This window comes from Ruditapes philippinarum, unplaced genomic scaffold (genome assembly GCF_026571515.1).
Source record: "Ruditapes philippinarum isolate M1 unplaced genomic scaffold, ASM2657151v2 ctg5737_1_1_1_1, whole genome shotgun sequence".
NCBI lineage: Eukaryota > Metazoa > Mollusca > Bivalvia > Venerida > Veneridae > Ruditapes > Ruditapes philippinarum.
Window position 1 is genome coordinate 1 of NW_026865476.1, and position 126003 is coordinate 126003.

The 126003-nt window shown below is 31.0% G+C and overlaps 4 protein-coding genes and 1 long non-coding RNA gene across 8 annotated transcripts; 3 read left to right on the plus strand and 2 right to left on the minus strand.

The window, feature by feature from the left end:
• Positions 1 to 8549: 8549 nt before the first annotated feature.
• Positions 8550 to 9713, plus strand: LOC132729239 (uncharacterized). The gene is made up of 3 exons (XR_009625584.1): positions 8550 to 8752; positions 9229 to 9445; positions 9620 to 9713. It is a non-coding gene; the product is annotated as an uncharacterized LOC132729239 (long non-coding RNA).
• A 9440-nt stretch (positions 9714 to 19153) lies between these two features.
• On the plus strand, positions 19154 to 51309 carry LOC132729238 (transmembrane protein 272-like). Of its 3 annotated transcripts, none has more exons than XM_060714957.1 (4): positions 19154 to 19371; positions 45524 to 45683; positions 47363 to 47422; positions 49952 to 51309. In XM_060714957.1, exons 1-4 carry the CDS (start codon positions 19276 to 19278, stop codon positions 50410 to 50412), a joined length of 777 nt encoding a protein of 258 aa, XP_060570940.1. In that variant the 5' UTR covers positions 19154 to 19275; the 3' UTR covers positions 50413 to 51309. The 3 variants fall into 3 exon arrangements, with proteins under 3 accessions (XP_060570940.1, XP_060570942.1, XP_060570941.1); XM_060714959.1 differs by lacking the exon at positions 19154 to 19371 and adding an exon at positions 36276 to 36575; XM_060714958.1 differs by lacking the exon at positions 19154 to 19371 and adding an exon at positions 39825 to 40055.
• Positions 51310 to 52374: 1065 nt separating this feature from the next.
• On the minus strand, positions 52375 to 69568 carry LOC132729243 (SLAIN motif-containing protein 2-like). 2 transcript variants are annotated; one of them, XM_060714965.1, is made up of 9 exons: positions 69107 to 69568; positions 68021 to 68166; positions 66912 to 67073; positions 65847 to 66041; positions 65243 to 65347; positions 60105 to 60209; positions 59107 to 59254; positions 58452 to 58634; positions 52375 to 57663 (listed from the first exon to the last, which is right to left on the minus strand). In XM_060714965.1, exons 1-9 carry the CDS (start codon positions 69421 to 69423, stop codon positions 57588 to 57590), a joined length of 1437 nt encoding a protein of 478 aa, XP_060570948.1. In that variant the 5' UTR covers positions 69424 to 69568; the 3' UTR covers positions 52375 to 57587. The 2 variants fall into 2 exon arrangements, with proteins under 2 accessions (XP_060570948.1, XP_060570949.1); XM_060714966.1 differs by lacking the exon at positions 65243 to 65347 and having other exon boundaries at positions 69107 to 69563.
• A 4767-nt stretch (positions 69569 to 74335) lies between these two features.
• Positions 74336 to 78956, plus strand: LOC132729233 (alpha-N-acetylgalactosaminidase-like). Its single transcript, XM_060714951.1, has 4 exons — positions 74336 to 74629; positions 74940 to 75101; positions 75499 to 75696; positions 77653 to 78956. Exons 1-4 carry the CDS (start codon positions 74336 to 74338, stop codon positions 77920 to 77922), a joined length of 924 nt encoding a protein of 307 aa, XP_060570934.1. The 3' UTR covers positions 77923 to 78956.
• A 204-nt stretch (positions 78957 to 79160) lies between these two features.
• On the minus strand, positions 79161 to 94011 carry LOC132729232 (serine/threonine-protein phosphatase with EF-hands 2-like). The gene is made up of 16 exons (XM_060714950.1): positions 93471 to 94011; positions 92827 to 92988; positions 91533 to 91660; positions 90483 to 90585; positions 88702 to 88853; positions 87629 to 87790; positions 86770 to 86936; positions 86235 to 86271; positions 85596 to 85745; positions 85082 to 85162; positions 84309 to 84494; positions 83092 to 83243; positions 82561 to 82667; positions 81788 to 81951; positions 80518 to 80602; positions 79161 to 79863 (listed from the first exon to the last, which is right to left on the minus strand). Exons 2-16 carry the CDS (start codon positions 92873 to 92875, stop codon positions 79604 to 79606), a joined length of 1983 nt encoding a protein of 660 aa, XP_060570933.1. The 5' UTR covers positions 92876 to 92988; positions 93471 to 94011; the 3' UTR covers positions 79161 to 79603.
• Positions 94012 to 126003: the final 31992 nt, after the last annotated feature.

A 126003-nucleotide genomic window follows, 5' to 3' on the forward strand; every position in this document is an offset into this window, starting at 1 on the left:
TAAAGTAAATTGTAAGTGCGTAATAAAAAAAAACACTTGATTTTAGATTTATCAGTTTAAAAAAATTTGTCAATATTAACGAAATTATTCGTTTAAAATTTGAAATGTGGGCTCAATGGAAAATAATGAATTCGGAGAAGAACAATTGTGTTATCGAATCTAGCTCAAGTTTCTTTATTTAATGATCTTAGTGTACAAAAAAAATCTTACAATGTACGACACTACTGAAATTAGCTATTTGAAAGATGAGAAAAAGAAGAAAAGAGGGAAAATGTAAACATATTCTTTATTCATCTATTTTGCTTAAAATTATTAAAATAGAAAAAAATGTAAATAAATAAATAAAAAATAAGTAAAAAAAAAGAATAAATAAATAAAAAATAAATAAAATAAAATAAATAAATAAACATTCAGACTTATTTTAAGTAGCCGTTTTAAAAAGAAGAATTTCATTTTTTGTAAAGACCTATTACAAGATCATACTTTGAAGTGTGTTCAAAACTCTACGAAGTGGTTAAAGCAGATATTATTTAAAGAAATTGTGGAAAAACGCCAACGGGCAGCCGACGGAAGCTGGTCACATTGACATCAAAAATGTACATATTGAGCAAATGTATATTCATTTAAGCTAAAAACAAACTTAACATACAAAAGTTCACTTGCTTATTTGATAAACAGAACTATATTAAAACCCGAGAAAGATAATTAGACACAAAACTAAATGATCTATATAATTATTATAAATGATAAACGGTTTAATTGTAAAACATATATATCAATATATATAAATATATATGCCCTAAAAATTTTGAGCATGTTGCTTCGTAAAAATCAAGATTAATTTAAAAAAAAATAAAAGGGGTAGGAAGGGAGTAATTGAGCCGCATCACGACAAAAACCCAAACGTAAAATGCCTTTGCGACCAACATGGATCCAGATCAGCCTGCGCATCCGCGCAGTCGCATCAGGATCCATGCTGTTCGCTATCAGTTTCTCTACTTGTTATAGGGTTTGTAAGCGAACAGCATGTATCCTGATCAGACTGCGAGGATGCACAGGCTGGTCTGGATCCTTGCTGGTCGCAAACCCATTATGTTGGTTTTGTCGTGACGCGGCTCAATTAAACAAACACAGTCACAGCATTGAAAGTAATGCATTGTAATATTCATGGAAACGAAGGAAAAAACTTCTTGAATGATTAATTGGTCCAAGGTCAAGATTTTAGTTTCGCTTTCGCTTTCTAGTTTAGGTTAATCTAAATATGTTATAGCGTTTTCTGAAAATCATTATTCAAATAGATATCAAGACTTAGTGCACTTGTAAACTTTTGTGCGGTTGTAAAATGCATGTTTAAGTAGGATTATGTAGATGCGTAATAACTGACAGTTTAACAAAACAAAAAAACAAAAAAAAAACAAACAAACAAACAAAAACTTGACTTAGCTTTATCTGTTTAACAATGTGTCGAAAAATTAATAAAATTGTTCATTTAAAACTTTTAAATATGTGCTCAATGGCAAATAATGAATTCGGAGAAAAACAACTGTGTGATCAGCATTATTATGAATACAATTTTGAAATCCTACATTGTACGATTATACTGAAATTAGCTTTTTGAAGAATGAGAAAAAAGAAAGAGTAAAAAGTAAAACAATTTATTTATCTTTTTTGTTCAAAATTATTAAAATAGAAAACACAACCTATATTGTTATCGCCTTTTCGTCCTGTCGCAAGCGAAACGCGCAAAACGGCGCGTTGTCGCACTGTCGTCTTGTCGCTAGCGAAGCACGTGTAACGGCGCTTTGTCGTGCGGCTCGTTGTTGCGATATCGCGCGGTCGCTTGTTTGTTTGTTTCATTTTACGCCTTTTCCCAACAGTATTTCAGTCATATAGGCGGGTAGTTTCCTAACCATCGTTCCTGGAGAGTTACACCAGTACTAGACTACCTTCCTCCGTGCTAAACTAAACTACTAAAGCATCTCCCGGGGATCGAACCCACGCCAGAGAGGTAACTGGATTAGAAGTCATCGACTCTAACCCCTCGACCACGGAAGCGGTCCCAGGTCGCTTCATATATATATCCTTCAATTTTGATCCGAGCGACAATGTGACATCGCGACAACACTCCGCATAACAACCGCCGTTTGATGTGCTCCGTTAGCGACAGGACGATAAGACGAAAAGTCCGACAACGCGCCGTTTGGCGCTTTATTGTGCTATTACTAGCGACAACACAACGCAAAAAGTGTTCCAAATCAGCCACTACATAATAGTCAACCTCAAGATTATTCTTTGTAGGTCAAATTCTGCTAAGTGGTTTAGGAGATATTGTTTAAAGAAATTGTGAATAACAAGATACCGGGTGACCGACGGACGCTGGTCACATTGCCATCAAAAAATGTTCCCATTGAGCACTGTATACATGTACTCAAACTTAAGACACATAACTTCATTTACATTATTTTGATAAAAAGAACTAAACTGAAAACTCAAAAAAAGACAGTAAAGACACAAAAACTAATTGATCTATATAATCATTATAATGATAAACGTTTACAGTGAGTTTTAATCTTAAAACATATATATATATATATATATATATATATATATATATATATATATATATATATATATATATATATATATATATATATATATATATATATATAAATAAATATGCTTTAAAATTCGAAACGTGTGGCTTCGTAAAAATCAATTTTTTCAAATAAAATCAAGGGGTAGGAAGACGTATTAAAAAACGCAACTTGCTGCCCCTTTGAATAACGAATAATCGCCAAGGTTTATCATGTTTTAAGTTTGTTTATAGAAAATGTAAATATGTCTGACTTGCAATTTTCTGAAAATACATTTTGGTAATGTTGATTGATCGAAACCAAAAGAATTTTAAATGACGTTCTGTGTATCGAAAATAAAAACCAAGTAAAAAAAGAGTTTGATATCTTAAAGATAGTGGGTCACGTAAACATCCAAAGATACTAGGAACCGCTGCTTAGCCGGGTATTCAAATTTCATTTCTGTGAATTTAAATTCCAAAATAAAAAAGCTACTGTTTCTCCTTTTAGGGAATATATAGGATACTTTAACCCCGCAGAAACCTGGGCTTCCTACATGTAAGAAGATAAGAATTTAAGTTAAAAAATTATATTGGTAACCCGACAAGAAACATGACAGTTGGCGTGCCATGTATTCCCCTCCCAGCCCTTTAAATTAGGTCTTTTGTTATCGTGTGGTATTAAATTCTCCCTTTGAGAGGAGAGGAAGAGAGGAGAAAGTAAGGGAAGACAGAGAGAGCAGAGAGGGAAGAGAGCAAGCCGAGTGTACAGATGCAGAGAGGCAAGAGGGATATGCGGTGTACAGATGTAATAGCTTGTGTTATTAAACAATTAAGAAAAGAATGCCAAATGAAGCGACCGATAATTGTATATGTCTCGACCGGGAAGTGCGACTAAAAGCTACAAAAATGGTTATTACGTATAAAAAAGTAAAAATATTATGATGTTACATAATATTATATGGCATAAATGTTACAGTAATACCTTAAAAAATACCTTAAAGGCACACATTAATGCCTCAGAAACGAATCCATTTTAATTCTTTTGAAAAGACAATGAAGTTCATTTACGTTTATATGATGTTTTGGAGCATGTGTTATGCTTGTTACCTGAAGAAAGTAGTGCCTAATTTGAAAATAATTTGACATAGAAACAGCAAAATGTAAATATTTTTTTTTTGACTTCCATACTAAATCACTATAACTGTACTAATTGCCAAAACGCAACAGAAGAAAGAGATATTTCAGGTACTTTGTCAATGACTACTGCTTTAAACACTACAAAAAGTACAATAAAATTAAAACAAAAACTTTTGAGAAATAAATATAAAAGCATCTCTGGGGCATAATGGGTCTTTAAAATAGGAAAAAGTAAATGATGTGTTATACAATAAAACAAAATGCTTATAACTTCACTTATATAAATAATATGGTGCAAAGCAGGGTCTTTCAAATTTGAAAAGACCATGTGCAATGTCAAAGTAAACTAAGTTTCTGAAGTTTGCATAATTTGTATAATTAAAAAGTTACCGACATATGAAGGTACAACTTTTTAAATAATTCAAAATGAATGCATAATGTATTAAAGAATGAAAACAAAGACCACCAAGGCATTTAGCAGCAGGGCGACAACAAAAAACAGGCGAGTGCACGAAAAACCGCTAGCCCATGATGCACTATGCTTTGATGATACGCTAACACGATGATGAAAATACAATGACATGAAAATGAAGTCGCAGTGATGTTCTAGTGCGACGAAACGCTTTGCGATATCTCATTTTATCATCATACTAAAGCACTTTCACCATGGTGCCCCGGTACAATCATGATTTCACCATCGTACCATGGCAATTTCACCATCATAACAGTGCGTTTTCACCATCGTAACATCACGTTTCCACCATCGTTTAATTGCGTTTTCTCCATCGTTTCATAGTTTTTTCAGCATCGAAACATCGCGTCTATAATCGCCATAATAAGTTCCTCCCTTTCTCCCGACTCGGCTAAGGGCTTGGTCACAATAATTTTATAAAACGCATACGGAATGAGAAGCATTAAAGAAAGTAAACTGCTATCTGTTGATTCCATAGAAATATTAAAAAAATAAGACTGCATGGACAGAAAAATGGATAGAGGGCAATTCTATATTCTCTTCGGTGATCCGGCACGGGGCTCATAAAACAAAACAGTTCCTTTGTATCTTTAGGTACATACATGAATATAACAATGTTGTTGTTTATATAAGTATTTTTAGAGAAAAAAAAACCTTCATTTATTTGTGTTAAGATTGGATTCAAAATCATTTTGAGAAGATATCAGTGTTAGTATGCATTTTTGTACCTAGAACAACGCTACAATAATAATACGTATTACCGGTATGTGTCAATAATTTTTATCGACATTCATCTGGTTTAACAAGTCCTAAGAAATAAATTTATCACAAACAATTACAAGTTATAAATGATATATGATAAAATCAATGCACTATTGCTAGATACACAATGTATCTGTACATCGTATGATTCAGTCGCCATTACAAAATAATATAATAAATATAAATACCTGCTGAACCAAGTCTTGTGAAGCCGACATGTTCCCCTAACTTTACCTGTACTGTGAACTCGTTATTGCTCAATACTGTTTATGTAGCAAAAAAAAAGCGAGGAAATCCCCTCCTTCTTCCAATGTAAAGTTTTAGTTTCACCTATGTTTCGTTGTTGTTTCTACTTTCTTTATCGTTTCCACTGATAACGATATTGCAGTTTCGGTAGCATAAAGGACCGTTTTTCTAATGTAAATCAATTAGGGAAATTGAAAAATTGGATAAATATGGCACTGGTATGATACTTGAATGTTTGACTAGTTTATTTATTATTGTATTTTATGTATCTTAACGCTTGTAAAACAATGTATTCTGGTTTATATAGATGTTTATAAAACATTTCACTGCAGACACTTATTTAAAAAGATTGTTGCACAATGGGCACAATAATATTTTCAAATATTGATTAAAACAATAGAAATGTATCATTTGGATTTTATAATACTATGGTTATTTTTTTAAAAAAAATGTTCAAGTTCTAAAAGATTTAGAATGACAATTTTCCTGATGTATAATAATGTTTCGTTCCACATCACTTAATTATCTGCTATATAAACATATGTAATACCGAATCATGATAAACATATGTAATACCGAATCATGATAAACATATGTAATACCGAATCATGATAAACATATGTACTACGAATCATGATAAACATATGTAATACCGAATCATGATAAACATATGTAATACCGAATCATGATAAACATATGTAATACCGAATCATGATAAACATATGTAATACCGAATCATGATAAACATATGTAATACCGAATCATGATAAACATATGTGATCTAATACCGAATCATATATCTCACACTTTGTAACAACTTCCATGTATAATTATTTGTGTGTGTTGTTATATCTAATACTAAATACCATCAACGTAATTATTCATTGTTTTACAGACTTTCTATTACAGACCTGTTCAGTTTAAAACAAAGAGTTAAATTTCAAACGCGTTGCTAAAATTATGAAAAAATGTTATACCAAAATATCGAAAAGATTATCATACATAAACGTTTCATGACTAGTTTCAAACTTGCTGAATGTATTAGTTGTCTAGCTATATAGAAATGTAAACAATTAGATTTAGATAGGTGTTTTACTTTAAAGGCCCATCATGTCCAAAAATCGTTTTATTTTTATTCCTGAAAAGCTATTCGGTTTTAATGTCCTGTTATATTTTCCAGAAGGTAACTCATTGATCAATCATCTTTATAATATTTTGCGTCTATTGCTTTCTGGTAATCAGTTCAGTTATGGCGTTTAAATACTTTGCATAGAAGTCAATATACTTCTTTGATTACATTTGTTAATGTTTTGATAAATATTTTCACAAACAGCGTTACTTTCTTCAGTTAATAAACATATTTAAAGGGTCTTAAACCATTTAACCCGTAAACTAAACATTTAAAAAAATCATGTTTGCTCTTTCCCAAAAAAAGAAACAAAAGCCCTTCATTTTTGGACTTAAGGTGGCCCTTTTAAAATGGGCAAAGATTAAGTCACGGCCTTTTATTAATTAAAATATTAGGATAGTAACGCAACTATGTAACATCCATTATATGCCAGTAAGTTTCACATTGACCATATGTACAAATATATACGGTAAAATTAAAATAGCCACGCCATGACAAAATCAACATAGTGCGTTTGCGACCAGCATTGATCAAGATCAGACTGCGCATTCTCATCAGGATCCATGCTGTTCGCTTGCATACCCTATTGCAAGTAGAGAAACTGATAGCGAACAGCATGGATCCTGATGTGACTGTGCAGACTACTCTGGATCCATGCTGGTCGCAAACGTATTATGTGGGTTTTGTCATGGCACGGCTTAAATTTCGAGCTGGAAAAGGTCATGAAAAGGTCATTATATTGGTACATGTAAATGATGTATGATATACTAGTAAGTTATTTTTTACTGTCACTGGTGTGACCTTATTTCTAAAATGACCGAATACCGGGTTAGATAATTAACATTCGTGTAACAACCAGATGTTGTCTTAAATTAAGTTCTTCCTCGTTGCTTTTACATGAAGTCAAACTGATTATAGAGGGCATTCGGCCAACATAATATATGTAGAAACCGAAAGTAAAAAATGTATACTTTCTGGCACTATGGATTTGTTTATAAATGTACATCAGTGAGCATTTTTAATTATGATTGTCAGACATATTTTCATAATACAGAGATAGGCTTTATTTTCCTGGATGACAATACATTCCTTATAGATTATCAAAGATTACACCCTCTGCTTTGGTTTACATATTAAACTACGAATTAAGTCTGAAGTTATTATGAAAAATAGCCGAGTTTTTCCGATTGTTAAAATTGTGCAGCGGTCACTGTATGTGATAAAGAAAAGAAGTCAGTTACAGGGAAAGTTTCAAAATTCTCGAGATCCCTAAAAAGTCAGTATCATCATTTAATTATTTAAATTGTTGATATGTTGGTGATCGTTATTGTGCTGATAACGGTGGTGGTTTTGATGATGTTGTTGATAATGATGGTTAAGATAAGGGCGAAGAACATTACAGTGACTGTCATTTTTGACACTTTATCAAATAACTTATAACAATCGTTTGTGTTTTTATCAGGGGGCATGGACGGTAATTTGCACTTTCCATTTCCGTTCAGGAACAGTCCCAATAAAACCGAGCCTGCAACATTGACAATTTTGTCGTTATTTCTCTCCATTTGTTCATGCGGCGAGAGTATGCCTATTTGATACATAAACAGGTTTAAATGAGTGCATTTCGTCCCATAAAGAATACACATATCAATGACAGCTAATAAATATTAAGTACTTACAGTTTAGAACATGTGAATATATATTTTGTTCCAACTTATATGTTTAGAACATATGATATGTCCAATACATATGTATATGAAAAATTATAGCTCTTTATAATTAACGACATGTTCACTCAGGTAATGAGTATTTATAGAGTATACTTCAATACAACTACACTCGAAAAGTATTTATTTCCAGAAAATCAGATCTTTACCGGATAAGCTACGGGAACTTTCAAGAAATATAAATGATCCATCCACAAACACTGAAATCAATAAACTTCACCAGAAAGCAGAGGGGGTTTGTAATTCCGTAACCAAGGCGTTTTACAGTTACCGGAAGTGATGTATTAAAGGAAAGAAGAAGCTTTCACGAGTGTCTTGTCCCAGCAGAGTTGATATTGAAAGATTGTTCACAAAACGTTAGTTGCATTTTAAAGGTGATCTTCGTACTTTGCACAAACGAAATCGTTTCTATAAAGTCGAGCATTCATAATTTTGTGGTGTCAATCGTTGTCCGATGAAAATTAAAAGAAAATGAAATCAAGGCAAGCTAAGAACCGGGAAGTAGATGGATTAGATAAGCAGATTCAACTTACACAAAAGGAAATATCAAAATACGAGGATGAAGCTTACAATGAGGAACGCGGTGCTGTTGACCTCGAAGACCGAGCTAGCGATCTTCGACGTAAATCAGAGAGAACATAAAGAAAAGGGATGGCTATGGGGCGTTGGATCACTGTTAGTTGGAATAGTATTTGTACCATTTACATGTAGGTGTACTTGTAAAGTTGTTTTGTATTTATAACAGCAAAAAGCAAACATCTCATATAGCTAGGTATAAAATTTAACTTAATACCAATGTACATTTGTAGATTGTATCCTGCTTTTCAAAACCAGTAACAGTTTTTTGTTCTGAAGGATTTAGCAATGATACAAATAAATGATTAAACAAAACAGACAACCAAACAGAATTAAACAAAAACATAGAAAAAAATCCATCGGCGAACTAACAAATGAAACAAAAAACAAAGAATATTTTACTTTCAATGCTGTATGTGTAATACACTTATTTCCGTTTAATTCTTGTAGAGTGTGATATGATACAGGAAAATGTACACACTGCTTTATATCTTGTTACATTATAAGGATTTCCAGTCCGCCCCAAATGTAATGTTAGGTGAACCTCATATATACATATATAAAGCCTAGTCATGACATGCAAATCAAGTTTAAAACTGACTTTCAGTGGGTGCTTCACTCGGAGCAGGGTTGGTATCTGCAGGTGTTGGCATGGCCGTGAACTTTGATGACGCCAATGATTGTGAGCGTACTGCTGCAAGCCTTAAAGTTAGTGCACGGGATAAGAAGGAACTGGCTCAAAGAAAGCGGAATTTAAAGGCAGAGTAATGAATCAAAAAAGTGCACGAAAACAATCGAGCTTAGAAATTGCAGAACAAAAATTGGTATGTTTTTCTACTTATCTCATGAACACAAATTTAGTGCGTTTCATTTTGTTTGGAATTTGATGGCACATATGTCTTGAAGGTTATTTATACGCATCATTACAACTGAATTTTGTTTATTTGTTTTATGTTTTTTGTTTTGTTTTTGTTTTGTAAATGTTTCATTTATTTAAGACCATCTGGCAAGGACGTGTGATGGGCTAGCCAGCCTTGAAGGACTTCTGACAGAGTCAATATCAAGGCTTCGAAACGTGCCATTTATATTGCAACAGGTAAAAATGAAAGACAGAGAAATAATTTAATTAGTGATGACCAATTTAGAGATAAAACATCTATCTATTCTGATAATCAGCAGCATCGTGCAAAACATGTGATGGTAAAACGTATGTGTTGTTCTATGTGTTGTTCTAAAAGTATGTGTTGTTTCTACGAAAAAGGCTGGTAAAATGGTAAAGTGGGTATATTATCTCAGAAATTGCTTATACATGTGTTTGAATAGATATTTTCATAATTAAAATCCTTGAAGCTATTATTTTATCCAAATAAATGATGATATGTTTGAATGTCATTAACATTTAAGTTTTAACTAAATGTAAGGACTTTTTTAAGGATTTCGAGAACGGGGTTTTTCATCGAACATTACTACAAGGCGAACGCTTTTCAACTCAAAAAGAAGGTATTCCTGGAATTCCAGAGGAACTGCACGACGAAGCACATGATTAAATGCGCAAAATTGAAAGGTTAGCTTATCAAGCATTTTGCATTCATAATTGTTAAATTTATTTTTTTCTGCTTTTTTTTGTACAAGAAAATAAATTTAAACTAAATAAATGAAAAAATTTCAGAAAAAATTTGGGAAATTTATATAAAAAAATCAAATAATTTCCCGTAATTGTTTTAAATTTAGGATTGCTATGCTCAATCTTTGTAAAAAAAAAGAAAAAAAACTTTGTATTGCAAAAATGTATTGAAATCTAGGATATTGCTAATGAATATGTCTTTTGTTTGTTTGATTGGGGTTTTCGTCACACCGACACAGTATAGGTCATTTGGCAACGTTCCATCTTTCCTGGTAGAGGGTGACCTCAGGTACCCTTCCTTTGTAGTGTAACGCTCAGATCTGAATAAACTCAATATGAACAAGTCAACACAATATAAAGTTTATAAACGTCATATATATGTATTTATTTTATATGATTTACTGTTCACCAATACAACACAATTGTTTTAACAATGTCTTTAACAACTTTACAATTCTTATACAAATATTTAAAATAATAAGAATTAATGCCAATTGCGTATTTAGCATAATTTAACCTTAAGTGAGTGAGTCTGCTTTAACATCAAAAACTACACTAAATAATCAAATATTTCGCTCCCCTTATATACTAAAATACTTTACGCCTAAGATTTAATAACTTAATAATTCATAGAGTATATATGCATTTGTTGACAGCTAAACAATTAAATAACCCATTATATTTGCACGATCTAAAGTACAAAAGGTACACTTCCCGTTTACACCAAGTCGTCCCTTGTAGTGTAACGCTCAGATCTGAATAAACTCAATATGAACAAGTCAACACAATATAAAGTTTATAAACGTCATATATATGTATTTATTTTATATGATTTACTGTTCACCAATACAACACAATTGTTTTAACAATGTCTTTAACAACTTTACAATTCTTATACAAATATTTAAAATAATAAGAATTAATGCCAATTGCGTATTTAGCATAATTTAACCTTAAGTGAGTGAGTCTGCTTTAACATCAAAAACTACACTAAATAATCAAATATTTCGCTCCCCTTATATACTAAAATACTTTACGCCTAAGATTTAATAACTTAATAATTCATAGAGTATATATGCATTTGTTGACAGCTAAACAATTAAATAACCCATTATATTTGCACGATCTAAAGTACAAAAGGTACACTTCCCGTTTAGTGTTGACAGGTCTATTAATTAACTAAATTAAACATAGTATTCGTGACAGCTCATTAAATTAATATATCCGTCTATGCATACCGGTGACAGCTCATTAAATTAATATATCCGTCTATGCATACCGTTAACTAATTACCGGCTAATTACCGTTATCCTACACCTTGCATTATTTCAGGCATGAACGGGCACCTGAGTAGAACCACCGACGTTCGTAAGCTAGCTGGATAGCTTCCTAAGATGACAGAATCTAAAGTCCCTGTCGGGATTCGAACACACAGCGGTGAGGGGGAATGGTTTGAAGTCAACGACCTTTACTAGTCGGCCACTGACGCCCCCATTTAAATGAGAGAATGTACAAACTCTGTTTAAAATCTGCATCCCCTTTTACTAGTCAGGTTAATGATGTATTTTCTTTTAAAAACTCTAATAATTGTTGACACTTCTGGTATGCAATTTTAAATATTGGGTACAGTTTAAAACGTAACATATTTTCCCTCTGTGCGCACTATAATGATGTTTATTTTACATAAAAACGACTGTGGAGAAATTTGAGAGACATATTTTTGTATTGCTTTCCGACTAACATAATTTATACAATCAGTTCAAATTAATGTTTATAGTGAACATTAAAAGTGCCAGGTCAATGGTATCGGAATCATAATAAAATGACGTTATCTTGAATGGATCATTTAAAATTAAGAAAATTTGGACGTTTGCCAGCTAAAACAAAACAAACATTTTCTGTTACAGCTTAGAAAATAAGTGCACGGATTGATAAATTTAATGTAACGGGTAGTACACCGTGAAGCTTTAACGGTAAAACCGTCCATGAACAGACTCAATCAAACCGAGCCTGCACCATTTTCAATTTTGTTGTGTTTGGGCTTTCTTTAGGGATTCTGCTTTACTCTATTCTATTTGTATGTATACCTACGAATTAGCTTGGAAAACACCACATTTGCCGTGTTCTAGATAACATATATTATTTTTATTTTGTGCATACTTTCTTCAATTTCAGTTTAAGTGGATTGAGTTAGAGCAAATGTTTCACTTCAACAGCGATCGCCATGGCATAACGTTTTAAAACACACCTTGTTACCAAAAGACATTTGAGTTTCCTGCGTTCTGATGTAACTAATGCTTATGACACTGTAAAAAATATAAGAATAATCAGTCCAGATTCAAATCACCTACCAGCTATCAAAAATCTGGTAAATTGTGGAAGAAACGATGTAAATATGTGTAAATATTGATAAACTGTGTTTTGCAGCCTTTTAATGCTCTTGAATAATGTATTATCAAACTTTTGCATCAGTATTTCACTCTTACAATTTCTTAAATAATCTTATCGCCCTTTAGGAAGAGTGTGTCATGTATTGATACCATTTTAGGTTTTACTTGTACATGTATGAAAATGTTTCTTAGCATAAATCTAAATAACAAATATGCAAAAGTCAAAAATGGAAACCTTAAGGAACGCCCAAAGGGGAATATTTGTAGTCTTGGACTTGGAGTCTATTCATTGAAAGTTGTGGTACATACAAGCTACAGTCCACGACCCCTTGCACCGCCTGGAGTATAATGCAACATTAAAACATGAAAATGATCAAAATTTGGATTTAGAAATTTCCGTAGATGTTTTCATACGACATTTGTCATGGACCAGTTTTAAAATAGCGGACAGTATTATAATGAGTATTGAATAAAATTGTATTATACGTGAGCCTTAGTAACAAAGTCTTTAATGAGTATTGAATACCTGAGCCTTAGTAACAAAGTTTTTCATTGGTTTTTGCAAGTTGATATGTTGAATTCTTTTTGAAAGTCTTTTGACAAATGTTTATTTCATTTTGTTTTTAAGTTAAGTTTAACCTCCAAAAACGCATGTTTTTGATTGTAATAAGGAAACAGAAGCAATAAAGACAAGCTAAAGTATAATTTTTGTTTTCCTCATAAATCATTTATACCTTATATTAGACTCATGTTTATGCTTGTACTATAAGTATCATTTATATCTGCGTCTTTATGTATACATGTATAATCTGTGTAAGCTTATTATGAATTAATGATACCACTCGCGTTTCAGATATTTAGCCACGTTTCAGATATTTAGCCAAAAATACGTATACAATACATACTGAAAATTCAGTATGAACATTTAAGCTGAAGATGCTATAAGTGTTGCATATAAATAATTGTAAAAGATATAACTGTATATTTTTAACATCCAATTTGTTCAGTATTATTACTAATTGTTTTTATATTATTTGATATTTTACTTGCATTTGGATATTCATTGACGCATATTATAAACAGCATAATGTTAATGTATTACTTTGTTTGAAATGATTCCTTATGCTTACTTTTATTTGTTTATAACTGTGAAGTGATATTATGTTTGAAAATCAAATAAGCCAATTTTTTTATATTAAAGATACTAAGGATAAGAGTTATAAAAAAGAACTTGAAGTAAGATAAATTTGAGTCGCATCATGGTAATACCAACGTAATGCGTTTGCGACCAGGATGGATCAAGACCAGCATGCGCATCCAGGTCAGGATCCGTGCTGTTCGTTATCAGTTTCTCTACTTGTAATAGGGTTTGCAAACGAACAGCATGGATGCTGATCAGACTGCGCAGATGCTCTATATTGGTTTTGTCATGGCGCAGCTCATTTTATTTTCCTAAATGAGTGTTACCTCCTATTCAATGATTACACAATAAACACTGCATGAATTTTTATATCACTCGTTAACAATTACCGCTAAAAGATCAGTAACTGACACTCCCTCTTAGTATTTGTTTTTGTTACAGTTATTACCCTTGAACAAAACAAAATGTAATTACACATTTTAATGTAAAATATCAAACTTATGTGATATAAAATACCATTCTCAAAAATGTTACTATTAAGATGCAATATCTAATGTATTTGCTTAGAAAAAGTAATGTTTTAACTTTTACCAAAAAGGTGTGCTTTAGAATAACAAAATCAAAAAAATATTTACTGTGAAAAAGCAATTATAAAGACAAACAGATTTGTCTTTTTCATGTATTTAATAGTTGTTAAATACGAAGGTAGATCAATATGTTATGCAATATGGCCAATAAACTTAACAAAAGAGCAAATATTATACAACTTTCTATTCAAACAATTCGGAATAATCTCCTTTTAAATAAATACAAAAATTCTGAAGCTTAATATCCATTTTTTTTCTACATAGCCCTCCTTAATATGAGCCTTGTCACGACAAAACCAACATAATGGGTTTGCGACCAGCATGGATCTAGACCAGCCTGAGCATCCGCGCAGTCTGATCAGGATCCATGCTGTTCGCTATTAGTTTTTTCTACTTGTAATAGGGTTTGTAAGCGAACAGCATGAATCCTGATCAGACTGCATTATGTTGGTTTTATCGTGGCACGGCTCATATACATTTAAATAAGTAAACAATGGTCGGAACAGGTTCATTTCTGCTCTTGTAGCGATGGCCTGCAAATTTTTCTTTAGTGTAGGAAAAGGGAAAAAGCCACAGGGTGCCAAGTCTGGAGAATACGGTGGGTGTTAAAGCACACTCGTTTGCTGGAGAAATAATCAGTAGCTCTTTTGTGTGCAGGAGCGTTGTTATACAGAAAAAACCAGGCCTCTTACACTAGCCAAATTTCATTATTTATTATTTCTTTTTCTCAATATTTCTTAACGCAACATCTTTATAATACTCCATAATCTTTATAGAACGGCTTCTGGAAACGTTACATACTTTCTGGACAGTTGTCAACCGCTTGGCAATGCATAGCGGACAAACATTTTTGTTGACCCAAATCTTATTATTACGTTAAATAGTGAAACAAGCTTTCATCACCAGTCTCGTGCCCATTTCTGAATTTATACATCTGTCAAAAAATAGTTGCATAAGAAACTTCATTTTTGCCTTGAATATTACAAATCTCATTGAAACATTTTACATTTTGTATCCGATTTTCCTAGGTTTCGTCCGACTTTTAATATAAAAACCTTGAAACAAAATGATCCCTCGGAAGCATTAATCACAACAAAATTGCATGAAAGTTGCAGACTCGGGGTTTGATTGAGTCTGTACATGAGGGATAATGAATAAGTGCAACATCCCTCACGCCCCCTAGCACCGGCTTGAGCGGTACTCAATTCTCAACAATTAAGCCCGTATTTCAGCAATTTTAACCGAGCGTTTACAAGCCATATTTTACATCAAGTTGCTCGTGTAAGGTATTTCTAAAGCAATAGTGAAAATGTCACATAATTTAAATATGATTCGACGATTTTGAAATGTTTTTCGTTACTGGCAGACTGTGGTACTTCTTTACATAACATTGTGTCTCTAGTCTGAAGTGTAATTTGAGGTGTCTGTTTACTGAAATATTTCATTCTTTTCTAATAATCTTTTAAGAAAACACCTGTTATTAGTCTGGTTTTCATTCTATGACTTGATTGCACTTCAGTGAATAAATTCCAAGGATGTTTTTTATCATTCTGTCTGGAAATTTTCTTCTTATTTACATGTAATACAAGCCGTGTACGTGTGTTTCTTATTTTTTGAAACCTTAATATCATTTTTATGACTCTTAATTTGCTTAATGGAAATTATGTTTCTTTATTAACAGAACTGTTTCTACATTAATATTCGTAGAAGAAGTTTCAAAATAAATAAAATAGAGATAAACAGAATCCCTAAAGAAAGCCCAACATGGCAAAATTGAAAATGTTGCAGACTCGGTTTGATTGAGCTTGTTCATGGACAGTACTGGAAAGTGCAAGTAACCGTCCACGCCCCCTAGCAGTGCTTTAAGCAGAATTCAACATTTAAACATGAAAATGGTGAAATTTGAATTTAGAAACTTGTGTTATCAACTTCTTCAACATACTGACAACTTTTTGAATACTGTTTGAGATATCAGTCGCGTATAAAACACATGCGTATACTTAAGTACCAATGAGTACTTAGATAGTACTTTTCTATTTCTGTTATATTGTAAGTACCAAAGTACAGAAAAGCTGTTGACACGTAATGCATCTGTTACCTTTAAGTAATTATTAATGTCTAAAATCATGTCTTAACTAATGACTCGATCGATTCCCTGTCTAGATTTGTTGTCGGGCACAACACTCATTCATGTTTGTATCTCGTTTATTCTCTTTTTTTCTCTCTATCGTTTGCTGCTCTTTAGACAGCAATAACGCACAAAAAAGAAACAATCAGCAAGTGTTGATATTTCTGCCAGTGGCAAGCATATGCAAAAAGATCTCATCACTTTCGTCATTGATATGTTTACGTTTCTCGAAACTGTCACGATTTTAGTCTTATTTTATTAAGAGTCTAAAGTTCACGTTTTCACAAGCTAATCATTGCATCTTTAATCGATTTGTTGAAATAAGCAGGGAAAAAAGATAATGTTACCCGCATTATTCTTTTCTTTTCATTTAAATTTGTACAATTCAAGTCTTAAATTATGCAATTATAAATTTGGCAATAATAAATGACTTTTGTAATCGTATCGTTTGATTTGTTTCATGGAGTTATTAGTCCCATCATTTACAAATGAATGCTTTTCTCTTGCGTGCAAACTACATAAACGAAATATAGAGCAAATATAGGATTCACGTGTTCCTTAAAGCAAGAGTATTTGTATTTTTTGACAAAATATTATATTTAATTACGTATATCTGCTTATGTTGTGTCGTGAAAAACAACAACAGCAAACACACACACGCACGCACACACACAGTGTAGACTGTAGCACTAGCTTATCAATGAGATAAACCATATCAAATCATTGGTTACAGCAAACTCTAGTCTAAAATTGGAACGGCTAGGTTTGACCTGTTGCGGACTTAGAATTAAGACTCTAAATCGACAACTAAACAGGATATCTGCTGTATGGCATAATCAGCATTATTTATACAGTTGTAGATGACCGTTTAAAGTTTGTGTGTCACTAGAGGAATATCTGACATATTTCCTTACAGAGAGTTGTTGGCAATGACCTATCACAGTGTCATTTTGATTTTGTATGTTCATTTAAGATTCTCGTTTGATCAAATACTGGATAAAGTAATACTGGATAAAGAAGCCTCCGATAACACTGATTAATATTGTTTGTTTTGTTTTATACATTTAACTTCAGAGCACGATGTAGAATGTCTATCTTATTACATATCCTCACAGCGACCACCAATTGTTTAAGCATTTTCATAGAGTCATTTATATGTATTGTCTCTTCGTTAGAATTGGCACTTAATGGGAGTCTTTCAACGACATGAGATAAAATGGTGCGAAACATAAACGCGCACGTTTGAGCATAGGAAGGAAGAAACGTCATGCGCAGGGTTCCATAACTATGGGTGCGGTTCATGCAGACATACTTTTGTTTCTCTTCACTGCTTTGAATATTTAAAACTTCAAAAAAGAAATGAATGAAAATATTTCATTTCAGCATCTCACCTGATGCGCACCTGCTGAGAAATATTTTATCGCAGTAGAAATTATATTTTCAATTTTGTCGCATCTGCACCGAAAAGCGTTTTAACTGGACATAATGGCCATATAAATTGTACTTGATTTCGATCAAGTGACAACCAAGTAATGCTATGCATATGTTTCAATGGAGGGACAATAACTAAATTTGGTAAATAAATATGGAATCTAAGATGTCCACAAAGCTGCCCTCATCGCTAGTACGTTTTATTACACTACTGTCGTTAAAATGTGTGTATCATTTACAACATATAATTTGTACACATGCATTTTGTGCATGATTGTGAAATTGTATCTTTATAACAGATACTATAAATAAAAATCGGAATGTTTACCTGCAATACACATGCATGTATTCATATATATAATAGTATATAGAATTGGATTTCCTTTTCTTTATCTAGATTTTATAAAAAGAGAGAGCACGATCTCATCATATAGTTAGAAGGACTTTTATCAGAATAACAGTCATTTTCAGAGAGAGCAGAATTTATATATTTTATCTAGGGAGAGACAGCACATTTGAGCGTCAACCGATATTAATATACACAGCAGTAATGTTGACGTCATTCAATATACCTTAGGGACAGAAAGTATTAAATTCTGCTATGAAATTTTAACGTTTGAAACTAGAAACATTTTATCATTATTGAATTAAATATGAAACAGGGATTGCATCGGTAGTCATGGTGAAGCACAAGTGACAGTGATGTTAAAGCATGTTGCTTTTTTGTATTATTTATAAATGTGACAATATTTTTTAAAATTTTATTCGCAAGAAGGAATACTTTGAAAAGCATTTTATTCTTTGGATAGTACGATGTTCATTCAGCCAGCTCGTGATCAAACTATGTGTGAATAAAATCAAATCCAAATAAATTGATTTTCAGATTTGTTATTGCTTATAGGTATTAAAATAAACTATGGTAAAGGTACCTCTTGTGTGCAAATACAAACAGTTGCTCACCATGATTGTACAAAGCATTGTGTTTCCAAATATTTGAAGAAAACACATATCATCTTAAATTCAATCGACGTTTCGACATGATATTATTTTGTTATGTAGATATTTAAGAATATGGAAAAAAAACAATTATCGTTCTTGGATAAGTTAATTCTACAATGTATCTATATTATAATATAAAAAGCTTCTGTTATGTAAGGATATCTGGCGATAAATGTTAAGTTGAAGACTAAATAGCCAACTCTATCTCGATAATTATAGTGTACAAATAAATCTGCATCTGATGAGTCATAACAGAATTAAAAGCCATGTGAACTACTCGTCAATTATGGATTTATTAACATCAAAGTTGTAAATTACGGAAATTGCTATTTCAGTGTTAAGTTAACATTCATTATGACATTTCCCCCACACAGATTCAAGGGTCCGTTCACAGGGACATCAAATTCAGAGTCAACGGAGATTCTTTCTCTCAGAAACGAATCGGAAGAGGTAAGGCTTATCAGCATACGTTTTTAAATAAATAATACAAGAGCCAAATTTTTGTACGTTAAGATTTTTTAACTAAACTTAAATACGTCATTAATTAATTCTTTACTTTGTCAATAAAATTTGCCCCATAATAGATTCAGGTAAAAGGTGAAAAGAATTGTATGAAATGAAACATGTAAGTGTGATGAACGCTTTATATGAAGAAAAAAAGGTTGAGACAGTAAAATATGACGATAAAAACTTAAAACAATAATTTCATTTTAAAGTAGAGTGTCTACAATGCCGTATTTTGCAAATATATTCAAATATTGTTATATGTAGATATGCAATATCGGATCATATGTGTAACACTTATAACAAGAACACCTTTATAATTAATGCATGGTTCGTTATTATGTGTTATAATGAATAGATTCAGCATGATAATCTATAGTACTACAGAATTTCAGTTATGGACCAATTCACTTTAATGTTGTTGTTTTTTTATTGTTTTTTTTTCGTGGCTAGAATTATGTTTTACTTGTATGTGTGTATTCTGATATTGTAGCATTTGGGGTCTAACTTGCAAATTAGTGATTTGATGATGAAGATAATCAAAATTGTCAATTCACATTGTGTCTATTGCTCGTTTACATTTGAATATTCCGTTATAAAGTTTTAATGTCTAAGGGAGATAATTTGTTTCCGACTTGCAGCTTTACATCAAGAACTACTGATTGTAGCGGTTTCATAATTGTTAAATAAATAAAAGTAAAATTAACATTGGTTATGATACAACAATATTTAATTATGTCCGTAAAATAGTTTCGTTCTCTTTGCAATATTCTGTTCGAAGCAATCTCTAATAACTACATTTTGTATTTTAAGGTCATTTATGACATAATTGCACATAAATGCTTTTATTTTCAAAAGAAATTCATTTCTGGTGTACTTTTAAAGTATATAAAACGTGACTCATTGACTTATGACATGAACCATCTTTTTCTTTGGTTCCTTTTTGCAAAAGTATATTTATATTGATTTAGTATTTATGATGGAAGTCAAAATATATTCGAGTATGCGACATTCATTTCTAACGTCATTTGCTGTCAGATTTATTCATGCAAGCATATTTGAAGCATCATTTTTTTTTAATCAATCAATAATTTTTGCAGTAGATATATAGCTTTATATATTTTAACAAATGACATAGATAATTAAACCGCCTATGACAATTGTTGTCAATATCAATTTATCAGACATAAGAGCATGTCATGATAACAAATAATTTTTATGTTTACAGAACCTATTTTTGTATACATTGTTCACGTAATGTAAATGACTGGAGAAAATAAAAAAATAATATATCAATGCTATATCAATGTCATCGATCAAATCTGATACAATTAACTTATACAATATAATTGATATTTCACTGTATACAGTCTTGTAAAAGAATCACTGTATATATTCATAAAAACCAAAATTCAATTATAAAGAAATAATTATTAAACAACAAACAATAATGAATAAATACATAAATGAAAAACTGAATTAATATATAAATGAATAAACATACAATGAATTAAAAACAATCAATGCATATAATCATTTAAAAACAAAAATCACACAAAATATGAATAAAACACACAAACAAACAACCGAACAAAACAAAAAATAAATTTAATTAACAAAAATAAACAAAAATATAAAACAGAAACACACACACACGCGCGCGCGCGCACGCACAAACAAACAAACAGACAAAAAACAAACTCAGCCAACTCTTATAGGAGTCAAAATCGTTTCAACCATCGTGATAAAAAGTAATTTACAGACGTTTGAACACATCATTGCTCAGATTAAACATTTGTTCATGCCATTTTTTTCTGATGTATTTACAACAAATTTAGCATTAAGTAAAAGGAGTATACCATTTCCTTACGGGATTCATTTGTCAGTAATATGAACCTGTTTAATCGATGTTTTATAAATAATGCAGGAAAATATATTACACAGTGTAATATTACTTTAGGGAAGAAGTCAAGTTTAATTTTCAATACTAAATTATAGCGCATGCTATATGATACGCTGTCTAGTGTTACAGATTTACATGTAACATAAATATACCTCTATATAAAAGTTGTCATGGATTTATATTGTGAAAGTATATTGAGACCAGTATTACAAAACTTAATGGTAAACATTTCGCATAGAAGACTCAAGAAAGCAAATGAGCAATTGCAAAATGTAGGCAATTATCATGTAATAATCAAAATTCATTTTGATCTTATTTATAACTACATGGTCAACAAACAACATTTAGCCTTTTCACAGTACATGAATATTCCGGACAAATAACTGTATATTTTTATTAAACACATTTTGCCTCTTGGTTTGTCAGAAAGATTAACAGTGGCTCGGTTATCCGAGAAAAAAAACACATTAGCTTCACGTGACTAACATAAAGTTGTATTCAGATAACACGTTTATTCGTTAATGCTGATAAGTAATGAATAATATATATGAACGATTATTCAATTTAACGATTAGCGTAAACGCAAAACAGACAGTACATTGTTCATGTTATTGTTTTATGTTTTCTTATTCTAAAATGAAGAAAAACACAACAATTAAGTATTATTCTTTTTCATTCAAAGTGGCCAGCCTTGCTTGGCTTGAAAATGTGAGTAAATTGCAAAAACTTGAGAATGACCAAAGCAGATTTTAAGAGTATAAAATAAATAGTTTATTTTATCAAAGGATCAAAATTCAATGAAGGGGATATAACATTTACTCGGCGTTTGAAAGACAATTTAATTCAGAATCGATAGAATTTTTCTTCCAATAAAACAAAAATGTATTTTAATACTGTAAAGAGACTTAGTAAAATAACTTAGACACATATTTACCAATGTAGTCATGAATTTAACAAAGCATCAAATTTAATAATATTTGTCATACTCGTAATAAAACCTGACTTGCACAACTATATAAACAATAACGATATTAACAAATAAACAGTACATTTACGCAAAAATTAATTAATCAAACAAACAAACTGTCAAGCAAATGAACCAAAAATAAATGAAAAAGAAAATAATATGTCATCAATAAAACATTACTTATAGATTAAAATTGTCTATTATTTGTAGCATTGTCATCAAGTCCGGCAAATAACTAAGATATCCTTTTTTTTGTTTATTTCTTTAGATTTCAACACAAACGATTTGTTTCATCTTGCATTTTGAAGTTGTCCAAATCCTGATCATGAAATGCACGTATTCGACTGATACAATGTATTTAATACATTTGACATATTGGCTGTATGACCCTCGGATTCATTAATTTCGGGACGTTTAAGTTGGAAATTGAACGCCGCTTAAGCCGGTTCAATGGGGCGTGAGACATGTCGCGCCTATAAGTATATCTCATGGACATACTCAATCAAACGGAGTATAATTTTCAATAATATTGTTGTTTTTATTGCCCTCGAGGGGTCGCCCCTTTTCCAGTTTATAAACTATTGCGTCTGTCAATCGCATTTATGCAATTATTCAGTTTTTCATTTTAACGTTATATGAATTATGTCACGTTTTCCTAAAATGTGTTTTCTTAATGATAATTCAGGTCTGAAAGCAGATACCTGTCGTTATTAAAATATACCGGTACCATTTATTTCCAAGAGTTGCCTTTCATGTGATAATTGCTTTACCTATAAATAACACATTGATCCGACTTTAAAGGACTCATTTACAAATGTCGACGATCACTTGAAATTAGTTCTCATTAAGTCAATCTATTTGATGACGTTTTGAAATGTGTTATCATTTACACACTCATTGAGTTATTCTAATATTTTAAGACATCAAATACTGCATACAATTAGATTTTGTCTAATTGCAAAATTGGTCATACCGGAAATCATAATGCATATAGATATTTTTACGTATTAATTGAAATGCATTTTATTCTCCGGTTAGAAAGAGAAAACTCATTTTACATTACAATTGGTGTACAGTGAAATATTCTGCTCCATATGTTTGTTTTCACGAAATAAATGTGCAGGATAGATGGACAAATGTATCGGGAATACAAACTTTCTAAAGACTGGTTCTAGATTCACGAAAATACTAAATTTCAGATAAAATATATCAACACTATTTTGTGTTAAACTAAAAACAAATATAAATATATTCACACGTACCATAACATCATTTTTATTGGTTTGAGACAGGATTTTGTCAATTCAAATGGAAATCAACGCATACATTCACTTTTTACTATGTTTTATAGAAAAACAACTTATTCATTGACAGATATCTCTTTATTCTAAACATCAATTTTAATTTATATTGCAGTATTTATTAAAATGTTAATTTCAGGCAAAACATTTATGTAATTATATCAACCTTTTACATTTTCCTAAAAAGTATTTAAAATGTTTGCGTTTTAGAAACTACAATAAAATTTCAATATTTGATACATGTATTAACAACAATACCGAGACGGTTATCTGGAAAGTAATTTTAGTTTATTTCTATATATACTGATTTATTTAAGTTCGATTGTGTTGGTTAAGACACTCTCAAATTCGTTCCTGGAACCAACCAGTACTTAACAATGAATGTAATGTTTCTTGTTCACAGAAACAACGGCTTGCACCTGAAATTGAATTTTTTCAGAAAAAAAAACAACAACAAAAAACAACAGTATGATGTAAAAATAAGCTAAATTTAGTCATCACGTAGACAAAGCATACATTGAATGCAACGAAAGTAAAAATGTAAATACGTGTTGTTAAGCTTTATACACTTTATACATGTATACAATTTAAGTAATATATATCAATGTGTTTTAGTGAAGCTTTTACAAGAGGCGATAGGCCATCAAACCTGATTGTTTATACAGTAGTAACAACATAATTATATTTGTGTTTTCAGATATTGTTAGGTCATAGTTCTGTTCTTATTGCATACAATTTCTAATATTAAAGAATTTCTTTTCTTTGTAAACAGGGTCTTTTAAATGGGAACCCCTGTTTTGAAGTGCATGTATATACCATTTCCTGTAAGGAATTAATATATCATTTATAAATATCTGGAAAAAAGGAGATCCCTTAAGATCCATTAAAACAAAGTTGCAGACTCGGTTTGTTGACATTTTCTTGTAATCGGAAGGTCAATAAAATATTGGGAAGATCAATATGTTCACAAATCTCAGCACGTGACAAGTTTTGTAATTTCTACTATATCAAATAAATTGTTAAAATGAGTCATAGACACTGTTGTCATGGTAAATGAGACGTTAGAGTCGTTAATTTTTAAGAGAATGGATCGCTGTGAATATATACACAAGAACTAGTTAAACTAATTATCGCTCTTGAAAATAAAAGAAAGAAAAAACTTCAGAAATTTTAATTATATGACAATCAATGATATGATATGAAATAAAGTTTTGCAATATACAATACACGAGACTACTCCTTTATCTGGGAATTTAAAGGTGTGTGCTTTGGTTACATATGGACTTATAACAGATAGAATTTATTAAAACTTTGCATAAATATTCTTTGAATATGATCCCAGAAACATTTTAAGCGAAGAAAAAAATGGGGGTTGACTTCGTTCTTGATTATTTCTGTCCTCGAATTTAACTTCTTTTTTTTATCTCTAGTCACAATAGAAAAGTTCGTGGAATATCACATAACCATTGTGTACAGTTCATTCAGTTCAAGTACGGAGAATTAAAATAAAATGGGCCATATTTAAAGAAAATTGGCAACTCTTAATGTAAAGAAGAAAAATTAAGCAAATATAAATAAATAAATAAATTAATACATTTATTAGAGATTAAGTGGTGACATGGCCGAGTGGTTAACGCATTGGGCAAGTAATCTTATGATCGCTAGCCGCATGGGTGCAAATCGCTTCAGAGGTAAGTCGTTGTTTCCTTGAAACTCATTGCTCAGTACCGGGTTGGTTACATGAATGAATTCGAAAGTGTGTCTATAAGCTTATAGCTTCCTACGCAATCGAACTAAAATGAATTCAGTATCAACCAAATACATAGATAAATAGATAAATAAATAAATAAACAAATAAATATTTAATGAATAAAATATAATAAATTTTTAAAAAAATCGATTTCACATTTCCAAAATATTTGTTTTCTACAGAAAAGATAAGACGTTTCAAGAATTTCTTTAAGATAATATATAAGTTCTCCTCATTTGACTCTAGGAAATATTGATTCATTATCAGAAGCTTTGTTATATTCATACGCGTATTAGCTAAGTATTACTCTGATTAATTCACTGAATTCGTCTGCAGACGATTTTTCCGTATTAAGAAAGAAACTTCGCGCTCATTTGTCTTTGCGTTCAACACAGCTGTGAATAATTTATATGAATGATTGTTCCACAGAGAGAGAGAGAGAGAGAGTTGTAGTAGACTAGAAGTACATGTTATTTGGTTGTGATTGTTGACATTTAAAGAATTCATTCTATAATATTATTGGTTGATATTTTAGAACAGTTCTTATATGGATGTTTGATTAATAGAAAAATGAGAGAAAATATGAGTGTATGAAAGAAATTTATTACAGGATATGCTCAAAAGGGAACTGTCGCGTTATGACGCTAGCTCAGTTTACATTTAAAGGGTCGTGCAAAGGACATTCTGAATCGACGGAAATACTCTGCCATTCAAATGATACTGAAGAGGTACTGTATAAGTATAAAAATTTGTAATAAGGAAAATATTGTTAATTAAATCATATAAAGTAAGATTCAGTGTGCCTTGTACTCAAGACAAAAATCACTATTAACGAAACGATGCGACTATATTTTACATTATTTAGTGTTTGTTAAAAAAACAACAACAACAACATTTTATGTTGGTTTTTTTTCCATTTTGATACTTCATACAATAATTATTAGCAATTTTATAAAGGGGTGGTCGTTTTCGTAAAGTTTCATTTTTTATAAGACTTGTTTATTTTTAGAGATATATAAGTATGTACATGTACAACAGAAATCAAGGTTCGTCAATAAGCTGAAAAAATTTTTTCGAGAAGAACATTATCTAGTTTAGCATTGTTCGTCAGCATCGTAAAATATGCGCAACTTTGTACTATAGTTGCTTTGGTTTAAGTTTATTAGAAAGCTTTTACAAAATTAGATTGGTCGAGAATGGCGCAAATAAACACTTTCCAATTTAGTGTTTGACATTATTTTATACAAAACTGTCAATTTACTGATTGAATTTAGTCGATTAATCAAAGTAAATGTGTTATGATTAATTTGAAATACTGCAATTCTATTGGACATGAACAAACTTCAAACACTAAATATTGTTACACAGGGCCAACCTCGTAATAATTTAAACACAAAAACAAGACTATAAAATATTCGTTTTAATTTCATGCTTGTACTATTGAATGTATTAATGGACTGGTTAATATTTTCAGACAATAGCACAATGTACAATTATGAAAATAGGACACATTGGAATGATTATTTAATACAACAACACATTTGAAATAAGTGTTTTATATATATCTAATTTGTCCTAAAAATAGCGTCCCTACTTCAAATGATATGATAAAATATTTTGCAAGTAAAAAATTCATATAACCAGACGATTATAAGTATATGAGTTTTACCATTTTTGGTCTTGTTTTTACCTACGTGCCTATTCAAATGTGAATATATACAGGACATTGTAATATGAAATGAAATTCGTCTTCCATTGTTGGCTGTAGACATAATTTACACAGATAATTTTCCTTGCCTACCTTATTCTGTTTCATACAGTCTACTTCTCTATTCAAATGTTAATATATACAGGGCATTGTAATATGAAATGAAATTCGTCTTCCATTGTTGGTTGTAGACATAATTTACACAGATAATTTTCCTTGCCTACCTTATTCTGTTTCAGACAGTCTTATTTTAGAAATTACATGTCTATATTTTTATTTAAAATCAATGTTAGATATTCAGCCATATCAAAGCTTTGCTTAAAGGCACATTATGCCTTGAAAAGGGGGAAATTTATTCCCTCTTAGGAATGGTAAACATTTGAATAATGGTTTAAGAGCATGTTAGATGCTTATTTCATGTTTTGGTTTGTGAATATGGGCGATTAGGAACAAATTGAATTTCATGTTTCTTATTTTTCGAATGACTAGCCTATATAAAACACCACTTGTTGCGTTGTCATGAAAGTTCCAACGGCAAAAATAGGGTGTAAAATATATCAGGTTTGTCCTTTGATTACGCTGACAACAATTTTACGTCACTGTTTATCGATGTTTCTTCATGGCATATTGACAATCACGAGCGAGACTGTACTCGGGAGTAAATTATACCAGCTGTGTTTATTCTAGGTTTAATATGCGTTGGTTTAGTAACCATGTAACCATGTTATGAAATATGTATTATTTCCTATATTTAAGTGCATCTATCGATTGTAACACATATAACAGATTGGGGAGATAAGAGTTATTTTTATTCTTTATATTCAGTCTGTAGCATGCATCCGTTAAATTTATTTATATAAATAAATTTCAAATTTAAACAAAATATATAACACTTCGTAATATTCGACCTGAGCAGAACTTAATTAAATTTTCAATACCATATATTGATACATGATATCATGTTTCAGAGTATCAAATGAAATATGAAAATTTTGAACATGAAAACTGTTGTCATGGTGAAGAATTCTTGAGAGTTCATATTTTTTCTAACGCTGGAGCGAATATGAACCAATTTTCCTATGGGGATTTAAACAAGAAATAACATTCAAAGAGATACTTGGCCGATGTTTAACTTACACGGGTTATCCCTGAATTCTATAAATATGGAGAAGTGTAAGCAATGCTTAATTAACAATGGCTGCAATTACTTTTACAAATTCTGTATTACTGAAGTAAATTTGAAAAAATAGAATACAGTGTAATGTGATAATAAAGATAATATTTATGTCTCTTTAAAGCAGAAGTTTTCCATGTTTTTAGTATAGTTGAATTACTTGTATAATTCAAGAGATAGCCAACTACTATTGTGAATGTCTCAGAACTGACCATGAAAATTGTTTATGATACAATTTAAAACCCAACTCCTTTTAAAGAATTGAGCATTACCAAAAAATTCTGAACGATATTATAGACACTTGGATTATTGAGTATCTTTTCATTGAAAAATATAAATTGGCCATAATTATGGCAAAATGTCAAGTTATTATTATGTTTTTACCTCTCCACTGACCATTTAAACTAGGATGGGCATAATATCACTTTAGCTAGAAACTTTATTTCAGAAAACCTTTAGATTATTTAAGATTTTAGACGTGTATACGTTCAGAAAGTTCCTTATTATTTTTTTATTTTTGTTTTTTGTTTTTTGAGAATAGCCATTGAGATGCCTAGATTTCAGACTTTAATACTAAAATGACCAATGGAAATTCTTTTTATATTCTGTCCGTCCCTGTGAATTTTATAGAATGTTAACTCGGCATCAGATTGCCTTTGGTCGCCAAAAAAATGTTCGGATTTCCTAAGACTTATAAAATCGAGAGAAATAAAATTTTAGAAATCATAAGATAGTATGATTTGAAATCAGTAATGAATTGTTTACTCATTTATATAAACGTCGACTATTTGAAAAACATTATGTGCTTTCCAATCCACGGTTACCCGCGTCATGGACTTTAACAACATAATAAAGTCCGTGCTCGCATTAAATATTCCGTAAGTACATTATGTAGAGTAACCGGTGATGATGGTTTCCAAAACAATGACAATCATTTTACCAGCTAAAACCATACAGAAAGATTATCAGTCACTTTGATTTTCTCACACGTTTTGCCGAAGCAAATTCACTTTTATAGAAAGATATTATGAGCCCATTTGTCTTTGCTTGTAACATAGCACTGAATTATTGATATGACCATTTGCATAGAGCGAATGCTGATAGACTAGAAGCTGAAAATAAATGATATTGTTTTCTCCTACAATGAAGATATAGACAACTAAGATTATTTATAACCAGTTAATGTTTTGTAACTAACCATGCTTTGCGCGGAATGATGAGATCATAACTTGAAGTTGAAGTAAGATTATTGCATTGCGAATTATAGTGCGAATAATGAACTTAATTCTGCATGTTAAGGAGATAGGGAAGTGAAAAATGTTTTGGATTTGAAAACAGATATTTTCGTTAAATAGTCAAAGTGTATATAACGCAATATGGATATCTCTCACTTTAGACTTAAAAGGTCGTTTAAAGGACCTTCTTATTCAGAATCGAAAGAAATACTTTACAATATCAACGACACCGGAGAGGTAAATTGCATATACGCATTGTGATAATAATATAATAACTCTAAAAATGTTAAACAATCAAATGAAAGTAAATATCAATTTGACATTTTATATGCATGTTTTTGAATTATTATTGTACTTGGAGATTAGCATTATTCATTTTATTGCAAAATAATAGGAAATGATATTGTGCTAATAATGAAAAAAAGAGGGTTTATACACAGCGACACTGCTTTTACATATGCATTCAATTTAGAGACAAACCTACCTGCTCACCCATATTGTCTAAACTGTTGAGGTTTTCTTAATTTAGTAAAGAACAAATCACAAATAATGGCGGGAAAAATTATGTCTTACACGAAATTAACTAAACAAACAAACAAAAATACCTTAATACAGACGTTGATAAATATCTGTATTTTATTATCAAGACTTGAACAATCGCAAAATAAGATAACCAAGAGCCACTGAGCATATGTATGTTTAATTTTTCGTTTTAATGAGTTAATTTGGTGTTATACTTATATTTATTTGTTACAGTTTATTCTTTATATGCTAGGGAGGATGCATCTCAATAATAAGCAGTGGTTTTGTTTTCATTTTATTTACTTTGATACTGTTTATCAAACAAGTACATGTATAATATGCCGTAGATTTAAAGACCTTTTTCCATAGCTTATCCTTAAAATAATATATAATATATTTTAATTTAAATAATATCTTATAATTAGACTTACATGACGTGTATCAATTTGTTTTCTGAAGAGACGCCATACTAACTCATTTCAGCAGACCAGTGATAATTTGCAGATTTACTTCAATAATCAATAAGTCTTGACTTTTCATTTGAAACAATTTTTAATCTTAGAGTTTTAATCAATGCAAATATTAATGGAAAAAAACACAAGTTGAATTATATCTACATAATTAAAAATTTAATTGATTGAACCGTAAATAGTTAAACGTTGTCACTAGTTCAAAGCCTTGCCAGCATGCACTTCCGTGTAGTCAGTCTGAAATGACTCTTTGCAGTTTGCTGACCAATATCAAATTGTTATCTTTATATCACCCAAATTGATAATGGACAGTTCCAAAAATGAAAATCTGGACAAGTCCATTTTACCAATTCATCAGCTTAAGGCTTAATTCAAAGGATTTTGAGATAAATATTACATTTTTTTTAAAAAAGAGTATATATAACAAAATATTCAGTTCGTATATTTGGCGTTTTGTTTCATCAGTGCAATGTGTTAAGGCGGTGACAGGAAAAAGAGGAACATGTCATCTTCAACAAAGGCAAGATGAATTGATTGTTATATAGAGGATATTTGTTTGTTTTGCATGTAAGATTGAAATATAATTTCACTGAGTGAACACCAGATGCAATATTTTCACGAGTGGCGTAGCCACGAGTGAAAATATAATAGCTGGTGTTCACGAATGAAATATATTTCAATCTTATATGTAAAACAAATAAATTTTCTTTTTATTTCATGCTTTTTAAGTGATTTTTAGTATTTTTTACTGATTTTGCCGCGTAACGTCGCGCATTCTCCTTTGTGACGTCATCACGTCATGACGTCACATCATCAATTTTGAAATATAGTTCTGTTAAATTTCTCTAATTTTGTTACATTTTTAACATGATGTATGGTGACATCGACTTTCTTTTCTTAAAGAAGCAACATTTACGCATGACAGCATTTATTTCTGCCTGTTATTCCATTTAGTTATGATTCTCTTTTCATCCGCATTCAGATATAGTCCGGCTACAGTGAAAATTATATTTTATAAATTTCACTAGTGGTTTATCAGAATATAAGCATCTGATATATTACAATAAAACACTGGAAAGCATGAAATAAACATAATTAGTCTACAGGGAATAATTTGGCATTCAAAATGTTCATATGGGGATATGAATATATAGCGTATAACAAAAAAAGGATTTTGTTCAAAAAAATTATTACATCATACTCATATTAGAATGTTTCTATTATTTAACACACATGGATATTGTACATAAACAGAATAAAATGTCCCAGAACAAAATATTGTCAATAAGGTTGTCGATATCACTTTTTATTTTATGCTTTTCAGTGGATTACTGATTTATCCGTGAAAATTATATTTGGTAATTTCACAGTGAAAATTATCAAAATATAATTTCACTTTTTTCAATGACGAAACTACTTTTTTAAGATTTTCCCCATGTGGTACCTCAATTTTATTTTTGCTGACAATTCTGACAATGTCAGGCTGTTTAAAGAAAAATCAAAGCTGAAATTGATAAATACCTTAAACGTCAAAAGTAATAAAAAGTAGAAAACTTACTTCTATTCATTCAAATTCCAATCACCAAATTTCGTCTCTAAATTTATTGTTTCATTTTTACAGTCTGAAAAATACATTCCTTCCACATGCAAACTGCTCTTGATGACATTTGGGCATATTAAAGTATCCTACGAGTAATAACTGCCGTATGCTTTATGAAAAATTGAAAAGCAATGACAGCTACAGCTCGTAGAACAAGTAAACCACCCAGCGTTCGAGCAAGTTCCAAGTCTTCCATTTTCATAGCTGCTTTTTTCATGTTTTCACATCTGTCAACACTTATTTTTTGTCTGTTTCAATCCTCAAATATGTTTTCTTTCTTTTAAAAAAGTGTATGACTAACAATTCCAAATGATATCCCTCTGAATCAAACACAATTATTTTCCTCCCGTGAAATACACAACTTTAAAAAATGGCTGCCGCTTACATTTAACAAAGCCAGGTCTAATATAAATTCGCAGTAAGTAACAGAAATATGGATGGATGGTTGGAATTTTCTCCTACACGAATTGTTTGTTTTTATTATTAAAACAAGCGATCATTCATATCTTTTAAACAAAATAAATAATATCACTGTCATTTAATCTTGATTGTCGGACTTATTTTTCAGCTCAAGACTTCTTGTTTTTAATGAGAAATTCGCACGAAATGGGGCTCTCAATGGGGAAACAGATTTTAATATTTATGTTAATATTATGGAAATTTCGTTTAAACTTGTTTTTTAGCATAAAATAAAAAGAAAATTTGTTTGTTTGTTGTGTAAGATGTAATTTTATTTCATCTCGTGAACTTTAAAAACAGTATTCTCACTCGTGGCTACGCCACTCGTGAGAATACTGTTTTTAAAGCCCACTCGATGAAATAAAATTTCATCTTACACACAAACAAACAAATATCCTCTATATCTTTATAACGCCTATGACATAGGGGCAGGTCATGATAACAAACAATTTTAACCTACGTTTTAGTATACATTTTTTCCGTAATGTAAATATCTGGATAAAATAAAAATATATATATACATGCTATATTAATCTCATCGATCAAAGCTGATATAATTCACTAGTGTGATATAATTGATATTTCACTGTATACCTTCTGTTAAAAATGATCAATGCATTTATTTATTAAAAACAAAAATCCAAGCAAAGAAAACAAAAACCAACAACACCCCTCCCCCCCAACACACACACACACACACACAACAAAAAGAAACAAAAAACGCAAACAACTCTTATATAAAATTTACCATTAAAATCAAAATCCTTTCAACCATTTTGATAAAAAGTAATTTACAGACGTTTGAACTCATCATTATCGTAGATTAAAGATTTGTTCATGCCATTTTTTCTGATGTATTTATAACAAATTTAGCATTAAGTAAAAGGAGTATACCATTTCCTATCGGGATTCATTTGTCAGTAATATGAACCTATTTAATCAATGTTTTATAAATAATGCAGGAAAATATATGATGCAGTGTAATATTACTATAGGGAAGAAGTCAAGTTTAATTTTCAATACTAAATTATAGCGCATGCTATATGATACGCTGTCTAGTGTAACAGATTTACATATTACATAAATATATCTCTATATAAATGTTGTCATGGATTTATATTGTGAAAGTATATTGAGACCAGTTTTACAAAACTTAATGGTAAACATTTCGTAAAGAAGACTCAAGAAAGCAAATGAGCAGTTGCAAAAAGTAGGCAATTATCATGTAGTATTTGTTTCAATAATCAAAATTCATTTTGATGTTGTTAACTATAACTACAGGGTCAACAAACAACATTTAGCCTTTTCACAGTACATGAATACTGTATACTTTTATCAAATACATTTTGCCTCTTGGTTTGTCAGAAAGTTAACAGTGGCTCGGTAATCCGAGAATAAAAAACACATTAACTTCACGTGCTGTATTCAGATAAAACATTTGTAAGTAATGAATAATATATATGAACGATTATTCCATTTAAAGATTATAACGTAGAAAACTCTCTACAATAGAAAATGAATGGAACATTTAACATTACAATTGGTTTACAGTGAAATATTCTGCTCCATATGTTTGTTTTCACGAAATAAATGTGCAGGATAGATGGACAAATGTATCGGGAATAAAAAATTTATAAAGTCTGCTTCTGGAAATTCATGAAAATACTAAATTTCAGATAAAATATATCAACACTGTTTTTGTGTTAACTGGAAACAAATATAAATACTATTCACACGTACCATAAAATCAGTTTTATTGGTTTGAGACAGGATTTCGTCAATTCAAATGGAAATCAACGCATGCATTCACTTTTTACTTGGTTTTATATTCATTCGCATATATCTCTTTATCCTTAACATCAATTTTACAATATATTGCAGTAATTATTAAAATGTTAATTAAATGCGAAACATTTATGCGATTATATCACATTTATGCAATTATATCAACCTTTTATATTTTCCTAAAAAGTATTTAAAATATTTGCGTTTTAGAAACTGCAATAAAATTTCAATATTTGATATTATCAACAATACCGAAAGTAATTTTAGTTAAGTGTATATTGATTTATTTTAGTTCGATTGTGTTGGTTAAGACACTCTCAAATTCGTTCCTGGAACCTACCAGTACTAAACAATGAGTGTAATGTTTCTTCCTCACAGAAACAACGGCTTGCACCTGAAATTGAATTTTTCAGAAAAAAAAACAAAAAACAATATGATGTAAAAATAAGCTAAATTTAGTCATCACGTAGACTAAGCATACATTCAATGCAACTAAAGTTATAATGTAAATACGTGTTGTTAAGCTTTATACACTTTATACATGTACAATTTAAGTAATATACATTTGTATATCAATGTGTTTTAAATGGAAATCCCTGTTTTGAAGTTCATGTATATACCATTTCGTGTAAGGAATTAATATATCATTTATAAAAATCTGGAAAAAGGAGATCCCTTGAGATCTATTAAAACAAAATTGCAGACTCGGTTTGTTGAATTTTTCTTGTAACCGGAAGGTCAATAAAAATATTGGGAAGATTGATATGTCCTCAAATCTCAGCACGTGACAAGTTATGTAATTTCTACTATATCAAATAAATTGTTAAAATGAGTCGTAGACACTGTTGTCATGGTAAATGAGATATAAGAGTAGTTAATGTTTAAGAAAATGAATCGCTGTGAATATATACGCAAGAACGAGCTAAACTAATGAACGCTCAGGAAAATGTTAAGAAAAAAAAACTCAAGAAATTTTAATGGCATGACAATCAATGATATGATATGAAATGAAGTTTTGCAATATACAATACACGAGACTACTCCTTTGCCTGAGAATTTAAAGGACGTGTGCTTTGGTTATATATAGACTTATAACAGATAGAATTTATTAAAACTTTGCGAAAATACTCTAGATTATGATCCCAAAAACATTTAAAGCGAAGAAAAATATGGGGGTTGACCTCGTTATTGATAATTTCTGTCCTCGAATTTATTTTTTTGTTATTTTTTTATCTCTAGTCACAATAGAAAAGTTCGTGGAATTTCATATAACCATTGTGTACAGTTCATTCGGTTCAAGTAGGGAGAATCAAAATAAAATGGGCCATATTTAAAGAAAATTGGCAACTCTTTAAGTAAAGAAGAAAAATTAAGCAAATATTAATAAATAAATTAATAGATAGAGATAAAGTGGTGACATGGCCGAGTGGTTAACGCACTGGACTAGTAATCTAATGATCGCTAGCCGCATGGGTGCAAATCACTTCAGAGGCAAGTCGTTGTTTCCTTGAACAAGAAACGTTACACTCATTGCTCAGTACTGGTTTGTTCCATGAACGGATTCGAAAGTGTGTCTATAAGCTTATAGCTTCCTACACAATCGAACTAATATGAATTCAGTATCAACCAAATAGATAGATAAATAAATTTAAAAAATACATTTAATGAAAAAAAAATATATTTGAATTTTAAAAAATCGATTTCCAATTTCCAAAACATTTGTTTTCTACAGAAAAGATAAACTGTTTCATGAATTTCTTTAAGATAATAATTATATATTAAGTTCTTCCTCATTTTACTCTAGGAAATATTGATTCATTATCAGTAGCTTTGTTATATTCATACGCGTATTAGCTAAGTATTACTCTGATTAATTCACTGAATTTGTCTGCAGACGATTTTTCCGTATTAAGAAAGAAACTTCGCGCTCATTTGTCTTTGCGTTCAACACAGCTGTGAATAATTTATATGAATGATTGTTCCACAGAGAGAGAGAGAGAGTTGTGGTAGACTAGAAGTACATGTTATTTGGTTGTGATTGTTGAACTTTAAAGAATTCATTCTATAACTGACTGACTTTTGTGAACAGTGGAATATGGATGTTTGATTAATAGAAAAATGAGAGACAATGTGTGTTTATAAAAATATATTACTACAGGATATGCTCAAAAGGGAACTGTCGCGTTATGACGCTAGCTCATTTTACATTTAAAGGGTCGTGCAAAGGACATTCTGAATCGACGGAAATACTCTGCCATTCAAATGATACTGAAGAGGTACTGTATAAGTATAAAAAATTGTTATAAGGAAAATATTGTTAATTAAATCTTATAAAGTAAGATTCAGTGTGCCTTGTACTCATGACGAAAAAAATCATTATTAACGAAACGATGCGACTATATTTTACTATATTTAGTGTTTGTTCAAAAACAACAACATTTTTATGTTGTGTTTTTTTCATTTTGATACTTCACACAATTAGCAATTTTATAAAGGGGTGGTTGTTTTCGTAGAATTTCATTTCTTTCAAGACTAGTTTATTTTTAGAGATATATAAGCATGTACATGCACAACAGAAATCAAGATTCGTGAATAAGCTGAAAAAGATATTTCAAGAAGAACATTACCTAGTTTAGTATTGTTCGTCAGCATCGTAAAATACGCGCAACCTTTAACTATAGTTGCTTTGCTTTAAGTATAGGTTAGTGTTTATTAGTAAGCAAGTACAAAATAAAATTGGTCAAGAACGGTTCAAATGCTTTCTTATAATCACTAGCCAATTTAGTATTTGATATTGTTCGATATAAAACTGTCGATTTACTAGACTGATTAAATTAAGTCGATTAACCAAAGTAAATGTGTTATGATTCATTTGAAATACCGCAATTCTATTGGACAGGACCTAACTTCATGCACTAAATATTGTTACACAGGGCCAACCTCAAATTATTTCCTCGTAATATGTTGAACAAAATTAAGACTTTAAAATATTCATTTTAACTTTCCTACTTTCTTTATGTTTGACTTAATTTGCAGATATATTCTATACTAACATTCAAGTTATATTTATTAATATACATGTTATTGAGTCGGTATCAAATAAGTATTTGATATATCTAGTTAGTCTTTTAAAGAGGCGTTCTTTCTTCAAATGCTATAATAAAATATTTTGCATGTGAAAGATTCATATAACCAGACGATTATAAGTAGATGAGGTTTACCATATTTGGTCTTGTTTTTACCTACGTACCTATTCAAATGTGAATATATACAGGACACTGTAATATGAAATGAAATTCGTCTTCCATTGTTGGTTGTATACATAATGTACACAGATAATTTTCCTTACCTACCTTAGTCTTATTTTAGAAATTACATGTCTATATTTTTATTTAAAATCAATGTTAGATATTCAGCCATATCAAAGCTTTGCTTAACCCATTACTTCATGAGCATTTTGTGAAAAATGGCTGTTTTCATTAAAAAGTCTCCCGTTACAAGTTCAAATTGCTATAAAACTAAAGAAACTGCTTCAATATTAATCAAACTGGGCACAAATGTTGACTGGACCATTGCCTTTGTAACGAAATGCTCAGTCTTAAATTTCCTGTTACCATGGCAACGAGGGGACATCTCAAAATTGCCAAAAATCACATTTTTGCGTTGATTTTTCCATCCAAATTGATTTTTGATTTTTTTGGCGATGAGGGGCACTACCGCCCCCTTTAAACCCCCCAAACCGAAGGGGGCACTCCCCCCTTCTGGCAACCCCCTGATCTTTTCTTTTGGATCGGGGCAGCGCCGAAAAAGTGGTCACTTTTTTGAGCAACATTTCTCAAACAAAAACAAGGGCCTAAATAAGGCATTTTTTCACCATTTGAGACAACAAATATGGGGGGGAGGCATTAACATGCGTGTATATCAGGTAATAAGTTAACAGAAAATGATGAAAATACCTGAAATTACCCCAAATCGCGATTTCCATGTTAAAACATGGCCTCACATATAATTTTGAAGAAAAACTGATGTTTTGTAGAATTTTTTTAATTTTTTCATTAACAGAAAATGATGAAAATACCTGAAATTACCCAAAATCGCGTTTTTCCATGTTAAAACATGGCATAACATTTAATTTTGAAGAAAAATTGATGGTTTGTAGAATTTTTTTGATTTTTTCATTAAAGGCAATTGAAAAAGGGAAAAAAATTATTCACTCTTAGGAATGGTAAACATTTGAATAATGGTTTAAGAGCATGGTAAATGTTATTTCATGTTTTGTCTTGTGAATATGGGCGGAGTATGGTTTATATATAAATTTATTTATATTAATAAATTTAAAATTTAAACACAATTTATAACACTTCGTTATTCGACGTGTGCAGAACTGAATTAAATTTTCAATACCATATATTAATACATGATACATGATATCATGTTTTAAAGTATCAAATGAAATATGAAAATCTTGAACATGAAAACGGTTGTCATGGTGAAGAATTCTTGAGAGTTCATATTTTTTCGAACGCTGGAGCGAATATGAACCAATTTTCCTGTGGGAATTTAAACAAGAATATCATTAAAAGAGATACTTGGCCGATGTTGAACTTGTGCGGGTTATCCCTGAGTTTTATAAATATGGAGAAGTGTTAGCAATGCTTAATTTACAATGGCTGTAATTACTTTTACAAATTCTGTATTACTGAAGAGCTTGTTAGCAAATTTGAAAATTGAATAATATAACAATATTTATGTCTCTTTAAAGCAGATTTTTCCCCCTGTTTTAACTTGAATTAGTATTAAATTACAAAAGATCGTTTTTATTATTTCACTAATTTTAGAATGGTCATTGAGATGTCTAGATTTTAGATTTTTAATTGTAAAATGACCAATGGATATTCTTCTTATATATCTGTTTGTCCCTATTAATTTTATAGGAAGAAAGCTCGGCATCAGATTGCCTTTGGTTGCCAAAAAGACGTTCGGAATTCCTTAGACTTATAAAATCGAAGGAAATTAAATTTGAGAGATCATAAGATAGTATAAATTGAAATAAGTAATAAATCATTCGTTCATTTATATAAATATCGTATATTTGAAAAAATCATGTTTCCCGCGTCATAGACATTAACAGCATATTAAAGTCCGTGCTCATGCTATATATTCCGTAAATACAACATTATGTAGAGTAACCGGCGATGATGATTTTCAACAAAATGACAATCATCTTACCAGCTAAACCATACAGAAACATTATCAGTCGCTTTGATTTTCTCACACGTTTTGCCAAAGCAAATTGTCCTTTATAGAAAGATGTTATGTGCCCATTTGTCTTTGTAATATAGCACTGAATTATTGATATGACCATTTGCATGGAGCGAATGCTGATAGACTAGAAGCTGGTAATAAATGATATTGTTTTCTCCTACAATGAAGATATAGACAATTAAGATTATTTATAACCAATTTATGTTTTGTGACTAACCATGCTTTGCGCGGAAATGCAAGATCATGACTTGAAGTTGAAGTACCATTATTGCATTGCGAATTATAGTGCGAATAATGAACTTAATTCTGCATGTTAAGGAGATAGGGAAGTGAAAAATGTTTTGGATTTGAAATCAGATATTTTCGTTAAATAGTCAAAGTGTATATAACGCAATATGGATATCTCTCACTGTAGACTTAAAAGGTCGTTTAAAGGACCTTCTTATTCAGAATCGAAAGAAATACTTTACAATTTCAACGACACCGGAGAGGTAAATTGCATATACGCATTGTGATATTAATATAATAACTGTAAAAATGTAAATCAAATGAAACTAAATAAAATATCAATCTAAACATTTATAGGTATGTTTATGAATTATTATTGCATTTTGGAGTTTAGCTTTATTCATTTTATTGCAAAATAATAGAAAATGATATTGTGCTATTAATGAAAAAGAGAGTTTATACAGCGACACTGTTCTGTATAGAATTAGAAATGCCTGCACCCCAATAGTCTGAACCAGTTGGCTGTCCTTAAATTTAGTAATGGACAAATTATTGAAAGAAATATATTGTCCTGCAAGAAGTCAACTAAACAAACAAACAAGCCTTTTGGTAGTTTTTTTAACATAATACATGTAATTATGTTAATGTAAATATTATCAAACACACATACAGTATATACATGTACATAAATATAAACATACATACAATAAACACATCTATTTTTCAAAAACATTAATAAATAAAAAATTACTACTAATTATTAAACAATTAATTTGTTACGCGGTTCAGTTAAGTTCTGTTTCACATATTAAGTGTAGTTTAAACAATTAAGGATCTAATAATTGCCCATCCTTTATTTTCACCATCTGTCAAATTTGTATTTATTTAGATAGTCATGCTGATTTTAAACTATTTACAAAACCAATATATGTAGGTAAAACGTTTTTTCTCTTTGACAAATAAATATATCTTTTCAATTCTAAAAACAATATGTCATATTTAAAAGTTTTAGCTTCCGAACGTAACATGTAACCTTTTTTGTATTTTGATATTTCTTAAAACAGGCGTTGATAAATATTGATATTTCATCATCAAGACATCAAAATAAGAACGCAAAGAGCTACTGCGCATACGAATTTTTTTTCTCGTTTTAATGAGTAAATTTGATTTTAGACTTATATTTAGTTGTGTTAGACTTATATTTAGTTGTGTTAGACTTATATCTAGTTGTGTTAGACTTATATTTAGTTGTGTTAGACTTATATTTAGTTGTGTTAGACTTATATTTAGTTGTGTTAGACTTATATTTAGTGGTTACATTTTATTCCATGCTTGGGGTGCATTTCACTACTGAACAGTAGTTTGTTTTGTTTTTATTTGATTTACTATAATACTATTTATCAAGTATGATATGCCGTAAAGTTCACTTTCTGGTGAATACATGTACATGATGTATTCTCAGTTCAATTCCAACATATTTTTCATAGTCTTTCCGTAAAATAATATAGTTTATTACCAAGTTTAAAGAATAACTTATAATAAGACTAACAATTTGTTTTCTGAAGAGACGCCATACTCATTCAGAAGGTCAGTGATCATTTCCAGATGTACTTCAATAATCAATAAGTCTTGACTTTTCCTTTGAAACATTTTTTAACTTTAGAACTTTAATCAACGCATATGTTTCTGAAAAAAAGTTACACTTCTTCCATATGAGTTTTAACTACGCTCGTACATAAATAGCCATTAACTTGCTGGAGCCGGTGATAATTAGCCTTTGTTACTAGGTTAAAGCCAGATCAGCAGGCACTTCCTACTGGTCTGAAATGATTCTTTGCTGTTTGCTGACCAATATCAAATTATTATTTTTATATCACCCAAATTGATAAAGGAAAGAAAAGAAAGAAAAAAAAAGAAAATCTGGACTAGTCCATTTTACAAATCCAACAGTCTAATGTTTAAGTCAAACGCTTTTTAAGTAAATATAATACTTATAAAAAAAGTTCACGAGTATAATAGAATACCGTTCGTATATATGGCGTTTTGTTTTCATCTGTACATCAGTGCAATGTGTTAATGTGGTGACAGGAAATAGAGGAAAATGTCATCTCCAACACTTACATGATTAATTGATAGTTATACATAATTAGTCTACAGGAAATAATTAAACATTCAAAATGTTCATATTGGGTATATGTATATATAGCGTATAAAGAGAAAGTTTTTTTCAACAATTTTTTACAAGAATGTGAGCAAAATGATGATTTTGATATATCAACGTTTGAAGACAGTAAAGGGTTAATTGATTTGAAGGAAAGAGAATAATTTATAAAAGGCGCGTTGACCTAGTGATTAGAGAGTCTGCCGCTCAGACCGAAGATCAAAGATCGTGCGTTAAAAGCCCTTCTCGAGTCACGACCATGTTGCCTCATATGAGACCAGTACTAAAAAGAGTCTGTTAGTGGCCTCGAAAGTGATTAGTACTGATTACATATAGGTTGCGAGAAATAATATCACAAATTGTGTTTAAACAAATAAATACGTTTAAAAACTAAAATATATTTTGTCCCTTAAACATTTGTGCTCTTTCCATGAAATCGTTTATGTCATACTAATTTAGAATTCCAGTGCATACATTTCTTTAAAAATACTTAACAGTTTGAACAAATCACGTCCATATTATAAATGCACAATAGTGTTAATCAAAGAATTATGCTACAGTTTTCATATAGACATATACATGTAGGTAGAATGAAATCTCTTAATATCGTAGAATTTATCAAAACTATAATTTTATATATAACAAAATCTATGCATGTACATCAAAGATATATAATAAATATGATCATTATTTGTAACATATACCCGTTACCTTGACACACATTGATGTATGTAAATATCACAAACAAAATACAGAGCACGAACATAATTAATGAATAATATTAGTCTTCCACAAGCTCATTTTCATTCTTCCTGTTCATCATCATCATCATCATCATCATCGTCATCATCATCATCCTTCTGCCTCATTACACTGCTCTGAAATTGTCCTGATAACCTCTACAGAAAATACCTATATTTAGTGTTGTATTCCCTGATCTTAAAATTACTAGACACATGTAATATGGATGTGTATGACAACTTGAACAGATTCAATCAAACTGAGTCTGCAACATTTTCAATTTTGCCGTGTTGCGCTTTCTTTAGGGATTCTTTTTTTCTCTATTTGAGAGAGGTCAACTTCCACTAAAAGTACGTACAATAGTAGTCACTTACCATCACTAAGCCTCCCAAAATAAAAGCATTATAACTCATGGAATATTTATTTCTTATTATTTATGATGTTGTGTATCAAAAGGGCATTATTTTCATCTTTTCTTCATTTATCATTGGAAATGGAAAGTATGTTTCGAGAACTGCTATGATAATGTACATTAGGGAAATATATAGAGCATATACTTCAATACTGAATTTATTGCACGAGTTGAATAAAATTGTATTATGCGAGCCCCTGGCGAGCATAATATTATTTTCTTCAACGAGTTCAATAAATTAAGTAATGAACTTACACGAATTTAATATTCTTTTTATCATTACCCAAAATAAAGACCGCTTAAAGTGAAAAAAGAGTCATTTTTCATTGACGCGCCTAGTGCGTCTTTACACTGTTTGTATAACGCTTATGACGTCACGTCAATCAAATTATATGCACGACCGTGCAATAACATTTTTACGGAGTCGCAAAATCAGCACGGGTGTGTGATAAGAGCAATATAATAATTTTCGACGAAAATATGTAATTTCAGTTATAATGTGAAATGCATGCATACATAAATGTTCTGTAATATTAAATGTATATAGGGAAACAGCACTATAACGTGTACATGTACAATAAATACACTTAAATAGTCATTTAGAGTAGAGTAGCTGCTGAAAAAAGAGGCACTACATAATTTCAAAGAACTTCTTTCTAGACTACATCGGGCAGGTCTTATTTCCTGCCAAGATGATAGCACTTACTACTTAGTGCCCATGCTTGCATGGACTGTTTTCAAGTTTTTATTCATTTCTGTAATAACTTACAAGATGGAAGTTAAAATGAAAGTTTTATTTTATCAATAAGGTAATAATTTATTTACTCTAAAAAATGATAAAAAAAAATTGATATTTGCCATATCAATTTGCTGGTATTTTACAACAAATATTAATTAAAATCAATTTTAACGTCGACCATGGTGCAAATAATTTACGAACATACTAAAAGCAACTTATAAGTCATTTTAATAACCAATATAATCATGAAAAACATTCGAGCTCTAGCAGAAAGTATCTTATTTCTGCTTCAATATTTCAAATATGCGTTTAAGTCCTTTAATAATGAATTGAAACTTTACACCTATCTAATGTTGAAAAATCAATTAAATGCGATATGAAGCAAATAAATTCCGAGCAAGTTAATTAAATATTTGTTTCAGTATGGAACGAATATTCATAAATCAAAGTAACGTTCGTGAACAAGAAAAAACAGAACCATAAAATATTATAATTTATATGCGTTAGTGAGAAAAGTTCCCGCTTTTTTACTTCTACAACAAAATGTAATGATGATATGTATCACCTGTATGATCGACTGCCAGCTGAAAGTTTTGTCCTTAGATTTGCAAACTGATGAATTGGCGTGTATCACCCCAATATATACAATATACTAGTATACATAACAAACAAATAACTAAACAAACTAACTAACTAACAAAAGAACTAAAACAAACCAAAATTAATGTACAATACATTCTTATATGCTTTAGCGTATGTGCAATCGATCTTGTTCTTTATTACATACCCACAATGCCGCAGAAATGCTTTTAGTTTAGTTTAGTTTAAACAATATTTTATTTATAAGTATTACATTTACATGATAATTGACAAATAATAAATAGTACGGATTGAGTAGTAAGCTTGAAAGCTTTTTTAGAAACTCTTTCCGTAATCACTATCTCAAACAGTATGTAAAATGGTAACAATTATATGCATTTTTGAGTTAAATATACATAACATTTTCACTATAAACTTGCTTCTTTACATGTACAGGAAAGTTAGCATTTTACACTCTGGTTTTCCTAATCGAAACGACCTTAATAATAGAATATTGACATAAAAATGTGAAAGAAAATCCTATAGCTCTATAGCATAAATACACGTAAGTGATAAATGCACAAATTAGCACGTTTAAATTTATCAAGAAAGATAATAGAACTTTTAAACAATGCTTTTATTCTTATTTCTCAAAATCATTTACCTGAACTATATTTGGCTTCTGTTGCAATTTTTGCAATTTTTGCAATTAGTACAGTGTATATAGTGATTTAGTATTTTATATGAAAGTCAAAATTCTACTTTGTTTACATATCACTCCTTTTTTTACAAAACATTTCACATTCAGCGCTACTTTCTTCCGTTTATAAGCATCTAACATGCTCTAAAACCTTTACTTTTAACGATATAAAAATCATGTTTTCTCTTTTAAAACAATGAAATATTTATTCGTTTCAGCGGACATACTGTACATGTGCCTTTAATCAGGTTTGTTTTAAAATATATACATATAAATGTATTATATACATGTATATATAACATGTTGTAAAGTCACAATCATGTTAATATAAAATGTTTAAATACCTTCTTATCAAATAAAGGGACATTCTTAAAGACCTCATGTTATCTTTATTTTCAGAATGCCAACCTTAGCGCCAGTAATTTATTTACTGGAACGAGCAGCTGTGCATCACCGGGGACAGAATCTGAGTTCGGCCATCAGATTTCGCTCTTACAGGAGTATTCAACTGGTCTAATAGATTTTGTAAACAAAGCAACAGATGTTATTTATAGACTAGGTATTACTATTTAACAGTTTTAATACAAACGATTGAAGACACATTGCATTTGATGCATAATTTCAGAAAACTTCGCGCATGAAGTATTTTCATATAGTCTATTCAAACAACAACAACAAAACACACACACGCACGCACGCACACGCACACACGATGAAAGTGTTTTTTATTATTAATAAATATATAAATATAAAAAGAACAATATGCTCAAAAACAGTCTATGTTAGGTAATACATGTTTAAAAAATATCACGTGTGTACCTTTCACGAAGCAAACGTGTTTTATAAATGTTACTGTTACTGCGACAGTCTCTGTTACCGCTAAACGTACTGTTACCACAAATGTTACTGTTAACATAAACATTCTGTAACCACAAATGTTACTGTTAGCACAAATGTTATTGTTACCACGACGAATGTAACTATTATGCTACTGTTACCATAAATGTTACTCTTGCCACTACAATCTCTGTTACCGCAAATGTAAATGTTACCACGAATGTTACTAGTATGCTACTGTTACCATAAATTTTATCGGTTACAACGAATGTTGCTGCTATAAAAATGATACTTTTTCCACGAATATTACTGTTACCACGAACGTTACTATTACCACAAATGCTACTGTTACCGTAAAAGTTACTGTTACAACGATTGTTGATGCTACAAGAAATGTTACTTTTACCACGAATCTTACGGTTACCACGAATGTGAACGTTACTGTTACCACAAATATTACTATAACCACAACTGCTACTGTTAAAATAATAATTACGGTTACAACGAGTGTTGCTGCAACAAGAATTTTTACTTTTACTACGAATCTTAGTGTAACCACGAACGTTACTATTACCACAAATGCTACTGTTACAATAAAAGTTACGGTTACAACGAAAGTTGCTGCTACAAGAATCTTTTACTTTTACTACAAATCTAACTGTTACCACGAATGTTACTGTTACCACAGTATGGACGTATGACATTCTAGTAGTCTAGGTGTACTTCACTGATTCCCAACAGTTTTCCCTTTGCATGCCACTTGACTGCAAAACAGCTGAGATAGTTCATTTGTTATCCACATATCAAACCAGCTTATGATAAAGCCAGTGTTTTCTTCCGAGTGCAAATCTGTTGTTTTTATCACATTTAATCTCTCTCAATGATGCCATCAGCTTTATGACCTTAGTAGTGTTGTTTTAATAAAATGAACAACAAACATAATCAGCCACCTAATGCTTATGAGTTTAATATCATAAACAGCTTATACGTATAATTATATAAAAACGATCAATAGTCGCAACTAATGACATTAATGTAATGAAGAACATTAAATATATTAATATACGATATTATGAAACGTGTCTTTCCTGTACACTTATTTCATGTTTTATTGACAAAACAGATAATGCGGCGTGGCCGGGTGATCTAAGGCTTGCTGGTCGCGTGGGTTCAAACCCAAAAGCTGCTGTTTTTTTAGCAAGACTATAACTGATAGGTTTCAGGAACCGATTCGAGAGTGTTTCAATAAGCTTATATGTCTTTTTTACACAATCGAACTAAAATCATGTATAAACTGATGCTGATAATACAAGAATGAGGTAACTTTCAATAAAAAAAAATTGTAAATATTTTAGGTAGATGGCTATGCTTTTAAGCATTTTATTCCTATATTTATTTCAGTTATAACAAAGTGCCTCCTGGTAATTGTTTCAGTTGTTCCACTTTCCATGTTGTTTGTAGGTATGTACTTGTATTTATCTTTTATACGTTTTCTTGTTTTAATAAATTAAAAATCTATCGTTTCACGTGAAAGTTATCTAAAACTAACGTAAAGAAGTTGGTTTCTTGTTACCACATAGTTGCTTGTTACCCTAAAGTTGCTTGTTACCACTCAGTTACTGCTTTTTATATCGCACAGATAGCATTTCACTGCCAAAAAAAGTTTCCAAAAAAATTATATTTGATTGAATTTGGTCATAAGAAAGATTAAATTGCTGGTGGTGATGATGTTGGTAGTTTCTTGGCAGACTGTCAAGCAGTTTACCAGCATTAGTTGCCTCCACTTTCGCAAGGAACTGAAACGTCTATACATATCAGAGAAGAGGTACAGTGCAAATGACCGTAGAAAAGATTTCATGATCAATCACAACGAAAGTAACCGGGAATGGAACCGGGTCGCCAGATTCACAGTCCACCGATTTAACTATTGAGCTATCAAGACGGCTCAGATTTGATTGTCAAATGTTTCATTCATTAATGTGCAATGTACCTTTTTCCATAAACCTGGTAACATTTTGTTTTATAATTTTTCTTGACGTTATTAAAAAATTATTTACAGCATTGCTCGAGATGTTTTGTTATTGGCTACACTTTCAAAGAAATGTCAAGATTGTTTGTTATTCAGCTGTTATTTGGGACAACAACAAAACAATATTAAACTTTAACTAATTTTATTTTATAGTGCTTTTAATCAGCGATTTTTCATTTTTTTCAACAATTGATTTCTTCCACTGTTACCACAACATTTGACGCCAGTTTAAAAGGATATGACGTAGCTACAGTACCTACGTCATAACCAGGGCAGGGTATAAGTTGTTCCCCAAATAACAGAGACTATTTTATAAAAATAGTCATTATTAAACTCATGTTTATAAATTCCCATTAATGAGTTGAGATAAGTCTTCATTTTGTCTTTTTGTATTCATCAAATCCATACAAAATTTCTATTAGGGTGTATTAATTTAAGTAACTTATCAACAGATTTATGTAAATAATGGAAATTTAGATAAGTCAAACTATCTTAAAATATGTTTGCACGAGGATTGATTAAAAAGTTCTTGGTGTACTTGGTGTACCGATGTACTTCCGGTAGTCAGAGAACCCAACTAATGGTCTTACTTTTCAATCAAATCGCCCTCTACATCAATGCTTGTTGCCCACCTGACATGTGCTCCAACTTGTTTAACCCTTCAAAAGAGAACTCTCTATTTTGGTCCTCAAAGAACTCATTGACCTCCTTTATGACGCTTTCATTGCTTCCAAAACGTCTACCACGAAGCTTGGTTTTCAGATTCGAAAACAGGTAGAAGTCAGAGGGGCCAAGTCCGGAGAATATTGGGGATGGGGAAGAATTTCATAACCGCAGCTGCGGCAGTCATCGCAACTTGAGATCGTACTATGTATGGTACGACCTTGCTCAAGATAGTCAATCATGATTATCCCCTGACTATCCCCAAATAATGAAGCCATCATCTTCACTGCTGATGGCACCCTCTTGAATTTCTCACGGAGGGGTGAGCCAGGGTGCTTCCACTGCATGCTCTGTTTTTTGGATTCTGGTAATTACGATCCGGTAGATAAAATCAGGTTCATCCTCTTAGCGAGACAAAAGATATCTTGAAATGTCAAGCTTTGTCCGTTTCTGGTCGTCGGTCAACTGACTGGGGACCCATCTAGCGGAAATCTTTGACATGCCATAGACATCAGTCAGAATGCCTGAACTGAACCAGAGCTTATACCCACTTCCCTAGCAATTCTTCGCAGGTCTCGCATTCTGTCGCACATGACCAGATCGTGCACAGCTTCGACAGTTTCATCGTTGGTGGTCTCTTTTGGCCGCCATGGCCGGTCATCTTCTACAGTGCTCTCCCTGACCCTCTTAAATTCAGCAGTCCATTTTTTACAGTGCTATAGAAAGGGGACTCCTTCCGAAGTGTATCCATGAAGTCTTCATGGATTTCCTTGGGGACATCCCTCTCTTACAGAGGTACTTAATGACGGCTCTGATTTCAACTTTCTCCACTGGTCTAAATGACACACCACTTTACTGATCAAAGTGTGTTTTATGTAACTTAATCTGTTTAAAACCGCGTGTAACTCGTCGTATCGTGTGTAAATGTCAGTGTAGTGGCTAGAAGTATATCGGGCCGACATACCTCCACTCACTACAAGCGGAATGAGATACAAAAAAGGGTTGACGTGATATAAAGTGTCATAATTACAGTTGAAATTTAATGTTTAAAGCAAGTGAGCTGTATATATGTAATGTGATAGTAATAAAAGTAAAAATACTGTAATAGGCAATGTTAGTTAAATAGGAGTCAGGTATCATCTGAAACTGTCCCGAATTTGGCCTGTATGAAGGTGAAATAGTTATCTAATATTTTATCAGTGACTTCTGTATAAAATGTGTTTTTTTTTTCCTTTCTTAAAATAAATGTTTTAATTTAAAGTTCACTGTATTACTGTTGATCTTATTTTTATTTTCAGGGAGTACTTATAAAAATGAATGTCCTCAGAAACATATGCTGACTATATATTTGTCTGTTGGAGGAGGGTCAGGTTTACTAAAGCTAGCATTTATCCTTTTGCGACATCGGAAGTCACCGAATTACGAATCGCTTGACGATACTGATCAAGATGGCGACGGTTCCGGTGACGCAGTTTTATCGCGCTCAATCAAATTCACAGATTGTATGCTCAATATATTCATAATAGTTTGGTTTATCCTTGGGAATGAATGGTACTATGCAAAACCTAGCCCAAATTTTGAACAAACTTTACACGAGCCTAACAATTGGTGTGATCAATTTTTATATCGGTACTATTTTTACATGTTAATTTTCAGTTACATTTCTTTCTCTTTCATAGCGTTTTACATACTCACCCTGTGCTATTATTACTATAGGCAAAATGGAATGAGGTTATGTAAACCAATCCTGGTTATTTAAATTTAGACTGCCATCATTGTGCCATGTGGATCTGACGGGACTCTATTCATTGATTTTTCATTACGGGGTAACTTTTATTCCAGTGAATTGTGTTTAGAGATTATTAGTGAACGAAACATCGTGTTGCTTAATGTGTAGATTTTAACGTTTTATTTCATAAGAAAGTATGAGAAATAATATTACGGGAAAAAAAGGGAATGAATTTTGATGAATACTACGTTCATCTGGAAAAAGCCACCTTTCTCTCAACTGTGACTCTGAAGTATACATGTACATCATCTAGATTAATTAGTACAATCGCGGCCTTTCTGATCTTGTCAATGTTCGTTTTATTTCTCTGCTGGTGATAACTCTACTCAACGAAATGTCACATGATATCGAAAACAATCACTAGTTCCGAGGAGCATTCATTATTTTCAATGTATTGGCTGTATTTCAAAGGTAACTAGATCTCCTCCTGGACGGGATAAAGGTCTCTTAAAACGAGAATTTCAAATTACAATCATCATTCAATCTAATTTTCCCAAAATAATGATTAGATCATCCTTGTTCAAAATACGCAAATGAAATATGAATTATATCAGCTCGGTTTGAAATAAATAGGAATACATACCCTGGCTTTGGCATAAATTGCCAATATGGCATTACTATTTTAAAGCTTGTTTTAATGAATGTATTAAAGTATATTTTCTAAGAATTTGATATTGTAATTATGATTTACAATTACTTTTGTTAACATTCATATGTTCTTTTCCTGTTATAATTTGAAAAGTATTTTTTATAATAATATCTTCTGTGCTTGGAGTCTCCGTTGAGAAACGTTTTGCATTATATGTACTAGCTTCCTAATTAAATATGAATAAGCTTTCCTATCAAAAGAAATTTAACTCGAAAAATTAAGGAAAATCAAAGTGGGTGTTCACATAAAAAGCTTAATTAAAACTTCCAAAGATACATTGTAAAATATAACTCTTAGTGACAATTTTGTCACGCATGCAGCTGTACATACTCTTTATATTTTCATAAAGCTTGTCTCTTGACTGCAGCGGCATTGCTTTTTCTATTGTTGTTTTTTTTACCAGTTACATAATATTTCCATGCTATTTTTACAATAAAGTACAAAATGAATGACAATGTTTTTTTTTTATATCTATAAACTACATTACAAAACAAAACTGTTAAACAACTTCAAATCTTAAAAATTAATAATATCTATATCCCACCCCTACTAAACAGTGACTCACATTTATGTGATCTGTTGAAATGAGAGCCCTCACACTTCCATTGGTAGAGCCCTCAACTAAAACAAAGCATTGTTTCTAAAAACATTGCTTGTTTTTCGAAAAATCGAATGCTATGCCACGTAGAACATTTTTCTTACCATTTTGGATGCAGTTTTGGTATGAAATATCCAATGTCGTTGCTAAAACTTTGACAAAATATCAACTGTTTTGTTCACGAGAAGACACATCTTGAGTAATTTTTCTACCATGAAGACTTAATCGTTCATGTAGTTTTCCGCCCCCCTCCCCCCTGCTTCAACACAAAAATAGTTCAAAAAGCTTTATTTGAAATAAAATACTTTCATTTATTGCAATGTGATTGAGCCATCAATGTGCTGATGCCATCAGCATTGTGAGAGCCCTCGAATATGAAATCAAGACATGGCCAATCAATAAGGACCACAATTGTGGAATTATGTCGATTTTATCTAAATCAATTTGGAGATTCTCATTTAGTCTATAAATACGTATTAATCGCCATAATTCCATGCTATCATTTATCGAATGTCCATGTGGTCTCAATTACATATTCGCAGGCTTTTGCACATTGCCTATGGCGACAACACCTTGTCGATGGCTTGATCACATTTGAATAAATGTTAGTATTCTATTTTTTAACCAAGCTCTTTGAACTATTTTTTGTATTGAGGTCATTATGAAATAAATTATAACTAATGAATCCAGTATTAAAATTTTATTAAGATTATTATGTTACATTCAATATAACATGTCATGTTTTAAAAACAATGATGTAAAAATTAAATTAAACAATACTTAAAGCACGCTAAAGGAAAGGAAATAGAACAGAACATGTCAACATAACGTCCTGCTTAATCCCTTTTCAATATTCAAATGCAATGCATGCATGATATATGTCCCTTCATAAGTTTATTTCATCCAGTAATAAAATTTTCGAACTGACAGCATAATGACTTTATATCAGATTTTTAAAAGTTAAAAACACGAAATTCTGTCATTTGCAAGTTTCAATATGAAAGAATTCCTTAACATAATTTCAAACTAAAAGAGATAATTGAACAGAGATGATTGAAAGGTAGGTAAAAAGAGATGCTCTATTGTACAAATGGATACTTTAAGTTTTACCTGACAGATATTTTTAAAGTAATCTTTGAATATGTATCATTAAAAAAAGAACGCTTTAGTCAAATGATGGGCTGTGACGGCCATATTTTCTCAGAAAAAAATACAAACATTGTATCATAACAATAAGTTTAAACAAACAATAAAGGTAACCACCAGAGGTGTCAAATGAAACTATTATCAGCTGACGGATGGACAATTTACATTTAATCATGACAACAAGCTAAAAATAGTAACAGCCTATATGCTCATGTAAGCTAAAAATAGTAATAGCCTATATGATCATGTAAGCTAAAAATAGTAACAGCCTATATGCTCATGTAAGCTAAAAATAGTAATAGCCTATATGATCATGTAAGCTTAAAATAGTAACAGATGTGGCTTGTAGTTAAACACGCCAGTTAACAATGCAAAAAAAGTTGATGCTTCTCTTGGTAAATCACTTAATAGATTTGTTAGCATTGACTTTGGACATGTCCATTTACATTAGAAAATCTGGTATCAAAATTTCTGATTTTAGGAACTCAACAGATTTTGTTAGACTGCATATTCTGAACAGCTTCTAGCTTTGCACAGCCAAAATGTAATGAATTCGAGATAGGTACGATTACACATGCATTGCATTTGAATATTCATCTAAAATCAATATTTATTTCTTCAATCCCCAGGGTTTACAATATCAATAAAAAGAACTCAATAAAATCATTTTTAAAGACATAAATATTTTTTCTCTCTAGATACATTGTAAAAACACCGAGAATAAAATCTATAATGACTTTTTTTTCTCTCTAAAATTAAGGGTGTGTCTTATTTCTAATCAAATCAGCTTTGTCGATAAGCAATAAAGCTATATTTTGAAACCTTACTAATTATAACAAAAATCTCTTTGAATCCATTATCTAACTTAAAATGAGACAATAAATCTTAAAATTATTTACATATTTGGTATATCAACCCATATGTAGAGTAAAACCTTAATTTAAAAATAAACTGATTCAAATTTCATTAAAATCTCAAAATCGTTTTTGAAAAATAAAAAAAAATAAAGTAAAATATTATCTTCATTCAAATAACAAAATTTGAACACTTTTTGGTAAAAACAAAAACCCATTCCATAAAAGATTATCAATTAGAAGATACAAAAGTAAAGGATAGAGGTTCCTGGAGATGACATGGTCTTAAATGGCCTTAAACAAAGTGATGAACTCTCGCAAAAATTAATTCTGTAACAGAACATTTCCAACCATTGACAATATAAAATTCACAATTAATTTCTTTCATGATTCCTCAAATGAATAACTTATTCATTTATTAACATCATCAAAAAACAGACTGAAATATGCATAAGAAAAAACAATGTCCTGATAAAAAAAATTTCAACATTTGAAGGGTCACCTTATATCAGTTATCAAAAATGTGCTTTATATCCAGAACAGTGCTTTGTTCTTCACAGCAGAACATGGTAGAGATAAGAATTTTACACTACACAGACCTATAACTTGATCTTTCTGTTTCTTTTCTTCAACACAATACTTGTAAAAATATTTTACATAAAACAAGTTGAAAGGAACGGAATGGTGATCAGTAAACTGGCAAAATAAAAATACAGATAAAATATTCAGGGTAATAAAAATAATAAAATACAACAACAAAACAATTGCTTTTAGGCTCGTTAATGAAAATATTCATATAACAAATGAGATAAAATTCATGTTCCATGAACTAAAATGCTTTTTGTTGACAAAAAGCATCTCTTGTAACTATCAGCATGAATAGAGAGTCAGTATATTCGTAATTCCTTAAATTTGATTCAGAATATATGACTGAAGTGAAAAATATTTTCCATATTTCACTTGTTCTTTACACTCAATGAAAAATACAAATTAGCTCACTTGTCAAGAAGATAATATGTTTTTACTCTCAAAAACTTTCTCTAATTTATATATTTTCTGCATTACAAAATTGTGTACATCCCAAAGCCTGCTTTTTTACATAACAATAATAAAGATTTTTCAAACTGCACCTTACTAAAATCATTCTGTGTAAAACAAAAATTGTCTTTTTAAAATTATATTTCCAACATTTTTTTTATATAAATTGTATGTCAGGCAAAAACTTTATTCAAAAAAAGAAGAAAATATTGGTTGGTTTTTATCAATGAAGAATGAGACCCTTATTAAATGTATATTTGATACAGCAGCATAAATAAGGCCAGACATAAGTTTCTTGCATTTATTGCATCATCATAATTCTTATTATAAGAATGTAACGGCATACCAAAAACAAAATATGGTTTACTTATAAAGGTACATGAATGACAATGATCATCATTCTGGTGACTATTTAACTCCTCCCTAATGGGCGTACAAAATCTATCCCAACCAATCAGTGCAGACCAAGATCAGCTGCCACACCCATGTCATCCAATATTGGTCTGCACTGTTCTATAGTCAGTATGTATATACTTTGATAATTTTTCACCCAACTTTATTATGTACATAGTAATAAAGGTTGTTTCTTTATATTATAAAATGTCTCATAAACATTATTACATTATTAAATCACTTGAAATAAGCTTTTCTAGCATACAAACATCTTATATATTCTTGTTTGATATACAAATTTAATAAATATCATCATGAAATTATATGGTTATAATATTAATAGAGTCTCCTGGTTAAAAAATATCTATCTACTTGAGGAAATGAACTCATTTATGCTTTTTAATGGCATACAGTCAATACTGCAAAGAAAATAGTGCCACTTTAAGTAAAATTTTGCCTCTTTAAGCATGGGTAACTTAATGGCTGTTTTAAAGAGGTGGCTCTTTATTACAATTTTAATTGTACACCATATTTATATTTCAACAAAATAAATACCACATGTAAGACAATCATATCTTAATAATTTAACACAATTTTGTCACTTAAGAACATTATCATTTATGTCATAATTAGAGATAAAAACAAAAATCATCTTCATAACAGAAGTATAATTAATACACAAGTTGATCAATCATCAATACTTTGTTTCATTGGCTTCATAATGAAAGTCAAAATCATTTTTAAAACATAATCTGTTCTTATTGTAGTCATTAGCAACATGTTAATTAATTAAATTAGCAAAAGCCTAAAAGAGATAATTTCATTTATTCTTCAGAGCAAAAAATAAGCATACATTATAAAAGCTAACATTCAACTTGTTTAAAATCACAGGGTCCATACTCTGAAAGGGCTGATGGACCCTCATTAAGTCTACAGAACATATGTTTAAAATCAAAATAACACCTTTTCTTAAAGGACTAAGAACTGATGCACTTACATAAACTTTGTTTTAACACACAAGTTAAATTTTCTTTTATCTCCACACAGGCTTTATTTAAAAATGTTCTTATATTCTGATAAGAATTGTTTTTCAGGCAAATTTTAGTTATTTTACATTATTTTTTCTATATTGAATTTGAAATTACTCACTGGTAAACCAACATGATTTTGATAACAAATATACTAAAACCAGATTTTCAATAGTAAAATGACAACCCATCATCTTGAATGTACATGCTTACCTAGCAATGTACTTTACAAAGTAGCCTTGCCAATATGTTCTGATACAGCTTTAAGAACACAAAACATTTAACCCATATAGATAACAGGTGAAATGAATAAATAAATGTCACACTTGTTGCAATGAAATAATGGCAGCTGATACTCCTATAAAAAATAAAATGATCTCATGAAAAAGGTACAATTCATAAATTATTATTAAGCCAACCCATGTCCACATATGCATATACAATGGTAAAAATCCCCTAAACTAGCAAGATTTTGTATAATTGACAGTGAAGATACATTTGTTTTGGTGAATCATTCTAAAGGTTTATATATCATATGTATAAATTAATGTCTACCAGAACATGCACCATTCTCTAATGGAAAATCTTTCTTTTTTTCTTTCTCCAAACTTTCCTTTCTTCACTCCTCTTTCTTTCTCTCTCCAAACTTTCTTTCTTCCTTCCTTTCTTTCTTTCTTTCTTTCTTTCTTTCTTTCTTTCTTTCTTTCTTTTCTTCCTTACACTAATATAGTATACATATACACATTTTGTCCCTTACCCCCCAACCCCCACCCCATCAATATAACACAACAGACTAGTAGAACTTTACAAATCTTACAGGAATTAAATTTTTCCTATGTAAGAAAATATCTCCAAACAAGTGCTCATGGAGTTATTTATGAAAAACCTGCAACAAAATCATAACAAATTCATGTTAAAATGATTTTTCATTCAGTTGTCTTCAAAATAAAAATTACATGCCTATCATAACATCTAATCTTCAAATATTTCCTAATATCCTCTCACAAAATACCCAGTAAAAATACAAAATAAAATAAAGACATTGGTAAATATCATTCATTACAATGATAATTTAGCCTTCAGGACTTTATGATTGTCAATTCAACTTTCCTTTTACTACACTGATGAAAATCATTCCCACTTATATACTTGGAAACACTGATTTTCAATTATTTTAACCAGACATCAAAACACAAAATCTAAGGATAGCAGCACCATCTTCGTCTACTTGCTAAATTCTACTAAATTTCAGCGAGCAGATACCGTGAAATAAAAGGCTTAGTCAGCGATTTCATCTCAACAGCTGACTGATACAGTGTAGCTAAGGCATAAAGCACTAACCACTCCTAATTCATCGATACAAGGGGAGACAACACTATTCTCAAATTAACAGCTTTCTGTCCTAAGCAGCATTTTCACTAGTATGAAATAAAGTCATTTTAAAAACAGCCTTCTCTCCAGCTTTCATCTTTAGGTCTTGCTTGACTTAGTCGAGGTGCTGGTAGACCAGATATTCTGAAATTATAATAGTAATAATTAGTAATATTTAACAAGCAGCTTTAAAACTTATGTCATTGCCATTATATTATTAGGAATGAAAAATTACTGACTGACTACTCAATCGTTCATTGGCTAAATCATGGAACAGTGACAGTGATTTCTCCTTTTTTTAGCCAGTCAAAATAAAAGAATCGTTTCTTTAGTACTAAAATTACTCCAATCCACTCCTCAAATCTGTTAATTTTATCACAAAAAAATTCATATTGAGCAGGTCCTTTCCAAAAGGAAAATCATTATTGTAAACAATTTCATTCAAGAACAAGGTCTTCCAAAGATGTGTGATTATAGCTGTTTTTTTAAGCATTTTCTCTGGGCTACTATTGATTGAACAAGAGCTGTTCTTAAGACGGTGTCCTCCACTGTTCTTAGTGCTTGACAGGAGCATAACTCTGTACAAAGGTAACTCAGGTATATAGAACCTGAGCCCATCATCTCTATGAATCACAGGCAACAAGTGTATGAAGTTTGAACCACATCCCTTCAACAGTTTTTTTAGATACACTGTACCAACTTGTATGCAAAAACTTAATTAAAGTGTGACACCAACCCCTGGATAAGAACAATAGCTGTTGATCCTAGAACAATTCACAGGAGAAAACTATCACTAGCAGTAGGTTGAGTCTTTTCCGCTGGTACTATTTTTTAGTCCAAAGGAGAATAACACCATCTTAATCAAATTGATTAACTATAAAACCATGACCTCAGAATACTCATCAACACCATGTCATATTTTTCAAATTTACCTTTTAGGTGAAGGGACGCCCGATGGTCGCGGGAGTCCTGCGCTACCTGGCCTGGGTATAGAACGTCGAGGGGTTGGTAATCCACTGTTTCTCTGTGGGGATCCTCCTCGTATATTCCTCTGAGGAGTTTTTAAACCACTCACACTTGGAGATGATGGTCGTCCCATTGAATTTTGTATCCTACTAAAAACAGTATATAAAATATGTTTACATTTTGCATACCTAATTACTAAAAAGTATGTTTGTTTTTTTGATTGGGTTTTACGTCACAAGGAACAAAACAAAGTTATACAGGTCATTTGGCACGTTCAGCTCTTAACTGGTGGAGGCAGACCTAGGTGCCTTCGTCGCATTATTTCAGGCACGAACAGGGCACTGAGTATAAACCACTACGATTCCGTAAGCCTGCTAGTAAGCTTCCCTCACATGAAGAATCCAAGTCCTGTCGGGATTTCGAACCCACAGCGGTGAGGGGCAAGTGGTCTGAAGTCAACGACCTTAACCACTCGGCCACGGACGCCCCCTAAAAAGTATGCTTACCGAAGTATGTAGATATAACAATCTGGGGTAAGAATTACCTAATGAATGAAAAAACCTAAATATGGCATGGGCTTATGTAAAATAGTTATTCGGCATGAAAAGACAGTTATGTTACCTGGTATATCGTGGAGGTTCTGCATTATTTATAGCTTGTTCTTCCGTCTGTGTTTGGTAATCAGCTAAACTTGAATCACTATTATAATGTTGACCTCTGGGTATTAAACGGGACATATTAGGCATACTGCCACGTAAACTTGACACACCTGAAAAAAGTATATGTTACAATTCTCTGCATTATTTAGTAATGACACAATTATTATGTAATGTTCTCTCTTTTAGAAAGTTTTGTAAAGTTAACACTTAATTAAAGTAGTATTATAGAACTTATAAATTATGTATTTGTTGAAGTTTGTAACTCTTGTCCCTTCATGCTGGCAAAACTTTACCTAATATTAACATGACTTTACCAAATATCAGCAAAACTTTACCTTATCAATGTTCCCCTCATACTGGCAATTTTTCCATAATAAATGATAATTCTGGCAAAACTTTACCTAAATAATGTTTCCTCATACTGGGAAAACTTCGACTAATCAATGTTTTCACATACTTGCAAAACTTTACCTAACCAATGTTCCTTCACACTGGCAAAACTTTGCCAATCCAATATTTCCTTATACTCGGATGAACTCTTGAGCTTATAATGTTTCTAAGGGCTAGAAGTTGAGTTTGACTAAGTAGAACTCAGACTATTAGAAATCTGTACTTGAAGCACCAAGCATTTAAATGCAAGGCATTTTTTAAAGGCAGGGGAAGGAGACTCTCTTTTAAATTTGGGGGAACAAAAATTTTTTGCATAGGGGAAGAAAAATCTTGATGAAAATGAATTTAAAGGGAAAAAAATTTCCAAGGGAGGAAGCCGCCCTTTAATGCACATATTAAATAAGGAAACCTGCAATGTTTCTTTTCATAGACACTTTCTCCCAATGTTAATACAATATAGACTTCAAACATCATGAAAAGAGGCAGAAATCAATTTCAAGAAAAATTATATGAGAAAATAATTTAAACCAACATGAAATTTTTAAAGGCCCACAGTTTGGTGAAACTTACCCGAGTTTTGTACATGTAGATGTTGGTTACTACCATAGGGACTGTCTGGGGGACTGCTGTGGTCAGACTCTACTGAATTCTGACTATTTCTTCTGTATGATCCCTCTGTAAAATATAACGCAGTGTGTCCTTTAAATTTGCTTAAAGCTTTGTGATACAAAAGCAAACATCCATTTATGATGCCTCGAGAGAAATTATTTGCATGACCAGAATGGTTTTGTTTTATTATAACAATCTATTCATTTACATTTGATACCAACACTTATAGTCACATGGTAACTTTTAAGCACTTACTTACATTTTCAGGAGTTTTCATATAGATATATAGGCAACATTAAAACTGTTCCATAGAATTTCTTTAAACTTGGCATATTATTAGAATATGATAACAGAAACATATTGAGAGTCTCTGTAGAGGTGACACAAAAAATAAGGTATTGTTTTCCCGTCATTGTAAATTATCTGCCCTTAAATAGCAAAAAAAGTCCAATTTAAAGGCAGATAGCTCCCAATTTTTTTCCACTTAAAATGTTTCTGTTATCATATTCTAATAACATGCCAAGTTTAAAGAAATTCTATTGAGCAGTTTTTATTTTGCTTATATGTCTATATGAAAACTGGTGGATGAATACCCCAGATGATTCTACCATATTATCCCGTGAAATAAGGATATCTGTGAATTTAGGCCATTTTTACATTTTTCCCCTGGTCATGCTTTTGTTCTTATCCATTACCTTCCACTTTCATTCTATTAACACTATCTCTTCTGTTCTGTCTTTTAGGAAATAGGATTAATAACATTTTTACATGCCTTCTTTTAACTGTCTTTTGTACTACAGATGTATTTCATTGGACTTTATTCAGTTCAAAGTCAAAATTTACCTTTACTCTTCCAATGAATTATTTTGACAAAACAATACATGCTATTTATTCAATGAATAATCATGACAGAAACTTAGGTAAAAAATAAATTGTACCAATCTTTGCATTCCTTTTGCATCTATATACATTAAGCAAGCAATTATCAAAGGCATAATATAATAAACATTTTCTATCTACTCTAGATAAATGACGATGAATAAAAATATGAATGCCAAGGTTTAATTAGATTTAAAACTTTTAATGTTCACTAGGACACATGAACTTTTACAAAAATATATCATTAAGTACTTCATATTTAACAGCATACCAATCCCATCTCAGACTTACTCAACAGCTATAAAAATGAAAAAAGATAAATAAGCCTCTTTCATAATTAAATATTTAAGTATATCATTATATTTTGCTGACTGTATTTTCATTTATGGCATGTAACACTAATTAATGCATTGTCTATCTATTCATGTATACATATAGCAATTCAGGACAGTTTAACCATTACCATACTAAATACCTTAACTAGACTTGCCCATCTCTAACCTAAGGTAAAACCATTTATCTGATCATCATTTTTAAATAAGATTTAACAAGAGCGATCAGTAATCACATGTGTCGCCTCATGATGGCCAATTTCATGTTGGGACAAATTTTGTGACAGACGGACAGACAGACGGACAGTGCACAACTAGACTTGGTACTGATCATTCCTGTAAAGTTTGGATAAAATTGCACCAGTAGTTTATGAGGAGTAGTCCGGACAAGCTTTTGCGTATCTGGCAACACACAGAAAAAAAACACATTTTTATCAAAGGGCCATAACTCGGCCAAAAATCATTCAACCGGAAAACCCGTGCAATATGCGCAAGAACTTGAGCTACAGATCAATCCTGTAAAGTTTCATTGAAATTGCATTAGTGGTATAAGAGAAGTAGTCAGGACAAACTTTAAAAATAAAAATTATTAAAGGGCCATAACTCAAACAAAAATCATTGAACCGGAAAATGCTGACAATATGCACAACTAGACTTGGTACTGATCATTCCTGTAAAGTTTGGATGAAATTGCACCAGTAGTTTATGAGGAGTAGTCCGGACAAGCTTTTGTGTATCTGGCAACACACAGAAAAAAAACACCTTTTTATCAAAGGGCCATAACTCGGCCAAAAATCATTCAACCGGAAAATCCGTGCAATATGCGCAAGGACTTGAGCTACAGATCAATCCTGTAAAGTTTCATTGAAATTGCATTAGTGGTATAAGAGAAGTAGTCCGGACAAGCTTTAAAATTAAAATTTTTAAAGGGCAATAACTCTGACAAAAATCATTGAACCGGAAAATGCTGACAATATGCACAACTAGACTTGGTACTGATCATTCCTGTAAAGTTTGGATGAAATTGCACCAGTAGTTTATGAGGAGTAGTCCGGACAAGTTTTGTGACGGACGGACTGACAGACAGACAGACGGACAGACAGACGACGGAGAAGTGATCCCTATATGTCGCCACTACTCCGTAGAGGCGACACAAAAATATGTACAGGTAATGACATAAAGAATTACTTGGTTTAAGCAAATATGTATATTCTGCATTTTGCAACAGAAAGAGAATTGAATTTCATTCCCTATGCTTCAGATGCTAACTTTTTTTATTTGTATTTGCTGATTAAAGCTATGCTAATTAAATGTTGTTGTTGTTCACTTATCAGCTGACAGTGCCAGGATGTGACAACTGATCTTGGTCTGCACTGGTTGTATGGGTAGATTCAATTGCTACCAGCAAACTAAGGTTTAAAATAAATGTGACTCTTACACACATCCAAGGCATTTTCTTTCATTAACAAAATTTAATAATTTCAGGTATTTTATAGACTGACCATTAATATCATATGCATGTTCTATCAAGTATCCAGAGTGATAAAATTTTGCTAAAAAAGAGAAAAATGTAATTCCCTGATGAGAAAAATCTTTAAATTTTGTTTAAATATTCAACACAGTCACTCAAGATACTGTTTTTAAGTGTTATATTGTACGATTCAGCAACAAGACTTAATGGATTTCAAACATTTCCAAGTTTTCACCAAACAATTCGCCATTCCAGTTTAATGGAATTTCCCTTGTCTAAAAAACTTTATATAAATCCTCTTTTTAAGACAAATACCATATTTAAATGATCTTTTCAGTTTTATATATAGATTTATTTAGATCAAACAAACTGTGCATGTTAGTTATTACAAATCTGTTACCCAGACATAATCTTTATCTCTCATAAAATGTGAGAATATACATGTAGATTATTATTTACATTTTCCAATATAATATGCATTGAATACATATACATGTACTTAAGATAATCTGTTTTTACAGAGAATGGTGTTTTATTGTTTATCTAAACACAAACATTTATCATAAAGATTAACTTGTATATTGTATAATATTTAAGGTGCTACTTTTAAACAAGGGATTTCAAATTGAGAAGGCTTACTTTTAAATAATTTTAAATGCATTATACTTTAAAGCCATTACAAGTAAAGTATGTTTTTTTTTTTTCATGAAACAACACAGAGAATAACTGATAAGAAATCCATTAATCCATTATCACATATATCTGAAACATTCCTGTGTTATTATGGCTCAGAAATATTTTTTGAAGTAAGATTATTGAGACCTTATTAAAATAATCTCCAATTGATCTGTTACTTTCTAATTGGCTTCAATATTTTTGTAATATAAGTAATTGAACATTTTACCCAGATTGTTATTATGATAATTGAAGTAGAAAATTTGTGTGACCAGAATTGCACTAGGCTCCTAAATCAGAGGTTTGAATCCCAGTTAAAATGAAATTGGCTTTTGGCCACTTCAATTCACACTCAGGTGAATTCTGCTTAGAAACCCAGGAGGTAGACCTGACGAGAGTTAAAAAGTGCTATGCCTACATCCCTAAACAGGAATGTAAGATTGGAGCGAAAAATAAAAATATACAAAGCTTTTTTTTTTTTTTACCTCATTAGCTGACAATGGCGTTTTTATGGTTTGAACAAAATATACAAATATTTTTGTAGACAGGATGTATGCTTGTAATGTTATAAATGCAAGAACATCATTTCCATGTAAAGCAGATAAAGTATATCTGTTATATAATTGTTCCACATATTACTCTATACAAATTACAATAACATGAAATATACTTATTTTAAGTTTACACAGTAACACCACCATTTTAAATAATGTCTCCATTAACATGTACAACATTTTAACACTGTTTCTATGAAGAACTAAATAACCATTATTCATGCATCTTTACAAACAGCATACATTTGTAACTATAAACAATGTTACAAACTACATGCTATGTAATGTTAGTTACTTTGCAACATAAAATGTTGTTGTTTTGCAAGACCATGACCACAGAATGCAAGTATCTATGAATGACCTCTACCAGAGATCTACCAGAGAACTAATTAGCATTAAAAGATAAAGATCAAAGGTTCATGACAACTTCAGAAATTGTCTTTTTCATTTGGTAAACAGTGCACAATGGCTGTTATATTCACAAATCAGAGAGCTAGTATTTCTTGACAAATCTTCCATGGCGATGCATATATCTAACTGTACCACTGGACATTATAAATAAGCGGGTAGCTTACAATAATGTTAGTATATTTTGCAACATAAAATAAATGATGTTCCAATAACCAGTTACAATGTAGCATTACAAAGTTTTCATGCATTCACCATACTGTACAATAGATGTGCATTCACCATACTGTACTACAGATGTGCCATTATGATATATCATAACAGCTTTAATAGCCAATAATGATCACATATACATGTTATAAAAGCACCTATGATGAGCCAATAACCAGCTTAGATAGAACAATTAATATTTTCTATACATTTATCCAATTTCCCTGTTCACATATCGGCCAATACACATATACACACATGAACCAATAACAGCTGATAATATTAGCATACATCTATAACATCAATGTTTCCAATAACCAGCTTCAATGCAACATCTCAATTTTTCCATGCGTTCATCCAATACTACAAACAGTTGATCCGATAACCAAATTCAAAATTCACATGCGTCTGCTGTTAATGCAACATTTTTTATAAGTTAGACCGGAAATTACCAATAACAATTATGGTTAGTATAATAATAATTATTAATAATACAGTAACAATATCAAGGCCATTCCAATAACCGTTGTCTGTTGTCTAACAACATGCAGGATACAACATCAATCTTACCGTCAAAATGGGCCGGACTAGATCTATTCGAGTCACCCGGTGACCCGCTATTACTATCAGTATTGTTGGAGGCAGCTACATTAGGCAAAGGACGTGATCTAAATCCTACAGGGAATAACGTCCAAAACATTAACAAGCAAGAAAACGACCTCATTATATCTACAGCAACTTCATATTAATAATTCAGGAGAATTATCACTCCATTCACTCTACATATGATCTCATGTTACAGATACACATCTCATAAATACAATATAATTCAATTATACTGCAAATGTACATGTACTTGATATACAACTAGGACAGACACTTTTTGTGGAAAAAGTAACTGCATTATTTTATGAATGAGTCAATCTGCTTACAAAAATTTCATTTAAAACATTTTTATTACTTGTTAGTAAAACCTCACAGTTAAATCAGACTAGAGAAAAATTCTATATATAATAATTATGTGCAATCTATATCATACATTATAACATATGCACACCATTCATACATGTATGTTAATTCTTTTATGTATAATCAAATAAATATTTCTCATAACATTAGTCATATAATGTGTTGTTAATAGCATGATACTAAAAGAATGAAGCAGAAAGCTCACCTCGTCTTGGTGAAGTCTGGGCAATACTCTGTCTTAAACTCTCTTCCTGCATTTTAGCAAGATTTTCAATATCGGCCACATTCTGATGATGGACAGCTTCCGAGTTTTCTTTCACATCGTCCGACATGGAGGTGTCCATCGTGGAAGGCTTGGTTTTCTTTGGCCTGGTAAATGTGCCGGTATTTAATCTACTTCCTGTAACAAAGACATAACCTGTTATGATGGTAAAACTAAACCAACTTTTCAAGTGCTTAAAAAACCTTTATTGATTACAAAAAATATATGAAGAGATTGGATTGGATTTTAAGTCACACCAACACTGTCACAGATACACAGTTACTTTCCAGCTTTTCTGATGAAGACCTAAAATTCCCCTCTATATATTATATCATGCACTTGACTAATAGGTATCAGAATAGAACTATTGACTTTACACTAGCAGTATAATTTCCTCATTAAAATGAATTAAACATTTTTTTGTCACACTGGCACTTTAAATGTCATACTGTGACTTTCCAGTTTTACTGGTGGAGGGAGACCTCAGGTGCCCCTTCCTGTATGACATTTGTACTGTAAGCATAAACATGCACAAGAGTAAAACCACTGGTCATCATTACATAAGCTACCTTCAAAGCTTCCTCACATGAAAGAATCCAAAATTACTGGGTGATTATGAACCTACAGCAAAGAGGGGTAAAAGATTTCAAGATGGAGATCTTAACCACTCTGCCATGGAGGACCACTTAACCATTTCTAGTGAGATTCTAAACCTATAGATCTGAGGTGTTAGTGACTTTAAGTCAAACTTAACTCATCTACAATTGAAGTTACCTGCCTGCCATAGAAGCTACCTGTTAATGAGGCAGCCATAGAAGCTACCTGTTAATCTGTCAGCCATTGAAGCTACATGTTAACATGTTTGCAATGGAAGCTACCCGTTAACCAGTCTGCCATGGAAGCTACCTGTTTACCCCTCAGCAAAGGAAGCTACATGTTAACCTGTTTGCCATGGAAGATACATGTTAACCTGTTTTCCATGGAAGCTACCTGTTTAGAACTTCTTACCTTGTATACCAGTATGAGCTATAGGAGATGGTTTAGCAATAGCAGCTGGTTTCATGATTCTAGGAGATGGTGTGCTATCTGCAGACAAGCTCATAGTTGTACCATTGTTACGTTGAGGTGTACTGTAATTCTGAAAAGCAGGGGTACTACTGCTTCGACTTACTGAAAGATAAAGATTTCAAAGTTTATACTTAAGAAAAATCAAACAAACTCAATATTCATGTGAAGTATTTATAAGAACTTCCTTCTTCACAAATATGTACATAAACTAGGTCCAGTTAAAATAGAAATTAAATTTACATTTTTTTCTTTGTAGGGTATTAAAATACACCAACATAGAAAAGGCCTACAATTAGTACCTATCCACCTTACATAGTGCTAGTGACTTATATCTTTCAACTTCAAGCATTAACAGACACATTTCTATCCCTTTATATTGCAGTTTCAGATAAGGCTTTTTTTTCTCATTAAGATTTAATATGCAATTTTAGTGAAACTCTACTTTCTATATCACTATAGTAACATTTGCACAAAGCAAATTTATAAAAGTTATAAAAAATCTGTACCAAAATTTTGGGTTGGTACTGCTAGCAAACTTTACAGAGATATATATCTTTGGCTGTTATATCTTAATATGGTATAATTCATTAAATGGAGACGCACATTTTACATTTGAATACAAATTAATATATATTATACATGTATGTCATAATTATGTATCGTTATAATTTATTGCGTATTAACATGACACTTTGCATATAGTGTAATTTAAAATGTGATGTTTAATACAATTTACTTTTTCCCAAAATTTGTGTACCAATTTGCAGGTCTAAAAAAATAACTTGTGTGCAAATTTTTTTTCCATTTTAACTTTTTAAGTGCTTCACTTTATCTATAGATGTAAAAATTTCATATTTTATGTTTTTTAAATTTAAACTTTTTTATTTCAGTGCGGCTTCTTCACTTACAAAGTTACATAAAATATTTATGCACATATTATCAATATATATCGGTAATTTAAATCAAACAAATTTTCAGAAATGATATTGTAATTATAATTCTATAAAATATGGTGTAAGACTTGCAGTTTTTGAGATGCATATACTTACTTCTAGCAGCTTCATCCAATCTATATTTTAGGGATCGTTTGGCAGACTGAACATCCGGACTTGGGTTGTCTAAATCTTGTCTCATGTATTTATAAGGACTAACTCTGTGTTGTTGAGGTGTTGGAGGTCGAGGTGATGTGTATAGCCTGCAAAAGAAGAAAAATAGTTTATCCCCAAGTTTGTAAAATCAGTCAATAATATAACAATCTTATACTGGCTATCGCTACCCACCAGAATAACTAGCTTGAGGGTAATTTTTACAGTGGTGACAAGGCACTGTCAAGTTTCCATGTAACTACTTACTGTTGCCAGAAAGCTAGATATTCCCTTCACTGACGACAGCTGGTGTTTGATTTTTTTCTTGCATATTAGATATAAATCAATTATCATAGTTAGAAAAGAAATTATGGCATCTAATAATTTTATGCAGCACTTGTTTTTTACTGTTAGTGAGTTACAGTAGCTTATGAAATTACAACTTCATTCATTCACGATGTTGTCCAACGAATGTAAATCTTTCATAAAAGTCGCAAGGAATGTCGTCATTTAAAGCACACAACCTTCAATGGGCATACTATCACAAAAGCGGGCTGAATTGTTATATTACCAATTGATGGTTTACTTCCTTTTGATTTGAAAATTTGAACATATTTTGATTCGGAAAAGAGTCAACTCGGCCCTATACCAACTCGGCACGGGTCAACTCGGCCCACTTTACAAAAATATATATAACGTATTAACATTGCTTTGCATGTTGTTAAGGTAAATGAATAATAAGAAATATCTTATTATTATATAATTATACAATAATAATTAAATAATTAAAAAGTGGGCCGAGTTGACCCATGCCAAGTTGGAATAGGGCAGAGCTGACTCGGGGGCCGAGTACGTTTTGGGGCCGAGTACGTTTTAGGGCCGAGCTGACCCAGATTCTTTTGATTCTATCTGCGTGCTGCAAATTGACAGAAACAAAATAATGCATGCATGTATTGATTATGAGTTCTACTTGGTGTAAATTTAATAATGCAAACTTAATTTAAGTTCATTAACTATTCAATCAACATAAATAATCTGTAAACAAATTACCAAGAATCCTCATCCTCGGGAATTGATGCAGAAACATCTATTAATTCAACACCTTCTAAATTTTCAGATCCTATGAGCGATATATCACGTTTCTCAGAATGTTTTCTTGACTTATAGAATACACTATTGTTTAATGCAGGTTTTAACACATCATTATCATTGTTTTCAATTATATTTGAATCGTTTGAGGTTGACAGTTTTTGCTTTCGTCTGAGCACTTCGTTTTGAGTTTCTAATTTTTTCACTAAATCCTGTAGCTTCTGAACTTCTACTTGTGGGTCTATTCCGCCTTCATTTATATCAATAATCGTCGTCATTTTGAGGCCAGAAAATACGGTAAAACGTAGAAAATGACTCACTAACTATCACAATAAAAACATTGTTTTGGAGGCCATTTTGTATAATAGTCTACGCATGCGTAATCTTGAACATCCTTTTAATTTTCCACTTCCTCTTTGAGGGTCGTTCAAAAAGTAAACCGATGCGTTGTTTAGTCCGTACCATACCGTTTACAAGTACCGTACCATACCGTAAATCAAAGGTGCAATATTCGCGTGTGAAGGCATCTTTTTTATTTAAAGAAATTTCATAAAGTGATCTCGTCTGAAATTAGCAGCAACATGTAAACAGCACCTGTCTTTAGAACGCATAATGATGACCATGCACGACGGTTTTGCTAGCGGAGCATGGTTGGATTTTTTGCTGGTCAAGTATGACTGATCATGTGAAATGTGAACACAACTGACTCTGTGGTTAATGGATCTCGTTTGGATAAACAATTTACAGACTCGGTATAAGCATGTTTAATATGTGTCTTTCAAGAACAATTTACGGACTATCATAATTTAATTTAAGGATATCTCAAAAAACATTTGATCAGACACTTTTATTACAGATATACCTGATATCAAGTAGGAAGGATAATTTTTTATGAGCCTAACTGACATATCAAACTATTTTTATTTATGATAACTTGTCATTTTTATTTTTTTTAACAAGCGCGATAATGCCATTTATGATATTCTTCCCGGGTGCATACTTTTAAGATACTGAATAATAAACCATCAATTAGTTTTGGAAACACTTGAAACGGAAAATTACGGAGACAGCCATTTTCATAGTTTTGTCAGTTAGAAATTGGTAGATTAATAAATAAGATAAGCCTTTACAGAAACTAAATTAAAAATGAAGAGTCAGGTGAATTATGTCATGTTAAGCAATTATGGAATTCCTTCAGACAAGAAAAACTAAAAATGACATTTGCCGAGATGATAATAATAATAATAATAATAATAATAATAATAATAATAATAATAATAATAATAACAATAATAGTAATAATAATGCGACAGATTATTTAATGATCGATATACGGTCACTTTGTAATGATGATTAGAATATATTATAGAAGCAATCCTTCTTCACCAAATATCTTTTTTTATCTGTTTTAAATAACTGACTTAATTTCGTTTTATTATAATACTGATCGATCCACAGTTTAAACATGAACCCGACAGTACCATATACTATTAGCTTAAGTTAATCATTAATCTGATCCTATCCATGTTTGCATGTTTTTAAGTGGCACATGTTATTATATAATTATATGATTTATGCACGGGTACAATACTGTACACAGTAATCATAAATACATGTATATATGCTTGAGCTACTTAAGGTGTCCTCACGCTTCGAGAAGAAAGAAAGAAACAAACAAACAAAGGAAGCACAGGAACTGTCACTATAGGAATTTCATGCTTCGATTCTATTTTTTAACAATAAAACAATCCAGACAGACGTACACACGCTAATAAAACAAAATGTGGCCGTTTCTTAAGTTTTAGTCCAATCAGTCTCTTTCTTTACTATTGATTCACGATCACATGATAACGGTGTACGGCCGTGTGCAGACAAGCGAGTAAGTGTTTATGTGATCTGATCTGCTGTTAAATGATAACTTATCAAAAGTCCTATTAACATTTCACGGGATATACACGAGGTCAGTACAACGTTTATTTACTTTTATACGAGTCAAAATTTTATAGTTATTACAAATGCATGCAAATTTAGGTTTTACTTTCGTATTTATAAACACGGAAACGAGTAACTCTAATAACGGAATTGATCAGCTTGCAAGAGTTCCCTCCCTTGCATATCGCAGTTGCACATAAGTACATAAATTCTGTGGAAAAAATATCAGTGTTCGTTTGTCTGATAGTGCAATACACCCATCCACAGTTATAGAAACGATTCCTTTTATTAACGTATTTCCGTGGAAAGAGAACGAGGGGTGTTACACAACTGTTCATTTCTGTGTTTAAGATTATACATGCACTCTTAATAAAGTCTTAATAAAGTAGGGCGAAATCCTTTGATAGTAACTTTAGCTTACATATACAATAATGTAGGCCACATACTTCACTTGTCAGCACTCCAGAGTCTTTGAAACTGCCACTTGACTAAAACGCTAAAAGGTAATTAACACTATAACTTTTTACTTGTTTTTTTTTTCCACTTGATATTTCAGAAACTAGAATGTTGCAACATCTATTAGTGTTAGCTTCAGTTCTTCGTTTGATTCCGGGTCTAGACAATGGACTGGCACTCACACCACCCATGGGCTGGCTGACCTGGCAAAGATTTCGCTGTAACACCGACTGCTTTAATCAACCAGATACATGCATTAGGTATTAATTAATTCACATGTTTATATACAAATAATAATGATAATAATAATAATAAATAAAAAGATAGACTATGAGCTATGATGGCTTTGTCAATTGTGTATTGTGCTATTTGTTAAAAAATACAACTTTTCACTTCTTCTTCTTCATCATCCTTCACATTGAAAATATGTGACGAATTTATCAGTTCTATATGTGTTTTATATGTAATTATATCTCATATAATAATGAATTCGATAAAGTCTGGGTTACCTTGTTAACCAAAAGACCCGGATTACTAGTTTCCTCCAGTTTCATACAACAATTTGGACAAGGTGTTTTTTTTTTTTTAAATGAAAACAATAAATAAATGTTGTTAAATTGTTTTAAGTGAATTTAACCTGAATGTGTAAATTATATTCTAAAAAAATCACACACATTATTCATGGATTTTCAGATTCACGCGAAACATTACACAGTATTCAAATTAGATAACATTTACATTCATTTTAGAGAGAAATGATACATATGGCTTTAAACATATGGTTCAGATATATTCTTATATTCAAATACTAAAAGTTGTTCAGGCAGGGATTTTAACATCAGAACCACTTAATGCAATAATTTCATCATACAGCGTAATGTTGCGGATTTATTAACGCATTTCTTTGAGTATTTAGATATTCGACACAGTTTATCTATTATGTTAACTTATTACTTTCGTTTTAACGTCTAAGAAAGACTGGCAAATTTGATGGTACAAGAGCTTAACACGCTGTTTATCACCAGATAATGATAGATTAATTATTGGCATGGGCTAAAAATAAGATAAATAAAAAATGAAAGATGCTTTAGCCAGATGGACTTTTGGCAATTCGTGCATTGCGCTATTGTAAATAAATCAATTTTAATTTCATGCAAGGCCTCAAAACTTGAAAATTCTGAGAAACGCTATTTTTTATAAATTATACCATATATAATGCCTTATTAACGGGCCTTGTTACCAAAACCCCTTTTTGTTTCTCAAAATTGGTTTATGAAAAAAATGTTATTTAGAACACTTGTTTTTGTTTAGAAGTGTGTTTATAAAAAAGCACCAACTTTTTCAGATTCCCCTTATTTAATAAGATACATTACATCCATTTTGCCAGAAGGGGATACTTGCCTTTCTTGATGTTTGGGTAGACCTTCGATACTCATCGCAAGAAAATTGATTGGCAATTGTGAGACTACAAATGACCCACTTAGAATCATAAGTTAACGTGTAATACCAACGTAATTGCCGGAATTATTAAATTGAGAATATTGCAGTACTTTTAACAGAATTTTGAACGAAAGTTTAAAGACAAATGGAAATTTGTGACAAGAGAGGCTATAGTGCGCCTGGTACAGTAATTAATGATGATGATTGTTGGTGTAAAAATGGAAAATGGTGCAGCCAGTCGACAGCTTTCCAAGTGGATTTGCATTAAGCAGTTATGTAATATATCAATTTGAATTTTAACGGAAGGCTCAGAAAACACTCACACATTCATAGAAAAGCTTTTATGGTTAATTAATTTGATTTTTAGATCTCACTTTTAGATGAAATGCCTCTGAAGCAAATATTTGACTATTAACCATGTGTTAGCAACGCCCACTGAGCACCGACCGAGTAGGGTGTATAAGAGGCCAGCATCAATTTCAATCTCGTTGGAGGCCGTCCGGTTAGCTCTGAAGTGTGAATCGGGTGATGACGGCGCAGGTCACTTTCGTTGTGACTGATCATGAAATCCTTTATACGGTCATTCGCACTATATCTCTGCTCTAGTGCAATAAGTTATCATTTCTGCAGCTAGTACTGGTAAACTGCTTGACAGCTTGTCCAGGAATGATGTGGTGGTTGGACTGTGCTCTGGTAGATCTAACGTGGCTTACTGCCGTGATCCGCAGGTTAAACTACCACCACCACCTTATTGCTAAGCACTGATCGTGTAGGGTATCAATGTATATGTTGTTAGTATAGTCAGACAGATCAGAAGCTTGCAGCACGCATAGCACTGGTTACCACCACCAATATAATTAGGAACATTTTGACCTTCTTACAGATCTTGTTTCAACTGACGTCATGTAACGTAACTGTATATATCGATTCCAATATCATATACCGGTACCTTCAAAAGTGTTAAATTAGCAGATAATTTGATAGGCATATTTTATAACATAATTAGCACATCATTTAATCAATAATTACGGGAGAAACAATATTTTGTACGTCATATTGTTTCTAATGGCTAACACATTTAAAAGAGTACAATACATAGATATAATTGACCTCTTCTATGTTTCAAAATGTTTTGGCCCCTTTGACAATCCCGGCGTTTTTACTCTGATACATTTTGTTTGTTAAATTCGCTCACTATGATTTTCTTGTCAGGAAAATTCTTATACTGTACAGTAAATGAAGACAAAAAAAAAAGAAATTTATTTTATGCTGAGCTGAAACATTACGAGAAATTTCGAGATTTTAACTTTTATATTTTACTTTTATTACTCGTATATCATTAAAGCTGTTTATTGTACTAGTATGTATTTCTTTTTGTACTTTCAGGTTCATAATTTGGGTCTTAAATTCGGTATTTATGAAGATTTTGGGATCCACACTTGTGCCGGCTACCCCGGGAGCGAATTTTACCTGCAAATGGACGCCAATACATTTGCAGAATGGGGTGTTGACTATGTGAAGTTTGACGGATGCAACTCGGACCGTCATGATTTCGATGCCGGGTATGAAGCCTTTGGTTTATTTCTGAACAAAACCGGGAGACCCATGGTTTACTCTTGCGAATGGCCATTCTATCAAAGTGTAGCCGGGATTAAGGTATGGGCATATTGAAATTTGAACTTAGTATAATGAAATTATATACCAGTATGTCAAATGCTGAAGATGTTCTTCTTTGGTTTACATTGATATAGACATATTTCAGCATTTACTTAAAAACTAATTTTTACGGACGTAGTTTATCATAAGAAGTAATTAAATTATGTTATACATGCAAACGTTTTGCACAATTGTTGCACATGTTTACTGTTTTGTTGTTGGATTGAAATAAGAATTTTGACAGAAATTAGGATTTTCATACGTATTTTATTTTGAAGAATAAATTTACATTGTTCTTCTAATTTGTTAGCCTAACTACACAGCTATTCAAAAGACGTGTAATTTATGGCGGAACCATTATGATATTCAAGACACGTGGGATAGTGTACAGAATACAATTAAATATTACGGAATGGATGATGGCAACTTCTCCTCATATGCAAAACCCGGCGCATGGAATGATCCGGATATGGTACGGAAAAATATGATTTAGCCCTTCAATCACGTGCAACAGTATCCGAGGTTTAAGTATTTTTCAAAACACATGCAAAAAGAAGAGAAAAAAATAAGAAAAAAATGTCAAAAAAGCGTAATGAAAAAATAAATAAAATCCCAAATATACGCATGGTCACTAAAACATGGTAACTAAAACGTAAGAGAATGAAAATGTGGAATGATAACGCATCCACTTTATTTGATAATCAACGTGCTACCTAAATTATTTCTTGCATGCGTTGCGTTAATTAATTAGGAGCTGATTTTAATCAAATTGATCATATTAATGATTAATATTAAGCGTCTCCGTGATTTGATTTGTTCAAATCCTTAAAAAAACGCTTATAAATATTCACATTTTGTAATTCTCACAGATAGTGGTTGGAAACTTTGGTTTGAGTTATGATCAGAGTAAAGTACAGATGGCGATGTGGGCAATATGGGCGGCACCCATGATTATATCCGTGGACCTACGAGATATAACAGCCGAGTTTAATTTCCTGATTCAAAACAAACATGTTATAGCAATTAACCAAGATCCACTCGGTATACAAGGGAGAAGACTTTCATTTGTAAGTTGTATCATAGTTTGGGGACCTTTCTGTTGAAAATTAGTCAGAGTTATATCGTATACATATACATGCACAGTGCGATAACTGGAGTGCAGGTATTAGTTACCCGCATCCCAGAGCATGCCCATTGATTGGCTGCTTATTTTGCTGGGGTTTACATATTGTGACGGCAGAGAAAGGAAAAGCGACAGAAATATCATATTCAGATGCTCGTTTATTGCTTACTTTTTTCTTGGGTTTCATATTGTGACAGAAGGGAACGTGTGTTTATGTTTGAATATGATACAAAAGAGAAAGAACATCAAAACACTCGGCAGTCTGATTAATACTCGGGGACTACGCCCCCTTCGTACAAAACAGATAGCCTCGTGTTTCGATGCTCTTTCTGTTACATAATAATAATAATAGTATATAATATTTATTTTGTACTTTAAAGCTGTAATGGATCTTCAAATGAGATTGCATTATTTTAAATAATATTACTAGGATGGTTAATTGCACAGTACAAAAAAATTGTGTGGTGAATTGTTTGAATTGTTTTACCGCCATTTCTTATCTTTAACCTTTTACCCCATTAACATATTGTGAAACATGACCGTTTTCATTGAAAAGCCTCCTGTTACAAGTTCAAACTGCTATGAAACTATGAAAAATGCTTCCATACTGATGAAACTTGGCACAAATGTTAACTGGACAATAGTCTCTGTAACAGCATGCTCAATCGTAAATTTTCTGTTACCATGGCAACGAAAAATCACTATTTGCATTGTTTTTTATCCATCAAAATTGATTTCAAAGTGCTGCAACTTCTCAATGAATTAAGATAGAGTAAAAGGATTTTCAGCGTCGGTTACTAGTTACCCTAAGATCGACCTGATGCCATTTTCAGCCTGTCACATGTCCAAAATTTTCTTGGCGATGAGGGGGACTACCGCCCACATTCAAATCCCCAAAACAGAAGGGGCACAACTCCCTTCTTGCAAGCCCCTGATGTAACATTTTGATTTTGGCGGCGCCTAAAAAGTGGTCACTTTTTTAACAACATTTTTCAAATGAAAAACAGTGTTTGGGGCCTAAATAGGGCATTTTTTCACTGTTTGAGGCCTCAAAAAAAAAGGAGGGGGGGGGGGGCAAAAAGCCGTCAAAACGCGTCTATATAAGGGAAAAGGTTAAAGCTGGAAGTCTCGATCAAAATTGGGTTATAATGCAGAAACAGAACTCGACTAACTTAATAATAATTCAGATTGCCGGTCGCATTCTCACTGCTATAATGTTTATACAAACTCTTTAAAAATGATCGCCTATTAAAGTAACACAAATTTCGAGATATGTACAATATAAAGATGTATATAGATCTATACAAATAGTAGTCAATACTAAACCTTTATACATACATATTTATCGTAATGTCGTTGTATTTGATTAAATTCATGTTATTTGCCTCCAGATGAGCAAAAATAGTTCAAGATACTCAAACTTAGAATAATTTTCTAAAATTTCAAGAAAAGAAACAATTTACACGTTATGTGCGATTAATGACTGATTTTTCAGTATTTATCACCACATTCCTATTCCTACTGCGTTACTAACGCAGTAAGTGCTAACTTTGCATTTTTTGACTAGATATCTACTTGTTGGTAATTTACCTGGATTGTAAGTGCCGTTTGCAATGTGTAAATTACTTTCTGTGCTCTATTCACAATATTTTACTTTTAAATACATTTTCAAAATTTTCATGAACATTAGCATGAGTCAAGAGGCATGCTGATTTTAAGAACAGTGCAACCTCTTTATTGGATAGGTATTAAGTAACTGCGACAGTAGATTTAATCTGAATGGTTATTTCAACTTATTTGTTACCTATTCTACAGCAAGTCACGACGTGAATGTCTTGTACAGACGTCTGACTTCCACACATATTTTCAAATGTTTCTAGTTTTCGGTGTTATATTTTAGGTAAAAGGCACAGTAATTGAGGTCTGGGCCAAACCTTTGTCTAACCCAATGGGATCCTTTGCCCTCGCCTTTGTCCAGCTACCCAATACGGGTAATCCAACTCTGATTAAAGTTCGATCTGGTGACGTAGGCCTGACGTCATCAAACGGATATACGCTATCTGATGGATTCACAGGAGACAAGCTAGCGACAACAAAGGATCCAGACAGCATTCTAGAATTGCTTGTAAACCCCAACGGCGTCGTCCTGTTGGTTGCAAGACCAGTTTAGTCAACATATTTTATCATCCAGAATAACCTTACTCCACTGAGGTCGAAAAGCCTAAATACATGTTATCTGAATTTCTTACATAGTTCAGCTGAGACATTAAAACATTAAGATATAGGCTACAAAAGATAAAAAGAATATATACAATGAAATAAATTGAAAATCGTGTTTTTGTGCTATTCTTAGCTCGAGCTCGATTATAATGAAAAGCTTTTCATTTGTGTGTTATTTTTCACAATGATGATATTTAATTATTCTCTTGGCGAATGCACACAAGTAATTGGTCTAGAAAACTTTCTCGGAAAATTATTTTCAGTCCCGTAATGTAAGAAAACTTCAGTGGAGTCCCTTACTTAATTTTTACCCCAACTCCGCTAAATGTTATTGGCTGTCTTTCTTTGAATTGGAATTTGTACAAGTTAGGGTTTCAATATCAAAATAATCAAGTGCTAAAACCGCAATATAGAAACTGGTTTTGTTGGTATATACATTTTGGCAGTGTGCCCTGCGGTAATATTTGTAAATCTGGTTACTAGGTTTCAAACAAAGATTTTTAAAGGAACTCGATCTATAATATTGAAATACAATTGACAGTTCTTGTTATAAAAGTGCAATATATTAAATGCTATGTATATTTCAGAATTTATGTGGTTTAATCATTGAGTTTGTTTATCATCTTGTATTTATAACTGATACGAATTTTGATGTAATGTTGTGTTGGATTATCGAATGTTGTTTATATGACTGGGAATAGATGTTGAAAATCAGGTAGCCTAAGTGATCCACATAAATAGCATAATACCTTTTCACTATGCCAATCACATTCTGCATTAAAAACATCGTATTATATTTAATCATATCTTAAAATCAATGCATTGTTAAATTTTGTTCTCATGTCCAACATGTATTAGTATGTTTTTAGCATGTAATGTACACGATTTTTGCTGGCACAGTCTACTGTATTTCTATAATTTTCATGAATATCTATCTAAACATGTGTAAATTTCAGGCTGAAATATAGATTTATATCAAATATACTCAAGTGTTGCCTTATTTTTGTTATTAGTAAGATACTATTTCAAGTCAAATGAAATAACGGCTTATATACCTATAAGTATGTATAAAATCAATCTCGCGAGCTGGACCATTGTCCTCGACAAGTTAAGTTCATCTTTATGTCAGATCAGATAGTATATACTTCCAGACATTGCAGTTGTTAAAGCTGCACTCATCAGATCTCGTGTAATACAACGGAATTATCACGAAATCCAAACAAAGAACACCTTTCTTGTAATGAACAAAATATATTTTAGACATTTGTTATACTCTTATGTTGTATATACAAAATATAAACTGTAATTAATTTATTATGTATATTGGATAAGTGCATCCCTATACGAACAATTTGTTTGTTGTGAACGGATCTACAGTTGCTATTGTTCATTATAAGTATTACACATTTAATACTTGTATCACCATTGATCTAATTCTAACACGTTTTTATGTGAAAGTATTATTTATTTACATAATACAGAAATTGTAAACGATCCGGGGAACACCTATCTACCAATCACTAGCACTTTATCATATGACTGAACTATTATCCAATAGTTATTTGTTTAATCACTAATGTACTTTTTGCTCTTTGACAATTGTGCTCTACTCATTTCTCAGCACTTAGAGACTATGTTTTTAAATTTTCACTTATTGCCGGTAACTCCGAAATTTCTGCATTGTGTTCAGTTTTCAAGGTTTTTGTTTTATCCTTGCCCATACTATCCACGATCCTGAAAGCTTCAAGAAATTCGTTAAAGTCAATGCAGCCATCTTTGTTCATGTCAATACTCTCGGCTATATCCCGTATGTCACGTTCCTGTATCGCAAGGTCAAGCTGCTTGATTAGAATACTGAGCGCATCTTCGAACTCTGGCATTGATATTTGTCCTGAAAATGATTAAATTTGAAACAAAACTATATTCCATTAGTACAATTAACTCTACAAATTGTAAAATGCAACACAAACTTGGTCAACAAAGCATACATAACAAGTTATTGCCTTTTCTAAACAAGTTATTGACTCTAAGAATTCCAAATCGAGTGATACAGTTATGGTTTTAAGATGTTTACAATATAAAACATAATGTAGTTAATGTTTTGCAGCATGTATATTTATTATGATGATTTTTCAATGGAAGAGAATACCGCACATTGACAAGAATCTTCTCATTAATAATGATCAATTACTACACATAAATGCCACTGTTATACGTGTATCTGTATTCTTGATTTCAAATTTTGTTTAGTATAAAGTTTTGACTCGCTTGACGGCATTTTACACCTGCAATATATAGCTACAGCAGTTTTTAGATGTCTTGAAACTCTCAAATTTTGTAATCACATGACAAATTGGATAAAACAAAAGGGCACTCTCACTGTATGACAATACCTATCAGTTGACAATCCTGTAAATACACGTTTGAACTGAATATAGGATAAGTTAGGAGTGTAGTTTACACGTATACCATATTAATTAAATACAATACTTTGAACAAACGCACGAGATGAATTTGAAATAATATGATAATGATATAAAATTACCAGAATGATCCGTATCAATCATACGGAAAATTGTCTCCAGACTGTCTTTATGTCTGTATAGTGTCTCTGTAATACTTGGTCCATTCTAAAAGCATATAAAAATAACGAACGATTATTTACCATACTGGTTTCCTAGCAGTTTCCGTCCCCTAACAGTTTTCTGGCCGTTTATCATCTTCGCCCAGTACAGTCTATTTTTACCAGTAAGGCATCCGCATTACTTCGTCAATCAGAGAGACTTTTGTTTTCAATGCTAAACAGCATTTAAAATAGTACGAGATATTTGTTTTCTATGCTAAACAGCATTTAAAATAGTACAACAATTTATATGCTTTGAAGTTTTGCCCGTTATTTAAAGTTACATAGAGAACTTGCAACTTTCAAAAATAAGTAACACCTGAGGAATTCTGGTTTGAGTATCCATGCGCAATAACTAAAACCCAATTTTAGGTAAATCAATACTTCGGAAAATATTTTTGCAGACGACACGGACAAGGTTGGGAAGTTCTGTTTGTCTTGTAAAACCATCTTAACATTGCTTTATGGTACTGAATTATATTCAAAATAAAAAAGGTCCGGAAAACTGCTATGAATTTTTGAATAAAGGTGAAAAAAGGTGTTACGTTTCAGGCCTATATTCAAATTAAAAAGTAAAATGAAAGTGCAACATTAAACACATGGAAATGCTGGACAGGTACCTAACATTGTCCTTTCAAAGTTTTGTACCCCTCCGTAGACTGACTTTTATTTTATTTGTTAAAAAGTGCGATTTGTGACCGGAAACTGCTAGGAAACCAGTAAATATGTTGGTATTTATTTACCATAAATCTGTTGGTATTATATTTCTTTAGTTGAAACATTTAAGTACGTTATTGTTCAAAGCTCGAATCTTATTTGAACAATTCTCTTGTCCGCCAGCACTGGTACGTGTCATATTGATAACATTCTAGTGAACCAAGTATGGCTCAAACCTGCGATTCTAGGGTTGAGAGGCAAACACCTTTACCATCAGGCCACCGCTCTTTTATCAAGACTAATGAAAACCTCATTTACAAACTCCAATCAAATAGTAAAATATAATGAATGAATTAAGAATAAAGAAAGCATTTGGAAGGATTAAATCTATGCTTAGACATCATTGCCGTTAAAATTCATTTCACTGATAAAATAGGAATACAGTGTTATTAAAATTTATAAAATAAAATATGCTCAAGACCACAGTCTTTCTAAAGTAAATTTTACAAGCAAAGCTAAATGAATTATATTATACCCCGCTATATCGGTGTTTTACTTGCAGAGTTTCGAATGAAGTTTCATACAAAACATTGCCTTCTTCGTCAGTTTCTGCTAATTTCGATCTTAATGTTCTCCATGGCAACTCCATTTCAAGAACCGTTTCCATAGCAAAGCTCCAGTCTGCACAGTTGATTTTACCTTAAAGTAAAAGAAATGAAAACAAAACTTGTCACGCATAAAAGATATAAAGCTGCATGTGTTTGGTAGACAAATGACAAATAATCGCTAACAAAATGAATGAACACGAATGTAAATATGCTTGTATTGAGTAAAACGTTCAGTAGTGGTCCCAATTCTATATATCTGATAGCAATCAGTTTCCGTTGGGGTTGCATTTTCATAAGTGCATCATTCATGTCCATACTATACTATGCTGTGCTATTATGTGCTGTTATGCTATGTGCTGTTATGTGCTGTTGTGCTATTATGTGTTGTTATTCTGTTATGTGCTATTATGTGCTGTTATGCTATTATGTGCTGTCATGCTGTTATGTGCTGTGCTGTATTGTACTGTATAATACAGATACAAATTTTGATATAACTTGTTGTAATATAAAGCAGACTTTAGAATACAATTTTATTATGTTTGACAACCTGACCAGCATACCGGATGTCACTAACTCAAAGAGCAAAATCTGATGTTTTCTACAAGGTGCTTAATTTGACATGTTTGATCCATTTTATTTTAGACTTCAGCTTCGTTTACAATGCTTGTAAAAGGTTAAGTGATTATATAATTAGAATTACCGGTTTTATCCGGATCATATTTGCTGAATTCGTTCAATAATTCTGACTTCGAAGCAAGTAGACGATCCCTCAAATCACTTAGAGCAGACTTTTCTACCAGATTTATCCTGAATAGAAAGTAACAATATAAATGTTACAAACATAGGTTTGTTTTAACAACAGTTTAATACAAAATTACTTGTACGCTAAAAGTAGTCAGAAAGAAAACTAAAGAAACATTTAAGAATAGATTTATATATAGATTTATTATCCACAAACATTGCGGTGAATTATGCAATATCTTTTCCGTGACTACTGTTACCCAAACCAATATAATTTTGACTATATACGTTTGTGCCCCAAATATGGCTCGATCCCCAATTTATATGTATTATTTAGCAATTTCCAACAAATAATGAAAGCTAATTTAATAAAGCTACCAGATTTAATTACTGCGTACTGTTACTAAAAACAAGTTGCATTTTTAAAGCTAAATTATTTGATTATAGAAAAATAAACATTACACAATTGACATGTACAATAAGAAATTACCTTTGTGTGAAAGATATCTTTCTGAGAACCGGACTATGACTTGAGGTAAACTGTATTATTTGACACTCCATGCTCTGTCCTTGTATCCGGACAAATGCCCCAAGGTTACTGCCAGTCTCGTAATAATTTGAGGCAGAAAATATGGTAAGTACCTGGAGTGACGAATGAGCTTTATTTATCATGTTTATATATAACAGAAAAAAAAACAACAAAAAACAACAAAAAACAAACTGCTGAATTTGTGAAAAATAGTTGCCGTATTTTATATTTGGGACAGTCTTTTAGAATTTTATGTGACTTCAATACCACAATACAAGAAAATGAGGTAGCAACAGTGAAAAGTCAAATCAGACTACTCAAATATGCAGGCTGGCCAAGCTGAATATTGGGGGTAAATGCTGATCACATTTAGTTCCAGCAGGTTAGAAGTTTAAGAAAATAATGAGGACATTAATATGTCTTTGGTGATCTTCCAGCCTGACCTGATGAAGGAACACATACAGATGTTCCTTCATTTTTGATATTGCAAAGGTTTACTGTGCAGATACTGTTTCAAATAATGTTTCTAAAGGTAAAAGGAATTAACAAAAGAATAAAAAAACAAAAAACAATCACTAATTTGTTTTCAAATGATAAATTTTACCAAAGTTAACTAAGAACTTTATTATATTCTATATAAATCTAGGTAAATTTTGATTAATTTAGATATTATAAGCTTTGATAGATTTGATTAAATTCGTTACCATCAATATTTTTCAGTACTTTAAAGGATGAATGTTATACCGTTATCACGAGAAAGCGATACACTGGTTTTACAACATTCTAAACTTTGTCATGCGCAACAAAAATGTATATTTTATCTACAAGGTGTACGTTTTGTAATTTTTGTTACAGAAATAAAAGTAATATTTACCATTTTCATGCCATGGGAAAGCGAAATTAAAATATTCGTATATTCATATTCGTTTTAAATATACCCCATTGGGCCTAAAAATACAACTCGTTAATTGTGGTAGCTCATTTAATTTGGACTCTTTAAAACTGACTCCCCTGACAATAAGAATCAAATAAGCCAATCAGCCAGGTTGGTTGACCATAATGAATGAACTACAGTATTGTGGGCTAAGATTTTATCTTTTTATTTTATTTATATTTTTAAGGAATGAAGCTCCAAAACAAACACATTTATATATGTCAACACACATCAGCAAACTTACTTTACCATCATGAGTATATTCGAACCCCTCTGGTTTGCATTCATGAGATCGTATGAGCAATTTTAGTTTGTTTTCCTCCAGAAATCGAGCGGAAACATCGGGCCCAAAGTAAACTCCCCCACCTCTGAATGTATTAGGCTGGCAGCCATCATTTGGTTTTGGATCGCTCCAAAGCAGATCGAGTATCTAAAATAAACGAAAACTATAGTTTCTTGATCTCTCTGAAGCAGATTGAGTATCTAAGATATACAAATACTATAGTCTTTGGATCGCTCCATCTAAAATATACAAACACTAAAGTTATCGTGATGTGTGGATATCTTGAAATGCAAAATCAATACCAAAATTCATATTCTTTCGTAATTGTACTGACACTTGTCATTTTATGCAAATTGATTAAAAATGAAAATGAATGACCTTGCCGCACCAAAACTTATAGGACACAATTATTAATGTATGCCAAATAACACAGGCATCAATCTATAAATGGGTTTTACTGAATATTAGGACTGGAACTGTGTCTGGCTTAATTGCGTAGGAAACTGCAAAACCTTAATATTAAAATGCAAGCAGTTTTTACTGCGGAAATAAATATGATGATAAGAATGATGATAATAGTAAAGAGAATAATGATGATAATGAAGACAATGATGATGCAAATGACGATGATAATGATGATGATGATGATGATGATGATGAAATCTCCCCCATAAATGATTAACGAAATTACAATGCACGTATCTTATTTTAGTTTTCATTTTTATTGTCATTACCTGTTTCCATTCTATAAGATCGTCTTGAGACATTGTACTTATATCATCACAGCCACCAGGAGGTTGTAGAGTTGATAAATACTGTACAATAAATAATCAAATAATAAGCTTCAGTTTCATTCATTGTGATATCATATATATTATATTGTACTAGTATAATATACTAAACTGAGACAAAGACACGACTTAAACAATTAATATATCAATGACTATCGAACCAGGACTGAAACCATGTGATAAGAACTGTGCTTATTCTAAAGTCGTAAACGTTTACAAAACAGCAAAATTCAGCAAAATATTACTTGATAACACGATCAAAAGTTACAATATCACATGTACATGTAACTTCTTATAAAACATGTAATCAAACAGCTGACAATTCGCCAAATTTAACATGTTTTATTCATATTTATTTATATTTATTTTTTAACGTTATGTATTAAGTTTTCATCCAATTTGGGTAGAAAGAGAAAATTATGAAAATTCTGAGAAATTATCGTAATTTAGGATCTACCCTATGTCTATCAATGGTTGACAAACGTTGAAGATCAGTACTGTCTGATATACCGCCATGACACACCAGTATCTGTTCGTCAACCATGGTTGCTAGTGGTAACCAACTGAACACGTCCCTGAATAAATGAATTATCTTCTTCGAGTGCTGCTAGAATAGAGTTAAAGACAGCTCTTTTAGTTACATTATGCTTTCTGTTAGAATGAAAAAAGGCGTTAAATGAAATTTCTTGCTTTTGTATAAATATAAATGTTCTTCGTGTTTTCTTTATCGTAAATTCTTTAATAGCTAATATACCTAATTGGGTATTTGAAGTTTTTAACTAGTTTTTTTTAATAAAACATGAACTATTAAGAATAAATTTCATAACGTTTTGTTAAATGTTCATATCATATTTCTAGAATGTTATCATATTATATAGAAATGTAAACACATAATGACATTTTCATCGTTGCATTTACTACATAATAATCAAACCGCACATTGTTGAATTGATTAAATTCTAGTTCCAATTATAAAAAAATGTGTGTTGTAAATACTTTTTGTCCATAACATATAAGTTACACACAATGTTTTTCAATCAGCAAATAAAGAACAATCTCCAAGGAGACTTGGAACAAATGATAAATTTAAACTTACCCTATATTTCTTCTCTATTTCTTTGACAAAGCCATACCTAGAACAGAAAAGAAAATGCACGTTTATATATTATATAATTTGGCGTGCACGTGTCGATTTGTGCATTACAACTGTTAGAACTGTATCTTTTAATTAATTACTGTTTGTTAATTACAACTAAATAAACTATATCTTATGTCCTTGATAGAAATGAAAACAATACCTGTACATTTTTATTCATTTTCTAAAAAGAAAAGCCGGGATTCTTTAATAATTAAATACGAAAAGTGTTTTGAAACACTTGCATCCACTAGAAATCAATAGAATTAAGATAGTTTTAACATAATGCGTTCCCGAAAAAAAAATTCAAACATCGACCAATATTGTATCAACTCGGTTATTTCTGGAGCGTTATTTTTTTCAACGATATTGGCCGATTTTGCGGAAAGCATTACAGTAAGACCACCTAAAAGACTAATTGTATTCAGCAGTCTTGCCGACGATGGCGAGAATGGTGCTGATAATAATAATAATAAATTAATAATAATTGACTGACCTTAAGTTCATAACATGGTCTTCATGATTTCCTCTATTGATGTACACTTCATTAGGATTCATGATAAAGCACGAAAATATCACAAGAGCGACCTCAGTAGAGAAATGTCCCCGGTCCACGAAGTCGCCATTAAATATATAGGGATTATTCACAGCTGGTAGCCCGTTCTGTGATAATAGAACAATAATGAAAAAAAAAAAAAAAAAAAAAAAAAAAAAAAAAAACCAACATCAACCCGTTGAGGTACTGAAATCGGGCTTTAATTGCTTTATTCAACTTTATTCAAACATTTGTTAAGCCCTATAGACATAAGAGAACATTACGCGGACACAGTGACTAAACACTTCATGCAACTTTAGAGTTCCATATTAAAAATCTAAGAAACAACGATCAATATGTTACCAATACTTTTTGCTTATATCCTTTTTTAATATACGTAACGATTTATTTTCTTGTTGCTGATAGACCAATTTGATTGGTTTTGAGAAGCCCTTGCTATAAGAAACAACTCCTAAGTCTTTACAAGAATTACCTTTCATATTTTTTTGTTACTGTATAATTTCAAATCATGATTTTTGAATGTATATAATCAGGGTTGTTTTTTATAATAATATTGGTGTTATGTTTTTGTAAATATTGCTAACTACCAAGATGCTGTACAATGCAATGAAATATTAAGATAGTTTATTCATGTTGTTTAGGATATATGCTTATCGAAAAAAAAATGTTTTAAGCTTTCATGTAGCAGACGACGACAACTTTTGTAACATACAAAAACGGTGTTTATTTCACGGAAAGTCATACAAATTATGCTTTAAAAATTTACAAATATTTACTATGAATATATATATACACTCACTTTATGAAAGACCATATATAAATCACTAAGTTTGCCATGTATATCCCCACACACTGTTATCTGTTTAGAAAGGGATGTTGTTGCGTAGCGGATGTTTGCCTGTGTCTTTAGAATCTTTCTTGTTTCCAACAACAACTGGATGGTGTACTTTGCGTGCAGCGTCTGTAAAATATTTAAGTATGCGTACATCGATATTAGGATTAGATATGAATATCACTGTTTAATTATCTAATTAAGACGGATAAAGGGTTCAAAAATTCGTGTAAAATATAAAATCATTCAGGTGATTAATATATAAAGTGATTTTTATATAAATAAATGAAACGAGTCGCAATATACTTACCTCTTACAATAAATAAAAAGAAGTAGAATAAATGATACAACATATATATCATCATTATGCTTACTCTTTACATATCACAATTGTCTTTTCTTTAGACTTTAGCTTTGACTTGAAATACATAATATACGCTTAGAAGTTTCGATTTGAGAACAAAGTTCTTTGAAATTGATATGGCAAACTTGTATTGCATCATAAAGTGCTAATCTACTTTGGTTGCTTCCAGACACACGTTTTTATTACCATCTGAGTCTTTTTTTTATTATTATCAATTAATTAATGTAGTATTCTATATTTGATCAGCCGAATAAAGCAGCAATTACAGCACATGTAGGTCTTCAAAGGTTACTTGTATTCCTGATAGGTTTACTGTGTTTCAAAAGTAAATACAATTTCCAATATTTTTCACCATCATAATATTCCTTTTATAATGAATATTACCCCTGACCTCTGCACACATGTTTTTCAAGCGTAATTATCTATGTTATTCATCCTTATTAAGCATAAATAGCGTAATTCAAATATAAATCTTTATCATAAAGTAAACCGATAACAAAATTTGCAAACATACTTACTACTCGTAAACTTTCAGCTTGCCCTTCATACCATACCATATCATACTGATTAATCCAATTAATTAAGACATCCCCGTGAAAATATTCATTTATTACAAATATATATATATATAGATATATTGATATTTGAATACTAATTAGGAACATATATAATTTACCAGATTTCGTTTGAACGCTTGCACCATTTTATGAAGCTGGTTCAGTGTGAGAGGAAATTTCAGATGGATTCCTTTGTAACTGTTCTCCACTTTGATACCATCTAGATACTTGTCAAAAATTTCACTATTATTGTCTGATACTGTCTGTGTATCTGAAGTAATCACGGTGAAAAGTATTGATAAGTGATACAGAATTCAATTTTGTGTCAAGACAAAGACTTGAAATTTTATGACAAACAACATTGGTTTCGTTTAAGCTATGTCGGATGTTTTAACAACATTGATACTGTTACAGTTTTATTGCAATACATGTATATATTCAATACTGAAAACAAGTAAAAAAAAGTTGCAGAACTATTTGCATTAATTGACAACCAATACCTCTGAAAATATACTAGCCTGATTGGAAAGTGTGATAAGATTAGAACTGAGCAAAATGTTAAATTAAAAAAATTAGATCAAGCTTTTCATTAGTTTTTAAATCATGAGTACCCTCTTCTCGACAAATTTGACTGGCTTGCGTCCATTTAAGTGTTTTATAGAATTCAACAATCTAGTTTTAGACCATTATACAAGATTTTTTACATTTATTCATGGTTCAATCAGGTTTTAATCGGCATTTGAGTCAAGTACTTTCAGACAACTATACAAATAATATCCCTTGATTCCGTACAGATACAAACATAATTATAGGTATCATTTTCCCCTGTCTTGAACATAAATCATATGCATTTACAACAACAAAAATCGTGCTTTTTAAATTTCGGCAAAATTAGCTCTTAAATATAGCATATCATTCTACTGTGATTCGATTTCACAGACTCGGAGTTCATACACTAAATGCCTTACATTATTTTGATTTCAGTGACCGTTCAATGTCAAGGTGAATGACCTATAACATTAATATGTTTTCTCTTGTTTATATGACCTTTTTCATTCTCATCCTATTGACGAATAAAAAAATCCAATTATATAAAATAATGCTACATTTAAGTGGTTTCATCGACGCGCTTCTTTATCGGTTGCCAATGGCGACGGACTTATTCTCCTGACGATTTCTACATTGTTTACGGAATCTGATGCCATAGTATCACAGCTATTATCTTTGAAGTATGCCGTGACAATAAAGCATTTATTTTTATGTCATATAAATTAATAGATGCTTGTATTATTTCATCAGGGATTACGCCATTTATAAAATAAATGTGAGAACGGTTTATTAGGGTAAAAAAGATATTAAATGATTCTATCAATGTACAAACATTGTTGAAATTAGGCGGGGGGTTTACCATTACATCTTTTTATTCTTTCAATATTATATAAAGTGAGATCAAAGGATATATGAATATGTCCGTTCGTCATATTACTTAAGTAAGAAACGTAATGGGGTCCTTTTTGAGTCAGTCGGGAAATATATAAATAAATGCTAATCTGGGAAATGAGAAGTATAAGCTGGTCAATCAAACCATAAGATTAATTAGAAATGGAAAACAAAAGTGACATGACATGTCACGTTGTATTTTAAAAATAATTCTTGCGAAAGTAGTGAAAGATATGAGCCGCGTCACGACAAAACCAACATAATGGGTTTGCGACCAGCATAGATCCAGACCAGTCTGCGCATCCGCGCAGTCTGATCAGGATCCATGCTGTTCGCTATCAGTTTCTCTACTTGTAATAGAGTTGGTAAGCGAACAGCATGGATCCTGATCTGACTGCGCGGATGCAAACCCATTATGTTGGTTTTGTCATTACGCGGCTCATATTTAGATAACACTTACCATATATGGATGCTTCTTTGTTGACATTAAGTGCACTTATTAGAGGCGCTTGTCCGTCGTCTGTTGACATATTTAGCAGCATTTTGTTAAAGAAGTTATGAAGCTAAAAATAGTAAAATATAAATAAAACTATGCTAATAATTGTTCTACATTAACATACATTATTGTTACGATTTTCAGAAGAGGTTTCATTAATATGATCAGTGACATATATAATTATGTATATGTTAACCATAAACATCCCTCATATAATTTACAATACTGATTTAACAGTACATTATAAACAGGCTATAAATCATCACTCATAACGTATTACTGTTATAGCTGAAATCAAAGTAAACGATAAAAAAACATGAAATTGGTTTTCAATATCATCAGTTTTACAAAGATGGCAAAATTGACAAATATAACATGTTTTACTTGTTCCTTGAATTCCAATTTTCCATCTTCAAAGCTTTCGTTATGGGAATATAATCTGTATTTGGTTAGTTTTTCCTCAGACATTTGATTTATTCACAATCAGTTTCCATGTTTACGTAATTAAAATTGATTTCATTAGTGCAGAAACACCTGCATTTGATTAAACAGTAAAAATTTGAACTAATCAAAGAGTTCTCATTAAGGCAAAATCAAATAAGTACAAGGGACGACCAAAAATCTAATAAAATTTCCACCAGCTGACTGGAGGTAATCATTTGTATTAAGATAGTTAAACTGTATGTTCCCTGATGAAATTCAAGAACTCTTCCAAAGATTTGCAACAAAAGTTTGCTGAATAATACTTGTTTTTATTCAGTGATATACAGTTTATAAACAAAAGACCGTATATACAATTTTCAGTTGCTTAAGTTATGCGTGTTTATAGATTTTGTTTACTATTCATCATTCTGCACAAAGGGAGTCCTTTTCAGGACAAACTTTTTGACTTTTACAATGTACATACTTTTCAATTATTTTGGTAATTGTATTATCATATTATTGAAAATAGCATTGATATTATTCAAGTATCTGAAACAAAATATTTGTTTTCGGCGATTAAAGACACTGCACCTTTAGTTGGTCTTGCTCTCCGGCATATTCAATGGATTGGAATATATTCCACGTGCAGCGTCTGCGAACTTCTAAATGCGCTCTGTACCGTCTATACCATTTTTGTATCAAAAGTGCAGCCCGTAGTCCTATGAAAAATGTAAAATGTTCTTAATTTTGTTATAATAGCATGTTATCTCTGTCAATAGATAAGAAGCATTTTCTTATTCGAATATTTAAGAGCTCTCATCAACTGCATACGCATTTTAAAACTTTGAAAATTGTTTTTGTTTGGAAATATATTCTATATAATAAAGAACCCAACCTATGAAACAATAACGAGTTGCAGCAAATAATTTAGAAATTGCATTTTTTAAATACAATTTAGTATTCTAAAATCTATACGGATTACCCCCAGTCTCATCACAGAGAAAAGTCTATGTATTTATCAGAAATTATACTAAAATATTCGGATTTAAATTCGGTTAATAATGGAAAGTGGGATAGTGGGTCCTTAAAGTAAAAAATGGACGGTTCAATTTTATTATAAATAAAAAAAATTAAAGATATAAAAAGAAAAGACCATTTGAATGACTTTTAACTTTTTCGACCTACGCAGCATTACGAGTGGACGAGATAGTGTTTTTGAAAATCAACTTTATTAAAAAATGTCTAAAACTATATAGAATATAAAACCGATTTCTGTTGCGGCCAACGATGGTCTGTAATAACTAATATAATTTATAAACTGTAGTTTTGAACATTGAACATTAACCGCAATATACCATTTTAGATGATGTCATTAAATTAAGCACACACTCTTAAAGTGCTGCATCGCTAGTGTAATGTATCAGAAAAAAACCCAAAAAAAACCAACATTTTAATCCATATGTTTAGGAAGAGTGAGCGTTACAATGTTGGAACTTTCCATTTGAATAAACTTGCTTTAGAACTGTATATACATTCAGAAGCATCACCTCAGACTGCATTTTTCTAAAATGACTAGTTATTATATTATTAATTATATATGACCCTGTAAAAACGATTATAAACATATAACATTAGTTTATACATTGCTTTTTATCGTGTCAAAAAAAACAACAACTTTAAAACAAATTTGTATTTCTTTGCAATTGTTTCTTGCAATTAATATAGAAAAAAAAAGTATTATAATTTTGCTAAATCCGTGTACGTGAATAACTGAATACTAAAACATTATAAACATGTTCAACAACTATGTAAACATTAATTTTGTCTAATGAAACTTGACGTTTCCAATGCACAGTACTTAAAACATAGATATACATGTACCTACTTTTTGTCCCAAATCCGTAAATACGTTTCCTTGATGGTGAACATCCCATTTTTGTGCTATTGACCTCGCCCCATTGCTTTATAGAAAAAAAAGTTGTCACCCAACGTTCATGTTGTTTTCATCTTCTGTCACAATAATACACATTTTCTATTTGTAATCCCGCTACAAAGAACACGAAGAATAGATAGATATATGTTCATACATCAAGCTCATTCGTTTCGATAATATGCTAAACCGTCCTTTATATCCAAAAAAAATGAAAGCAAGCGTTTTTTATCAACATGACATTGTCGTTGTTTTTGGAAAAAAAAAGTTTCTCTGCCGCAATTTCTTGTGAGACTCCTGCTTATTGCTATCCCTATGGGAATGAAATCAAAAATATTAGTTTTTTTTCCTATTTTAATACATTTATTATTATAGCTTTAATTACCACAATATTATATAATACAATACTTACCCTTTGTTATGCATGTTTAATATTCACAAATAATGCTTACATATGCATAGCAAAAATTAAATAAGGTTAGTTTTAGTACAATAAGTTCTAAAGTGTGAGAAATACATTCATTATTTCCTTTGAATGGAGCAAAATTAAAGTAAAATCCTTCCTGTAAATTAGAAAATATCAATTAATTTCTCGTTACCTTTCGATTTATTTATACCAGCTCTCACCAACAGGTTTCCTATAACGGATAAACCTACAAACTACTCGCCTCCATTGTCATCAAACTTTGTCTCCATAGTAACCGATCAATGGGAAATACAATATAGCAGTTAAAGGCTTATGTGACAGTGAGCATTTATACAACAAAAGTTATAATAATATTACATTATAATGATGATAATATCTAGTGTTAAATCAATGATATCAGTGAAATTAATATAAAAGCATGTGCTCATTAAAGGCGATGTTATAATTGATTTTACTTCATATAGATTTTATCAGGTTGGCGCTGATGAAACAAACAAAACTAACATAGAGAAATATTTCGTTTATAAAGTGATTGAAACGAGCACTTCTTCACATTTATTCACACCATTTTTTGAAATAGATATCTCATAATAAAGAGGGTCTTTTATTCCTAAAACTTACAAGTCAATTAAAGGAGTGAAGGGAACCAAAAACAATTCTGTGTTGTTTTAAACTAAGTATTTCAGTAATATTATTGTTCATGTATTTTATCGGCGACAAATTTCATTTATACCTTAATTTGTTTGTTTTGGCAATTATATAAAAAGTTTTATCTTAAAAATAACTTTTAAACCCCTTTAGAAAAGCGGGGGGTCATTAAAGGGGAACCCAAATAAATGTCCCATTAAATGTATTTTAAGACCCCTATTTTCAATAATTCAAAATTGCGATTTTTGTCCCAAAAAACAAATTTTAAAAACACAAAAAGAAAAGGTTTTCATCAAAGGGGGTAAAGAAAAGCAAATAAAAAACTTTTTTTTTGAAAAATTTCAACTTTTCCCCAAAATGTTCAACCTAATCAAAGGTAATTATCTGGAAAAAATATTTTTAAAATCCCATCATGTAAAAAAATCCCTTTAAATTACCCTTTTTAAAAATCTTGTATGATGCAGTTTGGGCAATTTGACATATAAATATAGTGTAGACTAAATTACCCCAGGCTTCAGATGTTTTGAAACAAGATAATGGCTTTAACATGAATGTGTTAATAGAAAAGCAACATTAAATTAGCTCTAATGGTTAACGTAAATTTGTCGCACATTGGAAATGTAATGCTTTCCCATTATGTAGCCATTTGAAAACATAATATGTTAAACGAAGACAGAAATTAAGCGGCAGTGATATTTCCGCGACGAATAGTTAGTTATTTAGCACCCGTTATTAACCCAGCATGGTCGGCCAGAGTAAATCACCTGACGTATAAATAGCGTCAAATGTGTAATAATTTCTAATAAAGATAGCAAAATAGAAACAAAGTTGAATTTTGATTTCACACACTACTTATTCACGATTTGTAGATTTGTATTAATTGCCATAACGTATAAGAAACAAATGGCCAATGAGTAACATTTTGAAAACTGTAACATGACAACAAGACAAAAAGTTCTTGCAAAAACTGAAAATATTACAATTTTTGAGGTTTTTTAGCGTTTAAATATGCGACATTTTCATTACTCGAATTCATGCATGTTTAGCAATACTATGTTGTAAGATAACACGCCAAATTTGTAACATTCCAGAAATAACAACAACAACACCCCAGGCAACAACAACAACAACACAACAACAAAACAACAACAAAAACATTGCTTCCTTTTGTTATTTTTGTTAGAAATCTTTGAAATCGCATAGACGAGTTGTAATAACGCATCAATACGTCAATTACACATTACTTCATAAGCAGAACCCTCAATACAACCTACAGTACTGCAATTTTTAAAAGTGCACGGCTTATTCACTTACGATACTTAATTCTCATACCAAGGACAACCATTAATGAGTCAAAGGAAATAATGTTTGATTAAAGATACCAGTGACGCGGAAGTATCTCAGCTGGGGCTGACAGAATTGTAGACGAAATAAAACTATATTGACATATTGCCTGACAAGTGATGTGTTAATACACGAGTGAATAAAACGTCTGTTATAGTTCATGCCGTCAATCAGTAGAGACTTGCAACTATTGCAATATATGAGGCTCAATAAATGCAATAAACTTTGAATAGAAGCTACATTACAATCTGAATAAAAAGCTTTTGAGTAATAAGGTATTGCTTTAAATTCGTTCTACCTGATACATTTTTAAAGTTTCAAACAGCATTTATCAATTTGATGTGTTTGGATCTACCCTGACAAATGCAATTGATTATACCGCATAAAGATATTGAAAAATTACATACCAACCGTGGCGATTATGTAAAACTTAGCAATTTACAATTAAATTTTAAACAATAACCACGCTGTTATCTTTTCCAAATTTTATCAGATTGTTTTCCCTATGATTCTTCTAAAACGTTAGACATTAAAGACAATAAAATCTATATGTATTCTGTATGATAATACTTTCTTATAGTTACAACAATATCTGACTGTGACAGTAAGACGGACACACTACAGAGATTATGTTGTATAAGACGACATGGATGGCATGCATTTAATGGCGAAAATACACTTAAGATGATATACTTTATCTTTCAAATAGTTCTTGCAAAATATACAATACAAGACATATGTACATTGTTAAGGGATACTTATTTTACAAACACATGTGTACTTCTCTGGTTGTCTTAGTATGGGCTTGTTTTTTTTTATATAAAATTTCAGATTAAATTATTTTTTAACCCCAAAAAAGGGTTGTTACGGGTGTAAATTGTAAATACAATTTTAGTTTAATTTTAGCTTTATGTTCTTTTCCCCTTTCCATGCTGGAAAAATAATACCTGGGAAATTTTCCCTTTTAAAAGTCTTCACGATATATGTTATGATGGACCTGGAATATCGAGAAACCGATAACTTCAAAGAACGAAAAAAAATGAACTTGAGGAATACAGATCGATCAGTAGTTTAAGCTGCAATTATAAAACAAACATAATGAATCCAATAAAAAGAGATCTTGCATAAACTCAAGTCGATTAAAGGAAATTAAATATGTCCAAATTAATCTTATTTGAAGCTTAGTTAGATAATATAATATAACCGGTTTCAAGGGAAATTCAATAAGAATTAGCGATTCAAGCTTGATTTTAAAAATTCTCTCAGCAACCTTTCAGTCTCAGCTATATAGAAAATAATGACAACACGTGGCTTTGGCAAGAAAGCCAATTTTTATAAATTTTTCAAAGACTCGTCACATTATTGACAACCAAATTACAAAGGTTGGTGAGGATACATTGATACAATAACCTGATGTGCACGTAACAGCCTCAATTGCCATAAACTAACTAATACTTCATCAATATTCTTTCAAGTACATATTTCTATGAGTTAGACATACCAAGGCCCCTGCAGCATGTTTGTTTTGCATTCAAATGCAAGATAAAGGGAATCATTAAAAGGAACATAATGCTCCTGTCTAGCTGATCAATCCTTGTAGAGAATATCAACTAATAATCCATATATAATACAAGTAAAATGGTTTCCTGCGGGGAACATTTTTAATGATATAAAGATATTTCATTTAACTATTTTCAACATTGTTTTTTGGGGGGGGGGAATAAATAAACGCGCGGTTTTATCAGAAATATAGTTGACAATAATCGATCAATATAGAAGAAGGTCTTTGGAAACTGGTGACCGTTGATGACCGGAGAAGGTCGAACATAAAACAATTATTTCTATTTAAGAAATGATTAAAATAGGCCTACCATATTATGAATAATTCCGAGCAAAAAAAAGTAAACACACAGGTTTACGCAGAAAATATCTCTATTTATTCTGGCAGATGCCACTACGAATATTGTAATTTTGTAGATTTTCAGTACAAACAATTTATTGTTTGTAAAATTTGAGATACATATTAAAGAAACATTGATAATTTTCAAACACATCATTCAAGTTTTTCCACCTTAAACGGTAAAATAATTATAGAAAATTAGAAATATCACGTAATAGTTTTTTGTTCTTAATTAGGTGTCACTCTGACTTATTCCCTAGAGGTAAATCCGTAACGTACCGGCAAACGGTATTTAGCCAGGTTTTCGAAAAGGTCAATTAACCAATCATGTACGGTTTACAGATCACATGCTCCTCCATGTACCGAAAACAGGTCACGTGCTCCTCCATGCCTAAAAAGTTAAACGCGTACCAATACCCTGCGGTCTCCAGACCGCAGGGAATGAGAGTGTTTTTGGTTATTGGAAAGAAGGATAACTTTTGTTATTTGTATAGGTTGATACTCGTTTATATACAGATACCATTAAATGTCGTATTTGAAAGTTTCAATACCGAAAAAACTAGATCGATTTTTGCCTGAAATCATTTTTGATACAGAAAAGCTGTGGGTGAAAAGTTCATATTGAAGCAGATTGATTTGATATCGTCAGTGTTCACGACCTTCTGTAGGAAATACCAACATGTTTTAATGCGTAAATTATTATCTTGTCTTTTATTAACTCGCACTGAGCCATCAAGTTGATAACAAGTGCCTTATCAAGATTAGAGTTCAACCGTTTGATTAGCTGTTTCATCGATATCTCGAAATATAAGAAATGAAAACGATGTCACGTTAACGAATACTCTTTTTTGAATATTTTGCTATATTATAAAAGCTAATTTTCGCTTTATACTACATTGTTAGCTTATTATACGAATTAACTTTCAGCACGTTTGAATATAAAGGAGAGGACAACCATGGACTCTTACAGTTCTCAGTCCAATTTCTTTCTGCTTCAATGTGTTAATTATCTTCATATATGTATCTTGATTATAATAAAAAAACGTTTAAACTAATCTTTCAATTTATTTGATATTTCTATTGTGTTGATGGTAGTATTTTCCTTGCTCCGTTAACTTAATGATTATCGACCCTAGTGACCATACATTCAAGACATATTGTAATCTTATCAAATATGACGTAACATTTGAAAAACATTAGGGTCCGTAATACTAAATGCTTTTAAAATTTACTCAATCCAGTTTTTTATGTAACATGAAGTTTGCTTTGAAATGAGTTATATCAAAATAACTGACTTACATTATAATTCAACAAAAAAACTAGTCCATCGCACGGCATGAATTACCTATTTTTCTATGATCTTTAACTACATTATAACCGAATATATATATAAAAACTTCTGTCCTTTCCGTTCGCTTATTTACGGGTTGTTTGCGTAGAAGGAAATCGTACAAATTTACCAAATGAAAATTATATTTTTGTCATATAGTTAAGCTGTTATTGTATGAAGATACCGGTGAATATCCAAGTAAATGGACCTTCATAATTTCAAGTAACTGGACCTTCATAATTATATATTCACCCCATCGTCACACCATAATTGTATAATATACGCGTGCAAGACAAGCACTAAAAAGAAAGAAAGAAACACAAAAACAACAACACAACAACAAACAAAGTAAACACATCGAGTGTAGCAACAAATGAAGGAGGGTAAATTTCGTCTTAAATAAAATATAAGGTCATATATCATTTTATTTACAGAACTACTATATCAATAATATACCCCAAGTAGTTACTTTTACACTTTTGCTTCTTTTGAATTTGTGTCAGGGATATAGTTAGTGATTAAGTCTTTTGTATTTAAATTCAATTTAAAGTGGAGAGGTCTACAATAGAACCATTTTCCGTTAGTATTTCAAATATTGATAAAAGAATGTTGATAAAATTCTTAGTGATTACAATGGACGTTTATCTGATGAATAATATTATTTGTTCTAGAACACTTTATTATCTGCTATCTAAGGATATGCAACATTGAATGATTATCTCCCACTTATCAATGTATAATTATTTGGTGGATGCGTGTCATGCCTAATATTAAATACTTTCAACGTAATTATTCATTGTATTACTGACCTTGAAATGGCCTTGGAAATTATCATTGAAGTATTGACAACTTTGACAAATGAAACACCAAAAATAAACTTTAAAAGATTATACATATATATCTTAAACAATGCAAACAATAAGCGATAAAAATGACAGTCTTGAGAAAAGTTAAGGAATGAGAGCAGGTCTAATACTGAACTAATTTAACGTATTTAATAAATTAAATCATGCTAGCCTCTAGCATATCAAAACAAAAAAATCATAACAAAAACACATCAAATGAAGACACAAACGATGCGACAAAGATTATCCTCCGCTACAAATATTTATTTAATACCAATCATTCACCCAAAATGTTCAATCTGAGTAAATCACATGGAGTAAATACCGAAAAATGTAAAATAATTTCTGATAAAGAAAGCAAAATGTTAACAACTGGAATTTTCTATAAGAACTAATGATTTACTGTAATTAAACTAATTGCCAAAACGCAAAAGATGCAAAAATGACTCAGCTATATGACCAATGAGTAACATTTTGAAAACATGAAAAAGAAAATATTACCATTTTTGAGGATATTGGGCGTTTTCAATATGCTACACTTACATTACTCGAATTCATGCATGCTATACATTTCATGAACATTAAACAGTGTTGTAACAGTTAGTTCATCATGTTTTGTCAATATGGTCCAGAAAATGTAACAATACCAATTTAACAAATCTACTTAAAACTTATTAATGTTTTTACAGCTGAACCAACGCTATCATCAAAATCTATGAGAAAACATGGGCATATAAACAGCAAATTTCATCAGCATTTTTCACCAGCCTGTGAAAGAATAGCTGTATATGAATAGTATTGAATAAATTGCAATTAAAAGTGAGCACAACTAAATTGAATTTAGGCGAATGTTCGTTTTAATGAGAGTTTAATCTTTAAATACAACAGCATGTAAATGTTGCTTGTTTTTGCAATGCTGTGTTATAAGATAACTTTAACATTTGTAAAATTTAAGAAAAAAAAACCCAACCCAACACAACAAAACCCATGGCCTCCCAGAAGTCTCGGATATCGTAGACCTACGGATGTGATAACGTATCAATACATCAATACTCTCCACATTACTTTACCAACAGAACCCTCGAGACAATGCACACCAGTGCAGTTTTAAAACTGCACCTTAAAATGTTATGGCTTATTCGTTTACGATGCTTTATTCTCACAATGCCCAGGAAAACCATTAATGGATTAAAGGAAAGCATATTTGATTAAAGATACCAGTGACGCGGAAGTATCTCAGCTGGAGCTGACATAATTATAGACGAAATAAAACTATATTGACATATTGCCCGACAAGTGATGTGTCTGTTATACACGAGTGAATAAAACGTCTGTTATAGTTCATGCCGTCAATCATGCAGTAGAGACTTGCAACTATTGCAATATATGAGGCTCAATAAATGCAATAAACTTTGAATAGAATCTACATTACAATCTGCATAAAAGGCTTTTAAGTTATAAGGTATTGCTTTAAGTTCGTTATACCTCATTTCTTTTTCAAGTTTCTAAATCCATGTGTTGGACCTACCTTGACTAACGCAATTGAATATCCCTCATAAAGATATTGAACAATTACATATGATGAAATACGAGTATAAAGACCTTTTTACAATGCGATTTTTCCATAGTAACGAATGTTGCGTAGGACAAAAACGCAATAACGACGACTACAGTTTTCGATACTTTCAGGCTTTAATAGACGTGATCTCATATGTTATATCAACCAAAATACAGTAATTTTGGGGTAAGTACTAAAACATGAATTGATAATTATAACAGATATAACAGATTTAAGAAAATATGCGGGACTAATAATAAAATTGTCAAAAAGCACATACAAATGTTGTACTGTTCAATGTATCACTAGACGACTTTTTCAACAATAATTTAAATTGAAAAGCAGGGTATTAAGATAGAATTTTATTACCCCTGTATTACATAATATAACACAATTTGTATTGTACGCTTCCTTTGAATAAGTGAATTGGCCAGGCTGTAAGTGTCAAACAGATTGACAGGCGACCTGCTGTTTGTTTCCAACTTGTTTACAATATCATTCAACCGGGACGTTTTAGTACCATGACATAGTTAATAATCACGTACAATTATGAAAATCATACTTTAAGTAACTTTTACATCCACCGATTTCATCAATTTCTAGTGATTTTGTGAAGTGACAAATATATATATATGGCAATCGTGGTCACAATGCTATAAAAGCATCTTTTCTATTTATGTTGAAAGCTATTTTATGTAATTTTCGACTTTTCCCCTTAAACTAACTCGGAATTGTCTATGAACTTCTACTATATTTCTATGTAGGGCGATGCTTTTTCTGCCATACGCAGTTTGCGCATGCGCGAGAAAATACTACTTCCGGTCGATTTTTCATAGCAACGGACCGCGTCGTAAAAAGGTCTATACCAACAGAGGCGATCATGCTTGCATCTATGTTTTCGCTGGTGAGCCTTAATTTGTACCACTGCACTTTTTAGTAAAAGAAAACAAGCCTAGTAAAAACCCGTATTGCCTTCATTTACGCTAAATATTACACAGTTATAGATACAAAGAAACTTGTCAGCCATTTTTAAATCTTTAAAGATTTAATGAGAGAATTAAAAAAAATGCCATTTTTAAAATTAATTTTTATTTCAGCGTACTCGAAATACGGAAGTAAGTACAACTGTCTTCTTATACTACAAATGTCATTATGAAGAAACATTAAAATTTTTATCAGATTTCTTTCTCTGTTTCCTGTAATCCTTAAACGGCACAATTCTCCCATGAAACGCTAGACATTTAAGTCAATCAAATTGATATGTATTCTGAATGATAATACTTAATGTGTTACATTAATATCTGACTGTGACAGTAAGATGGACACACTACAGAGATTATGTTGTATAAGACGGATGGATGGTTTTTAATGGCGAAAATACACCTAAAATACACCTTATCATTCAAATAGTTCTTGCAAAGAATACAATGCATGACATATTCTAGAGTAAATTTAAATTGTTGAGGGATATATAACTTACATTTCCGGAGTAGATCTCTTTTTAATTATAAAGCATTGTTGCTTTTTATATGAAATCAGATATAAATATTCAATTTCTTTTATTATAATCTTAAATAATGTTACTGTGTAAAGTACAATGTGTAGTTTAACTAAACATATGTTTATTTTCCTTACATGCATAGCAAATTATTTATTATTATTTCGACTAGAGCAAGCTTCTTAAAAAGTCTTCACGATACCTGTTTAGATTTATCTGAAATATCGGGTTACCGATCACAAATACCTCAGAGACCAAAAGATAAACTTGAGGGATATACAGAAATACACAGCAGGTAAGTGGTTTAAGCTGCAATCATAACACAAACAATAATGAATCCAATAAAAAGAGATCTTGCCGTAAGCATAAAATAAAGTCGAATGAAGGAAATTAAATCTGTACAAATTAATTTTTTACGAAGCTTAGTTAGATAATATGATTTACGGTTTCAAGGGAAAGTCAATAAGAATTATCACTGTGAGTAGTTATTTGCTTTTAAAGTTTCTCTCAGCAACCTTTCAGGCTCAGCTATATAAACAATAATGACAACCCGTGGCTTTGGTAATTAAGCCAATTTTTATTGCTTTGCTTCAAAGACACATCACATTATTGACAACCAACTTACAAAGATTGTTGATGATACATATATACTTCTTTACCTGATGTGCACATTTCAGCCTTAGTGTCATACACTATATTCTATTATTCATCGATGTTCTTTCAAGTACACTATATATGGAGTTTGACATACAAGGGCCCGTCCAGTATGCATTTAAATAAAATATGTATGGAATCGTTAATAAGAATATGTGTCCTATCTAGCTGATCGAACCTTGCAATATATTATTAGTTCTGTCGTCACAGGGAAGAAAGACATTTTTTAATTTGTACAGGTAGATAACCATTTTATATACAGATATAATTAAATGTCGCATATGAGAGACTTAATATGCAGTTTTAATATCGACCAAAAGTAAAGATCGACTTTTGCCTGAAAACATTTTTGTTACAGAAAAGCTGTGGGTTAAAAGTTCATATTAAAGCAGATTGATTTGATATTGCCAGTGCTCACGACCTTCTGTAGGGAATACCAACATGTTTTAATGCGTTAATTATTATCTTGTATCGCATTAACTCAACTTGAGCCATCAGGTTGATTACAAGTGCCTGATAAAGAAAATTAGGGTTCAACCATTTAATTAGCTGTTTTATCGATATCTCGAAATGTAAGTGATGAAATCGATGTCACGTTAACGAATCATTCTTATTTTGTATATTTTACTATATTAAATTTTTTTTCGCTATTACTACATTGTTAGCTTATTATACGAATTAACTTTCAGCACGTTTCAATATTAAGGAGGAGAACCATGGACTATTACATTTCTCAGGCCAATTCCTTTCTGCTTCAATGTGTTAATTATATTCATTTATTTTATGCTTTTTAGTAGATTATTGATTTATCCGTGAACATTATATTTGATAATTTCGCAGTGAAAATTATCAAAATATAATTTCACACTTTTCAGTGACGAAAATACTTTTTAAGATTTTCCCCATGTGGTATCTCAATTTTATTTTTGTTGACAATTCTGACAATTTCATTCTGTTTAAAGAAAAGCAAAGCTGAAATTGGTAAATAACTTAAATGTCAAAAGTAAAGTAATAAAGAAGAAAACTTACTTCTATTCATTTAAATTCCAATCACCAAATATCGTCTCTAATTTTTTTGTTTCATTTTTACAGTTTCCTTCCACATGCAAAACTGCTCTTGATGACATTTGGGCATATTTAAGTATCCTACAAGCAATTAGTATCGTATGTTTTATGAAAACTTGAAAAGCAATGAAAGCCATCAGCCCGAAGAATAGGTAAACAACCCAGCGTTCGTAAGGCAGCCTTTGAACAATTTTAAGTTTTCCATTTTCCTAGCCGCTTTTTGAATGTTTTCACATCTGTCAACACTTATTTTTTGTCTGTTACAATCCTGAAATAAGTTTTCTTTCTTTTAAAAAGGTGTATGACTAACAAATCCAAAAGATATCCCTCTGAATCAAACATAATTATTTTTCTCCCGTGAAATACACAACTTTTAGAAATGGCGGCCGCTGTCACTTAACAAAGCCATGTCTAATATAAATTCGCAGTAAGTAACAGAAATATGGATGAATGGTTGGACTTTTTCTCCTACTAGAATGGTTTTGAATTTATTTTATTATTAAAACAAGCGATCATTTATATTTTTTTAATTAAATGAACAATATCACCGTCATTTAACGTTGATTGTCGAACTTATTTTTCAGCCCAAGTTTTCTTGTATTTAATGAGAAATTCCGACTAAATGCCTCTCAATGGGGAAAGCAGATTTTAATATTTACGTTAATATTATGGAAATTTCGTTTTACTTGTTTTTAAGCATAAAACAGAAAGAAAATTTGTTTGTTTATTGTGTAAGATGTAATTTTATTTCATCTCGTGAACTTTAAAAATAGTATTCTGTCATTAAAGCCCACACGATGAAATAAAATTTTGTCTTTTACACAAACAAACAAACAAATATCCTCTATATATGTATCTTGGATAAAATAAAACCGTCTAAACCAATGTTTCAATTGATTTGATATTTCTTTTGTGTTGATTGTGGTATTTTCCTTGCTCCGTTAACTTAGTGATACTCGGTTTTAATAAACATGCATTCAAGACATATTGGAATCTTATCAAATAATGACAGTGGAAAACATCAGGGTCCTTTAAAAGCTTACTTATTCCTATAGATACAAATTATATGGATATTAATATAAATATAATTATAAATATAGAGGTTTTTAATGTAACATGAAGTTTGTTTTGAAAAGAGTTATATTACAATAATTGACTTACATAATAATACTACAAAAATCTTGTCCGTCGCACTGCATGAATAAGCTTTTTTTCTGTGATCTTCAAATTCATTTATCCATACGACAGTTTTGATCGCAATACTATCACGCGTTTCTACATAGACTTATCATATCATAGCCAAGGATACCTGACATTTGAAAAGCGTTATTACATTTCATGCAACAACATTTTATAGATTAAAATGTCAATGTGTTTCGTGTTTGTAAGCTGGCAACAATGACATGCAAAATTGGAATAAATGAAGTAATATAATAATTATCAATATAGTGTTAATATGTAATTGTTGTACATTTGTATAAGTTACAAAATCAATGTAGGTAAGTTACATTCATATTGATATTTTTCATATTCATATTGTTATGTTACATACTGTATATACTAATATAGATAAAAGGATGTCCAAGGACGTCCAAAACCAGAAAATTGAAAATGTTTCAGGCTTGGTTTAATGGAACCTGTTCATAGACGGTATTAGAAAATACAGGCTAATCGTCAAAGCACCCTAGCACCGACTTAAGTTGAAGTCAACATTAAACATTATGTAAAATATATGGGACATGAATATACCTACTTAAACATGAAAATAATTGTCAATTAATGTGAATAGCGCTTTTAAATTCCAATAATGAATTATTTACCATAATATCCACTCAAATTGAAACAAATAGAATTATACTAAAATGCCTAGCGGCAACGACAATATATAGCTACCTTGAAAATATTTGTGGCGCTTAACACTCGTTTCTATCACAGTTCTGTTTAAGTAAATATCATGAATAATTGAATTCGAATATTTTAAGTAGCTACATGTATAATCAATTATACATCAATATATTATTGATTATAATAGGTTTCTAAAAAATATTAATCAAAAATGCAACAACTGGTTTTAGATTATTGATTCAACATGACATTAGCGAAAATAACCAGAACAAAAATTAAAATATGATTACGACGAATGATTCATTGGAAATCTTGTTATAATTAGTAAAATAAGGTTGCTTCATCTTGACAAATCTCTCTAAATTAAAAAGTTGTCATTTTGTAGCTAAATATTTTTAGTTAATTTGAGAAAAAAATAATACATATACAAAAAATGATATTCTCTTTCGTAATTTATCCTTTCTCAGTATGTACATGTGCGTACCATTTACATTCTATCAAGTTGTGGAACATAACCATACGAGTAATTAGAATGCAAATATTTAAAATTATTTGAAAGGTCAATTTGTATAAATATATTAAAATGCTATAATTCACAGTCATTTTACGTAAATTGCCATATCTCGTTAAGGGCACTGAAATTACTAATCCACTTAACAATGTTTCAGGTTCAATATGTGTATATTTATGCTTTACAAATAAATATCTCTATTGTAATTGGTAACTAAAACCTATTCAAGTCATGCCGAAAGGAATGTCTGAGAGAACTATATGAATATTGACTGGTTTGTTTGTTTTATTCTTAATGCAAATATCAATTAATTAATACAGTTTGGCATTCATTTTTTAATATTATGGAGAGAGGAATGTAGATATTTGTCAAGGTAAAGTGTTGCAATTGACGGTCAATAGAAAGTGATATTTACTTGGAGATATAAATAAAAACAAACTTCGCTTTGTCTCAACGCCGAAAAAGAGTGGCACCAAATTTAACCGTCTTATAAACGTTTTGCTAGTTTTTTTGCTTTAAAATGGAATCGATTCCAAAAATATAAAAATAACGTCTGCCCTTTTCGCCCGCTTTAATAAGGCTTATATGCGTTAAAAATGAAAATCGGAGAACTTTAAAAATATATTTTTCAGATTTTTATTTTATTTTTGGTCATATGATAAAACAGTATTGAGATATCGGTAAATATCCAAGTCTATGGACCTTGATAATGTGATATTCACCTCTTCCTCACACATTAATTGTACAATACATGTTTAATATATATGTGCAAGACAAACACTTAAAAATATTAAATAAAAAATAATAATAAATAATAAAAATATGTAAAATGATCGATTGTAGCAATACATGAAGGGTAAATTTCGTCGTAGGGTCAGATATACATTTTATTTACAGAAAACTACTAGATCAATAATATACTAAATGTACTTACTTTTATACTTTTGCTTCTTTTGCATGTGTTTAGAGTTAAATTGATTAAGTATTTCAGAGGTATAGTTAAAGTGATTAAGTCTTATGAATTGAACTCAACATAACAAATTTACGTTAAGCTACATTCACGACACACTACTTTATATTTAGCACTGCTTTCTTCTGGTGAAGTCCGTTGTTAAAATACCAATAGACGAAAGTTTATTCCTTCTAAAGAATTAGATATTTAATCATTTCTGCCTTTTATGAACATCATATTTTTCAGTTATTGGTCAAAACGCATTTATATTTTCACAATTTTAAATTAGTTTTGTAATCATGAAAATGTAAGGATTAATATCCTTTGTCAAAAACATTGTTCATTACATCTGCATTCTTAGATTGCATTAAACACCTTATTTTTGGTTGTTAACACCGTTTCTGATACTGCATTTTCTTGTGTCGTTTTTTGAGAGGAAGTACAGTATATGTATCTCGCTAATGATGAAATTTAAACTTATGAATGCACGACAGCACAACATTCGCTCTAAATGTAAAATTGAGAATGACTTTCAAAGACAAAAATGTGTCTCATCAGTATTCCTGATTTGGCTCCAAATAGCCTAAAATGTGTTGGTGCGCGGCAAAACAAAAAAAAAAAAAATAAATAAATAAATAAAAAAGAACCCCCCCCAACCCCCCCCAAAAAAAAAAAAAAAAAAAAAAAAAAAAAACAAAAAAAACAATGCACACTAAAAAGTAAAAAAAAAAAAATTTATAAAATAAAAATATATAAAAAATAAAAAGAACAAAACTGTTTTCTTTGATAGTGTTTGACTCACTAATTCAGCCCTCTTATGAATTTGTTGAATTTGTTGATTGTTATTAGTCAAATAAACTGTAGACGTAAAAATTGGTATAACATGAAAAACATTATTTTACTTACTTAATATAAGTGAACAACGTCATACATAAGCACTACAAATTTCCGTTCAGATATCTTTAAAAAATGTTTCACTAATCCAGGCAGTCTAGTTTGAAATATCATATTTGAGTTAAGCTTTAATAGAATTTATATTTTTCCAATATATCTTTTAGAATACGTTTACGCATATAATCATTTCTTGACAACGTGTTACGATCAATTAAATACAATAAAGCAACAAATAGAAAAAGCGAACCATTTCACATAGGAATGAAACTGATCAATGGTTACTTTATGCATAATTATGCAGAATAACGTAAATTGTATTTTGATTTATTTGTGAATTGAATAAAAATATATTCAATTTAAAGTGGATAGGTCTACAATGCAAAACCATTTTCCGTACGTATTTCAAATATTGAGAAAAGAAGAGAAATGTATCATTTGGATGTTCTTATAAAATACTGCTTGAAAGGAATGTTGAAAAAAATCTTAGTGATTTAGAATGAGCATTTATCTGATGGATAATATTTGTTCTAGAACACTTTATAATCTGTTAATTAAGGATATGTAATATTGGATCATTATCTCACACTTATCGATTTCAATGTATTATTTTTTCGTGATTTGTTGTTAGTCTAATACTAAATTCTATGAACGTAACTATTTATTACAGACCTATTTACTTCAATGACGCATTGATATATTTTTTCAGATTAACATTGCAATTATCATTGGAGTATTGGATCAATTTGACAAATGAAAGACGAAATGCAAGTTTTAAAATATCATACATATATTATAAACATGCATATTTGGGTAAAAATATTGTTGTATAGACATACATTATATCAACGTTGTATTTGAACTTGTTTTCTTTTGTTATTTTACCCATAATCTAGAAAAATTAAAATAACTACAAGATAAAGATCTGATAGGCACAGCAACATTCAAAAAGCATAGCAACTTATAATTGTTATTGCTATTTTATATAGATCCAAAATACATGAAATTATGCGATAAAGCAAGTACAAAAGATCTAACAGGCTGGACAGCATTCAAAGAGCAATAATGTATACCTAGTACCTATTGGTCACTAGTAAATACATTTATATGTACTTAAGTAATTACATAAAATAATATACATTACACAGTGTAAATTATAAAAGTTCAGCAAACAATTAACGATAAAATGACTGAGGATTGAAAATACCAAATGTGAAATAAGTTAAATTAACTATTTGCTAAAGGGAGAGACAAAGCATCTTACTTGTACTTCACGCTTGCTATTGTTTTCCCTTTCTCTGTTGTCACAAAAAGTAAACCTCAGTTAAAATCAGCCAATCAATGTGCACCGACAGGACAGACAGTGCGGTAACTGGAGTGCGGGTAACTAATACCTGCACTCCTGTTAACGCACTGTGCATGTACGTGCTTACATTTCAACTCTGACACATTTCCTATAGGTCCCCAAACCGTACAAATAAAATATATCATCCATAGTCAGACTACTTAAAGTTACTTCAAAACAATATCTAGGCCAATGTTAGATTTTACAGATCATTTCATCCCATAATCATCATCTTCATCGTCACCCTAGATGTCCACCTCCTTCCCATGTAGAGTCTAGTTTCAACGATATGTTCCTCACTTAAGCTTTTGTTGAAATCTTCGTGACAGGGAGTTTGATTATTATAATATTTTTTAAACAATTTTCAGAATTATTTTCACATTTCCTGCAATTTGCAAAGGATATGAGTTAAATTACATGTCAGCTGCAGATTAAAATCAAATTATAAATGTATTATGTGTGGTTAGATATTAAAATGTTACGACAGTATCTATCTATGTTATCTAGATTCTATCAACTACAACCACAAACGAAGGTGATTTGAATGCAAACGATAACATTTATATTCATAGAATGGCCGGTTGTACTTGAAAGAAGTTTACATTTTATATCTAACTGATACGGAGATACAGTGTTCTGTGTTATTTCCACTTTTACACTTTTCGTAAATAGATGCTGAGAAATATTAAATGGAAATGGGAAAGAACATAGTAAGGTCTGAATTTGCTTAACATGCTTATAATTGTCAATGTGAACCAATGCTGACAATTGAACATATTGTGTGTTTGTCAAAGATTATCCTTGTACACAGTTGAGTGCTGAAATAGATTAAAGTTCTTCTCATTCGAAGGAGAAACATGAGTATTATACATAATATTGTTTTTATTTTTGTAATTGCAGAGAACATTACAATTTTTAGACACTGTACCAAATTCAATCAGCAATTTAATAGCATTAAAGAACTCTTTTTAGACACCGTTTACATTTCAATAAACACGCAAATAACTAAATGCTGCATATGTAAGAATAAAAGTTTAATCATAAATTAAAATGTATTGATTCCAATAAAAACAAACATACAAACGCGCTGATAAAAAGGAATTAATTACATATCATTAGAACCGCATTTCACGTGCATATATTTTAAGCGTGTTTCAAGAATTATTTGAACTGACAACACTAAGTTTACGGACATTATGTTTGTTAAAATGTAATTCAATGTCTTTGCCTTCACGTTAACTTCAGTTTAACTTATCTCTAAAATATATCATAAAAAATGAATAAACAAAAAAATAAATAAAAAATAAAAACCAGAATAAATAAATAAATAAATTACAATCAAACAACCCTCACCCCCTCCTGCCCCCCCCCCCCCAAAAAAAAAACAACAACAAACAACAAAACATCAACAACAACAGCAAAAACAACAACAGAGAATACTATTGAAATCAATGATGAAAATAGCGGATATTGAATTGTTCAATTAAGGCCAATCTTATACTCGTTATATAGTATATGGTATATTTGAGTTCAAGGATTGTAATTCCCATGGTGAATAAAACAGCAAAATGTCAATTATTACGATAAATTCAAGACATTGACTTGACAGCTAGAAGTTTAGCTGATAGACTAACAGTACAACTGTATCTATCACTTTACTGAAATGTTTAAAATACATGCTGCTTGTATTTTTTTAAATCTAAATTCTATTTGTAGATGCATTAGTGCCTGGCAGAGTAAGAAAACATTCAAATACATTGCTCAAACATATATAATTCAGTAAAATATGGTTTCATGGTTTGATTTTATAGGCGATATTTTGTAAACTTTAAAATAATAATTAATGTTTACTAGACACAACACTAAATGACTCTTTATTCCATGTTGTTTTTTTGATAAATGTATAAAACGTACACTTACTAAAATTAAAACATGCAATAGGTTTACAGTAAAGTTAACAAATTGTTGATTTTTTTTCTCATATATGAAATCTGTAGATTATCATTTCAAGTTCTTATTACACTTGCCCGTTAACAACAGAGCTAAGAAACGGAATATTCATAAAAGTATTCCATTTCATTTGATAGCCTATAATCACTATGAAGTGATTGACTTTCATTTGTATCAACAGTAATTCCTCAATTTCATTAATCACAAAGTAACTTATATAAATACACTATTTGCAAATGATTGTAATGTGATCAATTACTAAAGTGACTTATCCCAATATATCTGAGTATATCCAATCTTTCAAACACATTTGACAAGTGTTTGATTCCCTGTGACAAAATTGTACATTAAAATGTCAAAATGTCTCTTATACGGATAAATTGAGTACAATGAAGCGACAAATTTATAAACTAAGCGAGATTTATATTAAATATTTTTTAAGGAAGTGTTGCATACTTAAAAGATCACGAAAACATAGTTTTGAATGCAGTTAAATGTACTTGTTTGAATGAGTGAATTTACCGTACAATATTTTATTTGACGTGTTTGATTCTGTTTGAACTGACTTAAAATAAAAGTCTAATTTATGATACAGGCCAATATATTTTTAAAATGCTTATTGTTACTACATTCTACCTGTGTGCCACTTTATTGAGAACTGTTAGCTAATTAGAGAAGGAAATGCGTAAGCGGCCGGATAGCTGAATCGGTAGCACCGCGGACCGGTATTCCGAGGGTATCGGGTTCATGTCTCAGTCAGGCCTTGAAATATGCATTATTAAATCGTAAAATAATGTAGTTAGTTGTAGAGATCGACTACCAAAGAAAATAAAGGACCCCATAGCGAAATATACCATTTGCAAAACGTATGCTACCTCCCGGTAGCTTTGTCCGTAACTTACCCAAAATTGCCTTTATTATTGAGATCTGCATTTAATAACCTATCGTCCGTTAAGTTAGCCAAATATCAATTTTCATTATTTTCTGTACCACGTATCTTAACAACTCAAAAAGAAAAGAGCTTACTGTTCTACAATGACAACCATTAAGTCGTTTCACAGGACATACGAGTGAAAAAAGTTCTTCTGATAGTCAGTCGATAGTTTTAAAGTTAAGTTAAAAAAGAGTAAAACCATAGTTTATAGCATTTATGTGCTATCGGTACAAATACAGCGGGAGGAAAAATCAGTTCTGATAGACGAATGATGACGTAACAGATATGTCTTACATAACTTACGAGCGAAGCTTACAGGTATAGTGCTATATGTTCATTATTAGAGATTCGTCAATATTATAAGGCTCTAAAGACAAATAATGACATTGCCTTAATCAGACACGAAAAGCACTGCTATTAATGTATCAAATGCAATTGTTATGTGTTGTCAATACGCCTCCACTTATTTTCACTGCGACATCTAAGGTAAAATATTTGCCCATTAAAGGATCGTTCCTCAACTAATTTACACTATATTTATAAAATAAATAAGGACTTATTTCTTATTTCTTTTTCGCAGTCAGTGGGTGCTCATTCATTGATTGTAAACCGATTTTTGTCGTTTGCATCCATAGAATCTGAGGAAATAAGATTAATGTCACCTCGATAAACATAAAAATAAAGTGGTTTCAAATTTAATCCTAAACAGATACATTTTGTATAGTATAAAATCCGACTTAACCGTAATATTACAGATATGTCGATTACAGGAAATTAAATCTACTTGCTTTTAACTGCTCAAAATTGACTTTGATGTTATTATCTAAATTAAAGTAGATCTTATAATGAAACAAGCTTTGTAATATAGTAGATTTCAAAATAAAATTTAATTGATTTTACTATAATATCTAATGTAAAAGTCATATGTATAGAAGAAATATTAATACTGAATAAGAAAAAAATTCCAACTTTGATAAATACCTAAGTAATCAGTATAATATAGTCACGTGGCATCTGTATATTTACTCCCGAGAATAAAAACGATAAGATTTTCCATTACTTTGCTTTAAATATTTAACAATTTATCTTGAATAAAGTTAACCAAATCGAAATTATATAAATGTATAGTGAAATTCAATGATTTGATATTTCGATCTAAACAAGTATACATTTATCATTAATAAGTAACATATAGATTTTGACAATCCAATTCAAAATTAGTATGTTTAATATGTTTATAGTTTATAACAGGCTAGACGCTTATGTCTCTGCTATTTTCCCAGACTAAAGATTATGTCATTCCAATGTAGCCAGTGTGTAAGATTAATATATATTACAAAAAAACATCTTTTTTTTCATGTGTTATCTCTAAATTTCAGAATGCCTTATTTCTTTTAGCATATTGCTACAATAATAACAAATTCAATAGAACATATATAAATAGGTATCATTGCCACTAGGTGAAAAAACTATGTAACGTGCGTGACAGGGACTTGAACACGGGACAACTATCTGAATATTCCTCAGCTATAGATAAAGAATGTTATTTATTATTTTCATAGAAAATAAAATGTAAAAATACGCAACATGATTTTTTGCGGGACAAATGAGCAGTATTGCCCTTAAGAGAAAAGTTTTAAAAAGTTACTGACTAATCATTGATTCTGAAAATTGAATTTTATATGTCAGTATAATGATTGTCAATGTCAAAGATCATAGTTATGTTTCATATTAAAAAATACAGACATTAGCCAACCTTGGTTTAAATCATGTACAAAGAGAGAAAAACACAAGGAAACAGACCATTATTCTACTAATAAGCACCAGACTGTTATATGTCATATCATTATTGTGTAAATGTCTGAGACATGGTATATCACTTTCCTTTAAGATGAACAAAAAAGTCAAATCATCCCTAAAAAATTGCAATCATTTACTCACATTAATTGCCTTCACACTTAACCTTCGATAGGGGAGAACATTATTACATTAACTAAAAGCATGTTTGATTAAAGGTATAATTGATGTGGAAGAACCTCTACCGGCATTGTCAGACCTACGGTGACAGGCAATTGATGTGTTAACACTTGAGTAAATAACAGCTCCATTACAGATTATAATGTGTTTATGTTCCTATGTTCAAAGCTGGTAACGAAATGTCACAAAACTTGTTAACCTTTTTTCGTTGTTAACCAAGTATTATTTCTTAATAAAAATGAATCTGAAAATAAAAAAAGAATAATATGTTGTTTGGAGAACGTACTTACATTTGGAAAATGAAATTCTAAACATATTTGCTATTGCTGACATGTACCTTTACTTAATTGAAGATTTCGTAAATACAATTATTTTCTATAAGACTGGATTTTAGCTTTTGCAATGAAACCGATACAAAAAGCTTTATTTTCGTAACACCGGCTTTTGAGTTACTGTTGGAAACCTGGTCTGTTATCGCCCCAAGTTTGATATTCCTCTGTAAACCGGAGGATTATTATGTATCATTTTTTTTAAAAGTGAACGATACACTTTTTGTACTGAACCGATAGAAGTCTTGGATTTCTACCGACATCAATGTTTATGAAATTTTTTGAATCACTGGAACCACAATTAATCAGTATTTGATATGTCTCCAAAGGGGAAATAATCCTTGAATGCTTTTATTACTTTAATCTTTGATTGAGTGCGCTTGATAAAGATTTAATGTGTAGATTTTGTAATGCTGCGGAAAACAAATAAATAACAGAGTTTGTACTACTTAATTATAGATATATGACATTCTAATGTACACTTGGTATGATAGCTTTTATGCATATCAGGGTTTGCATCGGTGTGTAGAAATAAAATCGGCGTTAGATGAGTCACAGGTGTACAAACGCTCAAAGTTTCAGGGATCATGCTGCTGAATATAACTGAGTTTACATTAATTAGTAAATCTGCTTTTGTAATACTGATTGATATGTATTAGTTCAAATTATAACTGCCATTTGTTTTCTAAATGTGGGGATTACCTGTATATGTTTTTGTAAAAATGATTAAAGTGCAAACCTGTAATAAATATGTTAGCCGAGTCAAATTGCTGATATGATACGGGAGTCTAAAAAGAAAAGAATATGTTCTTAATTCATTGCCTTTATTCTTTCTACTTAAAACATGGCGGAGACTGCCGTTGCATAACAACATGTGACATAAAAACATTTAACTAATTGTTCAACTAAAAATATAACAACGTTTCAACTTTACTCATGTCTAGGGGTACATGCAAAGAGTATTAAAATATAAATCATTATCATGATAATACTGCAATGTAAAATGTTTGGAATGAATAATAATAACATGATTAACAACACAACCTTGATTATTTATATATCTGATTGAAATAATAACATATTAAACTGATGATTACTAAACTGCTACTATAGATACTAAACTTGAGAGTTTACTATTATGCATAAAACAATAACAATCTAAATCATTGGCACAAATGATAATACTGACAATCAATTTATTTGGCACTTATAACTGTATATACTTAACAAAAGATGAAAGATAATAAATGAATTTTTATATGTTCGGTTAGACAAATAACATATAAACAACGTTCAAAACAATATTTTATATGTTCGACTTTATGTCGTTTATTTAGTAATGTTCAAACAATATGTTACATGTTCGACTTTATGTCGTTTAATTGCCTTTGGGTTCATTTACCGAGCTCTTTCCAAATATGGCATAAAACATGCTATTCTAAATAATTGTCTAAACAATTATTAAACTGTATTTTACTTACAAAAAGTTCATAGTTATCATATAAAATGCGTATTAACAATAAACAGTAAAAATATGATGATATATAGATGAATATCAAAATACGTATGTAAAACGTTTATCCGCGAAAACATATGACTCTCAACTTTAAACATGTTTGCAAGCTAAACAATACAATGTCATTGATAACAGTTACGATAAACAAAAAATACAATGAATAAACCTATCGAAGAAAGTCTTTTTCTTTCTCTTACTTGTAAATACTTACCTAAAAAGAAAAGAATATGTTCTTAATTCATTGCCTTTATTCTTTCTACTTAAAACATGGCGGAGACTGCGCCAAATTACCGCAAAGAATAACTTACGCAAAGAACGCTCAACATTTTTTATAGGGGTGCCTTCATCAACCTCACACACTCCCCCCGTAAACCAAATGTCGTCCCGACATTTGCTATCAAATGAACCGTTATCACTAACCACTTAAAACCCCAAATGATTCACAAACAATTTACAAAATATATAACTATAATAAAATGAAGACTAGAAACCAAGTAAATAAAAAAATAGAAAAATACCTCAAAAATTTACTTATTTCAAACATAAGCTTTAAAATATTTCCCCAGATCTCAAATGAAACACTATTGACTAACATTCTTTTCAACCTCTAAGATCACAATTATTTATACAAAGACACTTCATTATTTATTGATTCTTATCTTAAGCGCTTCCCCAGGAAACCCAACGCCATTACACTTAACAGTTTGACCACGCCAAAACCCCATGAAATGAAAAGATGGCCAGTCTGTTCAAGTCATACCCTTTTGGCTATAGAAGTTTTGACCCATTGCCAACCTGTTCTCTTTAATGACGAACCCTTTGTTCCTGAGCATCATGCCTTATTTCTATAATCAATAAATGTCTTTAAGTGACTGTATGTTCTTATCAAATTGCTTAGAAATAAATTCCTAATGGTGACAACCAACACAGTGAATTAACCACTTTTTGGTAAGATGGCTGTCCCAATTTATCATATGTTAATAACCTAGGTGCCACTTGCTGCCTTACTGATCTCCATATGACTGGTGTCGGATTTGTTTTCATATGGTACTTCTCTGTTGATTTAGGAAAATTGTTGTGTGACTTGTCATCTGATTTGCATTCTAAAAGCATCCGTTAAAAATCAGCAAAAAGAAAAGCCATTTGATCTTCTTCTTTTAAAATTGATTCTGCCATCTCTTCTTCATTTGTGAATTGCTTTCTTGCACTTAAGTTGTCAGTTCTATAGGATCAAGGCCAAAAAGTTTTCTCTTGAGCCGCACCACATCACGAAAACATGCCATTATTATTATATCCCGGACGAGCCCCCAAATGTTAGCCGGGTCAAATTGCTGATATGATACGGGAGTCTAAAAAGAAAAGAATATGTTCTTAATTCATTGCCTTTATTCTTTCTACTTAAAACATGGCGGAGACTGCGCCAAATTACCGCAAAGAATAACTTACGCAAAGAACGCTCAACATTTTTTATAGGGGTGCCTTCATCAACCTCACAAATATAAGATCATGAAAGATGAATATAAAGCCACTATTATATATACACGTATTTCATATTTCCATAAAACTGGCTACTTTTTTTCTAAATTCGAAAGCAAAATAAGAAAATCGTAATTGTCAAGAATTGGTTTAATATCACCTCGCAAATTGTTTATTTGAACATCAGGTAATAAAATTATCATTACAAAATTCTTCGATTGTCGTATTTGTCAAAGGAGCGGCGGCTAATTTATGTTATGTTATATGATTAAAACGTTGTTAACCAAATATTAAAAGTTTCAGTTCTACTTATATCTTTGCAACGTAAAGGGAACAGAATCGTTTCGTATGTTTCAGTCTATTTATATAAGTATTTGTTTCACATATTCCTAAGACACACACGAAAACTAACCAATTATATTAACCTTGAACTTTTGCTTTTCTATTGAACCAGAACAAATAGCGACAGGATAAGCGATAGTGTATTGATGATCCCATTATTTTCCGCTGGTTGACCCATCAATCATCTTTCGATACATATAATGTTTGCAAATAGTTCACACTTCCTATCAGTAGACGCAAACAAAGGTTGTCATGATAATACATTTTCTTTTCTCCACAATGTCTTGCAGAAAAACATATTGAAAATCTAAAACATGTGTTGTTATTTCATTATATTTTCAAATACAATTTTTCCTTTATAGAAACAATGTAAGTATCATAGAAAGTACTTTTCTTGTCGGAAGAGTCGACCACTCTATGAATACAAATGCCACCGTTTTGCATTTGAATCACCAACAATTTGTTCTTGCAGCCATCATTACTAGAAATTACTTTAAGATATAAATGTATGTTGCTCCGGTCTATAATTACTTACTTTTCGTTCACCACAAATTTTGAATAACAAGAAATTTACAACGATTATTTGAAAGTCCATGTTATGCTTACTTCCAATGTTCTAAACATCAAGAGTACTTTTTCATCAACCGAGTCATGAATATTCTCACGATAAAAAATCATCTCGGCATCAAGTTAATAGGTAAATATGAAGATATCTATTCATCATGATTTGTACCAACACGTTTCTTCGTGAAATAAGCAGCCGGTTCTGTTTTGACATAGTAAGGCAATATATAGTATATATATATAATTTATTATAATTCTTTAAAGGCACATTAAGCCTCAGAGAGGAGTAAATTTTCCTTCTGTAGAAACAGCAAACATGTGTTTTATAATGTTGTAATAATTGATTAAGGACATGTAAGATGCCTATCACTTGAAATAATGATGGCAAAATTTTAGTTTGACTTCCATAAAAGTACTTTATCATTATAATTTATCTTATTGATGAAACGCCTAAGTGAATCAGTTATATGGCAAATGCCTAACTTTGTTTTGGAAAACGTGAGAAGATGCCAAAATAACAAACAACTGATAAATAAAAGAGTATCATTTTTAGGCTTTAATGGACCTACAAAAGTGCTTGAACTACAAACTTGTTACAATATTTTGATATTATTCACCTTTAAGTCAAGAATATGTTAATACTCGTATCATGCAGGAAGTATTTACTAGTTTTTATAAATGTATAATGAAACAGATACCACAAGCTATTTTTTTCCTGAATTAATTTCCTGTTTCCTGAAGTCAACAGAGGAAATTAGTCTTATTATATGTCAACTACATATTGATTGATTGCAATAACAGTATAGTATTTTTGCAAAAATATATTCGGTATTATCTGACTGTTATATCTAGATAATAGCAAATATATCGGTGTTTAATTTTTAAACACATCTTTAAAACATTGCTTATATTTTGCAAACCCTATTTTCAAATGCCTCGAACGCTCTTTTTAAAAACCGTTGGCAATTCTACTTAACGCTAGTTTAATTTACAACGAATGTCCTATTTGCGAAAATAAAACAAATATTTTGTGACCCTCATAATATATTTACACAAATTTTAAAACTTTTTGAACCTTTGTGGTTGAGGCATAATCGTAAGCATCGGTTTTTAATAAATGAATCAATATTTGTGCCATGAATTTAAATCTGTACACATTTATAATTTGTTCAGTCTTAACGTCTTAACAAATCTGCAATGATAACACTCAGAGATATAAATGATTCAAGAGAGGTGTGGTGCCATTTAAGAGCCATGTGGTAATTCTCGTCAAAACAAATAATATATTTATGCAAAAATGTTGTATTATTTTTGTTCATTTATTATCCCATAATTGATAATAAACATATATAACTATTATACTACAATTGCAGATTTGATACTGAATAATTTTGTCACTTTAACATTCCATTTTTTAGGTAAATTAAGGACAGAAAAAGTCTGCTTTGTTGATTAAACAATATGTTGCCATTGCAAAGACTAACACCAATGTTATAGACATAAGATGGATTGGATAACTGAGCAATGACACATTATTGTGCAGTTTGCAATTTTATCAATTCTCGATCTAAGGGAAATTACCGATTCATACTTGTTGAACACTGTGTGCTTTGTGTGTAGATCGTATTTTTTATATAATATACATAATATATGTCTAGTTCTTTAACTTTAAACAATACATTGTCAATATATATTACTTCGAAGATTAAAATTTAACTGAATAAAAATTCATCTTCTCTCTAAATTTAATTTGAAAGCATCAGACGAATTGAAAATGAATGCATGCAATATTGCTAAAATATTTTTCTCCGACAATCAGATTGAAGAACCCGATTGAATCGTCAGCAGGAAATGAAATGCAATGTATAATGTCAATGAAACTGGCTGAGGGTGTTCATTCTGTTAATTGTCTAGCTTGATTTTCAGGCTGAGTAGATTTTGAAAGAAGAATACGATACACTTCTTTTGATTAACAAATGCGCGTACAAAATGTATATGTATATGAAGCATGTTTTATTTTTAGAAAAAAAAATGTAAAAATGTGTCTTTTCCGCCTTTTGACAGCTCTTAAGTGATGCTGGAAATGTAGTAAATAAAAACGTTGATTCAATAAAGATGACATATCTACTGTTTACCAATTCCAGGTAAAAACAGAATTATTAAACCCTCTTCGGTGTTTGTCCTGTTTCTGCCGGGACCTACGTAGCCATATGCTATCGGTGGCTGCGTTCAATGAATATCGCTCTCCTTTTCTATCTCGTTAAAAATATTTGTTGTCATCGATATACATATCTCGTTGTGCTTTCTTTAGGGATTGTTTATTTCTCTCTATTTTACATATGTGTAAAGAGTGGTATAACTGTAGTAAACATTTTTCAACTAAATTAACACATTATTGTATACACGTGTGATAACAAGAACAACATACTTATATATCACTGAATATAAATTGATATTCTGTAGATTAAATTATGTAGTGAATGAACCAATGTACACGTAAAACATTCGTATCGTTCTGCTATAAGTTCTATTACATTACGTCATCTGGAAATAAAAGTAGAATATAGATGAAACATCGCATTTAGATCTAGTGTTTTAGAACATGTAGAAATAATGCAAGAATTTTATTGAAATTTGTATTGTTTCTGCATTTCATGTGAACAATAATATATTGTATATGTGTTTTGTGTCTATGTCATATCTCAAGTGGTTCATGTATGTTTTTTTATGTTTTGCCAAAGGCAAGGGTTTGCCGAAATAAATGCAATAAAATTTGAATCGAACTGAATATAAATCATCTTTATTATTTTATTCTAAAAATCTGGAAACAAAGTAATCCCTCGGAAGCATTAATCACAACAAAATTACAAGAGAATTGCAGACTCGGTTTGATTGAGACTGTTCACAGTTTACTCTCTTAATTTCGAAAATACTTGTCTTGACAAGATAATTATATTGTCAATTCATTCACATGGACAATTTCACAGTTTATTTTGCTTTAACAAAATTTAAACGCCCCACTGAATTGATTTATTCCTAAAAGGCATTACCATACAATGTTTATCGCTAAAGAGAACAAAATGACATGAATTATATTTTTTTGTCAGTCACTTGCATTATTTAACTATAATAATTGTTACAAAATTATTCCATGGAAGGCAAATATTTACTTTACGTTTATATGTCTTTGTTTTTCAAATGGTATCAAAACGTGTATTATGTACACTAAACATTAAACAGCCCCGCAATTATGCATGGATGCAAATTATAAACAAACCAATTTAGTCTAGAAACAACCACACTACGTTTAACTTAAGAGCTGTCAGATTATTTATTCTGCATTAAAACGGAATATGTCAATAAGTCTTGAAGAATGAGAAAAAAGTGCTGCAGTACCAGTCATAGAATTTTGATTGTACTTTTTAGGAAAAGAAAATTTGTGTTGCTTGTATGTTTGGATAAATTTCTTCCCAAACTTCAGTGATTATTCCGTATCTAACGCAATATTGATACAATTCACTGTAATCAGTGTACATAAGCAATGTTACAATCCGTGTCTGTAAGGATTTAATTCATTGACCCTCCAACTTGTTTATTTTTAAAATCCCAAGAAATTCAAAAAAATATTCTGTTTTAGAGATCCTTTTCATAAAAATAATATGCTTGATTTCCTTCCTTTGTCAAAATAATGAAATATACTTCATATCAATGAATATTTAATAATTTCTATACGAGAATGGCCAAGCATGGACCGATAATGCCCCGTATCAAGTTGCAAATAATGAAATATAAGCGGTTACATACTAATGATCCTATTGTCTCCTGTTGCTTGATCCATCAATCACAATTTCCAAAGATGCCAAATTAGACTATCCAGTCTAAATACAAGCAAAATAATGTTTTGTCAATAACATGAGTTTTTCCTGTATTATTTCTTGTAGAACATTATTGTAAATAACATGATGATACTTGCTTTCTTTTTAACATGTAAATATAAAAGACCGACTAAAAGTATCAATTATTTTAGTAAATTGCATGTAAAAATTTAAAAATAAAATGATACAAATAAATTAAAGACACAATGATAATATTTCTTTTATTATAAAAACAGCTTTTCTTATCATTGATTTCGAATGCTGAAATGAAAACTCACAAGCTTAAAGTTGCGACGTTTACAGGGGAGGGGGGGGGGGGCTCCTTGACCTGGTGGTTTAGGTCGTTGACGTCAAATCACTTGCCTTGGTTCAGACTTCGGACCCTTTCATGCAATGAAGTTATCTAGCTAGCTTATGGAACATCGGTGGTTCTATATGTGACTTTCGTACATAACACAAAGCACGGAGGGAACTTGTGGTCTTCCTTTACCTGTAAACCTTGAAATTCGCCATATGACATATATTGTGGTGGTGCAACTTAAAATCACAACCAACGACCAAAAAAATAAAAATGTCCTGAAGCTGCTCATACTATTGTTTGCAATGAAGTTTTCGAATAAAATGCTGGCTGTATTTTAAAAAACAATTAAACTATCAGTTGACAAATAAAAAAAACGAAATATACTGAAATATCAGACGCATGAGACACAAACCAAACTTAGGACATATTGCTTAATTCACTTCGTTCGAGTAGCAAAACTTTACTTTTAATATTTCCTAATGTTATCAAGAAAGAGTTAATTCTTTTTCGTTCCTAAAATACAATCTATCGAGTTTGCATATCGTAATTGATGGTTGATGGCTGATGACTCGAAGATTGAATACACCTAAAGCCGGTGCTACGGTGTAAGACATTTGATGCATATTTACATAACCTCTCACAAAGAGATTCAACCAAAGCGCAAATTTGCATGTGATAATTGTTGTTTCATTGCTTCCGAGGGATCACACCTTTTCCAGATTGATATCAACTTAAATGAATATATAAACGTTTGTGCAAAAATGATTATGTACAGAGTTTTCATTTGTCCTGTCTTATTAACCTTTTAAAACATTCAGGAATATAATTGTTTCGAATGACGTGCAGACGCATTTGACACTTATATGTATAACTGTTTGTACCTCGCGCGTAACTGTTGCTCAATCAACAATATAGTTAACGTTAATACAATCACATTGTATTTTGTCTTTTTTATAAGTGATATGACTAACATTGAATTTATTGACAAATGATTGATGGGCTAACCAACGGGAAACAATAAGACCATTAAATTATCGCTGATAATCTTGTGCATTTTATTACAATTTTTACAATATTTCTCAACGTTATCAGGGGAAGTATCGTGTCATATTTGTTTAAAATTATGCGTGCAGAACTCCGAATTCTTAGATTTACACAATGTTTTTTACTGACTTAGATGAAGTTTAATCTTAAGTGTGTAATTAGAAATGTATAGATAAATTTAATATATATGATCACAGATCTTTCTGAATTCCAAAGAAATTATCTATTAAACATTGATCAGCTTGGTCATTTTAAATTGAGCAATAAGTACAAGGAAGTTAAGAAATATACTCAGTATAAATTGGAAGTTGGAACTCGTATTTTTGTGTTTATTGGTATAGACTTTTATCAAATGGAACATTAATCTAAATAAATATTTACAGTCCCGGCAGGTAAAAAGAAAAACGATGGAGTCCCATTTACGAAAAAAAAAAAAAAAAAAAAAAAAAAAAAACCAACAACAACAATGGGCTGAAATAAATAAAATAGATTTGGGAAAAAAGATTGTGAAAAATGCATTTCAAAGTCAGACGTCACACATTTAATTCGAAAAGCAGGTAACATATTCAATGCAGAATAGAGGTCCCACAAACTAAGAAAAAGGTGTATTAGAAGAAATTAATATAAGGCAACTACTACAAATGTTTTTTGCTGAACAATCTTTATGGGTAGGAATTATAACAGATGTGACTCAATCTACGGGGCGGCTTTTTCCGGCGTCAATATAGCCTAGGTAAGATATTGTGATGGATTGAAAAGGTTACAAGAATGATACATTCTTTCACTAATATGAAATCACATGTGCTGTTGGTTTCATTTAATTCTCAACTAGATAATTCCTTACGTCACTCAGCTGGTCAATTGATCTAAAATCCAATACCATATATAAACTTGATTGTAAAGCATATGTTGATTTTAACATTTATTGTCCCACTTTATGCAATTTTTTAAAACGATAAAAGAAAAATAAGAAAGGACCATGGTAGCCCTGGTGCATCGCTCACCTGATATATATTGCTAGAAAAGTTAACAATTCTAATTTTTCAATGTATTGTGGTCAAATTGGGGTAACTGTTTTTTACACATGCTGCATTATTCTTTTGAAATATTTGCCTGCTGAAAAATGCTTCATGACAAAAATCAAAGCTCTTGGCATTTTGCTTTCACATTGGAATGTTTTTAAAAAAATGTTGTTTTTTGTGTTATATGTATATCTATATCAACTAAGCCTTGGACAGGAGCCAATTTTGACCCAGAACTCCGACTTATAAAGCATATGTATAGGACTGCAAGGTAATGTTTCATGCAAAATATCTTAACATTGAGCGTTGTACTTTCAGAAAAGAAGAATTTTAGACATTTTTTTACTAGACACGTCTATGTAAATTAAGTGACCCCAAGAGCGTTGCCATTTTTAAATCTCGGAGGCATATTTAAGCTGTTGGCATTGTAATGTTGCAAAAATACTCTCAAGCCGGTGCTAGGGGGCGTGAGGGATGTTGCACTTATTCATTATCCCTCATGTACAAACTCAATCAAACCGAGTCTGCAATTCTCTTGTAACTTTGTTGTGATTAATGCTTCCGAGGGATCACTATGTTTCCAGATTTTTATATTTCACAACAGCAGGTGTCAAGTGCTGTGTGGCAGCTGTAAAAAGTTGCCCCGTACTTCACTTCAGTGTTGTTATATTTTTCTGGTCCTTCGGGATCATTGATGCCAGCACTATTGAGTGTTGAGAATTGAGTACCACTCAACCGGTGCTAGGGGGCGTGAGGGATGTTGCACTTATTCATTATCCCTCATGTACAGACTCAATCAAACCGAGTCTGCAATTCTCTTGTTATTTTGTTGTGATTAATGCTTCCGAGGGATCACTATGTTTCCAGATTTTTAAATGTATGTTCAAGTTTATAAGAAGACTAAGTAAATCTCGGGGCTAATCTAATTTTTACCCCAGTAGCATGTTTAAATAAATACTTTGTAATGGGTCACATGGTGATTATTTATG

Coding starts and splice junctions, on each gene's coding strand:
- LOC132729238 (XM_060714957.1), top strand. CDS start 19,276: ATGACATTTCCCCCACACAGATTCAAGGGTCCGTTCACAGGGACATCA. Junction 45,684..47,362: donor AGATGTTATTTATAGACTAG/GTATTACTATTT, acceptor TATTTATTTCAG/TTATAACAAAGTGCCTCCTG. Junction 47,423..49,951: donor ACTTTCCATGTTGTTTGTAG/GTATGTACTTGT, acceptor TTTTATTTTCAG/GGAGTACTTATAAAAATGAA.
- LOC132729243 (XM_060714965.1), bottom strand. CDS start 69,423: ATGACGACGATTATTGATATAAATGAAGGCGGAATAGACCCACAAGTA. Junction 59,255..60,104: donor TCTACATGTACAAAACTCGG/GTAAGTTTCACC, acceptor TACTTTTTTCAG/GTGTGTCAAGTTTACGTGGC. Junction 58,635..59,106: donor GAACCTCCACGATATACCAG/GTAACATAACTG, acceptor TACTGTTTTTAG/TAGGATACAAAATTCAATGG.
- LOC132729233 (XM_060714951.1), top strand. CDS start 74,336: ATGTATTTCTTTTTGTACTTTCAGGTTCATAATTTGGGTCTTAAATTC. Junction 74,630..74,939: donor AAAGTGTAGCCGGGATTAAG/GTATGGGCATAT, acceptor CTAATTTGTTAG/CCTAACTACACAGCTATTCA. Junction 75,697..77,652: donor AAGGGAGAAGACTTTCATTT/GTAAGTTGTATC, acceptor GTTATATTTTAG/GTAAAAGGCACAGTAATTGA.
- LOC132729232 (XM_060714950.1), bottom strand. CDS start 92,875: ATGGGATGTTCACCATCAAGGAAACGTATTTACGGATTTGGGACAAAA. Junction 86,937..87,628: donor TATATATGGTCTTTCATAAA/GTGAGTGTATAT, acceptor CTATTATCACAG/AACGGGCTACCAGCTGTGAA. Junction 85,746..86,234: donor AAATAGAGAAGAAATATAGG/GTAAGTTTAAAT, acceptor ACTCTATTCTAG/CAGCACTCGAAGAAGATAAT.